Here is a 124,328-nt window from a genome sequence, read left to right as displayed (position 1 = left end):
ATTATATAAAAGTCACAGTTGAGTTCAATGAAAACTTTTCTCTCGATACAATAATGTGTGATAACTCTGAAAAGTTTTATTTCACACGGAAGGTTTTCTGTAGGTGATTTATTGAGTGCTGTAATGGAAGGAAATTGGAAAGTCAGAGATTTGAATAAATTCCAAGCAACAAAGAGACACAAGAACAATGCAGGTAAAAAATAGATCAGAGATTATTAAATCGTTTTCTGTGTGACTCAGACACAAAGAGCCTCGTCCTTTGTTGTCTATTTGCAAGGCTACTACACTGTAGACACACTGAGGTAAGATATTTACTTACCTCATGTCTCAAACAGATTGCTTAAATTGTTTATTTTTCAATTTCAGTGTAATCGCATGCGAATTGTAGGTAAAGTAATTGGAAAAGAAGCTGAATTAACCCAAATGTAAAACATTCATCAATGAGAAAAAGTGAAAAACCAAAAGGAAATCATAAGAAATCAACTCTTAAGACCAGAGCAATTGAACTTACTGAGTTAAAAATGAAATTAGATGGAAAAGAAAGAACACAGAATCATCTGTATGGGGGATTATTATCTGTTGTTCATTTTTAAAATGTTTTTTTCAGTATTTTTATTTTATTTTTCACACCTTTCCCTTCATGAGCACCTGGTTCAGACCTAATCACACCACCTGAAACATGTTAGTTTGTATCTTTTCTCATTTCAACCATCTCCTGCTTTGTTTTGCTCTCTGTCACAGTCGTCTGTCTTTTGGGAGCCACTCATTAGAGTTGAGTTCTACCTTAGGCTTCTCTTTCTTTTTGTTCCTGTAATAACAGTGAGTTTGTTTGCTGTTATTAAATAAGTTGCTAAAGTCTATCATTCACAAGTTGTCTGCTTGCTGGTAAACTTGCATTTGCAACCAATGATTGTGATAAGCAGACTGAATCTGAATCATACCATCTGAAGAAAGGTATGAGCTAACCATGAAATTGAGCTAGAAAATTAGATTTTGAAATGTATATCCTCTTAAATTTACATTTTAAAATTCTTTGGTGAACCTTATGATGCCTAAGTTGCACAATATTTAAGAAACTAAGGACAGCCAAAACAAGAAAGGAAATATCAGGGAAACTGTTTTATTTAGTGTTGGTTTTTAAATAAGTCTCAGATTCATGCCATGTCATCTTCTGTTTGAGTAGGTTTCTTCTACAGTCTTGTAATTGCCACAGTTTTCACAGCAAACTAAGCCAAATTCTCTGGATTCAGTGCTAAGTTTTAATTTTCTGTTTCCTATCGATGTAAGTACGGGTGTATGTGTGTGTGAGTATATCTGTGTGTATATAGATACACCAGGAAGATGCCAGTAGTTGTGAATTTAAAGACTGCAAACCTTATTATCAATTTTAAAAAGTACAAAAACATATTTACCTTACTTAAGGGTTTATTTTATGCAAATGAAAAAGGACATAGAATAAACTGATCTCTCACTTGATTATTTCAAGCAACATTGAGTTGACAATTGAATTTGGACTTCAGCACCCAATTAACATTTTCAGGCCAGATTGAATCTGCCTAGATGTTTTTGTCACCTTAATTTCACAATTTTTCCTCCTCTCTTTCCTTATTGCTCATCCTAATCGTCACTTGTGGGATTTGGTGTCCTATTGCAGACATTCAGACTTTTCTAAGCTCAATGAAATGCTTCCAAATGAAGTGGTTTTGGTTTGTTTTTCTTAGCATAAAAAGTAAAATGTGCTGCCATTTGGCATGGTGAGAAATATTTTAACTATCTAAACAAGATTGTGAAAGTTTAAGATGAAAAGGAAGTTTAAATAGTTCAACAGATTTATTTATGCTGTTAATGTTTCTAACTTTCAGTGCAAACATCTAGATCTTTACCTTTTCATCTCTGAACCATTAAGATATGAGTCACCTCTAATTGAAGAGTATGTCCAATGCACTTCTGTGAACAATAGAACTTGTGCCTACAGCTTCCTGCACAGAAACACAGTCTGATTCATAAAATGGAAAGATGTGATCAAAGCTCTTAGGTACACACTGGAGTACCTGAAGTGTGTGCTATTCCCCCGTAATTAATTAAGTTCGCTGCAGCAGGAAACCCCAGCCTGAAACGGGGCACTTCATCTTACATAACATTTGGGATCTCTAAATCTTGCACAGTATTTCAAAGGAGCCAAAAATAAAAAGCACAGTTGCCATAGCAACCACCGCTAAAACCCAGGAATTGTAGCTGGATTCTCAAGGCTGTGTGGGGTTTGGTAGATCTCAGTATCAAAAGTATACAGGAGACACAAATAGCATGCAGTGTGGTGCAGATTCTTTGCTCTTGAAGTCATGGCTGGATTTGCAGAATGGACTACGTTTGAATCGCTTTAGGAAAGCAACTGTTGAATAATCAGCGCAAACTTTGATTATTAGCAGCAGCTGCAAGCTGTAAACTGAATGTAAAACTGACATCTTTTGTATCATGCCTTTCTGGAGGTTAATTGTATTTCACTCAAAGAAAATGTGTGTAAAAAAAGTGCAATATATAAAACCAGAATAGTTTTTAAATAACCAGCAGCAAAGGGTGCATAGAGTAAGTATGGTTCCTGCCATTTTAAAAAATACAGTAATTTTTAGCAATTAAATCATAAACAATGGTTGTGGCCACGTGACCTTAGTTAATATTTAGGTAGTGACTCCAACCCTTGTGGCAACATGTAACTGTTAAAAATATTTAAAATAATTTCACTCATAGTGACTTTTATGTTTACTCACTCCTAGCAGAGTCCTGCAGACTTTCTCAACTTATCTGCTTCTGTCAAACTTAAAATCGGCAAACGAATCTAAATCCTACAGAGTTGTGATTGTTTTAATTTGTATTTCTGAAAAAAAAATGCTGTTAAAACATTCAAAATGACTTTGACAATCACTCTCGTCCATTAACTCAGTCATGAATAATTATGTAGCACTGCATTTGGATGCATGCTTTACTGTTCATCACCTGTTTATTCATCAGAGCCAAGCAAAGCCAGTAATAGTGCATCCCTGCACGCTGTCAAGAATGTCACAACATCTGATTTAGTGAGTCAAAAGCCAAACATCTGTTTCCACCCTCAGGAAAAATCATCAGCCTTTCTTTCTGATATCACCGCAGGATTCTGATTACAGAAATTATCTTGAGGTGTGTTGATTTCTTCATAATTAGCTGCTTAGAGACAAATCTTTCAACCTAGATTAGATTTTTAATATCAAGTAAATCAAACTGAGCAAAGTCTATTCACCCTATTCCTTTTGGGGGGTAGAGAATTATGAAAGGGAGAAAAACTATTAAGAAGGCAATAAATACTTTTAATTAATCAATCAATCATTCAAAAGTGGTAGACGTAAAAGTATTGTTAGTATCATGCAATCTGTTTTAATCACTGGTGCTGCTTGAGTGCACGCAATGCATCATCCTGCTGCCAAATCTACCTTAATTATGTGTTATCTGCATATTAATGATTTTAAATTTGCAACTAGAGTAACTATAAGAGAATAATGTTAGTTTATTCTAAGTACGTATAAATTATGATCCCAAAATCAAATTTTAAAGGCAGATAAATACAAATATCTTCACTGTCTGAAAATACCATAATTTATTTTAGCACTTCTCAAAACCAGTAAAGCAGACTGCTTGCCACATATATTTGGGAAGTATTCAGAAGTAAAACAGCTTGCTTTTAGTGTAACACACTGAATTGGTCCCCTAAGTGCTCCGTGCCATCCGATGTGCAGAATGCATCACATCTGCAACATGCACTAGCACACAGCGACCGACACATCAGTCTCAGTGAGGGAGGTTATGTCAAGTTAAAGAAACCCAGCAGACTTTTTTTTTTTTTTTTTTTTTTCAGAAAAAAATGAGCTGTGTCACATGGCTGACTCTGGATCGCCTTCGGGCAGCAGCAAGGAAGAGGAAGCTTAGCTCAACTCTGTCTTGGTCAATACCTCCCACTCTCCCAGCAATGCAGTGATACAGCTTTGTTGCACATTTAGCCTCAAGCTCTTCTGCCTGAGATAAAGTTTCAACACTTTATTTGAACAGATGTCATGTCTCTAAAAATTACACCCAACCAATGCCATTGTAAATTACCCACTGTATACCAACACAGAAATGTTATATTATGCTCTAAAAAGAATTATATACTTATAACTACACTTTATATATGCATACACAACACATATTATATGTTGAAATAATGTTGTATGTGTCTTTATGTAAGTTTAAATATGTATATGCAACCATGCACATCTGTTGATCTAAGATTATTCATATACAGAAGATAAAAAAATACACTGACATGAGGTACCAATAAATTAAAGACCTCTTTATTGGATACATGCTATCTTGAGTGTTAATCTGGCTACTCAGGGTGATTTAAGCAGTTTATACTCGACTCTCCACAACTGATCTACATAAACAATGTTTTAATTCTTGAGAACATTACCTTCCAAACATTCTCATGAATACGCTGCGTAACATCTTGTACTAAATGTCCACAAGACATTAATGAGCAGTTTCCACAGCTTGCGCAATGGCTATTGTGCTCGATGAGTAACAGGACATTTCCTTAATGTGCTTCAGTCAGCACCTGATCCAGTGTGTAATTTTTCTCCTGTGAAAAAAGATGAGACACTCAGAAGAGAGAAATTAGAATCGGTTTGTGGAACAGAAAAAATTGTGAGGGGGAAACCCTCTCTATTTCCTCTGCTCCCTGGGAAAGCATTGTGCTAAGTTAAAGCTTTGCTGCAGTCGGCGCCTGACCAGAACGCCACTTTATCTCCAAGATGCTTGCATAACTTGAAATAAACTTGGCCTCCCTCCTCCACAGTAATACACGGCGAGCTAATTCCACAGCGGAGATCTTAGCAACAGGCTGCTGAGCTGTTGAGGTACATTGCTGAGACATTGCTACTAGCTATTGACAAAAGGAGGACAGGATGTCTCCTGCTCCCAGTTAAACAGACATTCCACCTTCCTTTGACCAACAGCTTCCTGTTAAACTTAAGATGTTTTATCTTCCACCTCAGTCATGGGCTCTTCTGTCCCCAACCAGAGATGCTGTGTTTGTTAGTAATGTTAGTCAAGTAAACATAACTGAGTAAATGTAACCAAGACCAAACACTGGTTTGACATTGATGTGATGCCCTAAACACTGAGATGAATGAGTAAACGATGGTACTATTAAGGAAGGTTTATATTATCAGTTAATTTTACAAGAATGCAATAGATAAAGTACATTCAATAACCATACGTTTCCACACAGACAGATGGCAAAAACCACAAGTATTACATAAGGTTAAAGTGTGCTAAATTCTGCAACTGAGACAAAATCATACTGCATTGGTTAAAGCTTTGCAGCAGTCTGACTTTCACCTTTTGATATCCACCCACTCCCCTCCCACTGCTGCTGTTCTCTCCTCAGAAAGCAGACAGAGCTGATGGAGTGATAGCACACACCCTGAACACAGCCGTACTCCTTCTGTCTTCTCCGTGCCCTTCCACGGAAGAAAACCCCTTATAAGGAGCCCGTAATCAACCACTGCTAACCGGGTTGCTGCCTTTGAAGCCTCCCACGCACGAAAGACAATGTCTAACACAGAGCTGAAATGTGCTTTCCTTCAAGGTTTCTCTTTGTGCCTTAGCATAGACTTGTACATCGATTGTATGATTGCAGTGTATGAATAAAACAGACCAGTATGATGTATGATACTTGCATGCAATGAAAACTTTTCCTTCAACTTTCTGGGTTCCACTATAAACTTGATAAAATACAACAGAATGTAGTCATGGTAAGTGAGAAAAAAATATAATCCTTTCCACATTGATTCCGCTTCTTCATATCAAACACAAACCTATTGTTTAAGGTGAAGTATAACACTGCCGACAAAACAATATGGGGGAAAAAAAAACCTGATGTGGGAGGCTTCAAGTTGGCACAATGCTTCTTCTTCTCATTCAGGTCCTGCAGAAGATGCAGACACATCTCCATGGTAATAACTCCTACACTATGTACACATAGCAAGTTTGTGCAGCCTGTGTGCGATTGAACATTGAGACGCCTGGAATGTTTAGGCCAAAACTTCTACTTCAACGTATTGCTCTGAAAATTAGATTAACACTTGAGAGAAAACTGTTAAATACATAATAAATAAGGGAAAATATTTTATTTTACTTACTTTGTGTTTAGCAAACATGTGGGAACTTTTAGATTCCCACAATATTTCTACCTACACCTGCTTTACTCAGCTATATTAAAAAGTGTGGAGATATTTCAAGAGGGAGCTGGACGGTTTAGCAGTTTCTGAAGGCGTGTGTGCTTCATTTGAGATTCATTCTTGCATGTACAGTGCAGAAATTAGTCCCAGAAGCTCTGACACTACAGGTGTGCAATCAGGTTCCCAGTCAAACCTGGCACTATCATCTACTCTGAGAGTTTTTGTTGAGCTCGGGCATTGGGTATTGCTCAGGTAGCTTTTGGAGGCAATCTGAAACTATTTTATGTGTGTTATCTCTGCAGTCTGAACTGTGATGACTCCCCTCAAGCAGAGGAGTTACTAATTGGAATTTTACTTGGTAAACGACAGCATTGTTTCAATTAGAAAGGGCTGCAGGCTAATTTAAAATAACAGATATCTGCTGTAGAACTCTAAATATAGGAATTCACTGCTAAAAATCTTAATGAACGTCTTGTGTGATGCTCACGTCAATAAAAACAAAAAGGCAGCGTTCAGTGAATTAATAGGATGCCATGGGATTTTTCTTTTGTTTGATGTTTGTTCTTGTTTATTGAGCTCATTACTCAAACCAGTAACTTAGGCTGCTGCTGGTACATGTGGAAGTTAAAACCATGTTGCTGTAAATACACTCAAAACAAAAAGCAAAACAATTCATCAAATTACTACATGTTATGGATATAAAAATTAGTTTAGTCTAGATCAGTGATCCAAAGGTTGAATTTGTGTTTGTAACTATACTGTACTCGTCACCGTGACGATACGAATAAAAATAAAAATGAACATTTCCATACTACGCTACAGTCTGACTAAACGTACTGCGAAAAAAAAAAAAGAATCGGAATAAATACCAAAACTTTTGTAGAATGATATGTACAATGTGCCAGTAAACCTGAACCAATTAAAATCAATGTAATATGTAACCATCGATAATTGTTCACACATACTGTAATAACTTGTACAGCAGGAGTAAATATCTACCAAAAGTTAAAGTAAAAAAAAATAATAAAAAAATGTCAGTTTATGAAGCTAAAATACAAAACTAACGATTTAATCCAATATTTAAAGCAATAGCAGTCTTTTTTTTATTTTTATTTAAACCACACCATATGAAAGGGTAGGCCTTTGTCCAAATAGTGTCAATTTTCATATGTAATATTTGCCTTGTTTTGATTGATGCCTAAATTATCTTCAGCATGTAAATGTGTTCAGCCATGTAACTCATTTCATATTGTAATCCTGCAGTGACGAAGGGTGAAGCACCACAGAAAAGATGAGTAAATTTCCTTTTTGTCACAATCTCTATTGCATGGCTGCAAGATTGTAGGGAAAAATGCTTTTTTTTTTTTTTTTAGTTGAAGATGAATCATGCAAATTTGAAAAACTGTTTTATTTTTCTTCTTCTTCTTCCTTGGTGCCAACATGTTCTGTCATAGTTCTGGACAGAGTTTCCACATGTGGGGATTTGGAAGTGCACCACTCTCTTAATTAGGCTGTTTTGTCATGTTCTGCTCCATCTGTTCTAATTTCTGCTGCAGCAGAGAGGAAAACAAACCTAAAGAGAGACAGAGAGCAGATGAAAGCTAGTCAGGAAGAGATCATTTCCACTACGGGCAAAGCTGCTTAAAGATGTCAAGCTGCCGCTGACTTCACCTGTGACCAGCTCTCAGGGTGTATATACACTCAGAGGGTGAAAGTTCTTTAAATTTCTTTAAATTATGGATATATTGTATGAAATGTTCTGGGCACAGCACTGACTAAAAGGCTCACAGATGGCAGCACAAAAGCTTTGATGCTGTCACAACCAACTATCTTTTGCTTTCTTTTGTCCCCGCAGAAAATCACATGGGAGAATTTTTATTAACTCGACAGAATAGAAGGGTTATGATAAAATAAGAGTAAAGTTTAAAGTGACCCTGAGGAATATCAGTTCATTTCTTTAAATTACATTCAAAGTCAAAACAAAGTAAAAGTCTTACATTTAATTAAAGTTAAATATCAGTTAAGTCTTAAATGTAATTTTGTCAAACAAAAGGAAGTCTATTATTATCACAACTTTTAAACAAACTATTAGAAGTCAAAGTTACAGTTAGAGTGGCAAAAGCACAGTGAAATGAACAATATCTAACTGAACACACAGAAAGAGAAGACTGAGTGATGGATTAATTTTTAATGAATCATAAAAACATTGTGTTCAGTCCCACAGATAAGTTGCTTTAACCTTCCCAAACTGCTTAGATTCATAACTGAAATGCACAATGATATTCCACCACAAGGATTTCCACCAGGCTCTAATTTTGGAACAAATTAACTCTTGGGTCAAATGTTAAATGTTATATGCTGATGACAATGTAACTATACACATACGCCGGAACGACACAACAAGCTGCTGATATACTGTTTGTAGTCATGGAGCAGTTGTTGGCTTTAACATTGTTTATATCTTAGTAGAAAAATATGTACGATTTTCTCTGACTAGCCAACAGGAGGTCAAAAACAACACCAATCATGCATATTTGTTAATGGAGAGCCTCGATGTGTTGGAAGAGATTAAGTGTCGGTGTAATCTCCAAACATCACCCTTAAACATTGTAACATATCCACTTGTTTAACCTTGCAAATTTCCTTTGCGCAAGACAAATTCATCCCGCCTCTGTGCAGGAGCAATTATATTTTCACACATACGACACTGTCTTACAACTTGGTCATAAATAACAAGTGCATAGAGATTCCTGGAGTTTCTCTTTAAAGTTTTTGACAGGACGTCTCCGCATTTCCATTTTTAATGATGACAACTCTTTAAGCTGATAGCCGTTGCATTTTCAGAACTTTTTGAAAATCACTGTTAGCTAAATTAAATAATTTTATTCACAGAAAAGAGAATTATACAATAAAACCAGAGGAAGGGCAGCATATTGCACAGCATCTACCATGTGTGCTGGGGAGATTGGTCCTCAATGTGGTCATGCAGAGTTTGACTCCTGAGCTTTGGACCTTTGTTTCATGTCTCTTCAACCCCCAAGTCTCTCTACAGATTTCCTGTCTGATTGCTTTGAAGGAAGAATGAAGATCCCTAATGCCAAGAAAATAAACATTTGCTTCTGTTGATTGGTGGGTGTTGTCCTAAATAAATAAAAAAAAAAATTATATTTTTCACAGTATGGGGAGCAAATATTCTCAAAAGTATAACGCTAAGTTAGCAAAATTGTTAAATTTTAAGGTGGACCCTATACATTTTGTCAAAGTTGAATATTTATGAAAATGCCAAGGTAATAAGTGAACCGGTTTTAGCAGTAATCACCAACTTAAATTTTTTTTTCATAACCAAAATTTAGGTTATGAAAAAAAAAAGAATCCCCCAGTGTCCTCTGACTGTAGTTATCCTTAACTATGTTCATCCTACGAAACTCTGCAGAGTAGCATTAAAAATTCACTCAATTAATGTGATGCTTAACTCAATAATCACATTCACATAAAGCCCCATAATAACCCTGGAACGAGCCCATTAACAGTGCCCTTCTCTCCACTACACATAAATCAGATTTTCTGAGACAATTCAACATCTGCAGTGCTGCATTACAGCTTCACTTTTCACAACATCATCTTAACTTTGATGGTTTGTTTTGCTCAATTCTTTGAGCAGGCAGTACAAGTTCTGCAAATGTATGCATTAAAAGTCTATGCACGCTTTTTGTATGCACCTTGAGCATATTGTCTTCCAAGTTGTTTGGTGTTGTTACTTAATCAGGTGTGAGATATTACAGTATACTAAAGATATGCCAAAGATCACCAGTTGCAGAAAGCTAGTTCCAAGAATTAGAAACACATAAATAATAATTAAAAAAAACATCTCTTTGGTGCAATATCCAAACAAGAAACAAAACAAAGCAAATGACGGCATGGCATGCAAGCCTTTTTAAACGAGTTGTGTAAAATCAATGGAGAAAAAAAAGCCCTGGTGAGAGTCTGTTGTGTAATTCACACACGGAAAACTGAGGCACCTCAGCGACAGGTCAACATGGCTTACGCACATAAGGTGTCACTGTTGAGAGCAAAACCCAGCATGTATATTTCCCCATCTTAACCTCCTCACCAGCTGGCATGGTGGCCTTGTTCGAACTGAGTAACAAAAGGCTTCCAGACCGCTAACATGATTCAGACAGCATTTTTTTGCCAAGTCACAATGTACAAAATGTTCTGGATCTCCTAAAAGTATGCGACCAAATGTGACAAACGTGTAGAACAACAGGAAGAAGTTGATAATTTCCCGTCGCTCCGTGATGATTTCAACCCGTAAAGCTCCACCTCAGAAAAACATCTGGCAATGAGTTAAAATCAACATAGGCAATATGCTATAGCAGTTCTTGCATGAATGCCACCTTATTAGGCCAATCCCTTATTGTGCCCCCCACCCAATCCAAATGCAGGAAATCATCAGCAAACACATAAGCAAGTCTTCCTATTCTCTCAGCAACATCCCGGACACATGGATACACCCACTCTTTCTTACGCATTTACTGAATGCCATTGCATAAAGCAATAAAAAAACTTGTTCTGAGCAGAGATGGCAGACAAGTTATACATTTTTATCTGCATACCCTTTTTTATGCCTGCCTGGGCAACTGCCCATAAGAAGTATGTCAAAAACCACCACTGGCAATGCGTACAATTAGGTGAAATTTATGTGACTCAGCTGATTCTGATGGGCAGAATCAGTTGTGAAATTATTTTTTTCAAATAACCATATTGGATAATAAAGTGACCTATTAAGTAATTGCAAGAGAACAGCTTCACCTAGTTGAAAATTAGTCCAATAATCAGTTTATCAGTTGCTAAATCATTTTAAATGAGCCAGCAACTGATTCTGACTTTGATAACAGTGAAAATTACGACCAGTTTTTAACAGAGTAAGAAAATCAAAGCGCTCTAACAGATCTATGATGTTTGGAGACCATTTTTATTCTAGAGAAAGAATTTGTCCTCAATTTTCATATATATAACAAGTTACAAAATGCTGTAAAATAATTCTAACTCATCTTCATCTTATATTTTAGTAAAATTGAGTAACTTTGCAATTACAATAATCATTTTCTAAGAAGAAAGGTAAGCACAACATGAAACGGAACGGTGGCATTTTAATAATCTCCTGCTCTCCATCTCCATATACCAGTTGTACAGTATGCTCATCTTATGCTGTTCTGTTAGTCGACGTAGCGCTGTGTTGTTTTGCCATGTCGCTCCATCTGTCACTCTGGTGGGAGTTGAGACAGTCAGAGAGCTGGCTGAGGGGAGCCCATGACTTTCATTAGAAAATGCTGTGTTGTGAACCTCAAATGGGAAAAACATCAAACATACACACACACACCAAGTGTTGCAACAGATATGAAAACATTTAAACTTGTTTAAACAGTGTTACACAGGAAAAGTGTGTGAGCCATGCCATACAACAAAAAGAATCCACATAATTTAATGTAACGTAATGCCCTGCAATAATGTTGGCTAGATTTAAGATTATGTAGATCCGTAGTCCAAAAGTAAATCCAACATTTTCGTTTAGAAAATCCTGTCTGGAGGGAAACCCCACAATAATCAAATTTTTATTCAGTCATGGTTTAATAAGAACCGTAATCTCAAAGGCAACACTGTAGTGTCAGTACCATGTAAACAGTAACAGCTGCAGGGCTCCTGGTGCAAACTGTGCCAAGCAGCTTTGATTTGTACTGCTCTATTTTGTTGTTCTTGAATTTAATTAGTCCGTTAAATTATTCAGATAAAGATCAATAAATTATTTTTTACACTGTGGCATCAAAAATTAGGCTCGACAGCCAGAAGGAAGTCTTATTTATCCATCCAGATGCAAAATTTTAACACGCATGCTCAACCCACGACTGTCGCAGCCTGCTAAAAGAGAGTCAGTCGACTGTCATGACAGTGTTGATTCCCGCGTTATAATGAGATGTCAGTAATCATAAAAATGTATAAATATCATTCATTCAATCTCGAAAAGGAAGCTTTAAAACCTTGCCTTTCTATTTAGCTGAACAATTACTAGTTTGTCATAATTCCCTATTAAACATTTATGAAATAACCATTAAATATAGAAAAGTGAAATTACGATATGTATAGAGACGTCCATCTACTGTTTAAAAGTAACACAAGTCATTGACTTGTTCCTTAAGAAAGACGGTGTTTCCAGCAACTTCACTGCTATTAAACGATGTCCTGTTTAGTAATTAATGAGCCGTTATCAGGGTGAATGCCATTAATAATAATGTCAGATTGCAAACCTGGCTGCCCAGCTGTCTTGTTATGTTTATAATTATGGTTTTTATACGCCAAGTTCCAGCCTAATATTGTCAAGAGGTTAGTGCTGTTGTGTGAGAAATCCCACTTGGGATTTCTAGCACACCTGCGCAATTGTTATTATAAGACATCAAGGTTATCCATTCCACTCGAAGGACCAGAGAGCCGTAAAACACGCTTCATTAAATTACCGCATAACATTTCTGTGTTCACTGTAAAGACCAAAGTAATGGAGTTCCACCATTACAACATAAAATTGTTGTAATCGCTGAAAAAAATATTTCAGGATGTTGATACAAGCCACATAATCTCCAATAAAATTTGAGGATTTCTTTCATAAACAATTAACTAAACAACTATAACTGAGTCACATGGGAGCAATTTAAATATTTGAATATATATAAATTATTCCTATGTTAAACTCACAGTTTTTGCATTTCTTTCTTAAAAATATCCCCAAAATAATAGTAAATTGTAGCGTGTACCTATGTGCACAAAGTTGTTTTGCCCTTTAGATTTTTTTTACGTCCATCTCTCACAGACGTTTTTGCACTTTGTGTGCATACGACGTCACAGGCATGGGAGAAAGTCGACCCTCGGCAGGTGACTGACATCCTTCAAGAACTGATCTGTAAAGCTAGGAAACCAAAACAGTACACACATTACAAAAACCGAAATGTGATTCCCCTCAAAGTGTGATGTTTCTTTTTATTTTCGTCTGCCTCAACATCCTGTGGTTGTGACGCAAGAGAGTGAGAATGAACAATCTGTTGGTGGGCCTGGAGTGTCAAAAATATCTCCTCATGTTGCATTATAGGCGATAAAAAGGTGCCACATAAGCTCTAATTGTGTGAAGCTGAGATGCTGGTAAACCCACTGGAAGTCATTCTCACCTTATGGAGTCAAAAAGAGCGAATCTGTGAGAGCCTACAGACATGTTTTCCATCCTCAGGCTCGTGTTTCTTGATGTATTTCTCTCTCACATAGCGAAGCAGATGGCAATTGATAACTGTTTTAAACGAAGTGCACATATGCAACACTACTTAATACATTTTGCATAAATTAGCAACTATTTCTTTGAATATTCAATATACACTGGGTCATTCTACGTAGTGATAATATCAACTCGTTACAGCCGTCCTAAATTAAGTTGTAGAGGAGGAAGTTTTTAATATGTAAATGTATGCAAAAAGTGCAACATTCTCATTAATCAGGGCACATGGAGCAAAACGTACAAATCTCTAAACAAACACAGCAGTTCAACAGGCGTCTTGCATTTTAAATACGCGCCCTGAATACAAATCAATCCCGATTAAAATCCTTGTCCTTGTTCACAAGCAACATTTTCCCCTACAGCGTTCTGACAGCTACATGGAGGAGAGTATAAGCCGTGTCCCTTTAAAGTCCCTTTCAGGGATAGGTTGAGTAAGATTAATGCTTTCATCAGTCTCTTGAAGCCATAGTATTCTGTCATTCAGACATTTGTCTTTTATCACAGAGATAGCAATAATAATAGGTATTACAGAACTGAATATGAACAGTAAAATTAATACAAGTATACCTGCAAAGACTTTGCGCATCGCAGTCAAAACAAAGCACACTTCAAATTTCAAACATTTGGACAGCTCTCTTCATTGATTTTCATTAATGTGTTTTATGATTAATGTTGACGTTCGGATCACTGGAACACAGATTTTTAAAACTATCACATAAAATGGAAACATTTAAGACTTATTCCATGTTGAAAGTTTTGTCAGTGAGGTTCGGCAAAATCAAAATGCTACGCCTTAAATTCAGGTAATGAGTGGTTTCAGAAATTGGCTGATTACCAGAATTTGATTACTTTCAGCTGACCATTGACAAGCTGGTCATAAACATAAGCGTGCAATCTTTTTTTTTTTTTTTTTTTTTTATGAGTTAATGCTCGATAGTAAGTGCTATGAGGACGCAATGACACCTTTTTTGATGTTGAAGTTGTCCAATGAAAAATAAAAAATCTACTATTTGCAGTAGTCCATTGACATAATAGAGCTAAAGGAAGCACACAGACTTAAAAAGAAGCATGGTGGATATTGGAGTCATATTTTTTACTGCTTGTCTAGATGCTATGAGAGATGGTGAGAAAGAACACGGTAACAGGAAGGCTAAATAAAGTACTGTAAAGTTGCTCTACTTTTTCCTTTTGGTGCTTTCGACCTCTGTGTCGAAATCAAGCTGTGAATTCTTCATATCTTGGGATTTATTTCCTATTTGTTTTTGGCTAATGGGTGTCTCAAAACAGTTTAAACTGCAGCCAAGGGAATTATCTGTATCTCAAGGACACTATATACATAAATTATGAAAAAATATAGGTCTAATTTAATTTGGGAGGCCTTATTTTCAGCAATACATGTGCATAAACGTACTTTCAGTGACAGTAAGATCAATGATGTCTCCCCTGGCTTCACCATTAATTTTTTTTAATGGTTGCTTTCACACAGAAGGATTAGAGTACTCTCCGCAGCCTCTTTGTGGCAAAAAACTCAAGGGATCGAGGATCAGGCAAGATGAAATATCCCCAAAGGCAACAGCATGGTACAAACTACCCTCAAGAAAAACCAAAAGATAACAATTAAGAAGAGCAAAAAAAAGTGAGCAAAAGCTCGATTTACCAAAACTAGAATTAACACAGAGGCAACAGGAAAATGTTATTTGTCATCAGTTTGGTAAACTGCATAATTTTTTAAGTTTTAGAGCAAATATGTGATGGTAGATCTAACCGGGTCAAAACACCTGCAGAGACTTTTAGTCAGATTACAATATTTGACTATACATTCAGTATTATGCATAGTATTGACTATAGTCTCACCAAAATCAAACCAAACAAAAAGTGTTGACTATTTTACCAGTCATAGATTTACTTTTCGGCCATTTAAATGTTCGTCTGACTCCTTTTAATATGGCTCACAATTAAATTTGTGAATGTGAATTTTGGGAAACCCGGTCTTATGTGCTTCCTATCACTTTTGATGTTTTCTTTGACTGGAGATGATTTCGAAGCAGTTGGTTTTTTTCAACCAGTGCGTAGCAGCAGGTGTAAGAGGGGTAGGTAGTCCATGTTTAATACAATAAAAAAATTCTCTAAGGTTTTAAAGTGGAACCACATAAAATAACATTTTATTCAGAAAACACAGCTTTTCATAACCTTGGTATATCAGTAATAGACCTCTGTCTAGTACCCTGCTCATTTTTTTTTTCAAAGAACTAAATTAGACCCCTGCTTTTCTGTATGAACTTGGAAAATTTGTATCTGTAACTTTGGTTCTGGTTTCCAAGCACTCATCCAGTTTGGAGCATGACTGGCTTAATAAGGTTTTAATGTGATCTCTGTTTCATCACCGCTTCTCAGAGGAAAAGGTGTTTGTAGTTTTGCAGTGGTTTGATGGTTTCCATAATCCTTTTATTTGATTGTTCCGCAAAAGGATTATTTATGTCACCAAATACACAGACACTACTGAAAGAGGAAACATTGACTCTTTTAGCCTCTATTTGTATTACAAGACCTTTGTTGAGCTATGGATTATTGGATTTATGCATGTAAATCCAATAATAATAACATATATTATTGGATATATAAAATATTTAAGATGAGGACACAAAATTCTCCACAGTATGACATCCAGCTCAAACATTTAGATTAAAAATACCTTCATGTTTTATCTTTTAAGTTTCAAAATGATCCCCTTCCCTCCAAGTTTATTTTTCCAATATAAATTGAAAAGTATGTAACAACAAAAGTCGGTTCAAATATAGAGTCTTATTAATTTGTTCTTGTTTGTCTGTCAGAGTTGGCATGCTATGACGACACCCTGCTAATGAAAGTAAAAGCAGGATGTGGAGCTAATTACCATCGCATGTAGATCAGCTCCTGTTCTGAATCTATTATCATGCCGTTTGGCGGTCATGGTGACTTCTTGCAAATTTTCTCCGTGACAAATAATGAAGTTATCAGTATGGTAGTCGTGTGGCAGATAATCAGTTTGTAAACTTTAGCTTAAAGAAAGTTTAGGGATAGATTTGTTCATGACACTAACAATACAGTCTAATGTCGTCGTACTTTGTATCCTAAAGTTTATGTTCATTTTAATGTTTAAATTAAAATGTGTTGTTTTTTGTTTTTGTTTTTTTAAACAAATGTGTAAAGGTTTATCTAAGTTTTAGTTGAATGTGACATTAGCATATAATATATTTTAGAATATGTTTATGTAATGCACTTTTATAGCTTACTGGAATGAAATTTGAATCAACTGAGTAATTGGTTTGTGTTGAAATATTAGCTTTTTTAAATAGCGTTGAGCAAACTTTTGCTCTGAACTTGAGTTAGAAGAAAATAGCTAAATCTTTGCTTTGAAACCAAGGTTATACAGACACTACTATGAATGAGTAACTCTTAAAAGCATGGGAAATTCAAATGTATGGAAGTCTTAAAACCGTTTTGCAGCAAATACGTCAAAAATATATAGCAAGTAGACGGCATAGATTAAATTGTAAGAATACCTATTGTTCTCATTCCACCCCTGAGCCTCTATAGCCCTAAGCTAATGATTTTAAGTAAAGAGTTTTATGTGTGTGATTAATATATCTGTGTGTGAACTCTTCATATTTCTTCTCCCAGCAGACTAAACTCTTTTTCCTGGAGTAGTCAGGGCACAAAAACAGGCATCTATGTTTGTTTTCAGTACTCAGACACCCACACTTGGAGTTCAAAAAAACCTAGCTTTCACTGCAGCTTTTTAAACATAAAAAAGAAAATCAATTTTATTGTGAATGTCAGTGTATCCTTAACAAAATGCAAACTAGTTGCCAGGTAACACCAAACATTTCACAGGGAGACAGTTTGCAAGGCGAGTTGAGCATTCCAACAGATGTGATGAAGTAAAAGATGAACAGAGCACCACAACAGTGGGGGGTTTTAAAGTCGGTACAGACCAAATATATCTGGTATGGGGAGCACATGTCCAAATCAGTTATCTCGACAGATTATACCGTTCCTCCTGATAATTAAGCTCTGTGATGCTGTGGTGCTCACTGAGCCGTCTGGCACATTAATGAGCCATAAAAACATGCTAAATGTGCCAGAAAAGGTGGCACAGACTTTTATAATTAATCGCACCTCACCATACGTCACACATATATTAAATCAAATTGATATCAGAAGAAATTTGAGACATCAGACTTTGAGCATGCTTCCATTTGTTGGATTTAGCTAGAAGTTGCACCTTTTTTCATCAAGATCAAATGACACTTTGGCTGTATTATAAACTTAGGGTTTAACTCTGCAACACATTATTTTATTTTTTTCTTTTCTGATGTTACTCTAAAGACTTAAGGTTGAGGATTCAAAAAGTAAAAACCTGGTCAGAGCTGCAGTAGAGATAAAAACACACATGCCGCTGACCTCGGCTGACAGCTGAGAAGCCCTTTTCATCCCCTGAGAAGCAAAAAATAGATTCTGGGGAAGCTGGGAGACAGCAGCGATGGACACCAGCAGTAAACATAGGACCATTAGAACACTATAGATGTGTTGTGTCTCTTTTTTAAGGTGCGTTTTGTTTTTCTCTGTTTGTGGTCTATTGACCAGCTCACTGACAGGAGAAAAGTACTAGAAACTGTTGACACTATTTGTGTGGGCCTGATGTATAAAGTCTGACTAAATAAATGGTTTGAAACAAAAATGATTTTTTTCCCTTGATACACAACCACATAGGCTAGATTAAACATACAATCATCCTAAAGGATAATCTTTTTCTTCTAGGGCAGCGCGATAATAGAAAAACATATCATGAAATTGCAACAATGATAGAGATTGAGATTTATCCACACTTTTCTCTTTCTTGAAAAAAAATGCAGCTCATCATAGCTGCATAAGACAATTTGGAAATTGCTAAAATTTGCACTAGAAGATCAGAACTCTACAAAACCAGGAAATCCGAAATTGGCCACAAATTTCTGAGTGGTACATTAGGTTCAAAGTTAAAACTTGACATAGTCTTCTGCTGGAATTTGTCTTATTCTTAACGTCTCCTGTTGTTTTTTTTTAATGGCTGAAACTTATTTTGTCCCCTATTTTTACACTTCCAGGGTTTCCTCCAGAAAACTTGCTAAGCCTGGTGGTTTGGTGCTACGGTAGTCGTTCATCCAGCGGCACGTCGTGTTTTTGAGTGAAAAAATGTTAAAGTTGACAGGAAATTTGAAAATATCACTTGATAGTTATGTGTTATTGAGAGATTGGAATATTAATACCTGAACACCAACTATAAAGTCTTAAAAATACAAACATTTAAAAAGAAAACTTAAATAAATAAGCAATGCTTAGCCTGGTTGGGACACATGTAAAGCCTGGTGGCCCGCCAGGCTTATCACTGGGAGAAACCCTGACTTCCCCTATATTTCAATGATACACACCACAATGTGCTGTCATGAGAGATAGGGACCACGATGAAATCCACAGTTACAACTGCCTATTTTAATAGGTCAAACACAAACTATAACCTAATATGCATTATTACGTTCAGTGGAAACACTTTCACTGAAGCTAACAGCCACAGTCTTACAAAGGAAAACTAATGGTGTGCCTGCAGCTTTGTGTCAGATAGCATTGCACCTGGTATTTCACCTTCCCAAATGACAATATTTTACATATGCTCTACAAAAAAAAAAAAATCTGAATAATTTGGAGTTATATTCCATAAAAAAGGTAAATAAGTGATGATCTACTGTATTAGAAGTCTGGTTCTTTGGAGGCGGTGTACCAGAATTGTTCTCTTGTTTTGTTTGCTTGCAGAAATGCCACTTACATGCAGCGCTTTGCTTATAAAACAAATCGAGCTGCAAATGGCACAGTGAGTGAGGGCTGGCATTCATCTGCCTCATGACAGTTGCTACTGTGTGAAAGGGAAACAAAGAAAAATGCCCTTTACTCTTAACTCTCTCCTGTTTATCCTGGTGTTTTGACTGGCTCTAAATAATCACTAAACAACAACTGTGGCATCATCTAACAAGAAGGCCTCCTTATAATTAAAGCAGAATCAAATGTCAAAGCACTTACAATAATGCATAATACAGTAGTGTGGCACCTTTTCAATGATTTGTCATTGTTCTCCCGTAATTAGCTTACTTAACAATATGTGTAATCGTGACCTCATTTTTGTGTTAATAGCCGGATGTTGTGACTGATGGAACTGCAGCAGAATCAGAGAGAGAAGGGTTTTTATGTTTCTCTATTTTAAAACTTTTTTTATTTATTTAATTTTTTGCAGAGGCCTAATGTTCTGCCTGCGCTGCTGCAATTCCCTCCAGTCGCAGGTGGATTAGTTCACATCCCTCTGAACTGCCTGCCTTTGAATATCATTCAATACTTAATTGCACCTCCACTGCATCAATGCGGAATGCGATCAGCTGAACGTCGGCAGATTTAATGTGACGAGAATCCATCAATCAGAGCAATAGTATGCGTCATTTTCATGGCCGTAATAGTGAAAGGATGGTAGCGTTAAAAAAAAAAAAATTGTGAGAGAAGTCCCTCACACTCTAGATCTGTTATCTCCCTTAAATGCAATATGTCAGTTTGTGATGTATGTCTTCAACTCTGGTTTGTAAGAAAAATAAAAAAAGTAGGAAGCATGGCAGGTTTTCATTTTAGTGTAGAAGGTTACTAAAAATCTCATTCATTTGACATTACCATACAGCTTCGACATTTCTGCTTTTACAGTGAAAATGTCTAAGTTTGGAACGACTAGTAGAGACCGGCACAACTTTGCCATCAACTGTGCCTTTTCGCCGTTCAAGCGAATCGTCTCCATCTCCTGCTCTCTCGGCTGAAAACGCCCTAATTAGACAGCAACCGTTTCCACCGCCTTTTTTAGCAACAAAAATGTATGATGATGGCCAATCTAGCAGCCAAATTTATGGCAGATGCTGTGCAGGCAAGGCATCACTGACTCATCGGTTTCTCACACAGCTAATGGACAGCTTTCAGAAGGAGTCCATGCCATTCAGTCAGGCACAGCCACCCCTCTGCCCCTCCCACCCTCACCAACAAGGTCATAAGCAGTCTCTCGTTGAGCACTAACACCAGAGCAGCAGATGGTGGTGAAATTATGGCCCATCATTACTCATCCAGTGTATCAAATGCGTGTCCTTTGTTGGAAAATACTTGTGGGATTCTGCTGTTTGCCATTTTTGCATGATGACAATCAATAATAATAGTGATGCAACCATTACGAACTACAGATGCACCAAGAAACCACCGGACAACGATGAGAACATCACAGTTTTCTGAGTGATTGGCCCTGATGGGTGGTTTGTTATTTGTAAATCCAAAAAACCTGTTGTTTTTCTGATCAGTGAATGCAACACTCTCAAAGCTGCCAGGCTGCTCTGACAACAACACGTCGCCTGGATGGTTACTGAGCAAAGACGACGTGGCTATTTTCTGTATCGGTAAGGTATCAGATCTGAGGAAGCCAGGCAGAGTAACATGTTGAGACATTTATATTGTCCAGTGAGGCTGCAAGAGGGTGAGAGAGACTGAAACGTGAAAACAAAGACTATGTGGAGTACAGTAAAAGTTCTGTTTTATCTCTCTAATTCTATGAAACATGCTGGGATAGAACATACATTTCAATGTAAGGCAATGTTTATGTTTGGTATTTTTCCTCAAACATAAATGCTTCAGATGCTGAACAGTCTGATGAAAATAACAGATGTAGTTTTACAAATAATTTAATTGGAAATTGGCTACAAAGTTCAATTTAGTCTGGATTACAAATGTGTAGAATCTTTTCTGCTTCTTCAGTTCCCTGTCTCTGTTATTTTGTGTTTTCTGCTTTTAATTGTATAGATCTCTTACATATAAAATAACAGTTTATGACTTGGTTAAAGTTATAAATTATTTAATTAAAAATGTTATGGCATATTATGCTGTGCTGCCAGTTTGTTGTTTATGCTGGTCAAGGAAAGAGAAGACCTCTAACCTTTTTCCCCACACTAAAGAACAATCTGTCCGTTACCAACATAATGTTCTGACTGTTCTGGTCTTAGGCAGTAAGACTAAACTGAATTCAGATTTGAAGTTTACAAAAGTAATTCTTACAGATTATCTTCATGAAGTATGAAACCATAAGGAAACATTTTGGCAGAAACAAGTCACCTCATCCGTCACTATTGCACAACATAAGCAACACAACATACTGACCTGTAAGTCAAGAGGTTACTGGTGTTCCCTTTCTGGCTGTGGGAATTCGAGTGATTGCAAGACTGAACTTTTTGCTTTTCAAATCATGAATCATAAAATTAAACTTTTTTATGCACAGAAAGGAAGACTGTAAAGGAAAAACGTCCAAGACAACTTAAATGATAAAGTCTCTAATAAGGAGTTTCTGCTTTTTGTCTAAGATAGGAAATGTTTCAGGCTAGTGTATATTTTTTTAAATCAAAATATATGTGCATGCTGCTTCCAGTTCAGGGGTTGCCATCATAAAACATTTTTGTACAGATGGACATCAGTGGTCTCTGAGCACTGGTGATGGAGAGAGCAGATCATGCCTGAGTGTTTTCTCTGCTGTCTCTGCGTATCTAAGCAACAGCAAACCACCTCGATTATTACATCATCTGGCAGAGAGGCCTCCCATCTATTAATCTCAAAGCAGCATTTAGCTGAGTTTAGCGACCAGTGAGCAGAGAGTTAATCACATGTGGAGAGGGAAAGATGGAGGACAAGGCTACAGCAATGCATCCAACCCAGTGTGCCGTTTGCCTCTTCTAGAGGATTTCGCACTATAGCAAAATTCTATTGATCATTTTTGTAGAAACTTGAAGAGATGAACTCTCTTATGTAAATGGTTTGTGACCTCTAATGGAGATGTGTGGCACTGCATCAACAGTCAAATTAATGGAGGGGATTTTATTCTTCTGGAGTGCTTTGATCCCATTGCGTCCCTTAAATTAATTAACATTTCCCTTTAGTTTTTTTAAGTGTGCAAATATCACAGAAGGAAAATGTTATTTAAATACTTATATAATAAGTTGATGTAAAAGCTTATGTATCCCTTGAGATGACAGATCTAGTTGCTTGGTGTGCTTATCTGCATTTGTACATCTTGCTATCTAAGGTTAAGATATCTGGACCTAATCCAATGCCTGCATTTATTTTTATCAAGCTTACTCTTTTTATGACATAAATACTAATGATTTAGTGTAATGATAAACTATCTTTTTTTTTTTTTTGGTGACCCCAGGACAGGAAGTATCCCATGTCTGGAATCCTCCTATCATCCATCGCTTCTTTCGAATCCTATGTTCTCTCTTTAGCGTCCGTTTGCTCGCTTTGTGCTCTGCAGAATGGGAGCCAGGAAATTGCCGGGCATGCAGCACAGCCCACATCTGATCAATGAGGAATCTATCAAGTGTGATGGGAGCTTAAGCAGTTAGCCTAATCAGGAATTACATCTAGACTCTAAATTTTTTTTTGTACCATTTGATGTGAGGGGTACGCTGTCTGATGTGATGGCCAATAGCATTCGCATCAGATAACACGGGTGATTGTGAACTTACTCATCCTGCTTGAGTAAACCTGTGTAAATTGTGTAATATCAATGTTGGAACACATTTCCAGGCTCCAGTAGCATTAAAAGGCAATGAAAGCTTATGTTCTCTACTGCGGGGAAAAGATGAGGAACTTGTTGTACTGTTTCCAAAACTGCTATGCTTAGCAATTGAACTGCTTAAATTTTGTATTTTCAAAAAGCTCCTTCAAAGTACATATGTATAGATGGGTATGTAGACGGACAAAGAATTGCTTAGATGCAATGTTTGATGGGCCACTATTTCCAAGGGCCTTGCAGTCATGCTCTGCATTCAAATAACATAGGTGACTAGTATGATGGATTTGCCCTGTCCTTGAGCCCGCTTCTGCAAGAGAGTGAAGAGAACAAGGTGACAATGGGGGAAAAAGGAAAATATTGAGGGGTAATGTGATTTCAATTGATATCATTGTTACAATATTTCTTAATTATATTCCAATTGCATGTTTTTCTAATATGTTGCAGCCTTACTAAACTAGTCTCTATGCCCAATAGCATTTTTCTGGAGCAGTAGTCATAAAAGCACAGACAGCAGCGTGACAGAAAATTGTAGTGCGTGAATCTGATCCCAGTTACTCACAAATGTCTTCATAGGGATTCCAAGCCCAATACGGACATCCCTTCTGGGTACCACCTGTGGTTTTAAGTCCTGTGAATAATCAGTCACACTTTTTTTTTTTGTAACTGTCTCCAAAATACACTCACAGGCCACTCAGTAGGAACACCTTGCTAGCAATGATGGTCAAAGCTCATACATTTTCTATAGATATATGGATCCTCTTTCTGTTACTGGTTAAATATTTCGTTTGCTCCCTCATCTTTGTCATGGCTGTTGGGTCAAGTTCTTTTTTTAATGTTTAAGTTTATTTATTTTTAAACATGTTTTTGTGTTTTATGAGTACAGATCAATCTGAAAACATGATTCATTTCGCAACACTAAATGCATGGCTTGTTTTTCAGCATGCGGTTGCAGTTACCACACATATTCTTCACTGGTTCCCACGTGTTTAGCATTTTTAATGCAAGCGTGCTTCTAGAAAAGTATCCTCTGAACATGTTTAGCAAACATAGACGGCAGAGTGGAATGAAAGAAGAATGCAAAGTAAATGGCAAGGCAAACCGTTTTCTGCCGTGGAGCATTCAGAGCACGCTCGATGTGCTCGTTCTAATGCAACAAGAGCTCTTGCAACGACAACAGCATATGAGACAGAAAAAGCTGCTGGTTCATCTGCAAGCCTAGACTGAGGAAGGGACTTGCATCTTGGTTTGCTTTTATTCATCAGTGGCACCATAAACATTTTCTCACTTTGCACATCATTTATATAAACAATTTATTCGTCAACCCACTTATATTTCAAGGCACACTCTTGGCGCGTTTGGAGTAATGATTGTGTGTGCCATGCCACTTAAATGAAATACCAACAGTAGGGACGTCCCAATCAGCATGCATTGTCCCTGATACTGATCTGAGTCATTTAGGTTTGGGCATTTGCAAATTAAGAGTCCCATTTCAGAACTTAATTAAAAGCAATGATGACATGTATGTTTGAAATTCCAGCAGCTTTAATAAGTCTTCATTGAATCAATATTACATGGTTGACATTACTGATTGAGTCCCAGATATCTTACTCACCAATGACATTCCAGATTTACAGTGTCTGCTTTCCATGACAGCAAGGCCTCACCTAAGTAATAATGCTATTATGTCCTAACTATGCATCTTAAATAAAATGAGCTCAACAAATTCAGCTAGTCTTTAAAAACCTCATGCCTTGCTCCCACTGATTGTGCTTTTAAACTGATCAGTTTGTTGAAGTCTTAAGCCAACACTAGCATGTTTTCTTTGGAGTTTGACAAGATATGTGAATAAGTTAGCTGGAACATGTTACGCTGTGGTAATTATTTCAAGACGCAGCACAGAAAAAAAGCATTTTTCTTGCTTTATATGCTTCACCCTTTTCCTGTAACTTTGTAAACTTTAATGACCAGAGAATTAGCAGTCAGAAGACACAGAGACGTAGGACTGCAACTGCTAGTTTGGTCTCTATTTTACTGAGAATATCATTGTCAAATATGCGTATCTCTTAGATTGTCATGGAAAACCCAGAAGTGTTGGATCAATGAAATAATTTGAAAAAACCATGATATAGTTCTAAAATCCTAAAATCGCACTAGACATTGAAATGAAAGCTTTAATCAACTAAAAAATCAACTGCTTTATTAAAATGTGTAGCTGAAACTGTCGGTTGTTTGTTTTTCATGAACTGAACGTGTTGCTTTCTGTACATTTTTAGATCTATTGCCCTCCAAGACGGATCAAATAATATAAAAGAAAATGTTTCACCATATTTAAGAGTCTGTAGACTTATTCAAAAAGAAAAAAAAAACAAAACGCACTGATCGAATCAGAAATCTATTCGCTCTCCTCCTACTTGCTTGCTTGTTTGCACCAAGCGTTGTATGAATAATAAATTTAATGCATCAAACAGGCAAATAACTAATGCTGTTAGTCATGTCAGCAAATGATTAGCTCTACTTAGTCACTGCATAATCAGGATCCAAAAATAAGAGCCACAGTCTATGAGCAAGATGTCTTCCTCAGACATTTTTCTCTGCTTTTTTTCACTTCCGATAGCTTCTATATACACCCATCCGTCCATGAGCTTAGCGTTTCCTTACTTTATCATGGAAAGCAGGGAATCTTTATGTTGCACTCAACACATTGGGGCTCGCTCATACTCTCATATAGCATTAATAAGTCAGGAGTTATTCTCTTTCCTGATATCTGTGATCTTTCTTTTCCGCAGCGATTTATTTAACTAAAAACACACAAACAACAAAGCGATGCTGGAATCCATGCCAACCTCTCTTCCAAGTGACATTTTGGCTACAAACGGTTTTCCAAAACTAATTTCACTGTCAAGGGGAAACACTTGCATGTTTTTGTTAAATTTGTTTTGGAGTCACATACTAAAGACAGCGGCAGACCTTCACCTTTAGCATTTTCCGATTTCTGCTACTTAATTCATGAGTAACCGAAAGCAGAAATGAATAACGTAACCAGATACATACAAAAAGGAAAGTTTCTATACTCATTTAGTCCAATATATATATGAAATATATGAAATCAGTCTTTGCGGAAACCTCAATTTTATATTACAATAACGTATATGGTTGCTCAGTTTTATTTCTCATATAAATAAACAAATAATTACATTTCCATTATTGTAATAATCAATGCAGCAGGAAGATTACATTATCCTAAACATTTATACTACGTTATCATACAGTGGGTATTTCTTGCTGGCCTATGCAGACAGTGAAGTTATTATGTTTATATTGAAAACATGATACAACATAAACCTCATCAGTATCCGTTTTTATTGCTCAAATTGAAATCATTCTCACTTTTGTGTACGACGTACGTTTCGACTCGCACTTATTCTACAGATCCTTCATGTGCTTCAAATTACAGAGGTCCCTCAGACGTAAACGCTGAGATTTAAAAGATAATCATTAACATCTTAGTTTACATCCAGTTTTAAACACTTCCTGTCCTGCTGAAGCTCAGTCTATTATGTGTGCACACAAGAAGCAGTACGACTGTCACACTCAAGTGTGATTTGTCAATGTCTGACATTCACCAGAAGCTGTCTCTTCTAAAGACACCAAGAGCGCACTGCAGCGACAGAATATTTTAATAAAAATGCTGCAGAGGAAGATGACACAAGCCCAAACTGGGTGCTCTTCACGTTGCACTATTTCCTATTATATCCATCTGCAGACGTACTTGTACGCTATTTGCTCTTTTTTCAAGATTGCCTGGGGTGGTAGTGTTGCTTGTTAAGATGCAATTCTGCAAGAATACCAGGCTGAAAGGGTCCAGGAAAAAAAAAAGGTACATTTCATAGAAGTTTCATCAAATGCGATCCCTTCAGATCTTTAGCACATTTTTCAAAATATTCTTTTAGCAAATAAATAATAAAATTCGATTTCAGGAGAACAAGCAGTGTCGTAGCAGAATTTAGATGCTTTGTTTTGAACTGCAGTTTTCATTTGATAGATGACAGATCCAGACTTTATTACAATCTCCTCCTCATAAATTTTCATTTCGTCTTTACAAACAACTAATACAATAGAAACAGACCAGGAAGACCACGCACAAAAAAAAAGGACCAGACTTGAAGAAAATCACAACTTCCACCATGCACACAGTTCAGGACGAGATGTTCGTTATCAGGAACTTAATTATTTAACAGTCCCTTAAATTTTAACTATGCCACTATATATTCACAATATTTCTAAACGGCACCAAACTATGGTACTAAATAGATGACTAAGTTATTAAAAAGTAGCAAAAATACTTAAAATTTGTTAGAAATGGTCATTTTAATAGCGGTTTGAAGACGGTTTAATAAAGTTATCACAATCACATTACTTGTATTTTAGCACTAAATGCCTTAATTGCATAAATAAATGAAAAACATTCATCAGGATTGTAACAGAGCTCAGACAAGAAAAGGGGGGAAATCCCAGACAAGATTTTGCTAAGGTGAACGCGGCCGAGTTTCACTCCCACCGCCTGTGGCTCCCAGTCACAGGTGCATGTTGTGAAAGTACACACAACCTTGCGATCCATCGTATATAAATAAAAAAAAAAAACATGATTCATACAAAAATAAAGAGGCCTGGAGGGTATTTGTGTGTGTTTTTGAGAATGAATTAAGTGGGACCCCCTGACTTACTGTAACACTTCAAAATGAAGATTCTGAGGTTTGGGGATCTTGGATGAAAACACACAAAGCATGTTGATTTATGAGTCTTGTGAAAATAGATTTTGTGTCTAAACAGGCTGTGAGAAAGTGGTTTAAAGCAGAGACATATTTGCTTTTCTTCATCTCTCGTTCTCATCCTACAACGTGTCGGCCGGTCTCTGAAGTGCTCAGTGTGAATCTATCTAAACAGGCAATATTTGCTCCTAAAGCTACACCCTTTCTGATAAAAAACATTTGCCAGAATTAAAGCTTAATTTCCTCCTGAGGAGAATGAAAAATGTTTTAAATAAGCTCCTCCATACCATAACACCATAAAAACAGTTAGAATGCCAACACTTTCACTCCATCAGTGGGTTAATATCAGGAACCTTTAGACAAGATTCAGCATTTTCCATAATTAGTTTTGAAATAAACTGTCACACCCAGCAGGGGGTCAGACTTTGTTGTCTGTCTCCTCACCTCAGCATCCTGACACATCGGAGCGTGCAGCCAAAATCTTTAAGGCTCATTTTTCTGAGCTGACAAGCAGATTCTGTTAAGTGCTGCACAATTAAATGAGTAGCGATTAATATGTTTTCTTAAAGGTCTTATCATATGGTGTCGTACTTGATTCATGGCTCATGAATAGAAGAAAAAAAGTCCCGATTTTGAGGGACATAGGTTAAAAGGAGAAGATTCGAGGCTAATAAAAAGCAATTGCAATTTTGTTTTCTCCCCTCCCAAATTTTTATAACATGTATCCATCTGTTTACCCCATCTTGTGTCTATGTCTTCTTTTTCCTTTGAATATAATAATTTATTACGTTCTGACCAGATTCTGATCCGTGACTTACATTTACATAAATAATGTACAAACTGTCAAGTAAAGTGGTGGTACCATTATGCTAAGGGTTTTTTTAGTCAGCAATATTTGAACACTGTGCAAAGTGAATAAAATGAAGTAATATCTCCAAATTCTGCAATTTTCCGACAAATTATGGCTTTCCAACATAAATAAATCATCAAAACTGGCTTCAGAAAGGATAGAAGTTAACGTTGAGCTTCTCGAATGACTCCATCAAAGCTCCAGTGTAAACTATTTTTAGTCTGTCCTGTGCCTATTTGAGGTATTAATGAGTGAGATGCAGGGTGGCCAGGAAACGAGCCAGTTTAAATGAAATGTAACATTTCTCATAATAAGATCTGTCAATTATCACGTCAGAATTATGCCAGAGCTTTTATAGCAGCCACAAAAAGTGTGTGGTTTCTTTGAAACTTGCTAAATTACAGCAGTGTTTCAGTGGGGGTGGATGCATATCTTTCATGTCGGCCTGATTTTGACCCTGTTCAGATTATAGAAACTACACATTCTAATGATTGATTTTGAAGACGTTGAACTTGTATGTGTGTATATTTTTTTCAGAAAATTTAAAAGCATAATACTATGCAAATGTCTTTAGTCAGTTTTCGTTTCTTCACTTTGTTTTTATAAGCTCAGGAAAATTGTCTAAAATCAGTTTTTTTGTATTTGTGTCGTTCACTTATTTTCAGTCGAAAGCCAGACCATTTTCAGAGGATTGTGGTGAAGTGCTGATTAAAAAAGATCAAAAATAAGATCTAAATTATTACATTAGCCACATATTTTGGTGACATGGTTTGAAAGAGCTTTTAGTGGACAAACTGGAATACAGCGGGTAACCAGCTCACACATTCAAAGCTCAGATTCCACATCAGGTTTGTCTTCATGTTGTAAAATCTGCAGTAAACATAGATTTAAATTAAATTTACAAAAAAAAATATGAGCCAGCAGAGTCTGAGAATCAAGTCAAACCATTTTAAATGGATAATGGAGAGTTTCCAGAAAGGAAGCCTTTTAATTAAAGGCTAGCTAAAGACTTGCCAGAGTGACATAATACTTTGAAGATGTTTGAGTTGAAATGGAATCTAAAAAAACGGTTTGCGCTTTGTGAGAAGGGTAGAACAGTAACTTGGCGTCTGTCAAATGTCAAACCAGAAGGCCTTTCACAGGTGGCCTGAGTTCATATCTTTAAGACGCTTCTTTAGCCACCTCTAGTTGTTTACCCATGTTCTTCAGAATGTGAGCTTCCACCAAAACTGCACACCAATTCAGTACCATCCGATGCTTCTGTTTCCTCCTGCCCATTGCTACCAGCCTTCCCCCTTTTTGGCCTGACCGGATGCTGCTTTTACACATTAGGATTAGTGCCTTGAATTGCCTGTGTGGACAAGAACCACCTGGCAGACGCGGGCGCCCTGTGTGAGTCAGAGCACTCTGGTCATTAACACGCAGCAGGTAGCATGCACTGGCAAAGGATCAAGTCTGAGGGGTAAGGGTATTCTTAATGTCTAAACACACTCACATCCACACGCACACACACACACACACACACACGCACACACACACACACACACACACACACACACACACAGCATTTCTCCTGCAGTGACTTGCACTGATCCTATAAATGCTCCCCAGAGTGTGAGACTGAGATGACTGCTGCCAATCTTTTAAGCATATTTTATTAGCTGCACAGAGATCGGTTCATTGTATATTGATAGTAGTAAAAAAAAACATGGACATTCAATCACGAAGGCAATCAAACTGAAACTAGATTTTTGTTGATGCGGCTGATCCCTTTTCCTTACTGGAAAAAATAGGAAAAAAAGGAAACTATAGAGGTATATTTTTTGCGACCGTTATTAATGTAAAATCTGCAACAACAAAAAGAAAAAAAAAATGTACAAAAGACCAGGAAGTAGCCAAAACTGTTAATGTAGCAATGTCAAATAATATCAATATCCCTTTAAAATTACAGATAAAAAGTTTAAATTGCCCCAAAACGGCCTATTTCCTGTTGAGTATAGGGCATTCCTCCAGAAAGAGTTTTTGTTCCACTTGCAGAGTTTCACCTGTCTACCAGTTTTCATAGCTCGACTTGAAACTGGCCTGCATTTTAAGGGACACAGAGGAGACTTTTTGCAACTTTTCTGCACAACCTTTGACTTTGTGCAAATGATGGATAGATGAAGCTGCCAGATACTTTCAATAGTTTTAAGAATTAACTTTCAAAGCCAGAAAATCATCGTATTAACAAAAAAGAAGTTACAGGATTAAAAAAAACATCTATATTTGGTACAAGGATTGCCCTGGCCAGGCTGCAGCAGGCACTTTCTGTTCAGGTCTCCACTAAAACAGCCTGTCACAGCAAAAAGATTCTTTTCACAGCTATTTTGGACTCACCGCGTCCCTGTGGTGGCCTCTTTTGTCTGGCAGAAATCTCTTGTCACCTTTGCCACCTTTCCAAGCAACTGCTGTTGGATTTTGTTTCTGATTTCACAGCCCAGAGTGGTTACTTTATTGAAAAAATAACACATCTACAGCATTAAGGTTTAGAGTATTTTTAACCTAAAACTGCCTTAACACTGCAATTCATTTACAGTTATTAAAATGGTTATTTAAAAAGTGTTTGTTTTTTTCCTAATTTAAGTAAAGATAATTAACTAGGAAATAGTGCATGAACAAAAAGATGTAAACATGGGCATCTAGTATGTAAATTAGTGAAATTAGGTATAATTAGGCATAACTCAGATTGCTTAGTGCTTTACAGATAACTCTTGGTGTGGAATGAGCATTAACCATTACTAATGTGATTCATGTGCAGAGAACTGCATTTATACTATTATAATACACACAAAGGCGCTAGATTTCATTTAGGGGTGACAGAAAATGAAAGAGTACCCATCATAATTTTCATATTTTCACCTGTATAAAGTATTGAAATCATAAAAACATGTTATCTTTTCCATTTCTCTTCACAGTGGTGCAGTAGTAGGATAGACTCCTGCCTATTGGTGGACTCTAAATTATTCCAGAAAAGCCTGTCCACTTATTATTTTTTTTAATAGAGCATATCAAAAATATTTGGCACTGATTGGCTGAACCCCCAAGAGCATAGATAAGACTTATAAATTGTAAATATTAGCTTCTGCGGCAGTGCTAAGATGGTTTCCACAGTGCACATTAATGCACATGAAGGTATTTGTGGTGTGAAGTATAAATATATGCAGCACTTTTCAGAAATTATTGGACTTTAACTATTCACAGGGATATGTGTATCCCAAGGATCCACTGAACTTTGACATTGTCCATCACATGAAATCCCATTTAAATTCACTGAAGTTTGTGGTTGAGGTGTAAAAGGTAAAAAAAAAAAAAGTTTGACAGATATGAATATTTGATAAGGGGATCTGAAACTGAGAAAAAGCAGAAGACTACAACATGTAGCGTTTAGAACTGACGATTAATTTCCAGAGTAATTAGATAGTTTCTGTTTATCTTCTGTTTCTTATTTATTTGTCTCCATCTTACTAAATTCTTTCTTTCACTGACTGATTAACCTAAGTATCTGATGCTCACACACACATACACACATCAGTTTCTTAATTTATCCTCTGTAATTCACTCCACTCATTCCGCATTTGCCACAGTAGAGCTTCAGGATTAGCCACCAGCAGAAATAACACAAGCAGGCTGTGCGACACACACCGACAAACACCATCATACTGTGTATTCGCGACACAATCACTTAGCACTACAACAATTGCACCACCAACATCAGTCAATGACTCCCAAAGTATCGGTACACCCGTTAACACACTGTTAATCCTCCTTTACACACACAGGCACGCTCTGGCCCAGATCCATCTCATGAAGAAGCACTGTTTGGAGGAATGTACAGCAGAAAAGAAAGGGGGTGGGAGGAGGGTAGGGGGCAGCTACACCTCCTCAGTATTTCCATGGAAACAAGCTGGAGAGCAGCATATCCCGCTCAGCGTACTGTCAGAGACGAAAGGATGAATCCAGTCCTCATTAGAGAAGCCAAATCACACCACACACACACACAAGGCGACTGATTCTATTATTAATTGCAACACCATTCTCAGTCCCAAAACATGCACACAAACACACCTGGACGAGGGATTTCCTGAAGTTTAAAGGGCAACGCAATCAAGATGACATATTGGACATCAAACAATGATTTCTTTCATCCTGCTGTTCAGTTTGTACTGTACGATTCTTATCGGTGTTTGATTTACCTTTGTCTACTTTCCACACAAACAGAACCCGACTTGCAAAGGGATCAGATCCAGACAGAAAAGAGGGGGGGTTCTGTTCCAGTAAACTGTAAAATGTTCTCTCAACATTGTTTCAACAGTCAAAAGCTTGAGTGTAGGTAAAATGGCATTCATGTTTGGTCTTGCGTGATAAGATGAATAAAAACCAAGTTTGAGCCGCAGAACTGCAACGAGTTTTATTTTTTGCATGTAAGGTGGTGTGAACGATTTGGGCTAGGACTAATCTCTGGGTGGCCCCACATTATGGTCAACGTTCGTTATTTTGTAATAGATCATATTTTTGCTACTGTAAAAATTTGCAAAGAGAGGACGGGTTTGCTCGTGTTCCTGTACGGTAGTGTTTCTCTCTGATGTCCATATCTAGCTCACTCCTCTAAACGCACTCTTTGTTCACTCTTGTACTCACTCATACACCCCCACACAGCTTCACTTGCTACCAAAAATGGTGCTATACTTGGAAGGATTGAAACGCGGAGCAGGAATTCTGGTTATTGCCATCCGGGTTTTTACTGTTTGCCTACAGGACAAAAATCGGATGTCAGATTTGGAAAGGTGATGAAAGAGCAGAGATTATGGGGGGAAAAAGATACATACAGCTGCAAATTCATATAAAAATACCCCACATAGAACAAGCGGGGAAATCACTAAAGGAGAAAAGAAAATGATAAACATTTTAGGTTTTTACCTAGTGTCAAAAAAGAAAACTAAAAAATGATGAGTTAATATGGACCAACAGCCAAAAAGATGAATTATTAAGACATCGCTTCATGATGCACTTCCCAAAAGAGAGGTGAGAACTTTTTAAGTACTGGGAACCAGACGACAACGAATCAGGAACGATTGCTAGTGGTTAACTCTTGAGATTTCCCTTTTAATTTTTGTTACTGTTTTCCAGTTCCAAGATCACAAACCAGTCTAAACAGGCTGACCACAATTACCAAAATGAGCCCTCAAAACCACAGCAAGATGTAAAGTTTATAATACTGTGTGGGATATATAATGTGAAATAAGCTGATTTATATGAAAGCAGTTATACTGGTAACTTCACTAAATTTAGCTAGACTTTATTCTTCTTTTTTTCTCATGTTTGCAGGGATGTTGGTTAATTTGGTTGCTTAAAAGAACAGTTTGATCACTTTTTGCATTTGATTTTAAATGTGTAAATACTGTAAAACCATGATAAATTTACCTTAGGTTTTCATACTGAGTCTGTCATACCAATTCGTGTTTATTTCAGTCTATTTGTCCTTTTTCTTTATTTTAATGTGGAAAATAAGAAAATGTTCTTAAAAAAACAAATCAAGATGGTGGTAAATGGAATACTGAGGCAAAGCTTATGAGAAGCACTGCTCCAAGGTACTTTCTGTTTGCGCTTCTCTAATTATAAGTTGCTAAGTTGAGATGCTCCGTGTGTCTCTTAAAGCTTTGTGATCTGATGTGATGCAAGCTGAAAGTTGATAAACTGAGATGCTGCAAAAATAATTAATAGGTGGCACAGCCGTGATGGAAGACAACCGACAGGACAGAGAAATGATGTGAAACTACAACACTCTGGTCTATAAATTGGTGGGGAAAACACACACACAAACACACACACACACACACACACACACACACACACACACGATCCTTCATGAAGAGGAAAGTTAATTGTGGAATCCCAGGGAGGTGTTGCTGCTTGACACGTCTGTCATCATTGCTGTCTCTTGTTGCAGCTTCAGGAAATTTCAACTACTTAGTCTTTTTTAAGGCAATCACATAAAAGAAGATGAAAAGAAAAGAAAACCTAGCTATCCATGTTCAATTTAACTGATTTGTGCTTGCAGATCGGAATTAATGCCATCTGCAGATACTTCAGACTACATTCAGTTATAGCCAGCTTGGACCAAGATGCAAAGAGGAAATTGCACAAACTAGAAAACATCAGCGTTACTCAACAGAATATAAAGAAGAACTGGGCCCGGATATCCCAGTTTTACTTCCAATGCATCTCCAGATCAGGATGCACCCAGCGGAGTGAGACAACATAAAAGCCAAGTTTAAAATAAGTGTGTGGTCACCAGTATTCTACAGCTTAGCAGAGTTATCTCGCATTTTTATGAATTGTCCTGCTCCGCAGAAGGTAATGAATCAGCCTGTTAGATAACAGGAAGTTAATTCTTCCTTCCTGACCTCCAAACCTCAGCAGAAAAGCAAAGATTCAATTAACAGTCAGAGGCAGCGCGGCTTAATCCTAAAACAAATCATACGCCATAAGTAGACAAACGGGGAACAGAACCAGATTAGCCATTTCATAAACACCTCTTTGCTAACTCACGAAGAAAGGATTTAAACAGCAACAATGACATCTGCAAACTTTTGGGGCTGTTTATAAGGTCAAACTCTGATTTAGTTGTTTTCAAAAAAAAAAAAAATAGCAAATTATGTGTTATTCTAAATAAGTGAGTCAGAATCTTAACTTTTAAGCTAAGTGACCAAACTAGGCAGATGAAATGTTTTACTAGAGAAAGAGAAAGCAAAGAAGTAATTCTGCCATGAACGAGCTACAGGGTAGTTTAGCCGAGGAAAACGGCTTGTGTTGGTGACTGCTTTATGTACGAGTAGATCACAAAACGTGCAGTGACGACTGGACATGAAAGGGACTCTTTGGAAACAAACGGCAAAAATATGTTTAAACCTTAGTGCCATTGTTTGGAGACGAAACTACCTGATAGAAAAGATTTAGTCAGCCTAGAGACAAACTACCTGAGGGAAACGCACAAGAAATTAGTCATTGGTTGGTTTAAGCAGCTATGCTTTCTGAACTGCATAAACTTTCCATCATACTTCCTTGTAATTAGATGACAGGAAAAAGTGCTGAGCAATATCTCTGCCTGTATGGAGAACAGAGTAAAAAAGTAAAAACCACAGCTGTTGCTGCGCACTGCCTATCAGTGAAGGGAAGCGGATTCGGTTTTCTCTCAGTTATACAAGAAATGCGTTGGTTTGGAAATATTTTCAGTCCCAAAGACCAGGAAACTTACTAGCGGGGAATATTTTAAGCAGCGTCTACTTGAGCAGCCAGGCTAATTAACCAGCTCACATCAGCTGGTTATAGAAAAAGCAGATCAATAAAATTTATATTCAGTGCAATAAGCACTTAAAAATAACTATTTCTACTATTACTACATCTGTAGCTGTGTTTTTTTTTTCTTTAAGTCTAGGCATCAAAATTCAGAAAGTGATTAAATGCCATCTACATTAAAAGTATAACCAAAATTTTCAGTATATTAATAACAGTATTTTAATAAATAAGATCATCTTAAAAGTTTTTGTTTTGAATTATGTTAATAGTGTGATACAGTGAAACTGTGGTAGCTATAAATTACTAAGAAATGAAATGCTCTTTTAGGGCGCTTACATTTACAGCCTAATAAGGTAATGTGTGGGTATAAACAAAATATCAAGAGTCATGGTAGAAATCCACAGCATGCTGTCAACTCAACGTCCAAGTTAGAGCTATTAATAGCTCTCAACGGAAGATTTTAATGGAACTTGATTACCCCTTCAAGACCTGAGCATTTTTGTTTCTGCTTAATTCTTACAGAGTGGTCCGGTGACTGTCTCCAGCAGCCTGTGGGTTCACTCTGTGCAGGTTGCCAGTCCATCAAACAGAACCGTACATGACAAACGACCATGCATGCATGCAGTATTAATTAAAAACAAAAAATGAGAAAGTAAACACATGCAAACTAACTAAAATCATGGCAAAAAAAAATGTCTAACTTTTGTCGTGCAGCATGTATGCTTTTTGCATAAATCCTGTTTAGGGTTTGTTTTTTTTATATATTTGAGTCTAATGAAAAGTCTAATTGACTAAAGTGGGTTCAAATGAAGGGGTACACAGTGGAGCAGTTAGTGAAACTGCTGCTGTGCAGCAAAAAGGTCCTGGATTCTAATTTCAATTTGGGGTCTTTCTGCACAGAGTTTGAATGTTCCTGGGTTTGGGTTGTCTGTAGGGCACAGACAATGGATGGATAACTTCAAATAGAAAACATTCATTTGTTTCTGCATCTTGCAAAGTGAAACATTAATTCAATTTCGGGTAGCTTTTTTTACGAAAGCTGATAGCCTCAACAAGGTGTTTTTATATAGCTTTATATTTCAGTTGACTAATATGCAAGACGATTCTGTTAACTCAAGGTAGAATGACCACTGCTGACCAAATTTTGACTAAAACCAAATGAAAATGTGGTGTGAAAATGGAGGCTCCATGCATGCACTCAGACCTCGGGGCATTTTAGTGTCTCCAGATAACCTAAAATGCATGTTTTTAGACCGTGGGAGGAAGCTGAAGTACCCTGAGAAAACCCACACATGCCCAGTTTGAGCATGAAGCAACTGCACTAATGTGTTTTCCATTTTCTGAAAAATATATTTCATTATTGTCTGTATTTTCCACCAATTTTTCCTCATGTAGTAAAGATTTGGAGAGAATTAAGCTGAATAAGGCATGCACATGTTTTTCGGCTTCTACACAACCTGCAAATTACATCTCATCATGCGTTATTTAAGACCCACTGCAGAACTGATCATATTAAGTGACTTTTATGATTGAAAAGAATGCCAGGGAAGACTATTCTTCCATGGACAATTTCTAATTATTAAGCCCTCTTTTGAAAAAAATCTTTGACCACCCCCAAGCTAAATTGTTGGTATTTCATTTTCTACCATCATACATACAGGAAACTTGGATAAGGGCAGCCAGATTGCCATTTTTCCAGATTTCCATACAGCAGTATAAAAACGGTTAAACTCTTATATGTATACTTTGCTAGAAATCTATTTCATTCTATTTCATCCCAGAGTAAAACAATCCATCTTAAACTGCTGTTACTTCTTTGTTTTGAAATATATGACAGTGAATCTAAAATGATTTTAAGTGAGTCTAATGGAGCCAATTGTATGAAACATCAAATTCATTTATGGATATAAAGTAGGCGTGTAATTTATGATGCAGCTCTGTCCTGTTTGTTGTGTGTTTATTCAAACAAAGGCAGTAAAATGCACAGAATCCACAAATGCAGTTTTTGTTGAATACCATTGTGGGTTAAATAACTGCAACCTGAATTAACTTGAAGATAGGGCCACGTCCCGTTTACAATTTAAAACATTTAAATAGCAATTTTTGAAATAGTGTCTGCTTTATGTAGACAGAGCGTCTGCGTGAAGCAGCATGAGATAACTGGTTACTGCTGCAACATTCGCATAGCACTTTAACAGGAGTGGAGCATATTTGAGAGATGCTGCATTGTGGCACCTCTAAATTGGAATGATCATGTTATGTAACGCCCAACCTAGCTTGAGATCCCTTATAAGATATGTGAGGAACGATTTAAAGCTTGGAATCTTCATAGAAACACCATAGAAATGCAAGACAGATATGTAACAATGTGATGGAGGAGCTAGATTGTTTAACCAGTTTAACTGGGCTTGCTTAGCTTGTTTTATATACAAATTTTCCATTGTATGCCAATGTTGCAATCAGAAAAAAGTTACTTTTTCTGCATTTGACATCCGAACATGAGAAACTCATTTTTAAATTTGATCAAATACTGATAAAGTCTGAAGAGATCTGACGTTAAAGAGATGCTTTCCCATCATGCATCTGTCCACTTATTTGCTACACCTGCTCAGGGTTGTGAGGAGGGAGGAGGGGGACCTCCAGCAGTCAATGAACAAGAGGCGGGAGACACCTTGGACAGATCAGGTATCAAAATATTCTTTTCACAATCACATCTGCACGTAGAAATCAATCAGTCATATCGATGGAAAAAAAAAAAAACACTTTTCCCATGGTAATGCGGGCTGTACCCTCGCAGGGCTGCTCGCTGAGCTTCCCTCTCTCATTCCAGCTAAGTGAAGCATTTCAGAACAGTGGCGTATCTGCTGGAGAATCAAAGACAGAAAAAGCCGCCAGGGAGCCACGAAGAGCTGCGACTCTGCTCCTTTGAGATCCTCCCCTGCATCCCAATGCCTCGCATGACAAACGACCAGGCAGACACCTTGCTGCACAGGAAGAGCAAGCCCAATTCAGTCTGCACAGCTGTGTGACCACGTCTGTGCGCCTACATGTAGGCTGGAGTTTCAGCCAGGGACAGTGTGTTGAACTGCAAACGCAAGTTCTTCGTCCTCTGCTCAACCTGAGCAGTTTGAGTCATTTCGTCCAAACAAACAGCAGAAATACAAGATGTGGAAATCGCTGCAGCACTGGCTAGTCCTTATGTCTAATTATGTCATTATAAGGAGTGTGTGTTTGGAGGATGACGGTAAGAAACCCCTCATTAGAGTCACTTACAGGGTGAGAGTACGTACAGTCAGACCTAGTGTGTGATTGAAATGCTCACAGCTTTCGCCCGGTAGGTTTCTGCAAATCAAAGAGCGATGGAATAAGTTGTTCTGCACCCTCCCGTCACCCTGCTTTTCCTGTCTCTTCCCACTTTTGAATCTGAAATTTCTCAGCCTTAGAACTGCATGCATGAACAAAATTTGACCAGCTTTTTTTTTTTTTTTTGCCTTCCTTCCTTGAGCCAAACTGAATTCATAAAAACGATTACATAACAAAAGAAGACACAGTGTCCGGTAATTTGAAGGCAACCATTCCGTCGACTTGTAGGGCAAATAAGAATATATATATATATATATATATATATATATATATATATATATATATATATATAGATCTGTTTTTTCAATCGCAACGCCTGGATGAATTCCTCTCATTCTGCTTGAGTCTGTTTCACACGCCTACATTCACAAACACACAAGACTTGCAAATCCCTCCGAGCGATGAGGGGGGAGGTAGAAAAAAAGCTGCTTTTCCCCCTAAAAGTAGAGGCAAATGTATGTGCCTCTGACAGCTTTCTGTGATTCCCATCGATCGCAAGGAATACCGGTTACCTAATCTGCTATGGCAACTTGTCTTCTACCTGTTAAATTCAAATGCATGCAAGACTGAAGCAGATGCACATCTTCTTTTAGAAAAGAGAAACCAGAGAAAAGAAGTGTTGGAGTGTTTCCCTGGATCGATCCGAGCCTTCCTACCTTGCAGCAGCTCTATGTTCCAGAGACATTGGAGCACATATGCGGCGCGTCTTCACACGATGACAGGGAAGCGGCTGATAGTCATGCAGAGGTGTGTCTCATTTGAGAACAGCGGGGGAAAGCAGGATTCCTCCTCTGTGTGTGTGGTTTTTTTTCTGTTCCTTTCTTATCTTTTCCAAAGCCCACAGAAGAAAGGAACGCTGACATAGGAGGAGGAAGAAGAGAAGGAGGTGGAGGAAAAGGTGGAGGAGGAAAAGGTGGAGGTAAAGAAGGAGAAGGAGGAAGAAGAGGAGAGGGAAGGCTGAGGAGGGAGCAGTCTGCTGGGCTGCTGTGGATCACCTGGAGCAGTGTCGAGCTCTGCATTTACTCCTCCACTGCAGCAGTGCGAGGCAGCGGCGCGAGTTGCATGTTGCTCCCACGGATCATCACAAAGCCAGGACGTGGACTTTCCCATCTGCTGGATTCGGAAGTTCTGCAGCTCAGCGGCTCCACGCACTCTCATCCCAATCAGCATGCACACTCATGCCTCCTCCTTGTGTCTGCGTTTCTCAATTTCCGTGCGTTTGCTTTACAGTCTCCTCCTCACAGAGGCTGCAGTAAGCACCGAAATGCTCATAATTCAGCTCGTTTCCAAGCTCTTCGAACGTTGCATGTGTTCATGTATGTTCCGCTTTTAATTATGACATGAAAGCTCCCCAAACCTAAGCCACTCACTGCAATGACATCATTTTCTGGGAAGGGGGGAAAAAAAAGTCCTTTTTTACGTGCTCTTGTAAAGCACCCAGCTTGCATCACAGAGATCTGGCGTGTTTTGTGTTCCACCTCCAGGTGTTTAAATGACACACAGTCCATTGAGAAAATGAATCACGACCAACCAGAAAGCCAAAATCAGCGGTTCCCTCTCAGTGCGGCACTTCAAAGCTCAACGCAGCAGTGGGCATTTAAAAGTCTGTGAATTTCTTTTGTCCAAACTAGCACCACACATTTCACCCATGAAGCAGAAGACTTGATCTCAAAGTTTAAATGCCCTCAGATTCCCCTCACGTCCTTTCTCCTTCGACATCCTCTTCATTCTGCAGTAAAAGCAGAGCTTCAAAGCTTGAGAGACAATCTGAGAGAGGAATTAATACAGATTGGGAAAGGATCCTATTGATTTTTAGAATCTAATGTAAGCAGCATTCGAATTCTGAGCAGCATGAGTTCAGCGGGAGAATACTTCTCCGCTTGAGAGGAAAATGATCTGTGAGCAACAGATGATACAGATATAAACGATTAGCAGAGCAGATAGATGAAGGTTTGAGTGTCTAAGATCTCTGGGAGCTGACAGTGGTTTTCTTTACTTTGCTTCCTTAAACTGACAGTAGATTAATGGCTACATTGTTTTTCTTTTTGTATCTGTGGTGAAATTGAATTTATTGTATGTTTTTATAATTTAAGACAATTTTCAAGCTTGTTAAAATTAGTTGATTTTAGATTTTATCCCAATCTGCCTTTTCACCATCAGATGAATGGAAACTGGTTGGAGTGGTATAAAACAACCAAAACCCACCAAAGCTGCAGCTAAATATAAACTATAAATTGACTGAATTTAACATTTAACTGGTTTTAAAGTGAACAACTTGAACTTGGTTGAGATTTGCACCACCACACACGGACAATCCAAATGTCTTCTGGTGATATTCTCACATAAATGTAGCTATTCATCACGAAAAGAATTAGAGGAGTCAATGTGAGGTTTTTCAACCTAAGACCAAAGTACCAACAGTCGAACACTGTGGTGATAGCATCATACTGTTGATCTGTTTCACTTCAGATGTTACTGGTGCATTGGGTGGCACAATGAATGACAAACTCCAAGCAGAAATACCGCAAAATAGGATTCAAACCCAGCAAGACCCTTCCTGTGTTGCTGTAAAGCAACAGTGCTAGCAACCAGGCCACTCTGCAGCCCATAAACAATCATTTCTAATTAAATAAATCAATGCAACAAATGAGAATGGTCAAATATTCAGTCAGCATTAACTAAGATGGAAACTTCAAACTTCTTTGTTCAAGTTTTAGTTCTTTAAAATCTAAGTTGTGCTCATTATCAATCCACCAATTCCTCAGAACATAAAATATAACATATCTGTAGAAATATATGGAACAATTAAATAATTCCTTTCAAACCTGGGTCTTATTCATTTGCATAAAGACTTTTCAGTACCCCCAGCTGAATAGTTGGGGTGCTAAAAGTATTGAGCAAAAAAAAAAGTAATTCCTACAAGGTTTTCCCTCTAAATCAATTCACAGCCTGTTGTAAAACTGGTCAGATTTGGAGAATCACTAGAAAGATCAAGGCATGTGAGTTATGAAACAGTCCCACCTAGTGGTGCTATCCTGTTTTTTTTATTATTATTATTTTTAAAACCCTTCCCAAACAGATTTCAATTTCTTAAAATCCTCATCTATGAACTGTAAACTCCATCTCTAACAAAAATAAATAAATAAATTCAGGAACAGCCGCACGCAATTTGTGGTTTATATTCCTTAAAACTACCTGTTTCACGCTGTCATTAACATTCTTCTCCAACCTTGAGAAAATGATGACTAAGATGTGATCAAGAGCAGCTTCTGCGTGTGGCTGATGAAGCCGATTAAACTCTTGGCAATTCCTTACGTTGTGCACATCAAATAAGGAATGACGTTCCACTATCTATCCTCCTTTCAGCAAAAGTTTTCCTGCTGACAAAGGCTGTGAAGTCGCAGTGGGACACCACACATGATTAACTCCCAGATAATCTCTGTGGGTAGGTGGGCTGAATCTCCCCTGTCAGCTCATTTGTAAAACAAAAAAGGGACATTCACACAACGTGATTATCACACACAACTATTCGTCCAAGTCCAACAAACGCTGTTTAATACTGAACAGCAAAAACAAACAGTGACATTTAGATAACATGGAAAATCAAAAGAAAGACAGCTACTACCTTAGCAAAACAAGCCAAATCTGATCTTTTTTTGATTATTGGATAGTCATTGATCAACGTAATCTTTCAATGTGCTCTCGACCAACATATCTTCAGTCTTTCTGAAGGACCTTGAAAGCCTTTTCTGTCTAGATCTTGGCTCCATCATTGCAATATCAGTGCTGTTCGTACAATGTCGCAATTGCAAACGAGTGTTTGGAATAACATTCTGCCAGGCAGAAATTTATTTGCCCTGTTACGTGAATTGTAACCTGGGATAAACATTTGTGTTTGTAGATTCAACTAAATAAAGGAAGCTAATTATATATGAGTGACACAAATTAATTTACCGATTCAATTTTCATAAATGGTTTTTAGTCAGACGTAAGTGGTTTATTGAACAAGAGTAGTTTAGAAAGAAAGAAACTGCACTTAAATTGCTGTGAATGTCTTAAAAATTGCCACATTTTTTCAGAAAACTTGACAAACTAATAATTTGAAATCATCTAGTTAAGAATAATCAAATGGTTAGAGTTTCAACATATCAAATCTTTTTTTTTTTTCCAAGTCAGTAAACATAACAGGTCTAACGACAACTCTTCACAGTTGTTACTGTGAAAAAAGAAGACTCAAAATTTGGCTATTTTCAATATCAGTGACGTATTTTTAGTCGGAGCATGCAGAATATGTTGAAGAAATAGGAAATGAAGGAAAGTGTGAATTCAATAAAAGCATCCAGACCAGGAAGTCATGCTGCTTTAACATAAAGTTGGATTTTGGCGGGTGCTGGTTATTTCATTTCTACACTATCTACTATTAAAACTAAATTAAACTATTAAACTAAATCTCAGACTTATCCTACATTGTTTTAGAATAACCACAAAGACTACTATTCTACTGAAGCTAACCTTAATATTTGTGTCAATCGCTAACATAAAATGTGAACTCCATGATAATTATGTCTCTTAAAAGCAGTAACACCTTGTTTTACAGCAACTGCTTTCTGACACCAAAAGTGTGACGTTGCCTCGGCCTCTATAATGATTAATTACCGTTCAGAGCAGGAAGGCCAGAAAGAAATACGCTGAGCACTGATTAATTGTACTTTCTTAAAGAGAAATTAGAAATTAACACAGGCAGGTCAGGGCTTTGCGAAAAATAAGACTGAAAATCTGCCATAAGTATCGGATCATTACATCTCTAATTAAAAGAACTTGACTCCACGAGGAAAACATAGAGAAATGTTATTAAGATTACTATGACTGTGCCTTCATTCCTTCTTGCGTCCTTCATTTGTGTGCCATGTAGAGGAAACAATTTCAAGGCGAATGAATAAATTAGATCCATATTTGGTGATTTCATCTTAGCCTTTGGCTTCAAAAGCATCAAGGGGGCAGTGACGCGATCTGAGCTCAGTGTTTCCATGAAGCAGCATTTGATCAACATCAATACACCAAAATATGCCAGGAGAAAGTCAGCAGACCCCTGTAGTTGTTTTTCACTCCAATGTTTCTCAGAGCTCTGACCTCTGCTGAGAGAAGGCATCACGCAGAGTGAAACTAATTAATGACTAGCAACATTTTTCTACTTTACACACCACAACATCGCCGCCATCTCACATTTGCTAACGTTCTTTAATCGCCGTGAGAGTCTTGGTACGAAGCTGGCTTTGGTGGAGTGTAACAGAGAAATTTAACAGAAACAAGCAACAATTTATCAACACTATAAGAATCAGCTTACTTTTGATTTACGATGTGTTTGGAGATCGAAGTGTGTGCTGAACAATTTCACAGCAAGTTAGCAGGACTGGAAAGAAAATGTGAGTAGCAGCTGCACAAAATATGCAGATTTGGTGAATGATTAGTATGCTGATTTAGATAAATATTAAAGTTTACACGTTACTTCAACAAAACTTGAGGTGTAAAACTGTAAATATAGCCAAAAGATTATTTTCTTCTCATTTTACTAGAGCTCCTTCTTCCAAATGTTTACCGTATTTTCCGCACTATAAGGCGCACCTAAAAACCTTCAATTTCCTCAAAAGCCGACAGTGCGCCTTACAATCCGGTGAGCCTTATATATGGACCAATATTGAGCCACGACAACTCTAGCAACTACGTTAAGCAGCCGCCGATTTCATTTTGCCCATAAAAGAAGAAGTGCATGCTGGGATAGTTGTCAGAACGCTGGTTTGTAATCTATTACTAAAGTTTGACTGACCTATCTACCTACCGACCGTCTAGAATCAGGTCGTCTGCAGAGCATTTAGCACCACGTTCTCCACGAACATGCTGTGCGCGAACGGAGAAGGGTGACCTTCATCCGGCCACGCCCCGGCCCGCAGAAGGCTCTCCTCGCTTGCTGACTGGAGGCGGACTGTTTTGTTGACATTCCCTTTTGTGCAGCTCCATCTAGTGGATGCATAACGTAACTCCAGCCTCTACTGTAGCGTCTATTCTATGTGCCTTATAATCCGGTGCGCCTTATAGTGCGGAAAATACGGTGCTTGTATTTGAAAGCTTTGGTCCAGGGTTGGGAATTATGAGCTACACTGACAGAATCAAATACAAATGCACACCACACTTTTCAGATTTTTATTTAATGACAATTAAAAAAATGAATAAAAATGCTAAAAAAAAATAATAATAATAATATATGTACTCTTTCCTGCCCCTTAACAATTATGTGTTATTCTGAGTTGGTGTTGGTCTGACATCCCATGAAGTTTGGTTGTAACACGACACGATGTGAAAAGGTTACAAAGGTACAGCAGAATCAGTTCCAGGTTGATGCATCTCTCGGGTCTTGTGTCATATCTGAGTTCGATGTTTTTCCCTTTTTCTTGTTTTCGTCCCTGTCCACTTTATTGTTTTTAGGCAAACACTGCACGACATGTGCCGGCACAGGGCCTGCTGCGAACTAAATAGAACAGCAGCCAAAACCCAAAGAAAGGCTTTGGAAGACCTCTGAAAAGGCTGAAGAAGTTTTGATGAAAAGGACTGTCAAAAAAGATTACAAGAAAATCTGTCCCCCTTGGTGAAAATAGAAAAGAAATTACAGCTTTCCCACAGCTTCTCCTTCTGACCAGTGTTAATGCCCCCCTAATGTCTCATTCCAGCAAATCAGTGCTACTGGCAAGCCAGTTACATGATGTAAAAAGATAAACTGTCTATTAAAGTGAGCATGCCCCCATTAAAGGTGAATGAGTCACCCTTCCCACAGCTTACCTGAGTCCTTCTCAAAGAAAAGACAGCAGTGAGTCTGTAGTAGCCATGGTAACACCTGTGACAGATGAAAAGATGGATGACAGATATAGTACAGCTGAGTCACCACACACACACACACACATATATACACACACAGATTGACTGAATGGTGGGAAACAGCACAATGCGAACATGTGGGCAATAATAAATAGGAGAAACATGTCCCCCCCTCCCAGCCTCATTCTCCAAACATTAACAACGCTCCCAACACCTCACCCACACATCATTCATGTTCGGGTGCGATTGATTGATAAACGACAAAGTGAAAAATCAGTCACTGAGTGACTCATTCTGGCTCTGCAGAACTTCTGGCTTTTTCTTGAGACGTGAGCTTTTAGGTGTGCGTGGCATGCTTTTCATCAGATGGTCATCAGAAAGAAAAAAAAAACTCTACTACGCATCAGGGCAGATGCACCTGGATTTGAACCCAATAAGAAGAAAAACAACAAGCCCCTCGTCACAAGCTCGGTGTTCGTGCATAAACAAACACTCCGCCTGCCTTCGTACTTCTTTCTTCTTACCTTTTTCAGAGCTGACATCCTCCGTTTCAGAGAAGGTCACTTCTTCTTCGATCGTAAACGGGCGATAAACGAGCGAACGGCGATCATGTCCCCTGGAACGCGTAAAGACATTCATGTTGGTTAGAGAGCTGTGCAGCAGTGCGGCCGTAGATTCCCATGATGGTGAAAATGATGAAGGCGGTTGGTGTGCGCTTCGCTGTCCGACGCAACTCTCGACGCAACGGCAGACTTCATGCCTCGGAGAGATGACTTACAAAACACTGATGTTGTTTTGGTCAATAAGAGCTCTGCTGCTGGTCTCTGGGCAACCTGCATCAGACGCCATTTTTACAAAGTCTGCGCCTATTCTGGCCAAGTATTGATCTGCCGTCAACAGATTTAATGTTACACCAAAGTTCTCACCTGAAGCAAGGAAACAATTTGACAGCAACGATTTTTTGTTTGTTTGTTTTTATAATAGCGCAATTGACGTAAAAGCAAAAGCACATACACGATATTCAGGATTTAAAGTGAAACTGCTGGATTAAAAAAGCAATAGAGTGTTCAAGCTGGTGCAAGAAAATAAAACTGAATTCGAGAGTTAATAGAACAGAATAGACTATTTTCAGATTATTTTCTCTTTTTTTAATCTTACCTCTTTAGATTGACCTAAATAATTAAGTTGCATCTGAATCGTTCCTTTAAAACCACACAATGCAAGAATCACACATTTATCTTAACATAAGGGAATACATTAATTTATGTCCAGACTTTATTTTAGACTGACGGGTATTAATTCTTAATTTTATGTCAGTAAAATATAACCGACTGAAATACTTTACCCTGTACTGCATATGTACCAATAAAATATACCCCACTCCATATATGCAATATAGAAAAGCCTTTATATTCTTGCATTGGTTTCTTCTTAGCTGAGTGATATGTGGATTTAATCAAATAAATTGTTAGTATTATTTTTTGACTAAACTCTGTTCTCATTCACTTAATGCTATTAAAAGCAGGAAGTAGGATTTTTAAAAAATATTTCTATTCAAATAAAGTGTTCATTTGTTTATTTTGCTAGCTAGCCTTCCCCATATTTCATATTCTTAACTATAACATTTCATGAGATTAAGATTCATCATCAAATTCTGTTTCTCTTAGCTTGTTTCTTAGTTATGTAGAAGAATAAATTTGTATTTTAAGAAGCTTCGTGACCATGCTTATGGTAATAGAAAGTGAGTGGGCTTAAAGTGAGAAGGCAATGCAGGGAGGTGTTTAGGTCACTGAGGAAATCACACAGATGCAGAGTTTAAAGCAGCCCAGAGCTGAAAACAGTTGCATATCTTTATTCAGAGAATTCATGCTGCATAGATCAGGAGATTTTTACTCAACATTCTGAATCATCCCTAATTAGCAGCATTGCCACAAAATATAAACACAAACCTTGGGTTACTTCAGGCTGCGCCAGAGTAAGATTGTACTCACAGGGATGGCCAGACTGAGACTTTTGGTCTCATTAGTGTGACACAGATGCTGTAAGATCTAGTTTTGCTTCTGCAGAAGGGTTTATTAAAATATGTTGTCTCAGCGTTGACACACACAAAAAACTTTTAAATACTTTTTTTAAAAGTAAGAATTGCGCATTTTGTGATGCCTCACAGTCTAATGTTTCCGATTAAGAGGGCAGGTCTTCCATATGTAAATCAGTCTGTTCCTCTTTTCAGGTTTTGACAATCTAAGAAATTGTAGAATAACACATTCAACCAGCACAGTTGTTAGACTATAAAATTGTTCCCATGCTGTTTAAACTGTACTAATGTTTTGTTGTATTACTAGAAAAGTGTTTCTAAACTTTTGATTTCTACTTAACTAAATTTTGGGGACTCCTGTAATTAAAAAATAGAAACACAAGAGGGCGCAGCAGTTGACTTAATGTGTGTGCTCTGTCCGTGGTGCTGAAAATAAAACTTTGTTGACAAGATTTTATTACTAAGTACAGTAATGCATTGAACTAATACAGACACAATAAAACCAAAAACAACACACAATAAAAAATATGAATTCAATAAGTTTTTAAAAGAAAGAGGGGGAAAAAAAATTAAATATTCCATCATTTTGCTTCTCCATTATTTATTATAGTAATCAGTTTACTTTCCGTCCATATGTGATTTGCAAATCTTGTTTATACTCTTCTACATGCATTAAAGCCTACATCAATTTGAAACCATGTGGTTTACTGTCTTTTTTAAATATTATCCAAATCCACAAGACCAAAACAATCAACAATCAAGTGACAGTGTGAAAAAAAAACCTCTGCCTTTGTCTCTGCTAAAGCTGAGTTTGTTATTTTCATCCATCTATGTAACTTATCTTATTTTTCTAGTATGTAGTTTTTGTATCAAACAAAATTGATTTATTCATTCATCATAAGTCATTTTTTCACTGTGTTTTCTGATATTGTGCAGTCCTAACTGCACTGAAAGAAAAAAGCTGTTCAGTTTACTTAATTTTATTGTGTACATCCGTCCCACACAATGCAAATAAGTAGAACAGACATATTTTCCCTCTTTCCCTCAAATACTTAAAGCTCGTCAAATCAACATATTTTATTTACATTAGATTACTTGAAAATATTAAGTTGAAACTACAAACATTTTATCTCTTACCATAATGTAAATATATTATGTATTATCAATAACTTTTTTTATGTCTTAGCAACACTATTATAATGAATAACACCAGCTTATTTTTCATTGCCAGTATTACTCAATGAAATTGTGTTGGGCGAACACAATTCTATCATGTTAATGGAACACATGTTACAGCTTTAAATCCTACTTAATTTTTTCAAGTTATCTATATACCTTTCTAATGTAAAAAATTAAATAAAAAAGAAACAGATCTTTGACAAGAAAGACAAAGAGTGCAAGTGCTGCTGAACAATTGAACTTTATTTAAATGAACATTTCTAAATCACACCATTTTGTATTTAACATTTTTTACATTTAAGACACATAACCTTTTTAAATCGAGTCTTACCTGAAATACAATTTTTATGAACAAACATGTTATTTAAGATATGAAATGATATCAAGTTTTGGTATATTAATATTTAAGATATAACATGGATAAGAAAATATAATAGTTAAGCTTTATAAAAAATATTTAACATGGTATAGAAAAGTATTTCAGATTTTAACAATGTTTTTGAACATGTAACATGACATTAAAGCTGCAGTATGCAAGTAAGCAAATTGTTTTTTTTTACATGTTTGTCAACATTATAACAATGTCATGTCAGTGGAAGACAGCGCTGGATTTCTTCCACAGATTGTCTTGCTTTCCCTCGTAAAAGACGAGTGAAATTTTATACAACTGTTTTTAAAGAACTTAATTTTTATAAGTTACACACTGCAGGTTTAAAAGTTAATCTGGAACATATTTGTACAAGAGATATACAAGATTATGTAGAAAAGTAAGTCAGATTTCAATAACACTATTTGACAGGGTGCCCATATGGCTGACATGAGATAATATGTAAAATAATTTTTTTTAATAAAAGTTACATTTGGCAGCATACATGCTCAAAAAAGTTCAACATGTATGATGCTGATAATTTTCTAAATCATTTTATCTTTTATAGATATGTTAAAGGTCAACCTTTAAGCTGCTGTATGTTTCACTGAGAAAAAAGTTTTTTTTGTTTAAACTATCACTATATTATTACATTACAAACAATAAAACATCAGACAGAAAATTGGTGAAAAAAACTGAGCCTCGTCTTATACAGACACAACGTACTGATAGTCCTAACTAATATGTAAAAAGAAAGTTATAAAAGTTACGTACTGCAGCATTAATTTCATATTAATACATGTTCAAACAGTTTGTAGAAATCTGGCTAACACTTTATTTGACGGGGGTGCACAAGACTGACATGACACTGTCATGAACATAAAAGAGTCTTTATAAATGTCTATGAATGTTGTTATGAAGTGTCATTTGGTAAACAATGACACTTTTAATGCAAAGTTGCTCCAAAAGTTGCATTAAAAGTGCCAACTTTGCATTAAAGTGTCATTATTTACCAAATGACACTTCATAGCAGTCATAGACATTAGTAAAGACTCCTTCCTGTTCATGACAGATGCTATGCCAGGTTTATGATAGGTTTCTATCAACTTTATTGAACATGTACATGCTGCAAAATGTAACTTTTGTGACAATTCTTTTGTACATATTTGTTAAAATTATGTCAAGTCTGTATAACACAGCTTATTTTTTATATCATCAGTCTCATGTTTTACTGTTTACTATGCAATATCATAGTGATAGTTTAAACAAATATGTGAAAAACCTATTGCTTATAAATATCACATACTGCAACTTAATAGTTGACCTTGAACATATTTCTGCAGTTAGTTATTAAAAAATAATAAATTTGTGTCCTGCAATGAGGAATACAACAACAGAAAACACGAAAAGTGAACATTAGTTAGCCCATATATCAGTCCAACAAGTATTACAACAGCTGTTGGCACACTATTCAAATTGGACACCACCCTGATGCCTTCATGGACGATCCCGATGTCTTCATGTGATGAAGTCTTTCAGATGAAAAACGCCGGTGGTGGTGGTTCCAATAGCCTCTTCAATGGTAGCTTCATCCACACCCTATGTGAAGTGATGACAAGTTAATCTCTCTTTCTCTAGACCTAGATGCATCTATATATATAGATAGATAGACAGACATTTCTCTATAAGAGCTATCTCTAAAAGGTTGGACAGATCAATGTAAATTTCGATGAATATAGATATATCTCAAGTATATCTAAATGTAGAGATAGACATAGATGAATGTATCTATCCATGTAGAAAGAGATATACATATCTAGAGAAATCTAAATCTAGATAGAAATAATTATGTATGTACAGATCTAAATCTTTCTTTATGTTTAGATATATATATCTATCTCTAGTTGTGTAAATACACATATAGATACATACCATATACTCCTGGATGAGCTTGGCTGGATCTTCTCCCATATACATGCAGACTTCCTTAAGGACACTCCCATGCAGCATCAACATCTTCACACTGAAGGAAATTAATGGAATTAGAATCTTTTTTCAAGCCTTATGCTTGAAGTTTAACAATTTACTTTACACAACTATTTTTAAAGTGAAGACATACAGTAAAGTTTGAAGTGAAAACAAGCAGGTGTAAAAGTTAAAGGTGAGAACATTTAACACAAGAAAAATGTAATTGTCTGCATTAAAAAAGTTTATCCAAAAAGATTGATAGTTGTGTTGTGGCTACATCACTTACCTCCTCCATTTGTGCAACAACTTGTCCTAGCATTTGTCCAAGCTGTCCTCCTCTTCTTTTGAACATCTTCATCAGGTTGTCAAAATGGAGATCCAGCTGAGACAAGAACTTTGACTGAAGTGGTATGGTGGTAATTCTCTTAAACTCAAGAGTTTATCTGAAAAAAAGAGCACAAAGTAATGAGCTTCAAATGTTCAACACTTGTAAGAGCCCAACAATCACTGCTGCAGAAGTGAACAGTCAGGTAAATGTGCCTAGACATCTTAGATTAACATTACATCAAAAAAAAAAATATATATATATATATATATATATATATATATATATATATATATATATATATATATATATATATATATATAACATTGTTTAAAAAAACATACGTCACCATCAACACTTTTTAGTAGATATTTACAGAGGGCACTTTACACAAGACTTGAGCATCTGGAAGACATTTGGATTCAAATAAGATTCTGAATTTATACTCGATACTGTGCTCCAGCCCAGCGCGCTGGAGCATTGAGCCTTGCCCTCCACATAGCGCCGCTGCCGCGGTAGAACCATTACATCAGCAAAACGAAACATGGAGATGGAGAGAAGTATTAACGTAGCGCAGTGCACCACAGATAAGGAAAAATAACGCAGAAAACAGTCGAAGTACTCAAAATCCCTCTTATTCGTATTTTTGTCGCTCAGTAAGCGACGCTAAATGCAGACCCGTTACCATAACAACAGACAATGGTTCTGTTAGTGTGCTTGGGAGAAAGTAACGAGGCAGTTTTGATAGCTCGATAAGCTAGTGAAAAGCCACTAGCTTGCAAAGTGTTCGTGTTGCTTTTTTCCTCATTGCTACTGAGTCAGTTACTTACAAATTTAATCAGTAACAACTGTTTTTTGTGAACTACTTTGATAAACGATGATGTACTGATCTGTACTAGAGCTAAGCCCCGGTGCTAATAACGGTAGCTAGCAAAGTGAAAACCAAAGAACATGCAGACGGTTTACAAATGACTTCTCATACAGAATGATATTTTTGTGGAAACATTCCCAACTACAAAAAATAATATTTAAATCACTTACCTAATCGGTCCACCTCCAAAGACTTGTCTTGTGGTCTTGTGGCTGAATAGTCAGAAGAAACTGTGCGGCAATCGCGATATCTTTAAAATTATCTTGTTTCACTTCTTATTGGTTAAGATTCAAAAGCCCGCTCTTATTATTGTCCAATCATATTTAATCCTTGTCTTTGTTATATTGCATCATTTCCGGTAATGATGAAACATGATTACAATGGTTTTAGTAATCTAATTTAATCACGTTAAATCAACATATGAAAAATGTGTAGTTTCATTATTGTTGGTTATTAAGTAAATTGTTCTTAATTCAATTGTGTAAATACAAGAAAGATGACTGAATTGTGTAGTATTAACTTATTTAGTTTGTGCAAATTCAAAAACCCCTCAATTCTCATTTTTTCAGTGTGGCACTGCAAAAAACTACAGGTGTGATTCAAAACTTTCCACAAACATAAGAAAAACATTTAAAATGAGGTGGTGTGTATTTTTAAAAATATATATTAAAAAAATGTGTTTACCTTAAGAGTCCAGGATGTTGGGCTATACATGTATAGATTAGATGCATAGACCCAAAACATTTTCTCAAATAAGATTGGTTTCAATTTAAATTATTTTAATGCAAGAACAGATGACATATTTAACATAAACTAAACAGTGAATTGTTTGGAATCTCAACAGTGAAGCATAGTGCTGAAGGTTTCATGATTTGGGGAAGCTATGCTACAGCTGCACCACCACAGAATCACAAATTTAGCCATATTATCAGAAAGTGTTTGAGGAAAATGTGAGACCATCTGTAAAAATAACAACAAAACCAAGTTGGACCCCGAAACGTGACAATGACAACAAACATACCAATAAATCCATCAATCCCTGGCTTAGAATTAGAAAATGGAAAGTTCTGGAGTGAGTCAAAGTTCACATCTTGATCTTATTAAGAGCATCTCTTTCTTTCCTGAGAGACTAATAGATGTCTACAAATAACCAGATACAAATATAAGAATAACTACAAATGTAATAATATAGTTTTACTCAACCAAAGTAACACTATATTCTGGGGATTTAATGCCCTAACTTTTTCCTCATAACAAAAAAAAAAAGTTATGTTTACTTTACTGAGTAACACAAGGTAAATAAGTTATAACTGAAGGGCAATTAAATCATTGATCTTCCAGGTATATAAATAAAGTGCCAAGACTTGTCACTCTTGTGTTTTGTTTTCACCTGGTTATGTATATATGATCGGAGACAAAACAGCTACAACAAAAAGAGTGACGTGGCTGCTTAGAAAAACCGTCTTCCACTCCTTCTACAAATATTCAGTCGTGTTATTTTTAGTTTGTGCCTCGCCTCGCAAGCTGCTCCCCTGTTTAAGGCATTGGTGTCGGAGCTTTCATGGCTGGATAAGCATTGTTCTGTTGATTAAAGATTACTCTGAGTGTTTCTGGTTTAAAGCTATGTGACGGGATCTGACAGAATCCACCTGCAGGCCGCGTGACAGCAGAACTTGTTCCGTGCGTGCCACCACACCTGGTTTTCACAAAAAATAATTAGCCTCCATTCAGCCGGTGTGACTGCTTCTCTGGGTCGTTTCCCACGTCGCATTTTAATATCGGACTGCTGTATTTTGGTAGGTTTTTTTTTTTTTTTAAGCATCGCTTTAAAGTATTGCTATTATCATTCCTGCTGTTTATGCGGTGAAAAGCTGCTGCGCAACCAGTTTCTTTCCTCTGCCCCCTTCCTATTTTGCCGCATTGGACTTAAAGACGAAGCATTGGCGTTGGATAATATCTGAAATTGGATTCAAGTCATAGACGGAGACGAGCGTTTCTGTTTTTATGAGTCACATGTGTTTTTACTGATGGGATTCATTGTCCTCCGGGAATATTCGGGACACGGGACAGAGGAGAAAAGGCGGAGAGGGTCGCAGAAAAAACGCGCAGGACAGCCTGAAACTAAAGTGGACTGTTTCCAGCTGCCAGACGGAGCCGAGCAGGTACGATGAATGAAACAAACAAAAAAATGCTTCATGCTGTGTGCAAACGGCAGCTGCACAGATTCAGCATCTGCAATGCCCTAAACTAAATGACTGACTAAAATACGGCACATTTTTTTAGATATGTTGACCTTAAACTTCAGTCACCATCAACCAGTTTCAGATTCTGTGTTCATATTTTGTTCCTAACAGTTTAGGGTTGGTTGTTATGCAGAGCTGTCGAGCCTAATAATCTCCATTAAAGGTCGGTCTCTCTCTCCCTCTCTCTCTCTCTCTACCATTGAAAACAAAACTGCTTCGCGTCTTTTTTTTAAATTTATTTATTGAGCTGAATATATCAAGTCCCCAGAGGGGGTCAGTCGTTGTCTTTTCCAGACATGGCTCTCTACCCAGGGTGATAATACAACTCGGGAACCAATGTAGGACTTAAAAAAAAAAAAGGGAGGGATGTGGGGGGTGGGAGGGATTATTATATCCTAAATGGGGATTATCCAGCTCTCCAGAGCTACTGCCCTGTAAATTTTAGCATTGCTGAGGCAACACATCTGAGTCAAATGATTAATACCTCATCAGAATCCCGTCCAGTTTGGCAAAGGCTGAGAAGGGATGCATCTGAAAGTTGCTGGGCAGTAGTTCTTGAAGACTTCTGTCCTAAATTATTATGCACCATGAGCGCTGCAAGAAAGTCTTATCTAAAGCTGAAGTTGGTGACTGTTCAATGGAAATGCTACTTTTGAACATTTTTAGGGGTTTGGACAAAATTTGACCCCGTTTCATTTAAGATCATAAATATTTGGAGCTTCATTTTTATTTATTTTCTGGAGATGTTTTGCTGTGAGTCATCCTCCATTAAAATGTACATTAATTCTTATGTCCAAACTACAGCAAGGCTTCATAAAACATCTGGGACAGTAGAGGGCACTGTTTGATACCCAGTCAGGTCGGATGATGGGTAACCATAATGGCAAGGACAGCTACAGCACTTCAGATACAGGTATGTATTTTTTTTCACGATGGCAGTATATGTGGTTGGACAGCTAGTGATATAGTTAGAAATCTACAAAGGTATTAATCAAAGAGCTTAAACAAGCAAAGTAAATTAAAAGTCTTTCTGATGCATCTGATGAATAGATTTTTATTTTAATTATGAAAGTTGCCTGGTTCTGAACTCTGTGGCATCTCCATACAAAAAGGTTTTGTTAGTTTTTAATCAAGACCTTCTTATGAATACAAATGTCTGCTTCCTATTTAAGGCCATTGTATTACTCACTGGTCTAATTTTGGGAATTGAGTGGACAGTGACCAAACCTAGGCTAAAATATTGCACAATATTCAATATGAAACGTTTCTCAACAACAGTGCCAGTTTCTTCTGCCAACCCCAAAGATGATGATTTGCTCAAGAAAAATGGATGTGTCATGGTGGTTCAAAATCCATTCCAATTTTAAGATAAATCTCAAATTGTATTTGTCTTCAGTAGTAATTTAATGCGATGTACATTAAAACTGCCATTTGCATGGAATGTTTACAGAATAAAAGGAGCAGATAAATGATTCTGGGTTCTCGGCAAAACTGGGTTGAGTAACATGGCTTTAATTCTGGCTTGCCTTTAAAAAAAGTTGTTTTTTTATTATTTTTCTTTTTTTCAGGTTGAGATAAAACACTAAGTTGCATCATTTCACATCAACTATTTATAGACTCCTTTTCTCCTCCTTACATTTTTGTTTCATCTGTGTAAGTGTAGAAAATCCTGATTTGCATACAGATCAAAACCAGATGTTTTCATTTTGACCTGATTTAGCAGCCCAGCAGGTATCTTAAAACATTAGACTCTTACACTTGTGCTTGCTGCTCTGCTGCATTACCGCTTATATTTATACATTCGGGATGTATATAAAAAATGAGCAAAGGAACATTTCTAGGCATTTAAAAATGCTAAATTGGGGAATTGCATGGCTGTATTGCAAAACCTTGCCTGTGGCTCTGCTTTTTCCACAGATACTTTGTTCTTCATTGCAAAACAGCCCAGCTGTCATTTTGTTTAATTAGCACAATATGGTGCTCATCTCCAGTCAAGAATGTTTGATTGGCAGCTCACTGTTACATCCCTCACTTACATCTGTTTAAGGTTTCCTCAGCTTGCCTTCCTTTCTTAGCTGTCAATATGCAGGAAGTTTGCTCCAGCCGTAGGAGGGGAATAGCACTCCTGCAGCTACTGAGCAGACTAAAGTATATCACACTGCTGCCAGGGAAAAGATGAGTCTGCAGAATCTTGCAAGGACAAGGAAGGAAGATGTGGGGAATAATGAGATCCCTGTAGACTGCCAAAATTTGTACCCTAGAAACCAGATAAGATGTGCATCAAACAAACCAATTAAGCTTTGTCATCACATTAAACAGTTAATGTTTCATGATCAAAATAACACAGTGAAATCAATAATAGTTATGAGAGGGCTTCATTTTTTGTAAACAAGAAGCTTGTGATGGATGTGAATGCTTATTATGAGCTGTAAGAGTTCCTGCTGAGGATCAGGGAGAATCTTGTATCCTTTTTCTTGCCCCATGGGAGATCAGTATGTTGTTGCTGGCCAAGTTATTGGCAGGAGATGCATTTTGCTGAATCACTCAGCCCAGTACGGTAAACTGTTCAGTGGACATTGCTCTCATCTGCATCGAGATAAAGGGAGGAGACGAAAGCATTGCAAATTTTTGCAACTTCTCAGACATTTTCAAACCTGAGTGTGTTTTACTGTTAATTCTCTTTCATCAGGTTCCCCTTTAGACTTCTACCACACACCTCCTACCTCACCCTCAGAGGCAGAGTTGGCTGCCATGGCTTCACCCTCTGCAGCTTCGACTGATAAGGTGCAAACTTCATCACCGGTCGCCAGCGCCCCGCCCTCCACCCCCTCCCCAGCTGCAGACTGGAAACAGAAGCTCTCAGCTCCCTCGGAGTGGGCAGTGATCTGCGTGGAGAGCATCAACTCGAGTGATGCAGCAGCCGGACAGGAGACGGATGTTCCGACTGCGCTGCCGTTGCCCCGAGAATCGCCTTCAGAGCATAGCTGGCAGGAGAGAGACAGCGGGATGGAGCCGCAGGCGGCAGCAGAGAGAGCCGGAGAGGAGATGACCCTGGTTTTACTCAGCCTGATGGAGCATTACAGAGCTTCACTGGGCCTAACCCCCAACACTGATATCACCACAGGAGCTGTCGGTAGGCGCTGGTTTCTCTGTTTCTTTTCACAATTGATGGTTAAGACTATATATACTGAAAAGCTAGATTAATCTTGAAGACTAAAAATTATTAAACTATTGTCATAATTTAATAATTTTGTGATTAACTAAATAATTTATTAGGCTGGTTTCTTAAAATGAAGAAAAATAGCCTAAATGAAAAGTCTTTTTTTTAATGCAACAGCAAGCAAGTATGTTTAACAAATGCGTAGAAGATATAAACTGTAAACGGGGTAACGACTGCACCAATATGACCTTTACAGTACCGGTAGTCGGAAGGAAAACAAAAACATGTTCTTGATGAGCTTTAGAAAAAAACATCAGCAATCACCAATTTGCAGATTGTGTACTGTAATTTCAGCATATTCCACTGGAAAGATGAATTGGAATAATACAACCATTTTTTTTGGAAGCCGCTTGAGATCACTGATTGAAAAACTGGTTGAAAACATTTAAGGCAGCATTAGAAAACATCACCTTTACATTGTCTAAGCCAAATGAATATTATTACAGGAAATGTATGAGGGCACCAGCAGATTCTAAACCTGCACAATTTGAAAAGTTCCCATAGTCTGATTCTTGGAACATAGAAAATAAGTAAATTGAAAGGTATTATTCTCTTATTATTTAACTGTTGGTCTGAAATCATCTATATTTTATTCACAGTTCATTGTGATGATCATGTCAAAACTTTTCTTTTTTTTTTAATCAAGTCATTTCAGTATGTTAGCTGGACAAAAAAAGCAAGCTTTCCATTACGGATAACCATACCTGTATTTGCTACTAAAGCCACACCTGTATCTGTTTTGGTTCAACTTGTTTCATTCACCTTTTCAGAAATGCTGAGGCGTTTAATAACTGAAAGGGAAGATCTTGTTGAGAAGCTGGACATGCTAAAGGAGACACTTAGGGTAAGCTTTGCTGGACCTATTGGATACCTGGTCCAGATCTCCATCACTCATATGAAACATGCTCTTTGAGTATTACATTTCAGAGCATGATGGAAAAGAAGTCTCAAGCTTGGACACAATATTTTTGTTTTGTCTTTTTTGTAGTTTCCTTTTATTTATTTGTCACACAGATAAATGATTAGCCTTCTATGCTTCATGAACCAGATGCTAATCCTAGGATTTGGTCTTTAGATTGCACCAGCGTGGTGCTTTGTAATACAGTCCACACCTTAACTTTTTTTTTTCCTCCTCAAATGCAACTTTGCAAAGTTATGCCATCTTTCTCTTTAATAATTCTCATTCTCCTTGCAAACAAGACGAACTGGAATATGCTGACTGAGAGCTTTAGAGTCTGGTATACAACATGTAGCCCTTCAATAATTTGTTTTTAACAAGCAAATGAAAGTCTGGCTTCAAGGTGAACTTGCAGACACATTGTCTGCTCTGAAGAATCAGGGTTGCATTGGAGGTTTTGAATGTCAAACACCCTGTGTGGTTTTTTTTTGGGGTTTTTTTTTTTAATTGCTTAGAAATACTTCCAAGATCGATGGAAGAATTGTAGTTTTAATTATTGCAAATGTCCTTTAGAAACTCAAAACTGGGCTTTAAAAAGTGTTCACTACGTTCTTCAAGGTCGTTGTTTTCAAAAGGTACTTTTAATCTGACAAACCAGACTCAACAGGACATATATTCTGCTCTATTGAATATGGCTGTAATATGCTCAGCCCTGGAAGAGAAATGATTTGTTTGGCAATTTCTAAACAAACTCTTATAGTCATCTAAGGGAAGATATATTGTGTACTACAGTTAATGTAATTTATATTTATACCATTTATATATAAAAAACATTGTAAGTTCTTTTTTTCTCATGCCAAAAAAATAATTTTGTTTTCTATGAGTTTTGTCATAGAAACAGAAATGTTAGGAGTAACAACTCTTTATTCACTTTAAGAATATTCAACCTTAGTTACAGATGACTGTTTTGCTCCCAGACAGAGAGGTTGGAGTGGCAGCAGTTCCAGTGGGACTTGCAGACTGCCGTGTCCGTGGCCGACAGGCTGCGACTGGAATCGGATCACTCTCTGGGTTTGCTCCAAGAGAACCACAGGGCTCTGGAGGAGCAGCTGGCGCTCACTCTCAGGAGGCAGCAGGAGACCGAGCGCGCGCTGGAGAGCCTGAGAGCCGAGCACAAAGACGTTTGCTCCAAACTAAATGAAGTCATTGTGCTGCGGCAGCAGGAGCAAGCAGAGCTGGATGCTCTGAGGAATGTTTGTAGGATGAAAGATGAACTGATGGATGAAGAGGTTAGAAATAAACTTCAAAGCAAAGCTGAAACAGAAATTAGAGATGGTGGCAATGGTGAAACTCACGATCCTTTTGAGACAAAAGGATCAGAAAATGTTGAGCTGACTGGAAAGGGAGTAGCTGAGGGGTGCATTCGGACTCTGGAGAAAAAGAAAGAAGTCGGACGTGGACCAAGAGATCCACGGAAGATAGTGATGTTGTCTGAAAGGTCTTGGTGAGTGTACGTGACGTTTCACATGACGATCACCCACAACTGCATCATACAGTTACAACATAATTTTGATCTTTAGGAGCCTGTCTGGTCTTCCACTGCAAAATTCTTCAAATCAGAATGGGACTTCAAAAAACGCAAGTGCAACACTACCCTTATGCAAGGTATGAAATTCTCAGTGGGTGTCACCAGCAGGATTAAAATAAAATTTTAAACTGCTTTTTTTATGTTAAATTTGTTGATTCTCTCCTACAATCCATCCAGAAAGAAGAGCCAACAAAAGGGAAAAGAACAGACCGGCTTTTGAGGAGGCAGGACAGTTGGTCTAACTTTCACACAGGTCAGAATCAATACTTCTGTGTTGAGGTTTGTAACGTGACCCATGTTGCACAGATTACATCTTGCTTCTGACACTTTAAATTTCATGTTGCTAGTGCATGCCACTATCTAATTATTGTTGAAAATTGTCTTGACTCAGAGCTACACAAATAACTCAAGGATATATGTGCAAAATCCACAAATGCTCCGTTCCCTGTTTTCTACTTAAGAGAAGTTTCTATTCTGCAGAGAAGATTTCCCCTGAGCTCTCACTTATTTTCTCAGCTGTCAGGAGCAGGGCTCCATGTAAATCTAGCTAATCAGTTTCTATGTATTTTGCTTTTGCTGTGGAATTGTTGATGCATCTTTGTCTCACAGGAAAACCAGAGGAGGATCAAGCCTCGGATTCAGTGAAGTAAGCTGCAGTTTTTTTTGTGGTGGAGCCGTTTTGCCATTGAGGCATTTATGTAAAAGAATGACTAATTGGTCACTTCCTATGCTTATTAAAGCTAAAAGAGTTGGTGTAGATGTCTTTGTAGCTCAGTAAATCAGAATCTAAATTGTATGTATATATTTAGTTTTTCTACAAAAACATAGTATTGACATGTTATAGCCTGCACAATTATAGGAAACACCAGCAGACAGTCACTGACAACATTCGCAACCAAAATAAGTTCCAAAAAGTAACTGCTAATAAACCTTGCTGTCAAGAGCGTAATATCCCAGCATATTTATCACTTCACTATTTTGAGAAACAATTGCAATAAAACTATTCTATATTGTGCTAAAAATATCTGTAATTAGCCCACATTTTCCTTTTTCATCCTACTCTCTAGCAATTTTGCATTCAGTCATGCAGTCCTTTCGTAACTTGAAATATTATAGCCTACCCTAACAAATATTGAATCCAAGCAGTCCTTTGTAATAACATTACACACTTCACTATCTAAGCTAAATAAATTTTCAGTGATATTCTAATTTATTGAGAAGCTTCTACTAATACACTTAATGTACAATGTTATTGAACGTAAATATTAATTTAGATATAACTGGATTTTTTGTTTTGTTTTTTTGACTTTCTTGTCTTGACCTCAGACCTCAGGATGGCTTCAGTGCTTTGCTGAGGCGTCATGGTGGTTCCAGGAGAAACTCTCTGCTGCGGTGGTGCCAAAGTCGTACCCAAGGTTACAAGGTTAGAACAGAGTCTTGTGTGTAATACTCTACATAGTTGGTAGTGACAGAGAATGAAATCTTTTTAGTTGTTCTATGATGATTATAATTATTCTTGTGTGTTGGTCTGCAACAGAATATTGAGATCACCAATTTTAGTACCTGCTGGGAGGATGGGTTGGCATTCTGTGCGGTTTATCATACCTACTTGCCAACTCGTATCCCGTATGACATCCTCACTCCAGCTGACAAGGTAAAACTACAACCTTGGACACAATGAAGGTTTTGTGGACGAATGAGCCTTCGTCCACAAAACGGCACCTTCCCTTTGCTGTTTTCAGGAAGGTGATCTAGAGCTGCAGCTGCAGTTTCATTAAATGCCTTTATGAGATATTGGTAAAAGCCAATGACTTCTGAATGTAAAATGTGCTCTGTTTGGGCAGGAAGAAAACCTGGGCCTTGCGTTCAAGACGGGAGAGAGCGTAGGAATCTCTGCCACACTGGTGAGACTTTAAAAAGTTTTTTTTCAAATGATGCATCAAATGTTCTGTGCATATATTTAAAATGTTTTTCAGCTTCAGTCATTTTGTTGGTTAGGGAAACAAGAGGTGGTTCTGCCAGTGGTTTGTAGTGTGTTTAAATGGTCTCATTTTCAAAAGATAAAGTGCTCCTTGACTGTTTAATATAGACTTTTTCTCTTAATAGGAATCATAAGTTTCTTGCAGATCATCTACTGTTTTTCAATCTGTTAAGCTCTGAAGTTTATTGGACTGCAATGTCTTTTCCCATTAACTTTGTGACAGACAGTGGAGGAGATGCTGAAGGCAGATGGGCCAGACTGGCAGAGAGTGCTGGCATATGTCGAAAGCATTTTCCGTCACTTCGAGATGTGAAGACAGGATCCAGTGACTTGCACTCTTCCATTTTCCTTTTGTGAAGAATTGGGAGCTGAACTAGTGAATCAGTGCTCTTGCACACAAGTAACTCATCTGTCAGGATTTAAAATGTGTCAGAAGTGTTGAACTGGCATTTTTTTCCTTTTGTGTCAAATACAATATCATTCACTCAGAAGCAGGTGCTTGCTGACTCCCTGTGGAAGAAACTATACAGCATTTCGCCCGTGGAACACTTTATTTTTCTACTTGCACAGCAACTACACTGGATCTGGGGAATAAGATCTAGGACAAAGAAGTGAAGCAGGATGATCACCTGCTCACCAGGTACTTCTGTGTTCCAGTCAGTGCATAAATTAATGCACTGAGTGCATTGATTTATGCAATCTATGCACTTAATTTACTTTAAAGAGCACTTTATTACCAAGTTAGCTATGACAATGTAGCATTTTTGGAAGAATATATTGGCATCTAGATCACTTTATCCTAACTATTTATTATGCACCTCTTCTCTAATCACTGTCTTCATTTATTCAGAGTGGGATCAGACATGTAGTACAATTTTATGCTAGAAATCAGGATTTTACCATGAGCACTCCTGTCACTGAAATGTAAATGTACCTCTTTGCTTTTTTTAAATGTTATGATTTTAATGCATTAATAAAGTATCTATCACAGCTTTTTATCCCCTTTGTATAAATAACACAAATACAGAGAAAACATTTATTTTTTTTTTACAGAAAAACAAATTACATTTTATATATATATATATATATAAAAAAGATGGCACTAAAGTAAATGTTTCAGTGGAATAAAGTGGTTGTAGTGTTACATGTAACAAATAAATACAATGCAAGAAACAACTCAAGGATTTGCAAGAATGCGTTCAATACAACCATATGAAATATTAGTGGTATAAAACTTAGACCTAACATCAAAAACAGGATCTTAAATACATGATAATACAGAGAAGCAAAACATGAAAAGAAAGCACTCTTGCATTTGACCTGGTCAAAAATAAATCCTACGAAGCTGGAATAGCGCCTCCAATAGGTGGTGTTGACAAAGGTGGCAGGAGGAGAGCCTTCAGTTTTGCAGACATGGCTGCTATTTCCGGGTCCTGGGTTTCATACATCTTCACCAGTCTGGCAAATTTAAGGACGCCTGTGAGGGACGCAGCGGACTGACGTGAGTTACATTTATGCAAAACAACCGTCCATCTGTGAGACATTTGTTACTGTATCAGTAGAGCAGTGTGAGATTCCATTACAGAGTGCACTAATTTGTTTATAAATTTATTCTAATGTATAAAAAAATTATCTTCAAAGTTAATCGTTTTACATATATATTCATTTAATCGTATAACTGTCAAGTTTTGTATGAATTTTGGAAAACCTGAAAGTAAATTTTAAAAAAAAAGTCAAGTCTAGGATATTGGGACATTTCCACAAAGAGGAAGTCTAACCTTTTTTTTTTATGAAAAACTCACCACTTATCTGATCACTTGAACTAAATATATGCTATTAGTAGCTAAAATCTGTAGTCATCAAAATATGAGTAGAAATTAATCTAAAAAAAATCAAACATGGTCACGAAACAAACTGCTTATTGTTCCTTAGTTTTTGTTTCAGAAAAACTATTAAATATTGTAAGATATAACCTTCTCCTTCATTGTTGAATCCATACGCCTTGATTACTTCCTGTTGAATCTGAGTGGCCACAGGAAGCACGAGCTGCAGCATCTTCCCCATGTCGTTACAGGCGCTCTCCCGAGCCTCATCCATTCGCGCAGCGTTCTCTGGCACTGAAAAGGCCTGGATCACTTCACTCAGCACCACTGGAGAACAAAACAAGCATCTGTGGTCACTTTGCAAACTTTCCAAAGTACAAATGAATACCTTCACAACTGCCTCGATCAGTAACTACCTGACAGACTGCAATTTATATAACTACCTTATTCGATTTACTCTACACCTCAGGCTTCAAGGTTAATTTTGTTTTCTGTCATTGTTGGAAAGGAGCAGATTAACCTACAGTTGTGGATATGATTGGGATCATTTTGAGATGCATTATGAGAAACTAAAAAAAATGTTAAGTTAATTAGCAACTCTAAGGTTTGCTCTAGTTAGTTGCATGTTTATCATGGCATTATGATCTAAAAGCATTCATTCCTGGGCCTACCCTTTTTCTAACTGCTTCAAATAGATGAGAGCCCAGCAACCTTTCTGCAAGGATTAAGCATGTGCTTAACAACAATATCCAACAAATCATATGTTGGATCAGCAGCAGAACTATTCATTCATCTTTTATACCTGCTTATTCCTTCCAGGTTTACAGGCTTTGATGGACTTGGAAAGACTTATTCAGCTACTAAATACTAACTTGAAGGGATAGGGGTTATTTGTGCAGTCACATCCATGGGAGTGAATACTTTTGTAAAACATGCAAACGGAGAGGGCATAATGTCTCAGGAGCAACATTTTTAATCATACTGTATATTTCTGCAGACGATTGGTTATGTTAATAAAACTTCAATCATTAGGAAGCTTAGGAAAATATACAGGATGGATGACTAAAGAGAGCGATGACTGCTTATCCAGCATTTTTTAAACTATTTTGTTTGCTACGTTGGAGGGAAAAGTCAAACAAGAAGGAGGGAAAAGTCAAACAAGAAGGAGGAAAATGTTCCTCTCACCTCTGGTTTGTTCAACGGTCAGTGTGGGTTGTTGGGCTGGAGCCGAAGCCATGATGTCTACGGTGGAAAGGGACAAAACACAATAACAACCAGTCTATTACAAATGTATCTCTGTTCAGAACTGGCGAACTATAAAGAGTTAAATATAGCGTTTTAACCGTTCTAGTCAAGAAAATGAGAATAATGTACAAATATTATGACAAAACACGTAAAAAGACACTATGCATAAAGAATAGTATGTGTATTGGTGAATCGACATTATTTATAAGTTATAATACTAATTCATCTAACAGAGTCCTAAGCAATGGCAACAGAAAGCAACGACAAATATATATGTTCACAAGACGGAATAATCTAAAAATAAGAAACATTTAAGGTGCATGTTCTCACCACTGATGAAAACACCAGCCCAGAAAGCTAGCAACAAACAACCCTAAGGAAATGTCGTAAATTGACCTAAACCAACAAATTTACGACAGTTAGCGACAGGACCTCCGTTTTACAGTACATGTCAACGTAATACGTAAATATACCTCGAAAAGCTTGCAACCTTGTGAAATCACGATTAGTTTCTTAAATTGAAAGACAGTCAGGCTTTTGAATTTGAGTTTTTTTTGTGTGTGCCTCTTTTATTTATGACATAATTCTAGTGACGAGACAAAGAGGTGTTCTTCCCAGTTTATGGTGAAGAAGCTGCTTTTCCACGTTGAACTTGGAGCTACGCATATGGAGCAGAAGCTCGCAGAGTTTAGAGCCCGAAGACAGGCGGAAAAAGGCATGAAAAAGCCCGAACCTGCTGGTCCTCAGCCCGGAGATCAGAGAGGAGGAGGTCCTGCTGTTCAGCCTGACAGCAGTCATCAACCAAAGGAGCCCGAAACCAGCCAAGCTGCAATCAGCAGCTCTCAAGACAGGGTAAAAGATCATACAAACACATTAGCAGAGTGAATATTGATTTTAATGAGACATTGTTCAAAAAAATGCGGGTAACTCAGTCTGAATTACAATAGATTAGTTGCATTTTAAAGGTTTCTACAGGTGTAAGTAAATATGCAACCATTATTTTAAATCTGCATATAAAATACAATGTCAGAATCATTCAAAAATATATGTCACATTAAAGATAGACGTAACGATCTACTTCTTTAAGAACCTGAACCCAGGATATATGTTTAATAAATAATATCTTAGCAACTTCTATGAATTCCCTGTCAATGTCTTAGTCTTCCATTTGTATTCAGGTGTACTATTAAACAAAAGTATTTACACCTCTTAAACTTTTTCAACTTAAGCCTTGTCTTTTGAATATTTCAATTGTTGCTTTGTGTAATAAACAAACACAAATCAGTGCATAAGTGAAATGGAAAGCAAATTCTACATGGTTTTAAGAACATTTACACTTGAAAACCTATAAAATCTCATTGGTATTCAACAAACCTTAGCCACCTTTTGTTTCATTTTCTGTTTCAAGTCTGTTGGGAGTGCACTCCTATCAGAATCACATGTCTAGAGACTGAAGTTCTTTTTTTTCCTTTATAACCTGGCCCATCCTCAGTCAGGTTAAATGGAGAGGTTTTGTAAATAATCAATTTTAAAGTTTCTCCAGAGATCCTATCCTTTCCTCTTCACAATTCTACACTTTAGCACAAGTGACCAACTTTATGTTGCTCTAGAACATTAATGGAAATAATTTTGTGTTTATGTGACTGTGTAAGAAAAACTTCAAGTTTAAAAGTGCATAACACTGTTTGTGGCATATGTGTAAACAGTTACCATAATGTTCATCTTAGTATTTGCATACTACTGTACGATGTTTTCAATTAGCTTATATTCTGTAATCCTGGGAGCCGCTGACCTTCCGTCATGTGTCCTGCAGGACTGTAGAGACTGGCTGTTAGACAGCACTCTGGGACGATGGTTTGCTTCAAGACAGCTGGTCCTCTCCAACATTATGCTGCTCAAAGTGCTGCTGTGGGTGGTTCTGCTGGGTCTTTTTGTTGAACTGGAATTCGGACTGCCTTTCTTCGTCATCTCCCTGTTCTACTGGCTCTATGAAGGACTGCGCAGCCCAGAACCTAGAAAGCCAGGAGAACTGAGTGCTTACTCTGTCTTCAACCCAGACTGTCAGCCTCTCCTTGGCTCACTCACTGCTGAGCAGCTGGAGGGGGAGATGGGCTACAGACCTCTGGCCAACAGATAAACCGCTTGTCACTTGCATAACTGAATGGGATAATTCGAGATCTTTGTTGTTTGGAAAAATGATTATGAACTGTATTTCTTATGTATCTATTGCACATTAAATTAACGCCGGCATACTTGTTGTTTTGTTCCCTTCTATGCTGCAACACTTGTTATAGGAACCTCAGATGTAAATGTATATAAAACCTTTATCTACATTGGTCTTCTCACTGTTTGCCTTTCAAACATTAAATACCTTGATTGCTGAAACTTCCCTAAATGCCAGGGATAATTTGGGGACTACTCTTATTATTATTATTATTATTATTTTTATTTTTTTTTTTTTTTTTGACCACAGTTTGTTTTTAGTTCTGTTTGTTTTAATTTTCAATCAGCTTTATTTGCCAAGTTTGTGCTCGCAAACAAGGAGTTTGACTTTGATTCCACTTTGGTCTCAATGTGCAGACATTTCAAATTTAAACATGTCAAATTTGGAGGACAATAAATTGTTTTTTGTTCTTTTATTTTCAAATATGGAAACGTACTATTTTTTGTAAAAGAAGACGATGAAGTATTGAATTATGCACCCTGGGAAATTATGTGCCCCATCCATCAATAAATGATTCTTTTCAACATAACCGACCTTAAATAAGTCTTATACAAATGCTAAATGCTGGACCATGACAGTGATGCTTTACTATCTCAAAAAATATGAAAAGGTTTGAAGAAATGTTTCAGTTTCCAGACTTTACTGCTCATTGCCTAATCTGGAAGATGAACAAAAATGGCATAATTTTTGGTTATTTTCCTGACTTCAATATTTGACCTATTTTTTGGTTGCTAACTGAGAACCCATATATATATTTTCTATTAAAAAAATTAAAAAAGGTGAATTTCACAGTTTTTAGAATCTGCACCTTGTTGTGAGGTGAGGCTTTTAAAAATGATCCCTGTGATGATTCAACTTCAATTAAATGCTTTGCTTTAAATAATCTGTATTCAAGTCCAGATTTGAGATGTTTAGAGTTTGAAAATAGATTTTAACCCTGATTTTAGATTTTGCAGCTGCAAAAGATAAACCTGTGCAATTCACCACACGGTGTGTTGGAAGCATATTACTGTTTCATAATTTGTGGAACAAAAAGATAAAACCTATGCTCTCAGATGTACAGCGTTAAAAAACTGATGCTCGTTCTGATCCGCACTCCTTGCCAGTTGGTGGCGGTAAAGTACCGTAATGTTGTTTGCCAGGTGTCATTAAAGACCGCAATAAGAGGGAGAAGAAGATAGTTCACTCCAATCTACTTCCGCGTTGGTCCAAATGCAGCTCTACAAGTACATGTTTACCTTTCACTTGAAAATGCGTTACTGAAAGATTTGCAATATACTTAGTTACAACAATTAACTTTTTAAAAGCTTGTTAAAGGCCTCCCCCTGGTCTAACGTAGTTCATATTAAGCCGTTGCATTGCTGGGGGACTCAAAGTACAGTTAACTGTCCGTTTCCAGTCAAAGATCTGATGCATTCATAAAACTGAGGTGCGCCAACTACTTCTATTTTCTTCACCAGTAAGTAATGACCCCGTTACGAAACACAATCTATAATAATTGTTTCGTTTATTCTAAATATTTCCAATTTAGTATTTCTCGAATGGAAGCTAGTAACTTTCACTGATAGCTATGGAGTTTACATGGTTAACCAGTTAGCTGAAGTAACAGATCTAGAATCCCAGATTAAGGACCCGTTCTCAAACTGTGCCGTTTTCAGAGGAAACATTCGGTTGTTTCATGTAAATGTGCAGTACAAACACAACAGAACTCTTCCATTTTCACCAGAAATTGTTGTCGTGTAAACGGGGCCTAACTGTCTAATCTATATATCTAAAGTTAACGAATGAAAACTGGTTTGTAGTGCTGATACAAACACTAGCATGTAACTATTATTTGGTTCATTTGGTTGTATTGTTTGCATAAATGCAATCCTTCATGTGGGCCTATTTGTTAGGTAATGACCATATCTGTGTGGTTAGAGATATTGCCTTCAGACAACAAGCAGGTGTATAGATAAATGTTTATTAGAGCAGGATCAATGTTCAACAGAGAAAATAATCACAAGCAGTTATGAGGTGTTTGAATAGCCCATGCTTGCCCAATTTACAGACTTTTGATATATAAGAAATGGCTGTTTGTTAGATGCTAAGGTTTCTTTTCCTCTTCAATGGCACTGCTTACTTAACTAGTATTTTTTTTTATATAAATTTTTGCCATTACTTCTGCTGTATAGTTGTCTGAAGGTGTACTAAAATTTCTGTGTTTCATGATAAAATATTCAAATATCAAGCAAAACTATTCAGAATATGCCTCATCTCTGTTTCCTTACTGTTTTCTAGCGATCGACTAATTAAAAATGTCTGGCAATCCTGCTGTGGTTATGCGGCTGGTGGCGTCCGCCTACTCAGTCGCTGAAAAGGCCGGGGCCATAGTAAGGAAGGTGCTTCACAGTGGAGAGCTTGGCATTGTTGAAAAGGTGCAGCATCAGATCAGTAGAAAAAAAAAACATATTTTCTTTAGCAGAAATGGATTAATTTTAAGCATTTATGACGAATATATATTTGCACCTTTTGCACAGACAGGAGCCAACGATCTGCAGACGCTCGCGGACCGACTTGCACAGAAAAGCATCTGTGCTTCGCTGTCCAGACGTTTCCCCAAGGTCACCATCATTGGAGAGGAGGTAACTGGATGTGCAGCTTCATTTAGAAAACATGCACTTGTCAGACTAAATCAGCACCTCAAAATGTCTGTTAATTACCCGATTACAGGATCTCCCATGTGAGGAGGTCCAGGAGGATATGATTGAGAATGGCCAGGCAGAGGAAATCCTTCAGAAGAGCTGTCCAAAAGAGTATGAAGCACTAAAAGAAGAAGAGGTAGCTACAAACAAATAAATAATGAAATCCTTTTTATGACTATTATTGTTATTGTGCATACATTTGAAAGCCTTATCCATAAGTGTGAACATGCTTAATTGGAATATGTTTGTGTTAATCTCAGCTAGTTGTTTGGGTTGATCCCCTTGATGGCACCAAAGAATACACTGAAGGTAAGGCATGTGTTCAAAAAAATCTGTGCTCTCAACTTGAGCTTTCAGCTTGCAATGATATATAGCAAATACATAGTACCACAGCTTGCACCTAAGCTTAACCTCTCAGCATGGATTTCATGTTTGCTTTTGTTGCAGATTAGTCTTTGTGCACCAGTTTGTTGGCTGGTTTTTGGTTTCCTTTCCCTGCTTCACCGTCACTTTTACAGTGTTTGTGTTCCTCCTTTTGTGCGTCCCTGGGCTTTTCTCCTATCGTCCTCTTTCTTGTCCTCTCTTTGCTGCCTTCAGCCTCAAGTTGTCTCCATCTACACGCTGTTGACCAGAAACCACACAAAGAGTTGGACAAGACTCACAGCACAGCTATCCGTACGGCAGTGTAGACAGAGCACTTTTAATGGCCACTTCAGAATTATTTGCCAGTGATAGAAAGGGTGATAGAATAGCTTATTTTCTTCAAATAACATCCCTCCTGTTTCTGGTCTTAGGGCTACTGGACAACGTGACAGTTCTCATTGGCATTGCATATGGTGGCAGAGCAATTGCAGGCGTCATCAACCAGCCATTCTACAATTACCAGGTTCAAACCAAACTGCAAATTGTCCGCAGCTTTGCTTGAAAAGACGCCATCAGTAGGTTATTTTGACGGTTTTCTCTCCAGCTTGGATCAGGGGCTGCTTTGGGGAGAACAATATGGGGAGTTCTCGGATTGGGCGCCTTCGGGTTCCAGCTGCAGGAAGTTCCAGCCGATAAGCGAATTGTCACCACCACCCGTTCCCACAGCAACAAGACGGTAACGGACTGCGTGAACGCCATGGAGCCTCACGACGTTATAAGAGTCGGGGGTGCTGGAAACAAGGTGAGGTGGATTTGGAGCCACAGTGCTTTTACTACACTAATAAAACTTTTAGATGTGGGCTGTATTTTAAGCACTCCTGTTCATTGACTCCACACTTTGCAGATAATCCAGCTTATTGAAGGGAAAGCATCTGCTTATGTGTTTGCCAGTCCAGGCTGCAAGAAATGGGATACATGTGGTCCTGAGGCAATCCTGCATGCCGTCGGAGGTAAAACTCTTAAAGTTTAAGGAATGAAAAAAGGTTTATCTTTCACCAGATTGACTCTTAAGGTGAAACGATATCAACTTTTTTTTGTTTTTCCTCATGCAGGAAAACTGACTGACATGTTTGGGAATCCTTACCATTATAATGCAGAGATAAAGCACATGAACTCTGCTGGGGTTCTCGCTACACTACGCAACCATGATTACTACGTCAGCAGAGTGCCACAGTCTGTGCTGCAAGCGCTGAAGTCAGATTGAGTTCGGTCATGATGTGCCTCTGGGGCAGAGATGGTCTTGGTCTTTATTTGTGTATTAAATTGCTATGACACTGTTTATTACTTGTTATTGTTGCAGTAATCTCATTCTTTTTGACAAGTATCATTATTTAAATCATATATTAATTGTTATTAACAATTCAGCAGGAAAAGATAGCCATCTAACCAACCTGGCCTTAAGTGAAAAAGTAGCTGGTTCCAACAGCTGGTTGTGGAACAGTTATAGCAAGAACTTCCATCATATGTTTGCAGTAATTTGGCAATTTATCTTTTATATTTTGGTGAGGGAATCTTAGCTGGACATGGAGACAAAACATACCGACTTCACTCTTGTGACTAAAACTTTTTTTATTCTGATGGCATTATTATTGTCTGAGAAAATATATTTTTGTAATATGTTTTTGCTGCATTTGGTTGCAGAAAACATTCACCAACTGCTGCTTTCCAAATAAATTATAGTAACCAGAGCAACATGTAGAGGAAAAAGATTCAAGTTTAAAATATTAACAGACTTAATGATTTTAATCTAACATTTTAATAAACAGTAAAGTCATAAAAGGTGCCAAAATTAACTCCTTAAAACTTGCAAATATTTGATTGTTGCCTTTTTTGTAAATATGAATCCAACATTTTTTTTTGAGAATTTATCAGTTTGTGAGCCTTTTATAACACCTGATTAAAATAGACAAATACTTGATTACATTTAGGAATATATTTTGTATTTTAATCAGGTAAATATAGTTAGTCATTTTTTCTGATGTATTTAACAGTAAACAAATTTACACAAATATTTGTTTTCCTCTTATTTGTCATAAATGCCAAATAAAAAACAGATTTCAACATAAGACTGTTGGTGTGCTTTCTTGTGTTTTTAGTCAGTACAAAAATATAAAGCTTAATAACAGAAAATATTTTTTAATCTGTTTTTTTATATAAATGGAAAAAATAATTGTATAAATTTATGTAAATTTATACTGTTCTAGATTATACTACAGCAGGTTATGATTTTTAGATATTCATTTGTAGATCAGCTTTGCCCATTAGTTTGTCTTGGTCAACACAAATATTAAAATACAAAGTTAATATTATCTAAAGATGTTGATGCCACTTTTTAACGAAGAACCAACTCAAACTTTGCAGGTTAAAGTCAAAATTAAAGATTTTTATTTTATCAATAAATAAATGTGAAGGTGGTAAAATACAAAACATATACATTTATGCAAGTTAATTACATCAGTGCGCAAAGAGAATGACTTAATGCTTAGTTACCAACCTTAAGACAAGCTGAGCAACCAGATGGAACAGACAGTAGCTTAACCGCTGCTGGCGAAAGCCACCCAGCGAGCCCCGTAATCTTATTACCAGATTAGGAAACCATTATGAGGGTCGTTATTTTTTCACATCCATAAACAATATAACTTTAAAACCCAGTTTCTTTATTTTGAGCAGCTTTTGCATTCTTCTTGCTTTTTTTGCGTTGAACGGCGGACATGATGAGCCAGCAGATAATGATGCCTGCCAGTAAACTCACAAATCCCACAACCACTGGCACCCACACAGGAATGGGAGTGGAACACTTTGGCAGTATGGTGGCACTGATGGTGCTGGTGGTGATGCTGCCTGGATCAACAGTAGTCTTGGGGGGTGCCGCTTGGCTGTTAGCTTTAGTGAAGATAAAAGGAGACGCCTGCAGGGAAAGGTGAAATTATTACCTTTGTTCATTAGGTGACATTAAAACAACATAAATAAATGATTGAATCGTGCAACTGTTACATTGAGGGGGGAAAAAATCAAAGTACATTAGAGTAAAATACTAATACAGAATTATCCTATTTCAGTCAGAAATGTTTGTATGCTCTGCATCACCACGATCAAGTCCAGGCTTTTACTCCAAACATAAAGATCTACATATAACCCCACTCAGATTTGGATGACAATCTCTTAGAAAGTTACCTTCAACCACACAGTTTCTGTAACCATTAGCAAGCTTTTGGCATAATTTTCCCTGGATATTTGACTGTACTTATCACAAACAATGGAGTTAATTCATGGCTATGTCCAGAAAGGATTTATGTACAAGAAAATGTAGCCTTGAACCTTTGTACTTCTTTAATATCCAATCAGTGCTTTAAAACTACATAAAGGACAAAGTGCTGAACACAAATATAAAATCTATTAAAATCAACAGTATTCAGGAGATCTTTTTCTGTATGTTTCTTAAATAATAAACTTTTACAAACAGTGGGAATCCTGCACAAATCTGTGGGAGATCTATAAATACCTCAGAGGGGCAGTGAATCTTGGCACGGTCGTGTGTAAAGTTGTTGTAGGCTTGCTTCCTGCCAACCGGCTCCAGCTGGAACAGGAAAAAAAATAACATATATTGCTCTTAAAAAAAAAAGTGAAGTGAATTCACTATGCCTATGTTTGGTTCACAAGTGCAGAAAGCTCACCATGTTGTTCCACAGTCCGATGGCCATCTCTGCATGAGCCCGTTCACTCAGGTGGAAACAATCGACAGAGAAGAAACTGGTGTCTACCTCGCCCAGCTGGTGAATATCAGTTATGTCCAACATTATTTGGTTTTTGACCAGTTAATTTTACTTCTTACGTTGTATTAGTTCAGAGACTTACTCCAGTTTGAGGGATGAAGGAATAGTGGAAAAAGGGTTGCAACACAACAGCAAAGTCTTCTTTTCCATCATAACGATCTCCAGAAATTAGATACTCGATCTCAGTCTGGAAAACCAAAGTTCTTTTGTTCATCATCATGTTGGAAATACAAATTTTTTTTTTTAAGAAAACACAGCTTTTATCTATTACCTGGTAATTTCGATTGATTCGTTTCAGTTCCTCAATCTCTGGAGCGTTGTTTGCTGGATTGATAACGCAGTGACAGCTGACCCTGTAAAAAAAAAACATCCTATGTTTCTTTTGGCACAAAAGATAATTAATTCTATAGCTGGTCAACAGCTGAAGATCAAACAATACTTTACAAAACAATATATCTTTAAATAACACTTCATGGACCTTTTTATAAAGAGATGGGAAGCTTTCAATCAGTGTCAGAGCAGCTGATTGACGAATGTCAAATAGTCTGTTTCATTCAAAGAACTGTGTGGGTTTGTGGAACAAACAGAAAGCATTCCTTAAGACCTTAAGAAAATTCTTCATCACGCTTAGTAAGTCCAAACACTATTTCCAAAAAATTTTGAACTCCCTCGACCCAAATTGAGAGTTTCTGACAGAGAGGTTTCAAGACACTTCAAGCTCTCCATAAAAGTCTTTGACCGATAAATAAGACTTAAAACGCAAAACATGTGCTTAGACAGTTTAAAGTTTAATTCAAACTGATAAAATAATAAGCAGTAATATTTTGCAGTTCATGGTGATCTATAAGCAAAGTTAAATTTCTTTCATCCGCTGTCAGCCATTAAAGCCACAAGTTTTATGCATTTAAAGATGAGAACCAACCTCTGCTGTAGTGAACAGCCCAGTGTGTCCTTTTTAACAGTTTTAAACACATCCACCTGCATAAGATCCACCAGATTCACCAACACCCTCGGTACCTAGAGACCCCACAGCAGGAAATGGGAAGACAATTATAACTTACTTCATTGTAGGTGGGCACTTCATAACATATGTATTTTAGTTTTTAACCCTTACCTCTTTGTAAAGCATGTCCAACGTTAGCATGAGATTGTTGCTAAAATTCTTTGGTGACAAATTATTCTGCAAAGAATTGAGTGAACAACGTGTTAAAACACCGTGATAAAGTGCTATTTATTCACCATGTGGAAAACTTACTTGATCGTAGCAGTAATTACAAAGATCTGTTGTTCCGATGAAAATTGTCACAAGTTTCCAGTCACTTTCGAAATTCACCTCCTGTGTTGAAAACATGCTAATTTTGAGGATGGAGAGCAGATCAGGGATGCAGAGAGTTTTAAAGGTCAGAGGAAAGTCTCACCGTGTTTTCTTTCATGGCCTTAATGAGAGCTTGGACTTGTGCAGGAAGCTCTCTGAGACAGAAAAGAGATGGCAGAAGTTATTAGCAAAATTAAACAGATTTACTTGGCTGGAGGAGCAAGAGAAAAAAATGCATACAAGGACTTTGCTCCAGCAACAGCCATGTTGAAGCCCTTTTGCAGCTGTCCTTGTCCTTTGGAGAAACCCTTTAGATCTGGATTGAACTTCTTCAAGATATCTGGCAAAACGCAGTGAGAGAAAGTGAAGCAAGTGCAAGAAAATCTGAAGCTATTGTTCTTTTTTTCCAAAACAATAGTTTTTCTCTGCACTGAATAGTCAAGAATATGACTGTGCTACTCTTTAATAAGACTACAATGGACTAAAATCTTCAGTTTTGTATTATAAATGTCCTACAAAATGCAAACTGAAAACAGCAGCTTTCAACAAACTCACTTGGTAGTGTTGTGACAGTCTCCAAAGCTTGATCCCCTCCAATGCTGCAGGACATAATGCAATAAAATATTATATGATTTGGCTAAAATGTAAATGTGAAAAGTTAATTAAAATGAATATATTACCTCCATGATACTCCTTTGTATTCTGTATTAAGATCAAGAATGCTATTTGATTTTGCACCAGTTCCTGCCTGTTGAGTGAGGAACGCAGAAAGTGAAGTAAGATGTTTAACAGGATTAAGATCGCAGATTAAACACCAGTTCACAAAATCCATAATGCTGATCAAAAACAGAGTACAAAGTTCAAAAGTGCTGGAATTATTTTTTTTAAAAATCATAAATGTTGGCGATAATTAAATTTGGCATAAGTTAACGTTCTCTTTTCTATTTTTAAGTGTAGAATTGCAGATATCTGTGTTTTCCGGTACTTACTGTCAAAGAGTCTCCCAGTGCTGCCACCACCTGAATATCTGATGGTCTCAGCATGTGTACTAAGGACCAAAACAGATTAAATCAGTTAACAGACAAGAGAGAGAAATTCAGGCTTCAATTCAATAACAAAAAGCAGTCACAGTGATTTGCACTTAGATTAAAAAGAAAATTTACATCTGAAAAATCCTTCTGTAAACCATTACAGTATTAGAAAGAATAATCAAATGGATCCTGAGGGTAGGGTAGGGTTAAGGTTAGGGTAGGGTTAGGGTTGGGGTTACTGATATGGACTGATATGTGATGACAGTCTCACCTGAAGTCGGTTGACTTTCAGAGGGAGCCAAGTTATTACATGAAAAATCACTTCCCCAATTCTGAGGAAAAGACACACACAATTAATATGTTTTTGCATTTGCCGTTTAAGAGAAGAAAACTGGATTACAAAACTATTGAAGTAAAAATTCATTAAAGACTTGATATAAAGAAATAGAGAGCTGCAGAGGACAAAGGCCTATGTTGCATCTCTATTTGTTGATCATTTACAACTTTTTCATTCAGTTGGAATGAACAGTTTCATTCATTTTTGATAAAAACAACATAAACATTATAAACTTACAGTAACAGGATCGGGTTTGGGGGAGGGTGCAGAATACATATAATCACTGTTCTTATATGTCCGAATAAAGGGGGAATCCTGAAGAGAGAGAGAGAAAACTGTAAAAATGTCAAGACCATAAACTATATTTCACAAACACTATTCAATTCAAAATGTACTTTTCTAATTTGAAGAGATTTATATGAAAAAATATTAACTTTCATACATTTGTTGAACATTTCAGTTCAAAAGGAGAATCAAAGTCCTGGCTGGAGGTTTTGCTTCCCAGAGGTTCCAGCTGTAATGGAAAAAAGGACAGTTGAGCAACATTTATGGATATTCATGATAAAGTACATTGTATGATTTTTTTATTTTCATTACAAAAGTACAAAAATGTGTGGTTTATTCACCATGTTGTTCCAAAGAGAACGAGCCATCTCTGTTTGGGCTTTCTGGCTGAGATGAAAGCAGTCAGGGCTGAAGTAAGAGCGATCTGGACGGCCATCCTAAGGAAGATTAATTAAATCAAATCAAATTTAATATGCATTGACTCCCTTTTCATGTCTTAAACAGTTCTACCTAAATGATTTAAGAATTTCTGTTCAGTTTATGTTTCAGATTGTTTTTAAAACTGAGTCAAGGATATAAAGTTTTCCAGAATTATTGATGCCTTCAGTAAACATGTAGAAAGACAAAAAAAAAAAAAAAAAAATAAGAAAATCCATATTTTGTTGCAGTAATATGATCTCACAATAAATTTTGGGAAAATATAATCACCTTTATTATGGGTTCATTAATTTAATGGGAAACATATATTTAAATGCTTTTTTACATATTTTTTTTCCAGTGGAGGCATAACTTGTGAAATATATTCAAATTTAGGTAGGTATTTAATTTTCCAGCAGTACACTGAATTTGAAAATATTAAGGGTGTATTCAGACTGGGTAGTCCGGTAGATTCGGTTCGATTGGGGACTAAAATTGCAACATTTGTTACATTTTCAGAACTATAGTTCGCATTCACACTGCACTGTGTCAAACGACTAACTAACTAAAAAACCTGTTCCCCCCGTCGCCTGTGGGGGCGCTGCACCAAGAACTACTGAAAGAATCGACACAAAACCTCTGAAGAAGACCAGCGCAACTGGTCAGAAAAAGTAAACAAAAACGGAGCAGTGTCAGATTTTAGCGGTTGTAGGATTTCTTGATTGATATACATTACTGGTTTGGACATCGTCTGTTAGCCGCTAACGCTAGCGACGTGACGCTCCTACAGGCGCCGTTACGACGCGGTGAGTCTGTCCACTAAACCAGGCTGTTCCAATGCGGGATGAATCACAAAAATGATCGCAGCGCCATTATTTCTTACCCGATTTCTATAAACATCGATTAAATTAAAGCTGGGAAAATTGCTGATGTTTGTAAGTATTCTCCCTTGATCTTTATCAGTTTGGTTTCCATCAAGATGCAAGAGAGGACTAAGCAAATTCCTCCATCCTATTTGATGATTATGTTCAAACAAATGAGGCAATTAGTTCAGTTTTTGTCATTTATTAAAGGTTTAAAAATTACAGCAGCTGCAGAGCGCCACAGCAAAGGGGATTTAAGCTGATAAAGAGGTGAAACGACTTTAAACCAGTTATATTCTGCTTTTCCTCGCTTTCTGTGTCGGCACGCAGACCCGTTGATGTGACAACCGTCACGAAATCTTCGTTAACCCGTAGAGCAGAGAGTAATATACGACCAGAATGCCCTGCACTGTTGCTGACTTAATGCTTTTGAAACGGTCTCTAGTCAGCTTGCATTCAGACAGGTTTTCTAACGTTTCAGAGTTCACTTCAACCATTCCGAGACCTAGGTTTTCAGGCGGATCAGAGTTCGGTTTTTATGTCCGTTTTGGAATTCAAATTTGCATTCAGACCTTCCCAAAAACTCGGAATTCCTAGACAAACGGATTAGAGTCTGATTCAAGACTCCAATCCTGGGTTGGTCTGGAATCACCCTTACTTTAGTAACTTTAAAGCAAAATCAAGCAGAAGGAGCACACCACACTATCAAAATTAAATAATTTCATAATCTACTGAGTGATCAAGTATAGAACATTGTTTACAAATAAAAGACAGAATTTCATTACTAACTGGCAGTCTGGGCAAAGCGATGTCTCTGAGGAAAGGCTGAATGACCACAGTGAAGTCTGACTGGGTATCATACCGGCCAGACTCAATAAGTTCATGCAGAGAACGCTGGAAGTTAAAAGAAACAATAATAACCATCAGTGACAATGATCATCTTATTTAATCTGATCATTTTTGTACATCTTATTCTACCTGATATCCTCTGTTTACGGTTTCCAATATTTGAAGAGCTTCAGAGTTAGGTTCTGGCATTACCACACAAGGGCACAATATGCTGTCAAAGAAGAAGTAACACTGTGTTAATGGTTAGCTAATAACTAGATGTCTCAAAAGGAGAGTATAAGGAGACACTCACTTTAGAAGCCATGTTGGACAATTCAGCGATGCGTCCATGTGCATTTCTCTGAGTGGACTTATGTAAAGAGGCTCCACTAGGTTCACCAGAGCTCGGGGAACCTGAGAGAGATCAGCTTTGTTAGTTCTAATAGACATGCAACCATTGTGATGTGGAAACACCTTGTCAAATGAGTGGCACCTCTTTTTGGAGATAGTCCAAGCTTTCCTTGAGAAACCCTACGTAGTTTTCCACTGAGTAAAGGAGCTGTAAATGAAGAGAAAATGTGTTTCTTTACACACCATCAGAGATAACTTCATAGTTTTGTCTTCTTGCTTCCAAATTTGAGACTCACGCTATTTTCGCAGTATGCACAAAGGTCATTTCCACCAATAAAGATAGTAATCAGCTTCCAGTCTGATTCAAAGTTGATATTCTGGAGAAAAGAACATGAAGAGAGAAAAAGAGTTAACTTTTCTATTTTTATACCACTACATTAAATAATGTCAAAACTCAAAGTATTTTTCAAGCTCGAGTTGCTGTGTAGAATTACAAAAGATAAATGTAGACTTACAACGTCATTTTTCATCTTTGTTACCAGGGTACGCACTTGTGATGGTATATCCCTTTGAACAGAAATGCAAAATGCAATCATGTTTATCGCTAAACGATGTGATGTTATCCCACTAACGATTAAGTAACTTTTAATAAAAAATGGTAACTTGTTGCTAAAATTAACACCTGGAGAACTTACCTGCTCTTTGCACCAGGCACTGCCTGATTAAGGAAAGCTTGTGGATTATTCTGATCACCGACACCAAGCGAGTATCCCGTCACATTGTGGTTAAAATGTTTTAAAATGTCTGTAAAAACCAAATACTCTTTTAAAAAAGGAACATTTGATGCAAAATTGATATTTCTCAAAAATGAGTGATTACTAATGAAGTCATCAGAAATACGTACTGGGTAAAGTGGTAACAGTTGTGAGGTTTCCATCTCCACCAATGCTGAAAACAAACATAGGAAATTACTTTCAGAAAGTGCCCTTAACCCTCTATGGCATACCGTTGCCCTCAGGCAACAAACCACAAATCTGTCCCTCACGTTGCTCCTTTGTGTTATTTTTGGGGTTTGATGATTTAAAATACCTCCAGACACATTTCTGTCCAAATAAAATAGGTATTGAGGTCCATGTGACCTTTTATTTAGAAGAGGAGCAGTCCTTTTCATGAAGCGAAGGTGCATGCTACACCTTGCCTCCTACCTGTAAGTTATACATCACTTTTCTTCATGTTTAAATTTGGGACACTCTAACTAAAAATATTTTCATATCTGTGAATATGTAAAGAAGCATTATAGATCATTTCAAGACAATTTTTTAAATTATTTATATGCAAAAACTGTGTTTTTTTGTTTGTTGCCTCAGGGCAACATTGTGCAGTTAGGGCCCTTCTGTGCAGACAATATTATTCTAATGTGATGATATTCAATTTATTACAAAATAATTATCAGAGCCAATTTATGTACTTTATTATTGACTAACAGCAACAGGAGATGGATGCAAGATCATTTCATGGACAAAAGGTGCATGGTTCAGAAGTTGGGGTCATTCCCAATGAAAACATGAGGATCCACTGTACAACCATTATTTCATTGTTTGTTTATCCTCAAAACTGACTTCAGTCCCAAAGGGTGAAGAGCTGGTCATCAATGAACAAATGGCCCCATTCCAAGGCAGGCAAAGACTGAAGCAATACCTGCCAAACCCAAAAATATGGGTTTGCAGGGAACTTCATATGGCTGGTGCAGATGGTGTTCCTTACAACCTATACAGAGCGAGTTGTGCAACCACCAAATCTACCAGATATGGGAGCTGATGAAAATATTATCCTGTGCTTGGCTCAAATTCTAACAAAGAATCAGAACTTCAAACTCTTATAAAAAGAACCTGCAGCCCTAACTACAGTGACTGATGTGAATCTGGTCACTACAACCCATAGATAATCAGATAAACAGGTGGTGATTCCCAGGTACGCCAATAATCAAGTGTCAAAAATGTGATACACAATTTTTTCACATCAGCAAGAAATTCCTTCCTGATGTTTAGCATATAATGGGGAAAAAGACTAATTTCAACATCCTTAGTGATTCTAACTCTGCCAAACATACCCATGTACAAACACACAAATGCGCGTTTTAGTAATTTGCTCAAATGTACCATTCATTAATGAAAGTTAGTCGTTTATTTTATATTTGGTGAGTTGGAACCATGTCTGATTTATTTTTGTCAAAAAAAGTGTTTTTATGAATATAGTTTTTGTTTGATTTGTATTTAATTTCTCATAATCACTGTAGAAAACTTTGCATTTTAGACCCCTTGTAGCGCAATGTTGCCCTGAGGCAACAAACCCAAATCCGGTTCCGGGAGGCATCAGGGTCCAATTTTATGATTGATATGTAATTAAGGGCCAATAAGCTCCCAAAAAATGCAGGAAAATATTTTTTCCCCAAAAAAACAAAAAGTCATGCCATAGAGGGTTAACTTTATTTAATCAAAGAGTATGAAAAATAATAGTTAAGAGATGAAAACAAGATGCTGAAATAATAAAATTAGAGAGTCTTGACATACCACCAGGATAAACCTCGGTACTGACGTAAGACATCCAGGACGTTATTAGGGCTGGATCCGATGCCGTTCCCTGCCTGGCAGAAAGAATAGGAAAGTCCTTCAGTAAAATGTATGACCCAAAATGTCTAACAAACAAAATGACTCACTGTTAAAGAATCCCCCACAGCCGCCACAACTTTGATATCTGCAGGCCGGAGTTCATGGACTGGAAAATACAAAGAAAATGTCAGGCGATGTCAGATTGTGTTGTTCTAGATCCCACTGATAGAGCCTTTAGAGAGACCACGCAATATACATGCTGTTTACTGTCTGCTCACACTAATGAACAAATAGACCACTTTTTGACAACCATAGTTTCCTTTAGTAGGTAAGTTTTAGTTTAAATTATTAGAAATAAAAAAAAAACAAGGATTGGTTTACAGGATACTATATTTAAATGTGTGATGGCTCAAAAGTAAAGATTACCAAGAGCCAAATAAGACAAAAAACTATGAAAATATTTTATTTGAAACAAATTATATGTTAACACATAAAATTACCTGAAGTAGGAATGGAGGATGAAGGACTGCGATCTTCACAGGGCAACTCTGTGCCTGTATGCTGATTATCAAGCACATATAAAATAACCACAATGAGACAAGACCCCTAATGCTTGGCAAACCATTTGGTTTGGTTGTGAATTATTCTTACAGTCTGAATGAAATGGTCTGCGTTTCTGTGGTGACTTGAAGGAGTGTTAAATTCTGTCCTCAGGAACGGTCGGTCCTTGTGAAGGAGGAACAGTTTGAGTAAGTGAGTAAATGAGTAAGAATTAACATCTCATGTCACTTGTAAATCTTTATATGACTGTTTGTGAAGACCTTTTGTATTTATACTCACCTCAGTGGGGCATTGCAATGTAAGGATGTTTTTCTTATGGTCTGGAATATGTTGGTCGACAATGGGCTGAAGCTGTACAAAAAATAAAAAATAAACCACACACATAGATATGACATCCTCTCAGAGTGACAGACTAAAAGTGTTGGTCAGTGTCACTTTCACAACTTCAGATCTCACCAGGTTTTTCCACAACTGTAGCATCAGTTCATCAGTTCGCTTTGAGGCTTCAAACTCTCCAGTAGGCTTTCCAGTCTGCTAGCAAGAAAGATTTATACATATTCAAAAGATATGATCACCTTTCTCCTTTCTCTAAATATACAGGTATGTTAGATGCTGCTTGTCGGAGAAAGTGTAAATGTAAAACGATCACATCAGCAGCTTAAACTCACAGATGACAGGCCTCTGATGAGAGGGGTCGCCTGAAGAGTGACAGTGAAGTCATCTCTGTCTCTGTACCAATGTTTCTGTACCATCAGCTCATCCAGCAACTCCTGGAAAATAAAAACAGTTAGAAAAGAGCAGTTTGAAACTGTTCAGACTCCTTTTTTCTTACAAGTCTTTAGCAAACAATTTCAAGACGTTATGCAACAGCTCACTCTACAACTAAGTAGATCTTATTAAAAAGGAAGAAGCTTTATTTGGTGGGAATGAGAAACCTACCTGCAGGGTGTGAGTCAGCACGGCTCTCTGAAGCTTGAGTTCTCCGTCGGTGTATGTGTGTGTGCATGGGCACATCCTGTAAGCAAAACACCTTTATTTACTCAACAAAACCTATCAAGCTATTAAGAACAGCCAAAAACATGCTCAAAATTCAGCTATTTCAAAATAGTAGGCTAAATACTCATAGCAGACAATTTTCTTTTTCCACTTTTCTCTTTGAGCCCAGTATTATCCCTTTCTGATTCTTTCTTTTGGTGCTGCTTACTTTGTCTGGAATGTGTTTAGTCCTCCATCCCACAATGCCACACTGACAATGGTCTTTTTCAGCTGCAGCAAGTACAAGTAAAAGTACATTATACACATAATCACTGTCTCTTAAATTATTGCAAAAGAGCAATGACACTATTTAATTTGCAACATACCTGAGAGTGGAGCAACTGCACAGCAATATCTACCTCCTCAACCAGCTGTTTGAGAAGAGACGAGATCTGCAGCAAAGACACAAGGATTGTTTTGTGAATAATTTCTTGACCGTTATGCTTTAGTCAATTTGAAGTTCTTTTTTCAGGAACTAATTACACATGAATAACATTTTTCCATCACATACTTCTTGTGATTAAATCACGTCAAGGAAAGTTCAGGAATGAGAGTTGGACTGTGAGATAATATCTGGACTCTGTAACTTTAAACCTCTGAAACAACACGCATTAAACTCTAATAAACAAGTGATTTTTATTAGTGGCCTTTGAAGTTTAGGCTCTAAGCAACTGATAGAGTCATGTTTATAATTTCCTCTTCAGTATCTAATTATGTTACTAGTTTGTCTCTTTTTGACTCAGTTGCATTGTGTACTTAAAGTCTTTATATTTTCTATTAAGACATTATTTCCATGTAAATGTCAGTCATGTACAACACAGAATTAAACATGCACAACATGATACAATCTCATTCAACTGAGCTGTAAAGGTGCCAGTCAGGCATTCACCCTATTTGAAACTCTCCATCCATTTCTGATGCATGTTTAAACTCTAGATTGCCTGAGACAGATTTGTTGCTTTTTCCTCTTCTTCCCTTTTATCCAAATGCATTGTTTACCTGCTCCTGTTGCTCACAGGCACAGAGTCGATCCAGCTGAACAAAGAGAAGCACCAACTTCCAGTCTTGATTCTCATCAGCGCCCTGCTGGAGGAAATCAGATCATATGATATTTTTATCAGGTTTTTTTTTTATTAGGACTCTGTATTAGTCTAAGTCACAACACTCAATAAATGACATTTAAATGGCAAATTATGTAGTTTGTCGCAACAATATTGACACACTTCACATTTTGTCCCAAATACATCCACAAACATCAGTATATTATTTGGAGCGTTCCTGTGACAAATCATCACAAAATAATCCATTATTGTAAAGTGAAAAAAAAAACAGATTCACAGATAAGATGAGAGAATCTATTGACAGCACAACTATCAGTCATGCACTCCACAAACCTGGATAATATAGAAAAGTGACAGGTGTCACCTTTCTTTTCCTAGCCATGGTAGGAAAGCAATGTAGCAAAAATGTCTAAACACAAGAATTAAATTGGATGATGTAAACTAAAGTTAAGTCGTAAAAATAAACTGGAGTTTTTACCTTGTTGCTCTGTAAGTAAAGGGACAGTTCATTTGCTTGGTCCACCAGTGTGCTGTAAATAGTAAGAGACTTTCAATAAGAATAAGAGCATACCTTGAAGCATTCAGAATCATAAATTATTTATGTGACAAGGAAAAACTTTGTACCCATGTTGAAGAAACTGAGGGATGTGTTTGTCTTCTGAGATGGGAGTCACTAATCCAGGATTGAACAGAGTCATCAGCTCTGTTCAAGAAAAGGAGGAGAAAATGAATAAATAAAAACAGAGAGGAGTTAAACATCAAAACTCTAACAATTCAGAATTTAAGCAACACCTCAGCATGCACGGTAAAGCACAGAGTTATAATATACAACATTTCAGTCTGTGAAAATTAAATGCCAAAGCACTGTTTTGTTTCAAGCAGTGTATGAAGTAGTAGTAGAGTAATCCAGATTTTAAAAAGCTTTTATAGCAGTGGCAGCTGAATTAGTTCTGTGCTGTTTTGTTCCAGGAAGGCTGAATCTTGTCATGGGTTTTCTCAGGGTACTCCAACTTCCTCCCACTGTCCAAAAACATGCATTCTAGGTAAATTGGTCTCCCTAAATTGTGTGTGTGCGTGATCCTGTGTTTCACAGAGCAAACACAGTTGACTTGTCCAGAGAGAGGCCCACTTGCTTGGTAACAGCTGGAGACAGCACCAGCCCACAGCCCACCCCAAACCCCCGGCAACCACCCAAACCTGAGAAAATACAGGCAATGTGTGGATGTTTGATACTATCTCAGCTAATGTCAATATCAGTGCGGTATAGATAGTGCAAAGTGGTGCAATAAAAGCTCTGATAAATCTCAAAAGAGTTGTTGTCTAATGTAACAAATAGAACAGCAAGAAGCTGGAATTTACAGTTCCCATTAAATCATAGGAAAAAACAAGAACAAGGAAATCCTGGGTGAGTGAATTTCACAGTAATGATGAAAACTGGAAAAATAAAAGCAGGAACATACCTGTCAGTTTTGATAAGACTGTGGACAGCTCAGTGCTGCAGAGGAGGACCAAAGAGGGAATTTCAGATCTTTCAATAGAGACTTTACTGTATTAAAATTATGGTCTTTTCTTACCTTTGTTCATTAAGTCCAACATAGGAAAGCACTGCTACATCAGATGGTCTGACTGTGTCAGCTTGAGAAGAAAACATAAAAATATATTTGCTTATGTTGAATATTGCAGAAGTCAGAAAAAGCATAAGGAAGTTGTGCAATTATTGAAAAATGTATGCAGAAATTAATAACATTCCTCTAAAGAAGGACTTCATTAATCAAATACTATGAAATCTACAACTTATTCTCATTTTTTTTTCTTTTAATATGAGTAACAAAAATTAATTGGGTGTAAATCTGTAAAGGAAACCTACCAGTTAATGGAGGCTGCTGGGAAGGAAATATCTTGGTGCAAGGCGGTCCAGCTGATAAGGAATTAATAAGACATTTTAATTTTATGTAGAAAATGTAATGCCTATTGCATTTTATCTTTATGCAGACAATAAATAATTGTGATCAAATAAACAAAAACCTTAATGACACAAATGCACAGCAGATTATTGATAATTGACAACTATCCAATTCAGAATGCAAAGAGTATGAGTTAAAATATACTATGTAAAAAACACATTATACAAATTTAAGATTTTTGAATGCTCCAGAGACAACTGCCATCAGTTAATCTTAATCATCACTTACTATACTTTAGTCTGAAATACTAATCTGAATTTGATTGTGAAGTAGCATAATCAACAGAGACCTGTTGCCCAGGTGAAACCCAGCAGGGAGATCAGAAGCAGCTGCTGAAACATCTTCCCCAAATGTTGTTGCTGTTGTGTCTCCTTCTCTGCATTCACCTCTCGCTACTCTTAACTGTCTTCCACTGTCATTATCACTTATAGCCTGAGACGTCAAACATCATGAGCCTCCATAAAGGGGGGAGGCGACTGGACTGTTCACTTGTTCAAAGGACACGGCTGTGAGGTTTTCCGCTGAAATGATGGAACAGACGTTATCTGAATGAAACCTTCCTTGAAAGCAATGTCATGTTTTGCAGCATTTCAAAATTCTGTTTTTGGATTATTGTTATTACATTAGGAGATTAGGAAAATTAGAGCAAGCCATGCTTTCCATACCTACTAACAAATGTAAGAATAAACTCATGCAAAGCCCATGCAAAAAGATGCCAGGCTGAATCAGGTTCTTTTCACTGCAAGGCAAAAAAGGAGGCCATTTGTGAATTTAGATGTTAAAAATCTGTGCAACTCTTTCAGTTTAAACGATTGTGAATTAATTATTTAAAACTCAGAGCAAACTTATAGTTAGCTGCACCCATGCAGAAACTTGTAGTTTTAAGAATGCCTATTTCTGCAGATATCTTCTCTGTACTTATCAGAAACCATAATAGAAATGTGAGGATTTTCTCTACCAAAGCCTTGTTTGTAATCTTACCTATTCATTTTTAAAGTGATTCATATTGAAACTCAGTTTTCCATTGTTATTTGTCCTTAAAATGAAGCGTGTTGAATTTACTTTTAGTCATCAAACAAAACATAGAAGGTTACACATCAAAATGGCACATAAGCATTCCCGTCATGAGAAAAAACATTCATATGTATTACTGATCTTAAGTAGAACATCTTTTAAAGTTTGTCTTTGCAGGCATAGAACAAATGGAAAAAGAGAGGGCATTTTTTACTGTGTGCTTAAAAAACAAGGGAAGAGGGAAAATGGAGGTGTGCAGCATTTAGGTAGTACTATATTTAGAAAAACTTTAAAAGGTCTGGGGCTTGCATCATCTTTTAGTTTATTTTATACTTACTGCCATGTTTCCTTTCTATAGCTCTTTGGGAATCACATTGCTGGTGCTGCATCTTTCTTTCATCAGTCAACCCAAGTTTTTGGTACTTTTCCAAGATGAAAATAAAGGAAAATGTGGAAAGTGTGACTTTGTAATAAGTGGATTACAAGCAAGCCTTGGAACAAAAGGAACAGAGGAATAAAGGCTTTTCTACAGGACTGGGAGTTCCTGAGCCCTCAGATGATTTCTGTTTTTTTTATTTTTTTATTACAAGTGTTTTTCTAAATCCTCACGAACTTGGACGACCTCTGATAATTTGTTGCATCATGTCAAACCCTGAGTATATTTGGTAATTCACAATTGTGTCAGTCCATAGCATTGTTTTAGGTGAGATTCAGTTGGTTTCCATTATTCATATTCATCATTTGTTTTACAAAACAGAATGAAATGACATATGGCCACTCATTTTATTATTCATTCAAAAATAGTGAGATAAATGATGTGATGGGGGAAAAAAACAAAACAAACGGTAACACAGTTTTGCTAAGTTGCATTTTTGGAATACATTAACAATATAACGATTTGCAACATTAGCATTTACCAGCCAAGAATTTAACTGTTCAATTATATAACAATGATTCTTCAACATTGTAAAAATAACTCCCCTATCTGCCTTTTGATTGGAAAGGTGAAGGACAACATGACATAAGAGGAAATTAGTTTTTTGTTAGATGGATTTTCCTGATTTGTGATCCTGATATTAGTCTGCACCGCCTTTATGGCACCTTATCTTATGTCAAGGACATAGGCTCAGTCTGAACCTCCTGATGAAGCTTGGTGCTCTTTATCTGATTCTTTCTAATCTTTGCACAGATAAGATGTCTTGGTTGTTCTGAAGTGGCCCTTAACACAAAATATTTTATGCAACAGATGCAAATAATGGACAATAAAAGTAAGAGTAAAAACTGGAAAAGATGAAAAAAGATAATTTGTGCTGCTGACTAATATAAATCTTAGATATAAGCTAATAGGAAACAAAACATATTGACCCAGATGCTAACAGTTTAATATAAAAATATGGACATTTGATCAAATGTTCTGAGATTTTGCTATAGTGTGTTAGAACAAAATGTAATGAGAAACATTGTTCCATAATTTTCTTTCTCAGTTACAAGATCTGTAGAAAATTTTACACAATTTGAAATCGTTAATATAAAGGGTAAAGAAAAAAATGGAAGAACTTGATTTGATTGCTCAACTAACTATTTGTCATTATTCAAAATATTTTTACTTTCATTAGAGGTTTCTCAGTTTTATATGTCAGAAATAACACATCTGCAATGCAGTTCTGAAATAAGCATACAATTGTTAATAAACAGCAAAATGAAGAAAGCATGAAACGTGCTTTGCCTGAGTCCTGCAGGACTTAGTCAATTATGCTTTAGGCTGACATTATGAATAGAAACAAGAAAAGTCAATTTGCACACATGGGTGGAATCAAGAGAGATGTAAAAAGAAAAGGTTATCCCATGTCTGGGATTAAAGGTATCAGACTGAAAGTCTACCAGATGGGCCATACAGATTACTTTTCACAAATCTGATCAAAATTCAGAATGAAAGCTTGAAAACTGCATCCACCATCTCACTGCTTGGAGACTGAGCAGGAAAGCCCACTGTTATGAACCTTAAATGTGCTTTGTTGTTGTGCATCTTAAAAATTCATTCTTGTAAATCACCTATCACCTATTGTTAATCATAAAATATAATCTATTTGCTTGGGAGTAAGGTTTGTTGTATGACGTCATAGTAGGTGTGACTGTCTTGATCTTACAGCCAGTTAGAAAGTGCTGTTTGGTTTGTTTGATGCCAAAGTGATTTAGAATTATCACTAACTGGCACGCCAAGCGCAGCTCATGGCTCCTAAATATTTATCTTGGTTAATAAAGTGATAAAATGAATCCCTGCAATTAAAGAATGGACCGAACAAAGCAGGTAATTTATGTCACAGAAACCTTTTTAGGGAACATCTTCAATTCAGTTCAATTCCAAAACGCCACATTAATTCCAGAGAGAAATTAAATGTTGTAATGCCTATATAACTGCAACAGCATAAGGAAAAAGTCCAAAGCAAGTATTTTACTATAAAGGGTTAAGCATAAGCTTTTTACATAACAGCAGCATCTATCACAGCTTATTTTTTTAAACCATAAAATATACTGCTAACGTTTTCACCGTGAAATACATTTTTTGATGTACTTCCTCTTTAAGACTGTTAATTCATCTTCTGCTGCAATATCGTCCTGTATCTCTGTGAAAACATGTTCTCTTCCCTGAATGATACAAATGATAAGCTAATAATTTTCAAACTATAACGGTTATATTTTATTTATTTCTGCCAAAGGCCCGGCAAGAATGAGAATGAACACACAACAAAATGCTCGACTCCTTTAACTGAAGGGCTTTAATGCAATCACCCACGACCTCCCCCAAACAAAGATTGCAACATGTGGCAATTCTCTGTGACCAATGAGGGGATTGGGATGCTTCTACGTCACAAAATGGGAACGCTCGTGCACAAAGTAAAGTTATTTGTACAGGAGGAGGTCTGACTATCAAAATAAAAGAGCTTTTTATAACAGACCAATTCTAAAGAAGCAACACATGTAGTGCAGGCGTTTAAATTTTGAGAAATTATGTCAAGTGTTATTATCAATATAAATATAAAGTCAATTATTCATTATAATACAAAATAGATTCGCTCAAAATTTGCTTTTGAAAGTCTTCAGCGGAAACTCTGACTGACATATTTGCTAACTTTACTTTCGTCGCCTAGGACGCTGGTCTCACGAAAACAAAGCACTAAAGACGAAGAATTATAGTTTTCTAGAGGATAAAGGCGAAGAGTGAGTTACATTTCGATTTGAAAATACTTTTCAGTTGTCGTCTTTATAAATTACGAGGTAAGATATTTTAAGTTCACCGTTTGACTGTTTGGCATTTTGATGTAAACATTAGCTCTAAGTAGAAGCATGTAATGTCCGATGTCATTGTTTTAGACTGTTTTCTGACTAATAATGGGGCATTGCCTAATTTTAATGTTTATTATTATGTGACAATAGTTCAAACAAAAGCTACAGATTTGCACACGTCGAGAGGAAACTGAATTACAGTGATGTAGCTAGCAGTAAACCAGGCCCGGGGTTGCCTTCAGGTGATCAACATAAATTTAGGATAAAAGAGTGTCAGAGGTTAGGTAGCGAGTGGATTGCTTCAAAACGCTGATACTTTATTATCATTGCAGAAAATCATCTGTTTAATATTTTCTCTTGCCCATCGACAAAACTGTGATAAAATATTCTCAGATATGTTTGTGTTTAACTGTCCAAAATCTAACCAAAACAGGATACACTTTAAGGCTAATGCCATTATTGAACCAAGAAGGAATATGTTTAAAATGGTCTTGGATGGTGCTGGATATATGTTACTCTATGAAATATTAAATTACATTGCTATTGGCAGTTTGAACAGAGGACGTTGTAATTTTCAAATCGGTCAGATATTTGCATAAATATTTGAAGTACAGGAGTTGATCCTATTTGAACGAGCATCTGGCATTATTCAGATGTTTTGCTGCCATTACATTTAAATGGGCAGTTTTCCTTTCTTCTGTTCTGCTTCTCCTAAACTTGAGCTTTGTTTTTGTCCCACAAGTTGAGAAAATGGGCCGCATCTTCCTGGATCACATCGGTGGGAGTCGCCTCTTCTCCTGTGCCAATTGTGACACTATTCTGACCAACCGTGCTGAACTCATCTCAACGCGCTTCACAGGGGCAACTGGCAGAGCTTTCCTCTTTAATAAGGTGCCTATGCACATCATGGTGCTTGCATGACAAACTGTCGAAATGCTGTACTGCAGAAATGGAAATTGACTATAATTAGTATCCTTTGACTTGTACGTTTAATTTGAATCTGCACTTTATCTATAGGAACATTTTAAAATTTCCCTAATGAACAACTCCTACCTTAATATGGCCTTTCAACATAAACATTACGCAGTGTTTAATAGGAAAGCAACAAAAGACATGAAGATTAAAAAAAAAACATCTGAAACCAAATATTTACCTACGCCAAATAAAAAGACACACAAACATTTTTTCTCACTATCCGAAGATAAATCTGACCAAACCTCTCTTGTTTTAGGTCAGTTAGAACTATACAAGTCATTTCTATGTCATAATTGCCAGAAAACTTGGCAACTACATGTTTTAGATTTTTTTTTTTATTTTACTTGAATTTAAAAGTTCAAAATTCAGTTAGTATCAGGAATAACTGTCTTTTAAACGGGGTTAAACTTTTTGGGTTTCCTTCCTCAAACCTCTGAAAGTTAAAGTGATGTATTTGAGGTAATTAGAGGCCTTTTATACAAGCTCCAAGCAATCCATAAGCATTTCTTTATAAAATGTAAAAGACAGAGTTACAATAATTTGTATGAGGTGTAGAAAAAGCATAAATAACCACCGCATCTCAGCATGGAATGATACTCAGTTCAGTGATCATTTTTAACAGATTTGAAAACAACTCTTTACCCTTATTTAAGCACTAAATTACCACTTAATGTCGACAACAGGTGCCCACCAATTTGGGAGACAAACCTATCTGGAGAAGAAATGAAATCCTCTATTTGGTTTTTGTTTAATTGGAGAAAATTGCCCAACATTAAGGATTGTAAAACTTCTGTATCACTGATAATTTAAATATTCACTTGGGTTAAAAAGCTGCATTTTAAAGGGTGGCAATAGGGAACCTTGTGGAACTTGATGCTTGAAAGTTACAGATGGAATGTAAAGTACAATTTTGAAAAAGAAATCTGGGAAACATCCAAGATTTTAACATTCAGACAAACAGCTTTTACATATGATTTCGGAATCTCATTGTAGTTTGCTGGGGTAAGTCAAATTCTTATTCACAGTCCAGTGATAATAATCACAACTTTTGCCCTTCAGGTTGTGAATCTGCAGCACAGCGAGGTGCAGGACAGAGTCATGCTGACGGGAAGACACATGGTGCGAGACGTCAGCTGCAAGAACTGCAACAGCAAGCTGGGCTGGATGTACGAGTTTGCCACCGAGGAGAGTCAGCGATACAAGGAGGGCCGAATAATCCTGGAGAGGGCATTGGTGAGGGAGAGCGAAGGCTTCGAGCACGTTCCATCCGACACCTCTTGAGTTTCTCTATCCATCGGTGTGCTTACAGTCATGCGGCTTTTTCCTCCAGCAGTAGTACACACCCTTGCATGGACAGTGATCTTTTTGTGAGTAGAGCTGCACCAGAATAAAATCCTGATCCGGGTGTTTGTGGGAAAATCAGAGTTAAGGGTGAACTGTGTTGCTGTTTTTGCCCATGTCAAATTTCCTACAGATTCATGGCATGCCCAGTAGGCTGCAGTGTTGTTTAGGTTTGGTGGGGGGGTCAGCTGTTACTCCCAGATGAGGAGGATTTTCTCCTAAATTACCGTATGAAGCTCAGACAAAAGTCGGGCTTTAAGTTTAACGACCGAAACAGTTAAGATTATTGATGCATTTTTGCTCCAGTTGCCCTTGTTTAAAGGGTAACAATTTTTTTCTAGTTCTTTTCAGTGTAATTCTTTGCCTATTTCTTTATTTATGCTGTTCTGTTTATGGTACTATTTTAACTTATTGCAATAAAATGCATTTCAGCAAAACAAACATAACATGCTTTGCATCTGTCAATTTCCTGCAGCCAGAATTTGTTATTTAAATATGGTTTTCAGTGCACATCTAATACAAAGCTCATCTTTCAAATATTACATAAATTTTTCAATCCCTACTTTATTTGTATTGTTTCGTCTATTATTTTTGTAAAATAACGTAATAAAATCCTAGTTATTCCAAGAATATCTGATGCCATGCTAGTCTTTCTAGAAAAAAAATTAAGCAATTGAAACATTCTTATTACATGTCTTAATGGGCAGAGGTGGAACCAAGCTACTGTTTTTCGTGTCATAAATCATTTTCCAAGTAAAGATATGCAAGTTAAGGTCATGTCCAAGGTAAGAGATTCGGATCCCAAGCCCTCAACTATAAATCTGCATTCTAACAAGTCATTTGAACAAATATGTAATTTTATCTTACAGTGATAATTAAAGCTTTTTAGAATTCATGAGTGAATATTTAAAAGGGGATTTTGTCTGCCAAAACAAACCACAAAATAATTGAACATCCAATTTTTTTTTTTCACTATAAATTTTAAAACAACCACTAAATTGAGAAAGTAAAGAGCAGACTGATCAATTATAATTTATTTCCATGCAAAATAAAATGTATATTTATCTTTGCTAACTACAGCTGTACAAACATTCCAATTGAAAACTTGTTGCTAAGTAGGAATACATTCTTCATATATTTCTTTTGGCAACTTAGTTTGTGGTAAAGCAAACACAATAAATCAAACCCCAATTCAGATATGACTCAACTGGTTTTAGGTTCATCCTACTGCATATTTTTATGCTTCAATAATTTATTAAATCTGTCCTCTTATTATACAGGGAATCGTGGTTTTAGAGGGATGCAACACCACACTTTAGATTTGGTTTTGTTAAAACATTTTCCTTCCTACTCTCAGTGGCATTACTTTATGACTCCAACACATAAAATCCAGACAAACATTCTGAAATGTGCAGTAAGGTGACAAAGAGTGAAATAGTTTGAAAAGTGTGAATTATTTTTGCAATGCATTGCAGGGATCATTTGAAAGAGATCAACTACAATATATTGAAGCTGAAGATGTAATATTTGCTCATCATACTTTTATTATATTTTATGTATTAGTAACCTCTGACGAAAAACAATTCCTAATATTAAAAATAAAACGTTTCTGTTTTTTTTTTTATTATAACAGCCTAAGTAATGTTTGCAAAGCATGAATTATTTCAAACATTTTTGAGCAACGTGTTCCTCAGGATAGACCGGTTCGGAATGCAAACGCACCTTTACACTTCCGTTGCATTCTGGGAGATGTAGGAGGAAACCGGAAGTGAGGATTTTTTGTTGTGCTGCTGGTTTGGCAGCTTTCATCGGTTAACTCTGAATAGCTCTTCTGGTATTTATGGCATGTAACAAGGGGAGGATAACTGACTTCATTTCTTCTAGGACGGACATAAAGCTGTACAAAAATGGCCGTAGGTAAGTCATTCACTTTCTTTTTTTCCCTCTAGTTATCACACCCTAGCATGACAGGCTAGTGCTAGCTGCCGTGGCGTTTGGGGCTGAAGTAAAATTAGATTAAAGTGAAAAATATTCGTAACTAAAGCTTACGTAGTACAGTTGATTGTTAGCGTCACAGTTCTTCTTCTTAATAAAGGATTGAAATTGAAAATGTCAACATTACATGCTATAAATAACTACATTTTGATGGTTTTTCTCCGCAGAAAACGTGAGCGTGGTCTTCAAGCTGTACTGCCTGTCAGTGATGACGCTGGTGGCAGCTACGTACACTGTGGCATTAAGGTACACACGGACCATTTCATCAGGGGACCTGTACTTCTCTACCACAGCGGTGTGCATCACTGAGGTCATTAAATTAATACTGAGCCTTGGGATGCTGGCAAAGTACGTGTTTATCTCATTTAATACAGTGCTGGGTTATAATGGAAAGGTTTATTTCAGCAAATAAATGTATCTTATATGGATTCTCTACACACACAGTGAAATATTTTAAGTATTTATTTACGGTCAGTTAGATGATTATGGCTTAAAATTCCCAATAATCAGTGTCTGAAAATGTAACACCTATAAAAAAAGATTACAGAAATACTTACAGAAAACAGCTTACTCTCCTAAAGACAATTATTTAAGAAGCCAGGTGTTCAGAGTGCTGTATCAAATATATTGATGGAAAGTTAAGTGGAAGAAAAATATGTACTAGAGAAAGGAGCAGTAACAAGCATAAGCTTTGCTTTGAAAGGATTGCTAGACAAAACCAATTATATAGAAGAGGAAAATTAACAGGGCATGATTTGCAGCTGGAATCTGTGTTGCAAAAGCCACCAAGCACAAATATATCCAGGATTTGATTGTCTCATTCCAAGAGACATCTGTCTGTGGTTTCAGTGCATTCTCCTCACTGTCAAAACACAAAAAACGTAGCTATTGTCCTTAGTCTCTGAATGACAATTTGATTGGTAGCAAACCTGCCTTGACCTAAACCCATAGATCTATTATGGGACCTATCAAGTTGACAGTAAGACACCAAGCACACCAATGTAGTTGAGCTAAATCCTGCAATTAAAAAGAACCTTTGACCTCAACACCTGGGCTGTGCCGCAGGCACACCTCCTCCATACAAAGCTGAATTTATTTAGTTGTTCATGCGTGTTTCCCTTGCTGAGTATTGAGTGCATATCCTGCACTGTACATGGAAAACCATTTGCCTTGAAGTTGGTGTTCTCATAATTGGATTACTAGTGCAGTCTTGCACAATGTGTCCCGTTTCAGACCTCCAGGGGGAAAGGTCTGCATGCTTCAGATGTTTCCCTTCATCAGTGTTTACAGTTGGAATAGAGATGACGGGTGTCCCTACAACTATATTATAAGCTGTTGTTCTTCCACTCTTTAACTGACTATACACCCTAAAGTTTATGGATATAATTCAATTCAATAAAATTCAGGAAGACTTCCCAGAAGGGCAATTAAAAAGGTGTTAAGAGCAGCAGCAGTGTATGCAAACACAGATAGAAAACTGCATAATAAAAACCCCCCAGACTTAAAAGTGCAATAACCAGGTTCGTCACCTTATGTGGATACTAGTGTTAAAATTTTTATAATTGACTTGTAGAAAAACAGACTTAAATAAGGGCTCTGAGTCCAGAGTCTGAGCTAAACCTTTTAAAGTGCTGCAGCCAGAAATCTGACAAGATAGTCGATCATTTCTGAACAGACTTTGGGTTGAGCGGCACCAGCAAGTGAATGAAAAGGTGATGTTATTTTCAAAAAAGAAATGTTAAAAGCTGTTAAAATTGATTTAACTCCAAAGCAGTTAAATGCTTTGGATTTAACTCTAAAGTTTAGTTTTTAGGGGGGTTTTATATATAAATTTTATTGTAGGGTGTTTTTTAAATAATTTTTTTTCCACAACAGCCTTCAAAATATTTCTTAAATACTTCCAAGATCTCACGTTTTTTTCACTTTTGCACTTTTTGCCACTTAACTACTCCTGCATACTTTGGGCAATTTCAGCCAACATTTATCATATTCTGCTCCCTCAGGACATTACAGGTATGTCTTTCGGCAATGACATCTTCTATGGTTTACAAAATATTTGCCTTTTTGTGACACTCCCTCCAATCCTAAGCCCAACCCTCATTCCAAACCTTAATTTCAATCCTCCTTCTAACCCTCTCATAGGTGTCTATTAAACTTTTTTTGCAAATGAAACTATTCTAAACAGCTAGCCTTTCCCTACTAAAAAGTGTGTTGTGCACCATCATGCTTTCATCATAAAAACAGAAAAGTCTTCTGTTTTTATGAGCTCTGTTTTTTTCTGCTTTTAGTCAAAGCAGTAAAACAGAGCTGCCCAACTGGTTTGCTAGGAACATGCCATGTATTGTTGCCATATTTGTTCCTCCATATCTGTGCTAAACATAAAAACAATCTTAATTTTCCTGTGTTTTCAATGTCTCCAGAGAAACAAGTAGCATCGTACGGTTCAAGAACATGATAGTGGAGCAGATCATCTACAGCCCGAAGGAACTGCTGAAGCTGAGTGTGCCTTCATTAGTGTATGCAGTTCAGAACAACATGGCCTTTGTTGCACTCAGTAACCTTGATGCAGCAGTTTATCAGGTAAGATAGGCTCTGTTAACCAATTTGTAAAAACAAAATAGAGCGAGAGAGAGAGACAGAAATTTCTGGAATCATGTCCATTTTATTTTTTAAATGTTTTCACTACTTGTGTTCTGGGACAAATTGCTGAAGAGAAAATACACTTTATAATATGAACATGGATTTTGTTGAGTTAACTGACACAAACAGGAGAACTTACACAACTAAAATGAAAGTCTGGCACCGGTATAAAACTTACCATGTTGATACAGGAAGTAATGAAAACAATTAGAGCAAATAAATGCTGTAAGGAACCAGAAGTTCCTACTAGAGACTTCTAGTTTCTAGGAACCATCTTATCTTGGGTCCAGAGATGGTGCCTGATCATCCATCACTTGTACAGGTCCAGGGTCAGAAAAAAGGGCAGCCAACGTCTCTGCTGACCCCACACATCCTGGACACAAACTGTTTAGACTTTTACCTTCAGTTCGGTGCCACAGAGGAAATTTGCAAAACCCTGCCATCACAGAGACTGTTTATTTCCTCAGGCTGTCTCTCTGATGAGCACAATGAACACTTTACGACTATGAGAGAAGTCAGCTTCTCTGTTGTGAAATGAGATATGTATATTTGCATTTCATATTTCCTCTGTTTTTATATATAAAACACCTAAAATTTCCAGATTTATGCTTAATAATCTGTGAGCGATTATTTTAAATTTTTTTTTAGTCATAAAGTTAAATTGTGCACACAATCTTGTTCATTAAAGCTGATTGTTGGAACAAGGCTGCAAGAACAAGTTTGATAAATGTTTAATTATAATTTTAATAGTGTTGTCTCATAAAGGCAATACTGTTTATTATTACTCTTATTTCTTTTTAACCTAATAAACATTCTGGATATAAATCCCCTTATATTTCCAGTGTTACCAGGATATGAAATGCTTATAAAGCTTTTAAAAAATGCCCGTCTTTAAATCGGTTTTGTGTTTGCTGTTTAGGTGACTTATCAGCTGAAGATCCCTTGCACGGCCCTGTGTACTGTCCTCATGCTGAACCGCTCTCTCAGCCGGCTGCAGTGGTTTTCTGTTTTCATGCTCTGTGGTGGCGTAACGCTGGTTCAGTGGAAACCTGCAGAAGCTACCAAAGTTCAGGTACGGTTGCCATCAGGTGTGTTTAGCACGTTCTGGTGAGGCTGTGTTTACTAGTTTTTCTTTTCTTCTCCAGATTGAGCAGAATCCCTTTATTGGGTTCATGGCTATTGCCGTGGCTGTCCTCTGCTCTGGATTTGCAGGTAAAATTAAGAGCTAGATCCTTTGAAAGAGATGGATGTTTTCAACCTCTGGGTTCAGTTAGTTTTATTTCTGTTTCTGTAATCAAGGTGTGTACTTTGAGAAAGTATTGAAGAGCTCAGACACATCCCTGTGGGTCAGAAACATTCAGATGTACCTCTCTGGCATTGTGGTGACCCTGATTGGAGTCTTCATCAACGATGGAGAAAAGGTCATGGAGAAAGGCTTCTTCTATGGCTACACACCATGGGTGTGCTTGGTTGTATGTAAGTATTTGGAAAGCTGACGATGATTTAAGTCTGAAGTATTAAATTTGTTTGACACCGTTTCTGGCGCTGTTGCAGTTTTGGCCAGTGTTGGTGGTCTTTACACGTCCATAGTGGTGAAGTATACGGACAACATAATGAAGGGCTTTTCAGCTGCAGCAGCCATTGTTCTTTCAACAGTTGCATCTGTCCTATTGTTTGGACTGCAGATAAGTACGTTTCTTTCCCACTCACATATTATTAGACTGAATTAAGAATGTTAGATTCCAGCCACCTCACTATCTAGGAGCAATTGGCACAGAAAATGAATTCAGTTTTAGGATGAATTAAGCAGTATAGTACTTATGCAAACAGGTTGTTGTTTAGGCAGAGTCAGTTTCGACAGCCTCATGTAATTTGCAGAATATCATTACTTGATGTACTTATCTTGTATTTAAGGTGAATATTTTGGACAAAAACCCTAAAGTCTACAGCCAACTGGTGTAATTTGTAGGAAAATCTTGGTTGTTGGAAAAGTAAATATTCTTATTCATGTATACTTTTGAGATCATCACTTATAAACAAAAGTTAAAGAGGGATTTATTAAAAAAAGCTTTTGAAACTAATTTTATTTTCTTCCTTTGCAGCAATCACATTTGCTTCTGGAGCATTGCTGGTGTGTCTTTCCATTTACCTCTATGGACTTCCAAAGCAGGACACATCCAAAGTGACCCGGCCAGATAAAGCGACAGACTCCGAACTTAAACAGAAACTAATGAATGTGTGAGTCAAACTCACCAAAGGAAGTCAGAAGAATCACGGATGTTTTCTGTTGACCTGCAGGACTTCATGGGGTGACTAAAGAGACATTTTCCACATCAACACTAAACTGGGTCTGCACTGTTTGGTTAAATTTGCTTCATGCACATGGGATAGATGATTATGCTTTGACTTAACAGCTTTTTCAACATCATCTCGCCTTTTTGTGCTATAAGAAGTTTAGCTGACTCAAACAGAGGGGTTGGTGGCTCTTGGTAGTTTCCTGATTGTAAAGGTTTTTTTGGTAATCTGAGGAAGTGGTTTGCGGTCTGTGACTTAATCTTTAGTGAAGTAGTACATCTGTACAGGAGGCACATAAACAAGACAACTTCACACACTGAAGGATATTCTTTTAACTGTGCACAGTGATTATCAGAGGTTCAAATAAAGCCTGCAGATGAACATGAGGACATCAGACTTAAAAGGACAGTGCATGTTTGATTTTTAGTGAACCTCTCAACTGTTTTGTACAAATGTCGCATTGTGTTTTTAAATGTTATTTTAAAACTTATTAAATCGTAGACACTGTAGAAGAAGTTTGTATGTATTTTTAAATTTTATTTGGACAAATATAGGACTTTGTATTCACTACCAAAGATCTTTAAAGGTTTAGTTTACATTTTTTGAACTGGTGTGATTCCAAGTATTCTCATCCCGCTGGCCAGAACTGAGCGTGCTGCACTGAACAGTCGTAACCTTGCCTGCATAGTGAACAAAAAGACATTTTAAGATGTTTTTTTTAATGTAATTTTGCATATTCAGATATAGTTAGAAGTGCTTTGTTATAAACCTGTGCAACATCCGGAGGACTTCCTTTCACAGGCAGCTCCCTGTGCGCTGCAGCGACGAAGCGGCTGTAAGGTACAGAGTTCTAATAAAAGTATGAACAGGTGTGTCTATGCGAAGTGTGAACCTTCGCAGGACTAACCCTCAAAGCAAACATCCGGCTCCTTACCTCAGCTTCAGTAAAAAGCTGACGAGGTGTTTGGGCTGCAGATCCTGGTCCGACTGATACAACACCTCATCGTAACTAGAAAAACAAATTAATATTTAACAGGTAGATTGTGAGCTTGTTACAGCACAGTGGACGGTGGTATGCTTACCGAAGGAGGTGCTGAAGGATGTCGACACCGGTCCGCTCACACAGGCAGGACGGGTTGAACGCCGCTGCCTCCATGCCTTCATTCCTCTGCATTAGACTGCCAAACCATTACAGGGGTTATGGGGTTTCTTAGAAAGTTGGAATACCTCACAAGAACAATTAGAAGATTTTTAATCAAACAAATATACAGTAAATCCTTGGGTTGTGGGTTCCTTTGGAGTACATAACTGCATCAGTGCAGGAGGACATGGAGGTGCTCAGCCTATTGAACAATCTTAAACTGCACCAACAGCAGCAGTTTAAGATTGTCTAAGTCATTACTGAATGTGGAAACTTCAATCTTGTGCCTCTCCATCCAAACTCTTGGACATTACTGCACTTTTTCCTTCCACTAAACATTCAATTACTATCCTTTGATACAGTCAGCTTTCTTTAGCAATTATGCTTTGTGTTTTACTCTGAAATGAAGGGTATGGACAGGATTTGCTGAATTCAAGTCAAGTCAGAAGTCTTTCCTATGATTATTTGTGATTGAGTTTGTGTATTCATCTGTAAGCCATAATATGAATCATACTGCTATAAATAATCATGCCTAAATCTTTATAACAACTCATGCTTACCTGCAGAGTCGGGCGTGTGTGTATTGCAAGAAGACACCGGTGTCGCCTTGAGCCTGCAGCATCAGATCCCAGTCAAATTTATAATCAGACTGAAGGGGACCTTTAAAATCCTGATAAAACAGCAGTGGGAAAAAAATATTTTCCTGTCAACAAGCAAAACAACTCGTGGGATTTTGTGAAGATCTGTTGTGATGCTTCACCTGGACTATTAATGCACTGATTCCCACTTTCTCTGCTGTGTCGTCCGGGTTGTCCAGTTCCTTTGTTGCTGTGGAAAGATTGATTCTGGGCGTTACTGCCTCAAACTACTTCACTAATTACTACTAAATGATGACAAGTTTCTCATTCTGGTCATCATTGTTTCTATTTTAAAAGAACATAATTTTTTGTTGCCACATTAACCCCACAGCAAGTCAGATTAAAGAATTTCTAAACTGTCATTCCCAAGACTAACCTGACCAATGCATTTTCAGAGTGAGTCTGCCATGAGTTGTGAAAGAAAAGCCAACAGTCTGCTATGTTTGTCAGTTAGTGGTGGAAAAATTAGACACTTTTTTATGTTCTCTAATTAATTTGTTTTTTTTTTTGCCAGCAATTAGAGCACGTACAGCATAGATTAGAAAACAATCTGTCACTAATTTAACTGAAATTAGTTCTGCAGACTAGTTCTGTAAGACTGTCAGAATGCTGCACTGCAGTACCATGCAGACCAAGTTAGATTATATCAAAACATGCAAGGGATCACAGAGATTCATTAATAACTAGAATATACTAAAAATTTATTTTTTAAACTAGATCTTGTGCTGCTGCAGTATTCTTTTTTTTTAGAAGTTTAAGTACTGACATCCAAGCATGTAGCAATATTTAACATGATCTGAAATGCTAAATTTCTTAAATGTGGACGGCCTTACTATTGGATTGGTTCATGTTGTGGAGCATCCTGGCCCTAGCTTCGTCCAGCACATCCTCCAGAAACACCACCTCACCCGTCCTGGTCTTCATGCCCTGCACCAGGCCGAAGGACACGTGCCGACACCTGATGACACAACCACTCCGAAATATGAATTCAAATTTAAAGCTGTTGAATTGTTATACAAGATACAGCAACATAAATATCAATTAAATTAAGGAAGCTCACCATTTAAAGAGCTTAAGATATTTTCTAGAGTATAATGACACTGAATTGTAAACAGCTGTTAACTTAATAAGGGTTATAGTGGTAGGTAGAGAAGCAGTCACATGAAATAGGAATAAAGTGTTTCTCACCGATATGCTTACAGGCAATAATGTTATCGTTTTGTGTCAGTCTTTATGAAACATTTCTGAAGCCACTCATAATCAACTTCAGATGTGATTCTATAAAGTCAGGTCATTCTCTGATTAAGTGATTTATTTCCTGGTTATGTTGTTGTCATTCCTCTTGGCTTTCTTGCCAAAGGCGGAACATGTTTTGTACATCTGCAGGTGAGGCACATAGTTATTACCTTTCAGCCCAAGAATTCCCCATTGTCCGGAGAATCTGGAACAACTGGTTGAAGTGATTCTCCTGGCTTTTGTCTGTCTGGGAAAAAAAAAAAAAAAAAAACTGATTAACCAAGAGAATTAAATGGTAGCTATACAGGTGGAAAATCTGAGTTGGCAGTTTAAGATGATCTCACACAACTGACTATTCGTGAAAATCAAGTTTTGCATGATTTCCAGTAAACTGAACACTTTGTTAAACTAGTAATCAAAAGCTTGGTTTCTGCACTTTTGCATTTCAGATTTCTATAGTTTTCCAGGGTCAAATTTCTAGTTTTTTTTTCCAGCAGTTTTTAGAACATTCTGCACATGCGAGTGCACAATTTTCACCTTAAACTGCTTAAATTGTCGTCTTCTGGAGATTATACAAATCATGATGGAGCACAACTGAAAAACCACTTTATCCAGCTATAAATGCAAATTATTTAAAGTGCAATTCCCAAAGTTTGCCATCTTTTGTAAAATATGTTGTTTTGGACTTTCACTAGATTTGGTTTAAGGACAATTGTGGCAACTACATTTTCTTTTTTTCCATACTTATCCAGACTTGAAAAAACGGTCAAACACAAATCCAGACTTTTCAAAACTACGTAGGAACCCTGACACCAACATCTATAGCTTCTTAAAGAGAAGGTTCACTTCATTTAGGAAACACTCCTATTTTTTTAATGCAGCAGATGTAGACAGAAACAACATAACAGTAAAGTAGATAAAAATAACAGATTTCTTTCAGCTCTTACCACATAAATCATATCATCAAAGCAGTACTTTTCCTTTCTGCTGATAGCTGCAGCAATGTCCCTGTGAGAGAAAACATTTCAGTGCCTTAATCTAATAATTTGAGATTTCAAAATAAAACCACCTAAGTGCTGATCTACAAACATGTATAAATCCTGTGCTGGTTTTAAATCCTGCTTGCACTTACCTGGTGATGTAGAGAGTCGTTCCGTCACTGCGGAGAACCGTACAGATGTTGCTCATGTCTCCATTTGGAGAGAGATCAACCACGCCGGTTCCCTTCCTGTTAACACAATAACAGATGCATATAAAAATTATACATGCAAAAAAAAAAAAAAGCTGAAACATAATAAATACAACAAACCTATTTGTCTCTAGTATATTCTATGTGGTTACACTTTCACTGTTCAGCCTCCATAATTAGTTTTCAGTTTGACCACTGCAGCATTGTCCAGACTGTAATTAGATGAAGTCCTTTGAGCGTGCTGGTAATTTTCTTGGCTTTTTAAACCACCTGTTTTTTTCCAGATAAAGGAAAAAAACAGGTGAAGCAGCTGAATTCAATTAAATATTCACAATACCACTTAAACTCTTTTTGTTCTTCAGTGTCCGCCTATTAAATCAGCAAATAAATGTTCGAAGGCCCCCACTACATCCCTGCATGTGAACAACAGATAATTAAGTTTAAAGACATAAAAAAAAGACAGTTCAGTCTCTGCACATGGGTTAAATCTGCTTGGTAATCAGATATGTGTTTAAATCAAATTAAAACAGTCAACCAAGGTCCTGATATACTTAAAAGTCCAAACTCCAACCTTATTGTAAATACTATGCGCTTCTGGTGGGTCCTTACTAGGCTCAAAATAAATAAGCTCCTTTGACAAATTAAGGTCCAGGAAGCAAAAAAAAAAACAAACAAAAAAAAAAAACAGGAAAAGTAGTTTTAAAAAAATATTATTATTATTTATCTACACCTGAACATAAGACCTAAATGTATTTCATGAACTTAAAATGAAACCTAGGCAGCTGTTGCCCTGAACCGTATTAATACAAGTTGCCACCAGGGGCTGGGGCACATCTGTTACTCTAAAAAACCAGAGAAAAATGATTTATTTATTTATTTATTTTAATCAAATGCTTATTTGAGGCATTTTTGAACAGTGTGGTTCTTATTTGTTGTCCATCCAATAAATATTCATATACATTTACACCTAAATGTTCAGCAATTTGAGCTGTCTTTTTAAACGCTTCTTGTTTAAACATGGTCATTTCCAGGTCATGAAAACTTAAGAGTAATGACAACTGACAAATTTTATTCATAACCCCCAGATTAGTCCTTGATGATTTAATATGCTAACAATAGTATGACGCTCTTGTTAAATGCATCCTGACGTCATAGCTGCGCACAACAGGAGAAGCATAATTAAATCTTAAATCTGATACGTTTGCATCAGTTCCTAAATGCCACAAGTGTAGTTATGAATGAAGGCGTCTACATACTCTGAGGTTTTCAGCAGACCTCGGCTCTGCAGCTCCCGGACCACCTCCTGGGTTTGGGCTTGGTGAAAGGACTCCCCGCTGAACACATCAAAGTGGATCCCCAACCTCTGTTGAGATTTCAAAAAAACAAAAAACATGTGTGATTTCATGTTTCACAATGAGTTTGTGTTTCAGAGAGAGAACTGACCTTGTAAACATGCTGATACTCTTTCACTGTGATCTCCCGGAACTGTTGCCATAATGACATGGCCTGGTTTTCATGCTGCTCCAGCTGTCTGAAGAAGTCTCTAGCTGCGAGTTTGATATCCTCACTGTGCTCCGCTTCTTTGTTCACTTGAACATAAACCTGAAGTACAGAAAGACAGCAAATTATACCAGAAAATCCATTGTACTAGGAAACAAAAGGCAGCAGGCAGCTGTCTTTTATAACCAAAAACTGTGAATGAAAGCAAACAAATACCTAAATATACTCAAATTCAGAACTAAAAATTATTTAGAAGGGGGAAAAAAATGCCCACCTCAAACAAATGCTGTAATGGATTTTCCTTTAATTTTTCTGTGCACCCAAACCTGCTAAATCCAGCTCCCAACAAACCTGAAAGTTTAATTCAGTTCACATTAGTGGTTTTGCCAAGTAGCAAAATTCACTTCCAGGAACACATTTGGAACGACACACTCACCAAACTGCATGCCCCAGTCTCCCAGGTAGTTCATTCGGATAACATTGTTACCGAGGGATTGTTTCAGGTTAGCAATGAAATTACCTGAAGAAGGAATACATGCAAAAGTTGGAATTTAATCAAAATGATCACCTAACATTTTTTCCAATACTTTCAACTTAAAAAAACAACGCATATTAGCTGTGTATATTTTGAAAACCCAAGTCTCATTTCCCATCCACATCACAACTGAGCACTACTTTGTGTTGGTAAAATAAAATTCCAGTTGAAGTTTCAAAGATTCAAGTTGTACGAGTGCTTTTCCTGGGCATTATGCTAAAGCAGAAAAGTATGCAAAATAGATAAATTTCTCAAACTCACCAATAATTGTTGAGCGCAGATGCCCAGCGTGAAACTTTTTAGCAATATTTGGGGAGCTAAGAAACACATAATGTTTGCGTTTTAAAATAAATTTTAAATACATTAATGTACTTCTAATCAGACCAATAAATCTAAACCCACCTGAACTCCACTAATATGGTCCCTCTCTTCAGAGTTTCAAAAAATTCACTATTTAACCCAAAATTATCATTCTCGCCTTTCCCAAATGGCTCCAGCAGTTTCTGAAACAGAAAAGGTTGAAATGTGACAATCAGAAGAATTCGAGACTTTTTGTTGGGCTCTCTGGGAGTCAGTGCAAACAAACCTCAGCAAGAAGACTGCGGTTTAGCTTAAAGTAAATCCACCCTTGTCGAACTGAAATCTCTTCCACCACGCTGTCTGGCTTTAGCTGAAAAACAGTTTATCACATAAACTCCAATTAAAAGTTAATGCAGTTTGTGTTTTACATAAAAGTTGAAAATGATAGAAAATATTTGCCTTTTTTTTATAAGACAATGCATGTGACGTCACTTGCAGGTGAAATAAGATTATAGCTTCCCCTCATATTACATCTCTTATTGGAGCCTATTCATATTCTGTTTGCATTATAAATCTGACCTGCGCAGCCAGCTTTTCTGTCTGCAACTGAAGATCCCCACTGGAAGGCAGAATCCCGTTGATTCGTAATGTTTCAGGTGACATCCTGAAGTCAGCACTCTGACTAAGAAAACACACACACACACACACAACAATCCTGGAGTTAAACCTGAACAGTGAAAGGACAAACACGAAAGGCACCTGCAGACTGGATGCAAATTAAGTGAACAAACTTAACTGTTTCTTTAAAACAGGAGCAGCAGTCAGAGCTGGGACAAAAACATCCTCAGACTGTTGCAGCGTCTTCGCCAGCTGGAAAATTAAACAAGTAAACTGACCATCTTACAAGGTCTGAGATAATGTGTATAAAACTTAGACGCGTCTTTTTGTCAACTTTACCTTCGCAGCAATTTTTCTTCTAAAAAAGCAAGCCATGTTTTCTAAACATAAAGCCAAACATTAACTATAACGGTCATAAATTTTTTTTAGCATTTCTGCACGACCTGTTCACATTGGAAGATGTCACACTTCCTGCTTCACGCTGCTTCCGGTCCGCTCGTCCAATCACAGGCTAAGTTTCGGCAAAGGTTTGCTCGATTTAGTGTTCCCGTTCTACCGCCACCACTTTCGTCTGAAACAGGGATCTGCAACTTGCTACTCCGGAGGGGCAAGTTGCTCGAGACTTAATGGCTTTTTAATGAACTGATGCTTTTAAGTGTAGTTATCTAATTATTGAATTAAGTTATTTAAATAACGTCATTAACAGTTTTAATGAACTGATGCTTTTAAATGTAGTTATTCAATTACTGAATTATTTAAATAATGGGATTGCATTTCCACAACAGAATGACTATAACTGCAACGTTTTTAGATCCATTTTTTTTCTTTTTATGAATTGTGCTTTTATTTTACAAATAAAAACTCCTCATGGGCTACACCCATTCCCTTCTAGTAAGTTATTCTTTATTTTAAAACCTAAAAATAAAATTCTTTAAAAATGACAAAACTTTCCTACAGTAGATAAGAAAGGTTGTCCATTTTCAGAAGGATGTCATATGTAATATTTGAAGCTATAAAGCTTTATTCAGGTGGACTGAGATCAGAAAAGGTAGGCCTAAAACATGGTGAAACCTTTACTTTTGGGATAAATTTCACAAAAAGTCAATTCTCTTTTCTTGGATACATCTGTGCCTTTGTTAATTTATCTTCAGTTTTATTAAATCAAGTATAAAATTCAAGTACTTAAAACATATCTCAGTCATTTTACAACTCAGTTTTTAAAATAAAGAAAAATAAAAGGACTTTTTGCTAAAGAAACTTTTAAAAAGCAGTAAGAAAATGTTTGTGCCAAGTTTTTATTCATTACATTTGAATCAAAGCCCCTTTAAACCTAAAGCAAACAAAAGTCATAACATTGGAATACAGTGAACAAAGTCAAGCCAAAACATTTAAAAGAAAAATGAAATACAGTGTATACAAATGTACAAATCTAAAAGCAGTAATAATCAGAACACTTTATACAATGTTGAAGAAAGCCAAGACAACTGTTGAAACTCAAGCCCAGTCAGAGAGCTGCCTTTCTTCCACTATTCGGTCTCCAATCCCTTTAAAAAAAAAGTAGACGTAGAAAAGCTGCACAACTCGCATCCTTGGTGAAATAACACGAAAGAAATAATAAAAAAATTAAATCAAGGAAGGCCAAGTGCTTGATGAAGGCATCAGAGGAAAGCCAAATGCAACACGGCAGTCAAGAGGCCACTGGTAGTCTCTGAGACATGTTGGCAGCACGAAACTCTCCTAAACCCTCTGAGCAACAGTAAATGTTGATGCCAGTAAGTGCTGCCTGAGGCAGTGAGTCCACAGAGAGGCAATATGGCACAGCAAAAGTCCAATGAGATCCACCAAGTCCCTGGAGTAGATGGCAGCAAAGGGAATATCCCGAGATTAGAACGCAGGACTCAGGAGACATCTGTAAGGAAAACAAGAAATAAACAACTTTACTTTATGTTTCTGCATGGTGTGATCTCACCAGGAAACAATGTATTTATAACAGGCACCTTTTCAGCTGCATTTTTTTCCCTATTGTCAATGTTCTGAAAAGATTTCTACCTAAAACTTGGCTTATGAGGCAAAAAATACATTTTTCTCTTTCCTTCAGTACAATAAAGTAAAACGGATGTAAACCAAGCAAAATATAAAATTATTTGAGCAGTACAAAAAAAAAATCTGATGTTATTTTTAAGCACTACATCACTTTGTGTCAATCTTAAAAAGAAAAAAAAGAGAAAAAACAATCAAGAAAAACATTTAATAAAAATACACACTTTAGGTTTTTTTGTTTAATGAACAAAAATTTTTTATACTTCTGACTGAGGCAACTGATTTCGATCACAGACTAATTGATTGGTATGTCAAACCATTATGACTTCATCTATAAACCAAATGATAATATGAAGTCTTAACACATTAACCTCTGGCCAACATGCTATTCGTTCTTTGCAGAGAGAAGAGCTATTCCTTCTACATACGTTTTTCTAAAATATATTTTTTTGTTGTTATTCTATCAAAGTTGATATTCTCTTATATATGCATATGCTACACCAAGTTAGGGGGAAAAAAACTGCACAAAAACTATTGTTCAGCAATAATTTAATTGTTTTAGCTGTGACAGATATCAGCCTTGACCTATGCAGGATAAAGGAGAAATTCAACATCCCTGAAGACACTAAAATGGGTGAGAAGACTTTGTGATGTTATGGATACTTACAACTCGCAGGCTGCTCTCCAAACCTTCGCATCAGCTGGTCATGTGTGAACTTGACGAACGCATCGTATTGCTCTGTGAAAGAAGGAGCAGTTTCATCGCTTTAGCAGATGTGCGTTACGAGAACTCTAATAGCATGCCATACATTTTCAAAAATCGCACCAGCAAGTTTTGTCGTCAGAATCTCGTCGTATTCCTCTCGGATTTTGTCCTCCTTCTCCTTCAGTAGTCTCTCGCAGATCATCCCAACCTGTCTGAGGGAAAACAGTGGCTGCTCCTTCCTGGTGGGAGATGAGGCATCTGAGGAAGTACCTGTGAGGAGAGTCAACATCGATCTTTAAATAGCATGAAAATTTTCACATATCTACCACCAACATCCCCTGAAACACTGACCAGGTCAGTCAAAGGCAAGTCAGGCTTCACAGAGTTTACAGGAAAGTTTAGTTTTCTCATGCGAGTTTAAGTCTCTGTGCTAAACCTAAGAACCCTAAAAAAAAAAAAAAAACATTTTTTACATAAATACATAGTTTGAGAATCAAGGTTGTAAAAAGCTCTTACAATCAGCTACAAACACGCATCATGTCATCGATAGGACATGATCTGTAGTAACAGATCACAACAATTGTCCAGTGGTAAAAAAAATCTGACCTTTTTCCAATCATAGAAGAAAAAAGCTACAATGTCATCATAACAGCAACCTGTATGTGGCATTTCTGCAGTTTAATAGGGAGGAAGAGAGCGAAAGACTGAAAGAAAAACAGAAACGTTGCTCCATTTCAATCCGATGTTGAATTTGGAAATATTTGCAGTCTTTTGAAATCTGAATCAAAGTAAAGATGTACCTTCTCTTAGCAACAATAAAGTGCAATCTGTGCTGACTGATAAATAAGTTGCTAAAGAGAGCTAAAAATGTCAAATTCATAGTTAATTTGCTTCATATTTAAAATAATATCAAAAATCTAATGTACAGCAACTGTTCTTTCACATCTGCCCTCAACACAAATATTGTTCATCACAACATGAAGTGGGTGTAATTTTCACACACACACACACACACACACACACACACACACACACACACACACACACACACACACGACTTAGAACTGGAAGTAGGAGAACATAAAAAAAAAGACTAAATCTTTATTAGAACATGGACATGGTGTCTACCTGGTAAAGGAGACCCAGCCTGGATGTTCTGCAGGTCCAGAGGACAGCAGCTGTCCGTCTGCTGGAAGGCGCTGTCCAGGTGTCGACGTTTCTGAAGGCGTTTGTACTCCTGTTTTATGTTGTGTAAAATTTGTTCTAAGAGAAGATAAAGTTCAGAAACATCTTTAAACTAAAGAGCTTCATTTGTACAGAAAGAAAGTCGGGGTTCACACACCTAGTCCAACTAGGAGACTTTACAAATTAGCTTAAATAGCATGCTAGCAGGAGTTATCAATTTCACAGAGGCACTACAATAAACAAATTTCTTATAATGTACGCATATATGACAGTTTATAAGCCATAGATTGTTGATATATTTGAGATAACTGAAAATGACCATCATAACGGTCATGTTTTTAGAGTTATACTGCATGCACACTTTACAGTAAACTAATAAGGAAAAGATAAACGAGTGAACAAGCAGCGATCATGTGAACATTATAAAACTTAACATAAGTAACACTGCAAAGTTGTATATCACCAATTATCATACCTGTGGTCAGTCTAGACGAGACCTCTCCGAAAGGCGACGGTTCCATACGCAGGTATTTCTGTGGGGAAGATACCGGCGACATGACCGGCGCACATCTCCTCCTTTTCGGGGAAGCCTGGCTCATTAACGGGTCAAAATCCAGGGTACGTTTCAAAGTAGCCCCACAAGCCATTATACCTTAATTATATCAAAAATAGGCGAAAAGCGAAGTCTTAACTGTGCCTCGTCTCCAGGAAGTAGCTGGCCTGGGCCCCGGTGCTGCTAATGCTAACCATAAAAAGAGCAGCGGCGATTCAGGACTCGGGACGCCACGCACTTTTTTATGCTTATCCCTGTCCTCCACTGATAAATTCTAAAAAATTATAAATAAGAGATTACATTACCAGATAATCTCGATAAAATAATTAAGAAAAAACAGCAGCACACACCTGGATGATACCAGATTTTAAGATTAAGTCATACGCCACAGCGATTGCAACGGTTCAGAGTAGCTTCTCTTTTATTATCCTTTACTTAGTTAGTTATGAGCATGCGCAAGAACTTGAACTGGTGCTGGAATTTGTAGTTTTTTATGAGCCCTCTCTCACTTCTTTATATTGTTTGAAGACTACGTTTCCCTAAAGGCCAGGGAAGCGTCTTTTTTCAAATTTGTTTTGTTTGTTGGAGTATCTACAAATCAAAAGAAAAGTTTTACTTTCATTTGAAATTTAAAAAAAGTCATAGGATAATTAATTCATTTATTGAATCTTTGCATATTCATTTTTAATTGAATAAAGTACGTTTAATAAATACATGTTTTGTGTACTTACCCGAGTCAAGAAATGAAAAGTAAATAAGGGACGAAATACCGTATAGAAAGAAAAAGTCTGTTGTGTTGTGCCATTTGGAGATAATTTGGGACATACAATAAATCGTGCATCGCTATTGGATGCACTTTTTACTATTCGAATGTGTACATCACATACCTGGTATTGGTTTCAAATATTTTATGTTGTGAAATTTGTGTAAGATGTGATTTATTTTTTACCATCTGTTTCAAAATGAACCTGCAGATAATTTAATATTTTCTCTGTATAGTTAAGCAAGCAATACCTCAGATTTATTTATTTATTTATTTATTTATTTATTTATTATATATTTGTATTTATTATTATCATTTATAAAATTTTATGTGTAATCCAATTCAGTGCTGTTTTTTTCCAGGTTACTATTTAAGTGGAACTACTTAAATGCATTTTAAGTAGTTCTACACTTATTGTTGAGTGCAATTTTTGGCAACTCTACCTATTTCTGTGTCAAATTCTTTGATAAAATGTCAAACACATACACTAATTACTATATATAAATCATATAAAATAAATGATAATACAAATGGAAGAAACTTTCTCAGTGGGATAATTCATATAACTGTATTTATAGTTGGAGTGCTTAATAAGCTTGCAAAAATTATTTTTGTAGTTTACAGCATTGTTGCTTTTTAATTAGATGAAATATGGTCGCCTAAACCTTTCTACAAATTATTACATTTATTAATAAATGTTACATATTCTGGTTAAAAGAACATAATAACTGCTACTTAAGGGAACTTTCAGCTTAATGTGTTTCTCAAGAGAGGAATGTTGTAAATGTCAACACTCCCAAGAGTTGAGCTCGATAGTGAAAAAGCCCCACATTTCCTAATATTAAAAGCAGAACAACAATGATGCTTTCCTGTTGTTCTGCTTTTCTAAATAACTACAAATGCAAAACGACATCTAAAATAAATATAAAATATGTGCTATGTGAACTCAATGAAGACTGAAGAGTAAGTTGTGAAAAATGGTTGCTCTGTTTGATTTCTGCCAGAGTAAAAAATAAAATCACTAAATCTGTTATTAGTGTTATCAGTTGTTATTAGGTATTATTTAAGTCTATCTTACGTTTCTTTTTTCCTTTTTTTCTTTTGTTAAAAATGCAGAGAACATGTGAATTAACAGATGTTTCAATTTTCCCTCAGTAAAAGGAAATGGCAGATGGTGCACCGTGCAGGGAAGGTGGAACAGTAGTTGTTTTTTATTTATTTACCTAAAAATCTGTCTCTTTTTAGATGCTGAGAAGTAGAAGTAATGACTGCAAAGATGCAATATTTCAGCACCCGCAAGGGGGCAGTAAAACATTATTAATGACTGAGTAGCACAGAGCTTCTGGCCTTGTTCTTCTGTCAGCATAGAGCTCAGACGTTCCCTGTTTCGTCAGTCATTTTCCTGTTGTCAACTAATCAAATCAAACACCTGCAAGCAACATGACACCAGCTGCAACTTTATTCAAAAGTTTTAACACAGCAATACCAGAAACACTTGACCGAAGGTGATTTTGAAGTCATAGATTCCTCATTATGCCACCAATGTACATAAGCCACAAGTTGACATTTGATCTTTAATATTTAAAATTACAAGAGCCAGCAGAAGCATATTGATAAACAGCTGTCTGGAAAACTTCACAATGAGATAAATGTTTACAGAACAATTGTGCTGTGAGATTTCTAGATTAAAAGTTCTACATCATCTATCAGAAAAAACCACATCATTGCTATGTTGGATTATCTAAGGTCAGTTTTGATCTTCACATAAGTCTTACACACAAACTTCCATTTAAGTTACAAGCTACTGACCTTTGTTTCTTTGTTTTGAGAGGTAAAAAAATTAACAGCAGTTATTTTTATGTTATTCAGAGTCACGCCAAAACCAATTCAACAGCCCTGTGCATTGGTTTCTTTTGTTTTATGCAACAGTAGCACTAAGAAAAATTCACTGCAATGATCAAAAGGCTTTAGGGTTGAAAACAGATCACTAAGTCACAAGGTACCACATATACATACAAGGCGGAATCCAATAAAATTAAACATTTGACAGAAGGAGTCTTAGTCTGAAAACCTTTTTGGTTTCCAACAGTAGTGACCAGCACTCTGTGTTGTTCTCTTTTTTCTTCTTTTTTTTATCTTTCAGGCTTCAAACAAAAAAAGCTTGGCGTTTGAGTTGACTTGGCTGAATAGCTGAACTGGAACACTTCATTTGCAATTAAACACTGTACATTTGTTTGGTACACAACTGAATAAAGATATTTTTACCCTGCAAGAGCAGGCGGCTAGTAAAGAAATCACTTTACCACCGAAAAATGAGATTTCGTAAATATATTTTACACCTACAAGTCCGAGTTGATATTTCATGGTTTATAACTTTACCTGACCTTTCATTTCTCAAAAATATCTCTCCACACATTGATCATTCTCCGAGTGATGTCAGAAATCATACAATTTTGGAACAAAACAATCAGATTTTTTTTAAAAATTCAGTTTCAAAAATGCATTTATGCAACATGAAGCCTATAGGAAGTCAAGGCTCTATGATTTGTAATACGTATGGTTCGAGACACTGAGTTCTACATGACACTGTAAAACATCTCTACTTAGAAATTGCAGTAGCCCCTTATCCCATAAATGAAGATAGAGTTTTTCAAAACCTGAATTCACAGTACAAAAATATAATATGCCTTTGCTGACTGGATATCAAGAAGTCTGTGGCAAACAGCAGACTTATGATAGTCTTTCCAAGTCCTTTTCAAATTGCAAGTCCCTTCTATGATCTCCCAATACCATTTGGCACTTTGGCACTCTATGTACTTATCCACCAAAATAAAATTATGGAGCCACTAAAGCATCTGTGTGAGGATGAGAGTCAAGAACTTTCAGGAGAGGACTTTTCTGGAATGCCCAACCTTTGCTTTTCATGTGAAATGGGGTTGTTCAAGGTCGATGACATTTACACTCCCCCCCCCCCGCCCTTGATGGCTAATTAGACAGCTTCAGCAGACGTTTCCGTCGACACAGACATTGTTACTTTGGCTATTTTCACAGTGGTCTTCACACAACTCTCTGCAGCCCTGTTGGCAGAAATGTTGGCATTTCTGTTCTGGCAGTCCGACTCGAGGCTATTGTCCAGCTGCTGGGAACTGCTCCGGCAGATGCTGCAGGAGCTGAGGAAGGCACGCCGCAGGTCCTTGCTCCTCAAGGCGTAGATGATGGGGTTGACGGTGGAGTTGAGGAGACAGAGCATGCTGCAGAATGCAAACACTGTCTTGATGTCATCGTCCATCTTCCAGAAGAGGTCGTACACCATGATGGCAAGCAAGGGACCCCAGCAGATTACCAGCACCACCAGGATGAGCACCAGGGTCTTGGCTAAACGGATGTCCATGCGTGCCTGATCAGGGCGTGTAGTCTGCACTTTAGTCCCATCTGCTGAATAGATAACGAGACTCTTCTGGGAGGCGCGACTTAGCATGCGCACAGCGTGGTGGTGTGCCTTCCACAGGATGTATATATAGGCGTAAATGATGAAAATAACCAAGACACTGGTCAAGAAGATCCAGAACATCAGGTAGTTCTCGTCAATCAGGGGGAATATGTCTGAGCAGACTGAGTTGAGACGTTTACAGTTCCAGCCAAGCAGAGGTAGCACTGCGATGATGATCGAGAGTGTCCACATCACGCTGAAGGCTATGACGGCCTTGGTTCGAGTTACAATGCGCCTGTAGGCAAGTGGCCGGTGTATGGAGATGTAGCGGTCGATAGCAGTGAGGAAGAGGCTCCCGACTGATGCCGTGAACGATGCAGTGACTCCACCCAGCTTGAAGAGAAACACATTGGGGCTGTCCTTTCTGTGGAAAACATGGAAGTCCAAAAAGCTGTAGACAAAGATCACGCTGCCCAGGAGGTCAGCCACCGCAAGGCTGCCAATGAAGTGATAGGACGGACGGCAGCGCAGGGTGCGGGACTGCAGTATGACGCAGAGCACCACCAGGTTCTCCAGCACTGTAAAGGTACCCAAAGTCAGAGACATCACAGCCACAGCTAGCTGCTGGCTGGGAGTCAGGATCATGAAACACTCCATGTCCATAAAGTTCTCGCCACATTGTATATTATTAGTCTCATCTCTAAATGTGGTCCTGTTGCCAAACAAGTCTGTGGCATTGGTAGGGAAGAAGGGGATGCCCTTGAGGATGAGCTCTTCATCTGTAGGTACCTTGCTGCGGAAAGCAGACAAGGGCTTCTGCATTGACAAGCTGCCCTTTAAGTTCAAGTCATTGATGGGGTCATCATAGTTGGCATCGTTGGAGCCTAGATACTGCAACCCAGATGTAATAGTCCGGAAGGTGGTGTCTGCCACCCCGTCGAGCACAGATTTCATGGCTGTGTCTGAGGATAATACTGCAGTCTGAGATGACGGAACAACCTACAGATTGATAACAAAAAAATATTAGATTTTTGAACATCTCCATAGCCCTGAATAAAACATGTTTTTCCTTTGGTGTGTTTGCAGAAGTCCAGCCTTTGCCTCTGATGCAGAAAGATTCCATTTACAAAGAAATAACCTTCACATAATTACAGCATTTAACTGCAGATGTTTGACATAAAAAGTCATGAAGCCACTCAATAATTAAAATCCAATTTTCAACTACTCTGGCTCAGTTTTTGATTATGCATACACTAGATAATTTCTTATCCCTATGGAGTTTAATACTCAATAGGCACCCATAGGCAACCAGCGCACATAAGCACATTAAAACACTTTTTTATAACTAGAACAACTTAAACAAACCTAGAATTATTTTTACATGTGGCTTCTCAGGCTTGTTAGTATCATCCACTAAAGTGCCTAAATGATTTAGAAGAGCAATTTGTTGCAATTCCACTATTGGTTTCACTACTGATTGCAATAGTAAAATTTCGTATCAAAATTATTATTTGTTATTATTTATGTAATTGTGCGATATTTCTTTAAATATGGAATTTTAATTTATTACCGCTAATATAACAACAAAACCCTCAAAATCCCCCCTGCAACTGTTATTTCAAGACAGAAATGAATGACAGTGCGTTTCTTTACCTTACATAATTCTTTCAAGTGTGCAGAATCGCCCTTTATCGCCGTGCGTAAATCCGAGCCAGAAGCGCATTGCTGAACCACAAAAAGTCTTAGATCTCAGAAGAAAAGAAAAAAGAAAAAAAAACAGCCATGCATATAATTAGCAATACTATTTTTTTTCGGTTTTATCCCTTTGTTTTCTATTCGTAATGCAGCTGAAGTTTTTGTAGGAGTCGAAGTTGTCACCCGGAGTGCGCGCCTTCTTTCTGGAAACAGGTTGGAAGTGTCGATGCTGCCGCTGCTGCTGCTGCTTCCAGCGTCTCTCCAGCCTTTTTCTTTGTGTCTTCACTCTTATGAGGCGCAGCTTCTCCGAGCCCTGTCACGTGTTTTCATATATAGAGCTTTGTCTGCCCAACCCATGGAGCTGCCAATCGCTCCATGGCGCATAGGAGCGAGGCACACGACAGCGAAGGCTTATAGATAGAATATATTTAAATTCTCATCACTCAACGTCGGGGGAAAACTGCAATAAAACACAAAAACTGCGCGCAGAGGGAAAAAAAAAATCTGAACGCATTTTTCAGCACCAATATGTTGCCGTTTTTATATTAAATCACTCGCTATTAAAGTGAGTTTAACATAAATTTTATATTGAAGAAGAGATGGCACACGTTTTTATCTTTGAAGCATACAAACCAGTTTGACAAGGGAACAGAAAGGCTGACATAATTATTCTGGTATTGATTGAACTGAGTCGCCATCAGACTATGAACCTTCCTCATGTTATGATGTGGACTCTCTGCCATCCAGGTTATATTTTCTCCTACAGGGGCTTCAAATCTCACCTAGACTTCCTTTCATGCTCCCTGTAGGTGTTTTACAGCGCATTTTAAAGAAATTCAGCCATGGAGAGTTTCAGACTGACAGGAGGTGATAGATCTTGACCAAAAAGACTTGAAACACAGGATAAAAGTGGCTGAAATAATTGTTCTATGTAGGATGGCTGGGACCAGCCTTGTAGCCTCATGGCCTTGGGGAAACTTAGGAAACTTAAGGAGGTGTCAAGTTTGCTAAAGCCAAGCATGTCTGTATTAGGAAAAAAAAAAGAATCAAAAAGAACCTCAGGTATGGAGGAGACATTTCAATCGGACATTGGGCAAGACAGGAAGGAAATCTAAAATGTGGTGAAACACATGGACTTTGTCAAGTTGTAACAAAAGCATGACTGACTGAGCGAAAAAGTAAAGGAAACCATCTACATTAAACAAACCCCTCCTACCCCCCAAAAAAGAAGCAAAAATAAAAAACAATACAACATAAAACAAAGAGAGTACCCTCAGTGACTCATTAAATCTATTTTAACAACTGAAGGTGAAAGGGAAGGTCAAAGACATTCAATACACAAAAGAAGAACAGTTTATTCAAAAACAACCTCTGAACAAAAACAGCACGTGTCTGACCAAAAACAAAGAAATATGCAGCTAAACTTAGCCAGTAATTTCTACTCTCTGAAGAGATGTGATGATTCATAGATGCTGTATCATGTTTTCACACCAGCATCTCCGCTCCACTGGGTAAACTGGACACACAGCCACTTATCAGCAAGCTCAATCACATTGCAGGCCAACAATTAAGAGTCAGATCCTGTTATGAATAAGAACAACAAAGAGTGGGCCCTAACACAAACAGATCAAAGTCAGTGAGTATGAATGATCTGATTTCCATGTATTCAGTTGTGTTTCTGCAATGTTGACTCCACTTGACAAAGTCTGCAGGGGGTTGATGAAAAACATGGGAGCTAAGTGACTTTTTTTAGAGCAAATGAATCACAACGGATGGATTTCTTGGCATTTTAAAGCCACAGACACAAGACAGAATGTAAAAATGACTCTTTGGGATTTGAATTAGGCCATGATTCAGTCAGCATCGCAGGTGCAATTAACCAAACAACTCAGGCATGGCTGCTAACAATGGCTGATGTGAAAAGCTGCAAATGTAAGAAGATCACTCACTTGTTTTTATAAATGAGCAGAAAAAACATGTTTTTCTTTCTGTCACCCCTTGTTTGGATGCTGATAAAGCCTCTTTCAATGATTCAAACCAGCGTGAATGCCCTCGTCCTCGATTGCTGAGTCTGACACCTCCTGCAGAATAAGTGGCCAGTATATGGCTTTGTCTGAGGAAACATTAAAGCAGTGAGAGGAGAGAAACTCAGGGTTTCTCACCCCATTCGAAGCTTTGATGCACTGAACATAAATAGCGGTGGAGAACATCACCCTCAGATGAGTCTCAGTCTGGGACACGCCTGTGCCTCACAGCAGCATCGTTTCACTGCTGGTACCATATGTTGTCTCCTGGGTTATGTTTACCACATTTCTGGGAGTGTCTGCAGATGGGCCATTAAGTGGTTTCATGCAATTAACTTTATTGGCATGGAAGTGGAGCCTATAAAACCGACTAAGAGTTGATGCAATGTCTGTAAAAGCATTTTTCTTAGCAAAGAAATCTATATTGCCTTAATGTATATTTTCTGTTTATGAATTAGTGCCCCTGTAAGATTTTGCACTATTGCATATTGCAGGATCAGCACAACTTCTCTATTTAGGTTTCTCATTACTCAAGAGTTGGTAAGAAAAGCCTGGTTGGATGCTGTCAGGGTGCAAGATGGTGGTCTTTGCAACATCATTATCTTTGTGTTCACACAAAAACTGCTCCTATCTAAGGTGAAAAGTCACTGTGTGCTTTTATGAATGCCTAAATGCAGTATGAGTGAAAATCAGAGTTTGCAAAAGTCTTGATACGCTTTGAACTTTTCTAACTCTTTCTGCAAATTTAATCCAAATATTCAGTGTTTTCATTATTCACTACGGTAATACAAAGTAGCGGGATATTGTGAAGCTAAAGAACATTTATTCGAAAAAAAAAAGTGTTTAGTGTATGTCTAGCAGCTTTGCAAGTTTAGGGTGTAAAATGTCTGTCTATTCTTCTATGCAAAATAGCTACAGCTCAGCAGAGTTTGGTTGAAAAGTTTTTGTGAAAAGCAATTTTCAAGTCTTGCAACTGGTTGCCAATTGGATTTAGGTCTGGACTTTTAATAGGCCCGTTTTAATCTAACTGATTCCACTGTAGCTTTGGCTCTGTATCTATCTCCATCAATTTTCCCATTAGCTCTGACCTGCTTTCCTATAAATGCAAAAAATAAAAAAGTGTTTCTATAAGATAATGCTGCCACAGCCATGTTTCATTAATTAAATGATGGGTGATATGTAATGTTTTGTAGTCTCAAATACACTTTGCTTAATGTGAAAGACGATCCTTTAACTTTTTTACTGTGAAGTTCTTCAGCTTCACAATAACACACTCGTTTGCAGCACCATAGTAATTAGAATCCCAAATAAAAACAAAGAGAAATGTGTTAACTTGACACCTAACCACAAAAACAATGCAGAAACCGCTTCCAAAGATGCCCGAACTTAGTTTTAAATCAGCTTGTTAGTCACACAGCAGTTGCAGACTTCATAATGTTCAGCACATGGGGCAGTTAGACTTTTGGGCAGCAGGTTGGTTCGCAAAACTCACTGTTGTACTGTGACAGTTTTCTCTGACTTGCTTGGCATGCTAACCCGTGAGTTAGCAGTGAGTGATGGCTGAAGCGAAGCTTGAAGCCATCTGCGTTTCAGTTGTGGTACATAACATTTTGTCCTCTACAATGACTCACTTTGAATCCCTGGATAAGAAGAAAAAAATTAAAAAATAGCTCAGGGGAGAGTAAACCATGCAGAGTGGAGGGATGTCTTGTGTGATTTCCAGAACAGCTGTAATTTGACTATCTGATTGCTGCTGAGTGTGAAATGTCAGTTGCCCAGTATTCAGAACACCTTGCCCTTTTAGCATGTTAATATGCATGGATGGGGGGGGGGGACTCTATTTTCCAACAAACTAAACTTGAGAAACATAATATTCACAAATACTGATGCATAACATCCTATAAAATTGAATAAAACTCTACGAGCTACAACATTTGAAATATTTTAAATATTTTAAACAAAACTGTTACAGTTTCACCATTTGAATGCACCTTGCTTTGAGTGATGCCGATTGGCAGGAAATCTGTGTTTTACATTAAGTAAAAGTCAAACAAAGTCTTTTGGTGAAATTCTGCACAATGCCAAGAAGACGTTAATATATTATCTGATTCATGTTGTTGTTGTTCTGCTCCTCCCTCCTTGGGGTTGCCGCAGCACGGCAGCCTTTCCTGCTCCACAGCTGCGTACACACAGACTGGGCAGATGTTTAAGGGCAGATGCCTTTCCTGACACAAACCCACTTGATACATCCTGGGAAGGAAAGCCTTTTAAACTGGGGCCCTCTGTATAATATCTCACTCATAATATCTAAAGATAAATCTCTAATATTATAGTAAGTTCTAATTGATGTAAAACAGGAAAGGCTTACCCTCGTTTATTGACGATGTTTCTATATGGTTTGTTGCTCTGTTGTCATAGCACACCCACAAAATGTGTCCTGAATTTTTATTCTTCTCTGTATAAAACCACCAGATGTTAAAAAACTGTTTATCGCCAGAAATGCATTTATTGGTTACATTACATCACTCTTGTTTTGTTACAGCAGATGTGCTAATTTTGTTTTTGTTTATTTCACATTTACATGTTTAAAGCAACATTTGTATGTATTATTATGAGTCTGTGCAGCAGAGATATCATGTTTTATAAATTAGCTGTTGTTCATATCCACTCCTTTCTTCCAATCTGAATTATAAGAAGAAATAATGATAATAATAACAATAATTTTAAAAAATGGCATCCGCTGTTGCATCATGGTGGAGTGAGCCTATTATTGAACAACTCTGCCTGTCCAACATGTGGGTGTGAAGTGTTGTCCAGAGCTGTCATTAACTTGGACAACATCCTCTCTTTTGACACGTCCATCAGAGAGTTCAGTTCCACCCCCTCATTACTGGCCCTGCGAATCAATTTCTCCAGCCTGTCTGCGTCCACCACCCTCAGCCTTCAGCTGAGACGATGGCACATCATCGAACATCTTGAGCACTAGCTGACAGATGAAAAGGTGGCCATCGTCTGAGTTAAGGGAACATTGGCCGGTACTTTACTACCCACTATCACATACTGCTCAGTCACAGAAGCACCTCAGCAACAGATTGATTCTCTCGGTGTACACAGCCACCCAGAGGAAACCATTAACTCCCTCCTTTGACAATTGCTGGTTTAATTAATAATGCCTGAATCGAGCGATTATGATTGTAATGAAAAGAGAACGGAAAACACCATCTATTCGTGCTTATCTTTTCTGTTTTATTGCAACATCAACAAATGCCAGAGGAGTAGCGCTCGTCACCCCCTTGTGATGTCATGCAGATGTAGCAAATCAACTTAAAC

At 37.2% G+C, this 124,328-nt stretch overlaps 10 protein-coding genes across 16 annotated transcripts; 5 read left to right on the top strand and 5 right to left on the bottom strand.

The window, feature by feature from the left end:
• Positions 1-54,718: 54,718 nt before the first annotated feature.
• LOC106911147 (cytospin-A-like) lies at positions 54,719-64,061 on the top strand. Of its 2 annotated transcripts, XM_088001838.1 has the most exons (13): positions 54,719-54,937; positions 55,212-55,303; positions 56,189-56,297; positions 58,074-58,517; positions 59,375-59,448; positions 60,480-61,006; positions 61,083-61,167; positions 61,268-61,343; positions 61,700-61,736; positions 62,417-62,513; positions 62,628-62,744; positions 62,935-62,994; positions 63,295-64,061. In XM_088001838.1, exons 3-13 carry the CDS (start codon positions 56,249-56,251, stop codon positions 63,382-63,384), a joined length of 1,656 nt encoding a protein of 551 aa, XP_087857964.1. In that variant the 5' UTR covers positions 54,719-54,937; positions 55,212-55,303; positions 56,189-56,248; the 3' UTR covers positions 63,385-64,061. The 2 variants fall into 2 exon arrangements, with proteins under 2 accessions (XP_087857964.1, XP_014833388.2); XM_014977902.2 differs by having other exon boundaries at positions 54,719-55,303.
• A 32-nt stretch (positions 64,062-64,093) lies between these two features.
• grcc10 (gene rich cluster, C10 gene) lies at positions 64,094-66,983 on the bottom strand. Of its 2 annotated transcripts, none has more exons than XM_088001840.1 (4): positions 66,873-66,983; positions 66,080-66,136; positions 65,045-65,221; positions 64,094-64,548 (listed from the first exon to the last, which is right to left on the bottom strand). In XM_088001840.1, exons 2-4 carry the CDS (start codon positions 66,129-66,131, stop codon positions 64,409-64,411), a joined length of 369 nt encoding a protein of 122 aa, XP_087857966.1. In that variant the 5' UTR covers positions 66,132-66,136; positions 66,873-66,983; the 3' UTR covers positions 64,094-64,408. The 2 variants fall into 2 exon arrangements, with proteins under 2 accessions (XP_087857966.1, XP_014833406.1); XM_014977920.2 differs by lacking the exon at positions 66,873-66,983 and adding an exon at positions 66,470-66,537.
• saysd1 (SAYSVFN motif domain containing 1) lies at positions 66,598-68,892 on the top strand. The gene is made up of 2 exons (XM_014977910.2): positions 66,598-66,991; positions 67,953-68,892. Exons 1-2 carry the CDS (start codon positions 66,761-66,763, stop codon positions 68,274-68,276), a joined length of 555 nt encoding a protein of 184 aa, XP_014833396.1. The 5' UTR covers positions 66,598-66,760; the 3' UTR covers positions 68,277-68,892.
• Positions 68,893-69,533: 641 nt separating this feature from the next.
• On the top strand, positions 69,534-73,536 carry bpnt1 (bisphosphate nucleotidase 1). Of its 3 annotated transcripts, XM_014977943.2 has the most exons (10): positions 69,534-69,822; positions 70,644-70,780; positions 70,883-70,987; positions 71,076-71,183; positions 71,308-71,356; positions 71,645-71,722; positions 71,842-71,933; positions 72,015-72,212; positions 72,315-72,420; positions 72,523-73,536. In XM_014977943.2, the coding sequence occupies exons 2-10, from the start codon at positions 70,661-70,663 to the stop codon at positions 72,672-72,674; spliced, it is 1,008 nt and encodes a 335-aa protein (XP_014833429.2). In that variant the 5' UTR covers positions 69,534-69,822; positions 70,644-70,660; the 3' UTR covers positions 72,675-73,536. The 3 variants fall into 3 exon arrangements, with proteins under 3 accessions (XP_014833429.2, XP_087857965.1, XP_014833439.2); XM_088001839.1 differs by lacking the exon at positions 71,645-71,722 and having other exon boundaries at positions 69,535-69,792; XM_014977953.2 differs by lacking the exon at positions 71,645-71,722 and having other exon boundaries at positions 69,536-69,822.
• Positions 73,537-73,832: 296 nt separating this feature from the next.
• LOC106911127 (phospholipase B1, membrane-associated-like) lies at positions 73,833-86,706 on the bottom strand. The gene is made up of 38 exons (XM_088001895.1): positions 86,561-86,706; positions 86,415-86,466; positions 85,875-85,961; positions 85,202-85,267; positions 85,045-85,106; positions 84,780-84,855; positions 84,509-84,610; positions 84,297-84,374; positions 84,120-84,191; positions 83,931-84,005; positions 83,780-83,840; positions 83,387-83,445; positions 83,241-83,314; positions 81,575-81,618; positions 81,366-81,474; positions 81,186-81,237; positions 80,967-81,047; positions 80,813-80,878; positions 80,633-80,733; positions 80,470-80,551; positions 80,281-80,385; positions 78,553-78,648; positions 78,369-78,440; positions 78,164-78,241; positions 77,861-77,921; positions 77,548-77,606; positions 77,239-77,306; positions 77,114-77,157; positions 76,799-76,898; positions 76,662-76,713; positions 76,499-76,579; positions 76,358-76,423; positions 76,166-76,260; positions 75,515-75,596; positions 75,326-75,430; positions 75,145-75,240; positions 74,973-75,047; positions 73,833-74,378 (listed from the first exon to the last, which is right to left on the bottom strand). The coding sequence occupies exons 1-38, from the start codon at positions 86,632-86,634 to the stop codon at positions 74,112-74,114; spliced, it is 3,075 nt and encodes a 1,024-aa protein (XP_087858021.1). The 5' UTR covers positions 86,635-86,706; the 3' UTR covers positions 73,833-74,111.
• A 5,310-nt stretch (positions 86,707-92,016) lies between these two features.
• On the top strand, positions 92,017-94,961 carry LOC106911204 (protein yippee-like 5). 2 transcript variants are annotated; one of them, XM_014977994.2, is made up of 3 exons: positions 92,017-92,133; positions 92,942-93,090; positions 94,234-94,961. In XM_014977994.2, exons 2-3 carry the CDS (start codon positions 92,950-92,952, stop codon positions 94,453-94,455), a joined length of 363 nt encoding a protein of 120 aa, XP_014833480.1. In that variant the 5' UTR covers positions 92,017-92,133; positions 92,942-92,949; the 3' UTR covers positions 94,456-94,961. The 2 variants fall into 2 exon arrangements, with proteins under 2 accessions (XP_014833480.1, XP_014833473.1); XM_014977987.2 differs by having other exon boundaries at positions 92,031-92,190.
• Positions 94,962-96,256: 1,295 nt separating this feature from the next.
• Positions 96,257-101,960, top strand: slc35a1 (solute carrier family 35 member A1). Its single transcript, XM_014977980.2, has 8 exons — positions 96,257-96,432; positions 96,678-96,858; positions 98,931-99,090; positions 100,070-100,222; positions 100,296-100,362; positions 100,450-100,626; positions 100,705-100,839; positions 101,253-101,960. Exons 1-8 carry the CDS (start codon positions 96,423-96,425, stop codon positions 101,390-101,392), a joined length of 1,023 nt encoding a protein of 340 aa, XP_014833466.1. The 5' UTR covers positions 96,257-96,422; the 3' UTR covers positions 101,393-101,960.
• Position 101,961: 1 nt separating this feature from the next.
• On the bottom strand, positions 101,962-109,109 carry rars2 (arginyl-tRNA synthetase 2, mitochondrial). 2 transcript variants are annotated; one of them, XM_014977963.2, is made up of 20 exons: positions 108,942-109,109; positions 108,781-108,854; positions 108,564-108,666; positions 108,271-108,354; positions 108,087-108,187; positions 107,946-108,001; positions 107,586-107,669; positions 107,424-107,500; positions 107,093-107,251; positions 106,906-107,012; positions 105,593-105,688; positions 105,408-105,468; positions 104,631-104,707; positions 104,058-104,182; positions 103,347-103,414; positions 103,147-103,256; positions 102,528-102,623; positions 102,380-102,454; positions 102,215-102,278; positions 101,962-102,125 (listed from the first exon to the last, which is right to left on the bottom strand). In XM_014977963.2, exons 1-20 carry the CDS (start codon positions 108,975-108,977, stop codon positions 102,039-102,041), a joined length of 1,740 nt encoding a protein of 579 aa, XP_014833449.2. In that variant the 5' UTR covers positions 108,978-109,109; the 3' UTR covers positions 101,962-102,038. The 2 variants fall into 2 exon arrangements, with proteins under 2 accessions (XP_014833449.2, XP_014833454.2); XM_014977968.2 differs by lacking the exon at positions 108,942-109,109 and having other exon boundaries at positions 108,564-108,662.
• A 774-nt stretch (positions 109,110-109,883) lies between these two features.
• Positions 109,884-113,529, bottom strand: akirin2 (akirin 2). The gene is made up of 5 exons (XM_014978007.2): positions 113,009-113,529; positions 112,477-112,611; positions 111,469-111,618; positions 111,310-111,381; positions 109,884-110,511 (listed from the first exon to the last, which is right to left on the bottom strand). The coding sequence occupies exons 1-5, from the start codon at positions 113,178-113,180 to the stop codon at positions 110,501-110,503; spliced, it is 540 nt and encodes a 179-aa protein (XP_014833493.1). The 5' UTR covers positions 113,181-113,529; the 3' UTR covers positions 109,884-110,500.
• A 1,761-nt stretch (positions 113,530-115,290) lies between these two features.
• Positions 115,291-119,318, bottom strand: cnr1 (cannabinoid receptor 1). The gene is made up of 2 exons (XM_014978018.2): positions 118,933-119,318; positions 115,291-118,278 (listed from the first exon to the last, which is right to left on the bottom strand). The coding sequence occupies exon 2, from the start codon at positions 118,231-118,233 to the stop codon at positions 116,839-116,841; it is 1,395 nt and encodes a 464-aa protein (XP_014833504.1). The 5' UTR covers positions 118,234-118,278; positions 118,933-119,318; the 3' UTR covers positions 115,291-116,838.
• Between the last annotated feature and the right edge of the window lie 5,010 nt (positions 119,319-124,328).

This window comes from Poecilia mexicana, unplaced genomic scaffold (assembly GCF_051168715.1).
Source record: "Poecilia mexicana isolate PSO_F unplaced genomic scaffold, ASM5116871v1 scaffold_21, whole genome shotgun sequence".
NCBI lineage: Eukaryota > Metazoa > Chordata > Actinopteri > Cyprinodontiformes > Poeciliidae > Poecilia > Poecilia mexicana.
Note: the sequence above shows the minus strand (reverse complement) of the source record. Positions and strands in the feature narration are given on the sequence as shown.

Bases quoted from the DNA above. Each gene is read 5' to 3' on its own strand.
- rars2 (XM_014977963.2), bottom strand. From the start codon at position 108,977: ATGGCTTGCTTTTTTAGAAGAAAAATTGCTGCGAAG. The intron at 108,002-108,086 runs GTGGGTTTAGAT...TGTGTTTCTTAG, and splicing joins ACCATATTAGTGGAGTTCAG to CTCCCCAAATATTGCTAAAA. The intron at 102,624-103,146 runs GTAAGCATGAGT...ATGGTTTGGCAG, and splicing joins ACACACGCCCGACTCTGCAG to TCTAATGCAGAGGAATGAAG.
- bpnt1 (XM_014977943.2), top strand. From the start codon at position 70,661: ATGTCTGGCAATCCTGCTGTGGTTATGCGGCTGGTGGCGTCCGCCTAC. The intron at 70,781-70,882 runs GTGCAGCATCAG...CCTTTTGCACAG, and splicing joins AGCTTGGCATTGTTGAAAAG to ACAGGAGCCAACGATCTGCA. The intron at 70,988-71,075 runs GTAACTGGATGT...ACCCGATTACAG, and splicing joins TCACCATCATTGGAGAGGAG to GATCTCCCATGTGAGGAGGT.
- slc35a1 (XM_014977980.2), top strand. The intron at 100,223-100,295 runs GTACGGTTGCCA...TTTCTTCTCCAG, and splicing joins CAGAAGCTACCAAAGTTCAG to ATTGAGCAGAATCCCTTTAT. The intron at 100,840-101,252 runs GTACGTTTCTTT...CTTCCTTTGCAG, and splicing joins ATTGTTTGGACTGCAGATAA to CAATCACATTTGCTTCTGGA.
- saysd1 (XM_014977910.2), top strand. From the start codon at position 66,761: ATGGTGAAGAAGCTGCTTTTCCACGTTGAACTTGGAGCTACGCATATG. The intron at 66,992-67,952 runs GTAAAAGATCAT...TGTGTCCTGCAG, and splicing joins TCAGCAGCTCTCAAGACAGG to GACTGTAGAGACTGGCTGTT.
- LOC106911147 (XM_088001838.1), top strand. From the start codon at position 56,249: ATGATGGGTAACCATAATGGCAAGGACAGCTACAGCACTTCAGATACA. The intron at 61,007-61,082 runs GTGAGTGTACGT...TTTGATCTTTAG, and splicing joins ATGTTGTCTGAAAGGTCTTG to GAGCCTGTCTGGTCTTCCAC. The intron at 61,168-61,267 runs GTATGAAATTCT...CAATCCATCCAG, and splicing joins CAACACTACCCTTATGCAAG to AAAGAAGAGCCAACAAAAGG.
- akirin2 (XM_014978007.2), bottom strand. From the start codon at position 113,180: ATGGCTTGTGGGGCTACTTTGAAACGTACCCTGGATTTTGACCCGTTA. The intron at 111,619-112,476 runs GTAGACACCATG...CTCTCCTCACAG, and splicing joins GGCTGGGTCTCCTTTACCAG to GTACTTCCTCAGATGCCTCA. The intron at 111,382-111,468 runs GTGCGATTTTTG...CTTCTTTCACAG, and splicing joins TCTGACGACAAAACTTGCTG to AGCAATACGATGCGTTCGTC.
- grcc10 (XM_088001840.1), bottom strand. From the start codon at position 66,131: ATGGCTTCGGCTCCAGCCCAACAACCCACACTGACCGTTGAACAAACC. The intron at 65,222-66,079 runs GTGAGAGGAACA...TTTGTTCTCCAG, and splicing joins GACCGTTGAACAAACCAGAG to TGGTGCTGAGTGAAGTGATC. The intron at 64,549-65,044 runs GTTATATCTTAC...CGTCCCTCACAG, and splicing joins ATTCAACAATGAAGGAGAAG to GCGTCCTTAAATTTGCCAGA.
- LOC106911127 (XM_088001895.1), bottom strand. From the start codon at position 86,634: ATGACTCTGTTCAATCCTGGATTAGTGACTCCCATCTCAGAAGACAAA. The intron at 84,375-84,508 runs GTGAGTTTAAGC...CTTTCTTGCTAG, and splicing joins TCATCAGAGGCCTGTCATCT to CAGACTGGAAAGCCTACTGG. The intron at 75,431-75,514 runs GTAATAGATAAA...TTGGTTTTCCAG, and splicing joins GAATCAATCGAAATTACCAG to ACTGAGATCGAGTATCTAAT.
- cnr1 (XM_014978018.2), bottom strand. From the start codon at position 118,233: ATGAAATCTGTGCTCGACGGGGTGGCAGACACCACCTTCCGGACTATT.
- LOC106911204 (XM_014977994.2), top strand. From the start codon at position 92,950: ATGGGCCGCATCTTCCTGGATCACATCGGTGGGAGTCGCCTCTTCTCC. The intron at 93,091-94,233 runs GTGCCTATGCAC...TTTGCCCTTCAG, and splicing joins GAGCTTTCCTCTTTAATAAG to GTTGTGAATCTGCAGCACAG.